Source organism: Notothenia rossii (genome assembly GCF_949606895.1).
Source record: "Notothenia rossii genome assembly, chromosome: 4".
NCBI lineage: Eukaryota > Metazoa > Chordata > Actinopteri > Perciformes > Nototheniidae > Notothenia > Notothenia rossii.
This window is the reverse complement of record NC_136902.1, coordinates 31,229,644-31,361,456: the sequence shown is the minus strand read 5'-3', so window position 1 is coordinate 31,361,456 and position 131,813 is coordinate 31,229,644. Positions and strand designations below refer to the sequence as shown.

The window sequence follows — 131,813 nt, the reverse complement described above, 5'->3', positions numbered from 1 at the left end:
GACTAGTCGATTAGTTGGTGAAACCCCTAGCACACATGTGTTTAATCGTTAATGTCAGATATGTACTAAGTAAATACATTTGTTCCTGCTCAAGATTTGATTCAACTTTATTGTTATTGCACATATTACAGGTACTGAGACAACGAAATGCAGTTTAGCTTCTAACCAGGAGTGCAACAAGCAGTAAAGTGAAAAGTAACGTGCACTCCGCTCTGCATCAGCCAAACAGCTCGCTGCACCCGCACTGCGAAGGGGACCCAAGCTCCCGTCAGCAAAAACACGTGGGTTTGCTATCCTGGCTCCAAAATGGTGGAATGAGCTCCCCATTGAAATCAGGACAGCAGAAAGCTTACACATCTTCCGGCGACGACTGAAAACTCATCTCTTTAGACTCCACTTCGAGCAATTGAATTACTAACAAAGCACTTATATACTAATAAAGGGCTGGCTTTTCTAAAGCCAGTTGAGTAGCACTTGAAATGTTTGGCTGTATGTATCTTCCTGGTCGAATGCACTTATTGTAAGTCGCTTTGGATAAAAGCGTCAGCTAAATGCAATGTAATGTAATGTAATGTAATGTACACAATCTACAGAATAAAATATAGAATGAATTGAATGATGAATAAACAGTGAGGGGTATGAATATACACAGCAGCCTGTGAGCAGTATGAACAGTGTGTATGAATATGCTAAGATATATAAAGTATGAAAACGGTATGCAGTGCAAGTATAGAATAAAATATATAGATATTCATTTCATGATGATAAACATTGTGGAACAATTATGAAAAATATTAATGGAGGGGGCGACGTAAAACTGACAAAAAACAACAACAAACTTTTGCCGAGCCAATTGGAGCGTTTCATCACCAGCACGTGGTAAAAACCACCAGTGAGCGCTCAGCTCGAGATACCCATCAAGCATTTCGCTTCCGCAGCCCGTGGAGAGGAATTGCGCCGCCTCGCCGCGCCTCGCTCTCAAGGCTGCGGGCGTCTTTTTCCCGCGAGATTTCAACATCTCATGTAGGCGAGCCTCCAGAGCAACTAGCAAGACGTTGATCGAAATTGCGCAGGTCTGCGCAAGTCTCGTTTGTCTCAAACAAGCCTACTAGCTTTTCACAGGTTGTAGGTCAACACATTAATTTAGTTAACATTTACTTGGTGCTATGATTTAAATTCAATTAACACATTAAATAATAGGAGAGATTTTGAGTAAAAGAAAATTATTAGTAATTTCTTGTATAATTTAAACACATAATCATAGTATTATTTACTAGAGCAAAAAATCGTTTTTATCAGTGTACAGTGTGTCAATATGTTTCTGTTTTTGTAGTGTATTTGTCTTTTGTAGAGATTTTTCATTTATTCTTTATATATAACAAACACCATGTTCGAACATAATGATGTTCATAAGTGTACGTGGTACCAGAGCACCCTAGGCAAGAAGGTCCATGATCGATTTCGTTATCGTATCATCGGACCTGAGGCCGTATGTTTTGGACACTCGGGTAAAGAGAGGGGCGGAGTTGTCAACTGATCACCATCTGGTGGTGAGTTGGGTCGAGTGGCGGGGGAAGCCTCTGGATAGACCTGGTAAACCCAAACGTGTAGTTCGGGTGAACTGGGAACGTCTGGAGGAGGCCCAAGTTCAGGAGGCCTTCAACTCACACCTCCGGCGGAGCTTTTCGGGCATTCCTGTGGAGGTTGGGGACATTGAACCAGAGTGGTCGGTGTTCAAAGCCTCTATTGCCGAAGCCGCGGCGGGGAGCTGTGGTCTCAAGGTCCTAGGTGCCTCAAGGGGCGGTAACCCTCGAACCTCCTGGTGGACACCGGTGGTCAGGGAAGCCGTCCGACTGAAGAAGGAGGCCTTCAGGGATTTGTTATCCCGGGGGACTCCCGAGGCAGTTGCAAGGTACCGACAGGCCCGAAGGGCAGCAGCCTCAGCCGAGGCAAAGCAGCGGGTGTGGGAGAAGTTCGGAGAAGACATGGAAAAGGACTTTCGGGCGGCACCAAAGTTGTTCTGGAAAACTGTCCGACACCTGAGGAGGGGGAATCAGGGAACCATCCAAGCTGTGTACAGTAAAGATGGGACGTTGTTGACCTCAACTGATGGAGTGTTAGGGCGTTGGAAGGACCACTTTGAGGAACTCCTGAACCCGACAACTCCGCCCTCTATGTTAGAGGCAGAGCTGGAGTATGACGGGGGATCGACACCAATCTCCCGGGGGGAGGTCACTGAGGTCGTCAAACAACTTCACAGTGGCAAAGCCCCGGGGGTGGATAAGATCCGCCCAGAAATGCTGAAGGCTCTGGGTGTTGAGGGACTGTCATGGTTGACACGTCTCATCAACGTTGCGTGGAAGTCGGAAACAGTACCGAAGGAGTGGCAGACCGGGGTGGTGGTTACCCTTTTTAAAAAGGGGGATCAGAGGGTGTGTGCCAATTACAGAGGCATCACACTACTCAGCCTCCCCGGGAAAGTTTACTCTAAGGTACTCGAAAGGAGGGTCAGGCCGATTGTCGAACCTCAGATTGAGGAGGAACAATGCGGATTCCGTCCTGGTCGTGGAACGACGGATCAACTTTTTACTCTCGCAAGGATCCTGGAGGGGGCCTGGGAGTACGTTTATCCAGTCTACATGTGTTTTGTAGACTTGGAGAAGGCGTATGACCGGGTTCCCAGGGTGTCACTGTGGGAGGTGCTGCGGGAGTATTGGGTGAGGGGGTCTCTACTCAGGGCCATCCAATCTCTGTACTCCCAAAGCGAGAGCTTTGTCCGGGTCCTCGGCAGTAAGTCGGACCCATTTCAGGTGAGGATTGGCCTCCGCCAGGGCTGCGCTTTGTCACCAATCCTGTTTGTAATATACATAGATCGGATTTCGAGGCGTAGTCGTGGGGGAGGGGGTCTGCAGTTCGGTGGACTAAGGATTGCACCACTGCTTTTTGCAGATGATGTGGTTCTGATGGCTTCATCGGTCTGCGACCTTCAGCACTCACTGGATCGTTTCGCAACCGAGTGTGAAGCGGCTGGGATGAGGATCAGCACCTCCAAATCTGAGGCTATGGTTCTCAGCAGGAAACCGATGGACTGTCCACTCCAAGTAGGGAATGAGTCCTTACCCCAAGTGAAGGAGTTCAAGTATCTCGGGGTCTTGTTCTTGAGTGAGGGAACAATGGAGCGTGAGATGGGTTAGGGTTAGGGTTAGGCTGATTCAACATGTATAAATCGGCCGTGCGTCGGCCATGAAAGGCCAAATAAGGCGTGTCACTGCCGACGGTGCGGGACACACCAAATTGAGTTTGAGCGACAGGGCACGCTTCGTCGTCCGACTAACGAAAACGGCAGATTTCGGCCTGGTGTGTCAGGGCCTTAATGTGTCATCAAGTGGTATATGTCTCGTCTGACAGGGGTGCAGTTCTGCTCCGGCACTTCCATAAATTGCAGTACCCATAAGGAGCCGTACACATGCCGCAGTTTTTGCGTGGCTGTGTGTCTTTAGTTGAAAGCCCATTGGCGATCTGTTCATCTGTCATACTGATCATACAGTCAATAACTCTGTTGTTACTAGCTAGTTTATCTGGTTAGCTAGCTATGCTAAGGAATATAAGAAGCTTTTTCTCCAACCAGTGAGGTATGGCACATCTTTATATGATCATTATAGTTGTAAAAAAAAAAAAAGAGAGAGAATAAAGTAAACAGATACAAAATACTATATAACAGTAAAAAAAAAGTTGTTATTAATAAACAAGAATACAGTTTGAAAGGGGAGTGATTTGTAAAATATCCATAAAGAAAAATAAAATCTGCTTACAGTTCTGTTTCATATGGAGATGTATCCATATCGCTTAATTTTGCTATCAAAGTGCACCAGATTGATGCTTTTAACTTCAACATTTAAAAAAAAAATCTTCCCGGGGGAGCATGCCCCCTGACCCCCCTAGAGAAGGTTAGGTACCCCCCACTTAAATCATGTCCACATTGATAGGAAACTAAATACATTTGCACACATCTTGTGTCCATATCTTTCTGTTTTGGTGTTCATGCCACAACCGTGCACGTGAATTGTTCTAAACTGTATTAAAGTAAAAATGTATTATTTTAAACTGTATTGAAGTGAACATGTATTATTGGGGACTGTTTTCAAGTAATCCTATATATAACCTTCTCACTTACACTGGCTGACCCAGATAGCAGCACACACACATATTCTTTTCAAGGTTCTTTCTGGGGCCAATATATCTGTGTACAATGTTTGATTGTCTGGGAAAGAATAGTTTGTGTGAAATATTCCTTGGGAAAGTAAAGGAGTGAATTCAGGTGCAAGATAAAGATTGACTCTGTCCTTGTTTACTTCCGAAGCTCTCACGCTCTGTTCAGAAGTAAAATACTTTTTCCCAGAACTCTGATTCGCTGTATTGGGCCCGACCCGAAGTGAATCCAACCTATGTTTATTCATGCACGATGCCCCCTGTTTCTGACTGGCTGGTCCCGATATCTGTATCGCACGGCAGTAGAGCGGGGAGCCCGGAGTGCTCTGTTACGGGGTACTCTGTATTTTGTATTGTTGTTTTTGACCATTCAAATCAGATTATTGTTATAACTTTTATTCCGGTGTTTTGAACTCCTTCTTTTATTAATATGACCAGGCTCATCTAAAGGACGGCGCGGAGCGGAGGTGGGCTTTAAGCCACCACCACTGTGTTTGCTCCTACAATTCTGGTGACCCCGACGTGATGAGTGCTGGTCTCTAGAAGGACCACCGACAGCCAGCGGACGGAATTCAGTCCAGGGGAGGACACCTCGATACCACTGACAACTAAACCAGGGCGCCCTACATAACTACAAAGGTAAGCAGATACCTGTTGATTACCAAAATCTGTGATTGGATATACTACAACATTTTAGAGTTGTCAGCGGCGTTTCAGTGTTCTTAGTCACGGTAAAAAATACAATACATATTTTAGTTAAGTAAGACAGTGCTTAGAGTCAGGTAGAGCATTCCTGTACCTAAGGCACCAAGAGAGTTATAAGTTATAAGTGTTTGTAAGAGTCGGGTAGTGCATTCCCGTACCTTAACTCACTAAAGAAAGTAAAGTGAACCAGCGAGGTCCCCGCGAGGTAGTCTAGTCCTGCACGAATGTATAAGGGAATAAACTCTGTGTGATTTTTTTACGTTGAATCTGTGTAATAATTGAGAGGAAAGAGCAGAAGTATAGTTTAGTGTCAACAGGAGACAAAGTTTGCAGAGCTGAGAGGAAGCTCATTCGTGGTCAGCTGCTGGTGGTGAACAGGGTGTATAACAATATTCTGTGTTGTTTCACGCTGGAAACTTTACATTTTGGATTCAGACTGTGTGCACGTCTGAATTAAGGACAGGGAATTCAAATAAATAGAATAAGGACATTAAGAGTAACGACAAGAATTGTACAGTATATTAATAAATAGTATAAAAGGTAAACACATATCAACCTAGTCATATAAAAAATACGAAGTCATAATGGAAGGAGAATTTGAATGAGAAGAGCGTGAGTTAGGAGCTTACGAGAACAGTGGTTTAAAGCAGAAAAATTGATTAGCAGTGGGATTAAAATGGCGGATCATAAAAAGTCCTCCACAGATCTCCGTTTCCTACGCAATAAAAGGATAGCAGAAGACAGAGTAGGGCCGACGAAACGTTCGGAAATCTGTATGTTGATTGTTCTGTCTGTTGGTTGTCATTGTTGATTAGTAAAGGTCTTGTTTTATGTTGATAAATGTTTTGGTAGACCATAGTTTGTTGTTGAAAGAAGCCCCCCTTCTCTTGAAAAGGCTGAGAGCTCCAGCCGGGGTGTGCTGTCTTTGTCTGTGAAAGTGTCCCCCCCTTCTCTCGATGAGCAGCAGCCCGGAATGTGTCTGCTCGCTCTTTTCTCAGACGCCTGAAAGAAGTTTAAAATAAGGAGTGAAAGATCGAGTGATCTGAAGTTGGAGCGAATACATTGAAAATTAATAGATCAATGTGTGATTTGATGTAGTAGATATATTGAAATAAATAAAAAACTATAATTTGTTGTTTTTAGCATAGTTTTTGTAGGATACAGTTACGTGACATTGTGGTTTTTATGAGAGGTTTTGAGAACTGATTGTTACCATTGCATTGCATTGTGAATTTCATGGTATTTGTCCTTAACTAAGAATTGTACTGAAATATATTTCAAAGAAAAAATTATGTTAGATACAGTAACATTAAGGGAAAGTAAAAAGAGGTTTACTGAGTATATGAATTACATTAAGGGTAAGGTTTTATTAAAATTAAATATAATAGTGGATTTTCCCACCGAGTGTGATTTATGAGAAGCTTGTGGACAGGAGAAGTAAGATGTTCTCAAGAGTGGGAGTTTTCACAATGCTTTTTAGTTTTTATTGAAACAATTAAGTGATAAGGAAAGAAAACTGTTCCGTGATGATTTCTTTAGGTTTTAGCTTCAGTAATGAAGATTACATTTTGTGAGGAAACTTTTCCACCAATAATTCCTTTAAGTGTTACAAAAATATATTCATTGACTGTAATCAGATTACTTGTTTTTAAAATATTGCGCTAAATACAGTTAGTTTTGTATTCTGTTACAAACCTAACCATTCTTGTCACACAACTTAGATAAACAATTTGAAAATGAATAGAATAAGCAAGAAGATTAAAGATGAATCTATAGTGGTTAAGGAGGGTTTCCTTGTTTTGCTCATTAACTTAGAACTGAAGTAATGAAGAATAGGTAGACTACTACCATTAGTTTGTTTTAACATTCACATGTTTCAGCATTCCTGACCATATAGACACTCAGCCGTTTTATTTTGTAACCCGTTGGGGGAGAGATTTAAATTGAATTTTTCTCAGTAGCTGATTTGCTGTGATTACAGCAGCATTGGATAGTTGTGCACCACCTTTATGCAATGCGCTCATGGTATAGATGTGGCGCATACATCTTAATTCCTACTCTTTTCCCTAACCTAAGGGAGTGCATGTACGTAGACATGTTGTGCCTCTCCACCTCTGTTCCTTACTTCTTACTTGCTACCCCTTTCCCTCAACCTATCCTAAGGGAGTCCATGTACGTAGACACGTTAGTTTAGCTGCTATAGGCTTAGACTGTCGGGGGACACCTTACTTCTTCCTTCTGTCTGTCTGTGCGTACTCTCATGTTCCGAATAACCCAGCTTCCCCCAAATTTCTTTTTGGTGTCTATCTACGCCGGGATCCTGAGTCGTGGCTGATCCTGTTGCTGCGGTCCTGCCTGACTCTCATCATACTACTTCCCTGACGGCTCCCACAAGATTATGGACATCCTCATGGATTCATCTTATTATTATAGACACATGAATTTCCCAAAATTTGGTCTACTTATACTGTAAAATGTATTATCTCTTCGATTTACACATGGCATCTATTGCACGCATGCCCGGCGCTGTGGAAGGGCCAGGGAGGGCCAGGCCCTCCCATTTGACATTCCTGCCCTCCCCCAATAAACACGATTTTTATTTTATAAAAATGTAAAATATATATTTTTTAATTGTTTTAATTATAAATACACTGTGAACTTTTATGCTACGATGTATGTGATGTCAGTTAGTAACAAAAAAAAATCGCAGGCTACGTCAAATAAATTCATGTGTCTGTTGTGATTCGTCCACATTTAGACCAATCAGAGCATCACAATCTGCCGCCTAGTCTGGATTTGTTTATTTTTTATTGTGCATTCTGTAGACTCCCATTTCTGTTTGAATTACAAAATGGACATCAGAAATTGGCTTAAAAGGTCTAAGGAGTTATTAAGTTAGCGAGCCCAAGCCTTGACTCATCAAGGCGGCCGCCACCAACGCTGTCCTCCGAGGCACAGCTCCTTGTGCCCCTACCAAAGTGACCACCAACTCGCGGCCCGTGGGCCACATCCGGCCCGCCAGACATTCTCATCCGGCCCGCACGGCGGGGGTGACTGTGGCGTTGGCGGAGTGGTTACTGCGTTCGGCCCCCACCCATTTTTTAAAAAAAACGTCTCGTGAGTAAGGTGCAGTACCGGAGTCCAACAGAGAGGCAGCAGCTGCGGGACAGTAGACTGCGTACTGCGAAACCTTCCCTGCCTTGAAGAAGAAGTGATCCTTCGTTGTGAAAAGTCTGGTTAATGCGCTCCGCACCACAGCAGTAGCTCCGCTGCGACAGAGTCCAACAGAGAGGCAGGAGCTGCGGGACAGTAGCCTAGAAGCAGGGTTGGGTTGTAACGGAATAGGCCTACATGTAACGGCGTTACGTAATCAGAATACAGCTGGCGTTACATTTGAAAAACGAGTAATCTGATTACAGTCACTGTCGTAAACCTGAAGTGAATACATTTTGGAATACTTATTGGAATTATTGGAGGAAAAGTTTCCTCACAAAATGTAATATTCATTACCGGCAGAACTGTGTGCACACTGCACATCGCTGCAGCATGTCTGTGAGCGAGAGAGAGATGCAGCGTGTCTGTGAGGCCCCGCCCCCGCACGCAGATGAAAGAGAGAGATCTCTTTTAAAATATATTGAAAGTTAGAAACGGAGATGGTTAGATACAATTTCCAAGATAAAGTTTATGTAGCATTTATTTATTGTCAAAATGATGACATTTCATAACGGGATCAAATAAATGGCCTGCTGCTGCTGAATGCATGGGTGGAAATGTTTTAAAAGATAATCACATCGTTTCAGATCATAAATAATAATGATAATTCATTCTATTTAGGGGCGCCTTTCAAAGCACCAAGGACACCTTACAATTCATAACATATTCCAAGGAAAGGTTTTAAGACAGTACAAAGAATGCAGTCCGGGTGTTTTTTATTTGGGGTGCAGATGAGAGGGAGCTGTCCAGAATGACACTAAGATGTTGTGTTTGAGTTCTTGATAAGCCATTAAAACAGTAAAATACGTGTCTCCTGTGCACCAAAACATACCCATCTGTTATGGAAAAATAAAGTATTCTAAAAGTATTCCAAAAGTAATCTGAATATGTTACTTTTTTTAAAAACGTAACTGTAACTGTATTCTGATTACTTTCAGAGCATGTATTCAGTATTCAGTGACTGATTACATTTACAAAGTAACCCTCCCCAGGGCAGGAATTTCACGAGGGCCACGAGGGCCATGGCCCTCGTGGCCCTCCCACTTTGGCCTTGTGCCCTTAAAAATGATATCTGCCATAAGGCCACAGTGGCCTTGATGCCCTCTCTGACTAAGTTTTGTGGTTTAGCAGTCTGCCTCTTTTCTGACACGGCTTCAACACCAGCATATTTTGAAGGAGGAAAAAAAAATCAGCGGTGCGCTTGATTTGAGCCTGGAATGCACCGCTCGGACGGTCTATGATGACAGTTGACATCAGTCTAGGACAGGGGTGGGGAACCTCCGGCCTCCGGGCCGTATACGGCCCGCGAGACCATTTGGTACGGCCCTCGAGGTAATTTATAAACACACGCAAAAAAGGAAAAAATGCAAGAAATCTAGACCGCAAAATAATTAAACAAGCTTGTTTTTCCTGGCCAAGGTCAGGGTCCTTGAACACAACACGAGCCTAACGTGTCATCACGTGGTATATGTCTCGTCTGACAGGAGTGTAGTTCTAACGGAGAGCACCAGAACGCGGCTCCGGGCCGGGACTTCACAAATTGCAATACCCATAAGGAGCTGTACACATGCCGCAGTTTTTGCGTGGCTGTGTCTTTAGTTGAAAGCCCAATGGCGATCTATTCATCTGTCAAACTGATCATACAGTCAATAACGTTGTTGTTATTAGCATCTCGTTAGCTAGCTATGCTAACGAATATAAGAAGCTTTTTCTCCAACCAGTGAGGTAAAGGCACATCTTTATATGATCATTATAGTTATAGAAAAATAAGAGAATAAAGTAAACAGGTATACAATACTAATATGACAGTAAAAAAAAGTTGTTATTAATAAACAAGAATACAGTTTAAAAGGGAAGTAATTTGTAAAATATCCATAAAGAAATAAATCTGCTTACAGTTCTGTTTCATCTGGGTGTTGAGAGACCTATCCATAGATCTCTTAATGTTTCTCTCAAAGTGCACCAGATTGATGCTTTTAACTTCAACATTTAAAAAAAATCTTCCTGGTGGTGCATGCCCCCAAACCCCCCGAGCTGAGGTTAGATCCGCCCCCCCCCCCCACTTAAATCATGTCCACATGGATATGAAACTAAATACATTTGCACACATCTTGTGTCCATATCTTTCTGTGCATGAATGCGCGGGTCATGGTCAAATATCTGGATTAAGAGGTTGCTTTTTCTTTGCACAGCATGAAAGAAATGCGAAATGAATGGGCTGTGATTTGAGTTTTTTAAGCAGACGTTGAGTTCAATAATTTGTAGGGCCCTCGAAGGATGTTGTCAAAATTGAAATGGCCCTTGAGAGGAAAAAGGTTCCCCACCCCTGGTCTAGGACCTATCTCCGCCCACCCCCTCACGCGTCCGTGTGCGTAGGACGGTCTAGGACCTAGCTAGCTGATTCTCCGCTCAAGAAAAGGCTGAGGTGAGGTAAGGTTTTGTGATGATCCTGTTTGCCGTTAAGTTTTTAAGTGTAATTTTATGGATAACATTACTATTTCTTGCTCGTATGGTAATGCATAATTATAATATTTTGAAGTGTTTTTGTTACTACTTGTGTTAAGCTTGGGTGCACATGAATCGCGTATGAACAATAAGTAAATCAGACTCGGTATTCTCTTCAGCATGTCTCCGGTAAGTTTATTCACAGACTGACAACAGTCAACTTAACGACGTCACATTAGGACGTACCTTCATACAAGAACAGAATAACAGTGCGACTGCTACCGTAGTACACAGACTAAGGGCGTCATCAAATAATAATACTTAACACCCCCACTCGCTCTTAGCTTACTGGGTTACCTGAGAACAAAACAAAATAAGGCTTCTTTTTCTTTTACCTTAACTATGTTAACTCTTTGCCCTTCTAGGTGCCAAACATATCCTGAGCAAACCTCTTTAGCTTTATTTTGGTGGCTGGTTTTGTCATCAGATCAGCGATCATTTGCTCAGTAGGACAGTATTCCAAAATTACCTTTCCACTATTTACAGTCTCCCTTATGAAATGGTACTTAATATCAATGTGCTTGCACCTTTGCCTGTTTACTGGGTTTCTGGCTAGTGCTATAGTACCTTGGTTGTCTTCGTACACCTTTGTTTGTGCATATTTGTATTTGTCTATACCTCTGAGTAATTGTTCTAAGTAGATGTATTCCTGTATGGCTGATGCTAAGGCCATGTACTCTGCCTCGCAGGTAGATAGTGCAACCGTAGGTTGTTTCCTTGCCTTCCATGAGATCAAGGAGCTTCCTTCACTGAGACTGGCACAATATCCTGATGTACTACGTCTGTCTGTTACGTCTGATGCCCAGTCAGCATCACTGTACACTCTCAGACCTAGTCTATCTGTGTCATTTCTCTTAAAGCATAACCCCTGTTCTGCTGTACCTTTAAGGTATCTGAACACATGTTTTACTGTGTTCCAGTGCTCTTCAGTTGGTTCAGCAAAGTGCTGAGATAGTTTACTGACCACAAAACATATATCTGGTCGAGTGCATGTGGACAAGTAGATTAAACTTCCTACTGCCTCCCTGTACTTTCTTGGCTCTTTAATGTTTTCAGCGTCTGCTGTGTATTCTAGTTTTGGCTCACATGGTGTGTCTCTGGACTTGCAATCCTGCATTTCAAATCTCTCCAGTATTTTGCTCACATATCTCTTTTGAGACATTTTGACTTGACCTTCTGTTTGCTCAAAATCTATACCTAAGAAATATTTCAACTTTCCCAGGTTTTTCATTTTGAACCTTTCAGTGAGCATCCCCTTTACACTTTTCAATACACCCTCGTTGCTGGCTGCTATAATGAGATCGTCAACCCATATTATTAGGATTACCTTTTCGCTGTGCTTTTCTCTTGTATACACACAGTGATCAGCGGGGTTTTGTACAAAACCATTTTCAGTCAAACATGTATGTAACATAGCATTCCAGTTTCTGCCTGACTGCTTTAAACCATAGAGAGATTTGTGCAACTTGCATACTAACTCTTCACCTGTTTTTTACTGTTTCTCATAACCTTCTGGTTGTGTCATATATATTTCACAATCAATGGGTGCATGTAAATAGGCTGTTTTAACATCCATTTGGTGTAAGATTAAGTTCTCCTGTGCTGCCTTTTGCATGAGTACTCTTACACTTGTCATATCAGCTGTGGGTGAGAATGTCTCATCATAGTCGATTCCTGGTTTCTGACTGTAGCCTTTAGCTACAAATCGCGCCTTGTACTTGTCTGACCCATCAATGTCACTCTTGAGTGCGTAGACCCATCTACCCCCCACTGCCCGTTTGCCTGGTGGCAATTGGGTGAGGTTGAAGGTCTCGTTCTCCTCCAGTGATCTCATCTCCTCGTTCATGGCATTTTTCCAATGCCTTGATTTGGGTGACGCTATGGCGTCCTGGAAGGTTTGAGGAATGTCGCATACTGCTCTGTAACAAAAATCCATGCATGTTTGCAGTTTGTCCTCCGTATCGTCAGTCTCAAACTCCTGTAGGTGAGCTGGTCTCCTCCTGGTTCTGGGTGGGTTTTTTCTGTTTGGAGTCTCGGTGACTTTACCCGGCTGTGTACGTTCAGTCTGTTCAGGTAAAGTCCCAGAAGCACCACTTTGAGTATCTTGACCTGGCACATTTCCCACATCACATTCATCAACAACATTTTCATCGCTGTCCTTGACCCTGGGATGTACATCACTATCACCATATTCATTGTATGACTCTGGTGTTTGTGTTTCCTTTTCTTTATCCCCCTTTGTTGTGAATTTTACCAATCTGTGCTTTTGGACCCTCTCTGTGTCTGGATAATACACCAGGTAAGCTGGGCTATTTTTATCATAGCCTATGAAAACACCTTGCTCACACCTAGGGTCGAGCTTTCCCTTCTCTTGTTTGTAAGCAAAACACACTGACCCAAATTTCTGAAGTTTGGATATATTTGGTTCTTTGCCTGTGAACAGCTCGTATGGCGTTTTCTTTGTGCGCCTACTGTAACACCTGTTCCTTACATAAGCTGCTGTCTGTATGGCGTAGTTCCATAGTTTATTTGGTAACTTGCTTTCTATCAGTAAGCATCTGCCCATATCATAGAGAGTTCGCCAACCTCTCTCTGCTGTACCATTTTGGTGGGGTGAATAGGGTGCAGACGTCTCGTGTCTAATCCTATTTTTGGTTAACAGTGCCTGGAAGTCTCGGCTTGTAAACTCAGTGCCGTTATCTGAACGGATACACTTAACTTCTCCGTAAGGTGCTATGTCTGCTAAGAACCTTTCTGTGGCCTGCACTGTATCACTCTTGGACCTTAGAAAATACACAAAAATAGTACCAGAGTAGTCGTCTGTAAAAGACTGTGTATATCTGTGCCCTTCTATGCTTGGTGTTGACATGGGACCGGCTAAGTCTGTGTGGACTAGTTCTAAGGGCATCTTAGCCTTTTTGTCTGGCTCCCTATTTCTCGTTTGGGTGAACTTGCCCTGTGTACACACTTCACACAACTGAGTTGGTTTGACTGCACTTCCTCTTATCTCCATGCCTTTCACTACACCTTGTAAATTTTGTACATCTTCGTAATTGCAATGACCCAAAATTTCATGCCAAGTTTGCATGTCGTGACACCCTTTACATTGGTCAACATTCCCCCCAACAGTTGGTAAGTAATACAAATTTACACTTTCATGGATGTCAAACCTGCTGCCGTCTTTGGTAACCATGTGACTGTCCCCTTTCTTGAAGGTGATTGTCGCCCCTCCGTTTGTTGCTCTTGCCACCGAAAAGATGTCATGTGGGTATGAGGGCATGTACAGTGCATCCCGTAGCTGTGCTCTGTGTTGTCGTCCGGCGTCGTCTAATAGACATATCACCGCCGTTCCTCTTCTCTGTGCTGTTCCATTGCACTTGGTCCCGTCAGCTAACTCCACTGAATGAGACTCGGGCTGGAATGAATCGTCGAAGCTTTTAAACTTTCCGATGTCGTTCACGATGTGGGATGTCGCTCCTGCGTCCACCATGATGCCTTTCATCTTCACGTTGTCTGGTGGTTTCCCGCTCTTTGTGTGCTTGGCCTTGAAGAGATGGTCTTGGTCGCCATTCTGTTCCTCTGCGACTTTTCTGGCACCATCTTCTCCCCCCTTTTTCTTACAGAGTGATTCATCGTGTGTATTCCTTTTGCAGTAACCGCACCACACTTTTCGAAAACATTTTCTTGATATGTGTCCTTTTATTCCACACTTGTAGCACGTCACATTGGCATCTTCATCTCTTCTGTTGCTAGCGTGCGTCTTGGTGCCTCGGCCTTGCCTTGCACATGTTTTCATCACATTATCTGTGGATTCTGCTGTGTTCATTTTCTCCGACTCTTCATAGACCCTTAATCTTCTTCTAAAGTCTGTGAACGTAACGTTATCTTCGTTCTGTGTTACATGGACGGCGAATGGCTTGAAGGAGTCTGGTAACCCATTTAGTATCATGGCTATGGTCAGTCCATCACTCATGGTCTCGCCTGCATCTCTCAGGGCTGTAATCACGTTCTCTGCCCTTATCATGTAGTCGGTAACACTCTCGTTGTCTGCCATGTGCAGCCTCGTTAACGACGTGTATAAGTTTATTATCCTCGGCTTGCTTTTCCCTGAATAATGTTCTTTCAGTATTTTCAGAGCCTTCCTGCCGTCATCTGCGGCCTCATGTCTTATTAGCGACAGGCTCTTATCATCTATCAGCCTTATTAGCTCAGCATAGCAATCAGCATTCTTCCTTCTATCTGCATCTAGCTGTTCTTGATCAGCACCGGTGGGCTCATGTAAGATAGTCTCTTTTAGCCTCAGAGTATGTAAGCAGCCTAGGAATCTTGTTTCCCAAAGGTCATACTTATCTTCACATCCTTTGAATAAGAGCTGCGGTGCCAGGAGACCTGTTGCTCTGCTTGCCATTTTTGCGCGCCAACTTTACCGCGAGGGCTACTAGCTTGCTAATATACTTCACTTGCTAAGCTAGCTTGTTAGCTTAATTGGCTAACGCGTAATACGTCGCGTAACACTTCTTCCGATAATCTAACTCACTTATCTCCAAGTCGGTTTGTGTCCAACTCTGCCTGGGCCCATAACCTGTTAAGCTTGGGTGTACATGAATCGCGTATGAACAATAAGTAAATCAGACTCGGTATTCTCTTCAGCATGTCTCCGGTAAGTTTATTCACAGACTGACAACAGTCAACGTAGTGACGTCACATTAGGACGTACCTTCATACAAGAACAGAATAACAGTGCGACTGCTACCGTAGTACACAGACTAAGGGCGTCATCAAATAATAATACTTAACAACTTGGATAAGTTATTTTGCAGTTGTGTTCTTTTTTTATTATTATCTAGTGCTAGGCAGTTAGCGCTGTGTTGTTAGCTGTCAAAGACCTCTGTGCAGACTTATTTGACCACCGGCGATCGCAGACGGAAGTTCAAAGTTTGCTGCTCGTTTATATCGCCCAATTTTCAAAACGCGATCAAAAGTCCAAATCTCCCTGACTCGTCATCATCTCCATCTTCAAGTGACTCAGAATAAGGACGCACCTTGACGTAGGCCCACTACCACAGTCTCACAGTGAGCCAAACATGTCTGTGCTATAAGAATCCTTGGTAGTTTTAATAAAGAATTTGTTTAATTGCAATTTGGTGTCCATTGAATGCTTAATAAATATATATAAAAGTATTGTAAATGCATATACAATCGTAGTCACTTCATATCGTATGTTAAATCATTGTTTTAATATGGCCTTGGTGCCCTGGCTTTTGGCCTTTGTGCCCTTAAAAAATTGACAACTCAAAAGGCCAAGTGGCCTTGCCCCTAAAATGACGAAATTCCAGGCCTGGTCCCAACCCTGCCTAGAAGTGATCCTTCGTTAGCGTGAAGAGTCTGCTAAGCTTTATGCAGTTAAACCAGGTGAAACTGGATCGTTATCCAGGGAGATTGTTTTCAGGAAAGAAGCGCATTTTTGCCACTGCATGGTACTACAACAGGCCATGACTTGAATATTCGTTAAAAGCAGAGGCAGCCTTTTGTTTCCCCTGTAGACAGTTGAAAGTAAATACGTCTTCATCTGATGCGGCTTTTACTGTCAAATGTTTTTGCGAATGGAAACACGCCTTTTATACTGATGGACTGCTAAGGCATGCCGCATCAAAAGAACACATTTCATGTGAGAGTTTGTGGAGAGAGGGACAGATACGCCAGGAAACAAATAAGGAAATTAGTACTTTGGTGCAGATCAGCTGGCACGGAGCCGTTATTACGTGTCAGCTGTCGTTGATATTATAGCTTTTTTAGCTGTCAACCAACTCCCTCTCAGAGGTGACCACGATTCACTCCACAGCATGTCCGAGTCAGGCATGTGGGCTCTTCCTATACTGTGTGAGTATACGCTGCACAAATATGCAGGGTTGGCCAAAATAATGTTCTAAGTTAGCTCGGCTGAGTGAAAGGATGCACCTGCAGTGCATAGGAAAATAAACCATGCCCAAGGCGGGCTAATCAGTTAATCGTCTCCGTCTCTACTATTTCTCTCCAAGTGCAACGATGAGGAAGCTGCCATCCTTAACCAGTGTGCCTTGCTCGTGATTTACCAGTGTTTGTGCTGCCACGCACACAATGTTTCAAAAGTGGTTTCTATGTTGCACTTTATTTATGTATGTATTTGCGATACGTGTGCGTCTTTGCGCAATGCTGTTGGCCTTGCTGTTTGATATATATTGTGCCGCAGGCCCGCAGCATATGACGGTTTTGTGTGCCCTCCCATGAAAATCATATGCCCTCCCTTTAGATTTGTTCTGGCGCCGGGTCTGATTGCACGTCTGTCCGTCCTGGGAGAGGGATCCCTCCTCTGTTGCTCTCCCTGAGGTTTCTCCCATTTTTCCCTTTAAACTGTGGGATTTTCTCTGGAAGTTTTTCCTTGTACGATGTGAGGGTCTAAGGCAGGGGTGGGGAACCTTTTTCCTCTCAATGGCCATTTCAATTTTTACAACATCCTTCGAGGGCCGTACAAATGATTGAACTCAACGTCTGCTTAAAAAACTCAAATCAAAGCCCATTCATTTCGCCTTTCTTTCATGCTGTGCAAAGAATCATGCATCACCAGGAAGATTTGTTTTAAATGTTGAAGTTAAAAGCATCAATCTGGTGCACTTTGAGAGCAACATGAAGAGATCTATGGATGCATCTCTCAACACCCATATGAAACAGAACTGTAAGCAGATTTTTTTTTTCTTTATGGATATTTTACAAATCACTCCCCTTTTCCCTGTATTCTTGTTTTATTAATAACAACTTTTTTTTACTGTCATATTAGTATTGTATACCTGTTTACTTTATTCTCTTATTTTTCTATAACTATAATGGTCATATAAAGATGTGCCTTTACCTCAATGGTTGGAGAAAAAGCTTCTTATATTCGTTAGCATAGCTAGCTAACCAGATGCTAATAACAATAAAGTTATTGTCTGTATGATCAGTATGACAGATGAACAGATTGCCACTGGGCTTACAACCAGGGGCGGACCTAGCACATTTGGTGCCCTAGGCGAGCTTCACCACTGCGCCCCCCCCAAAAAAAATATCAAAACATCTTAACAGTTATACAGTAAAGTACTGCAGCTTTATTTATTACAAGCAAGAACAAGAGCTAAGAATAAATGTAAAGTGCACACTAAAGAATTAAAACAAATAAACAACTTAGCTAACAAACAATAATAATATCAATAACAAACAATAAAAGAATGTGCAAATTTGCTTTCAAAGAAAATTAAGAAGAAATGTAAAGTGCACACTAAAGAATTAAAACGAACAACTTAGCTAACAAACAATAATAATAATAACAATAACAAACAATAAAATAACGTGCACATTTGCTTTAAAATAAAATTATGTATTGTAAAATATGTTACACATGTCAAATAATCAAAATATAATATGCTAAATAAACAAACAAATACATAAAAATTACAAATTCACTTTGTCTCAAGAACTATTTACATTCCACTCCCTATCATCACACAAGGTTGGCCTACATATTAGCTCCTACTGGTTTCCATTTACAGTGCAATCCTTCTGGCCTTCCTCGCTGCAAAGTCATCAATCACATCATCATATGAAATCTGACCACCAACCTCATGGTTAATACTGATTACAGCCAGACCACTGAGGCGTTCTTGAGCCATGGTGGACCTCAGGTATGTTTTCAAGAGTTTTAATTTGGAAAAATTCCTCTCGGCTGAAGCTACTGTTACTGGTAGCGTTGCACTGATCCGCAGAGCAATACACAAGTTGGGATATATTTCGGTGAGCTGCTTTGTGTGTATGAATTTCAACAACTCAAGAGTTGTCATGCTCTTTGATGGCAAGTCAGGTACATTTTCCAACTCCTGAGCCAGCTCCTTCCCATCCAAATCAGATTGCCCTCCATGGCTTAAGGTGTGTGCAAGTGCCTCTGCTTGCTTCATCAGCTCTTGGTGTGGCAGGTCTGGGAAGTTGTACAGAATGCCAAACTTGTCTTGCACATGTTCAAGAGTGGTAAACCTCTCCTTTTGTGCTGACACTGCAGCATCTACCACCACGTTAAAGAACGTTACCTCCAGATTTTGCAAGGCATTCCTCAATGGCTCATCAGGAGACTCATATGAGAAGTGCCTCTTTGTTGACTTCAGCCGCTTTTGCACAAGGACTGCATCCACATTCATGTCTTCACACATGTCCTTGGCTGATGTTTGTGCAGCCACAAAGCCTGTGGCTCTGTAGGATTTGAGAGCTTTTTCAGTCTTTTTCAGTAGACTTACTGCTACATCCACTTGCATTGTTTGGGACTGCAGGACTTTGCTCACCTGCTGAATTTGACTTAACATGTCATACCAGACCACTGTGCACAGTGAAAAGCGGAATGACCCCACTTCTTCTGCCAGAGACTGGGCTTCAATCCTGATGATTGGGTCTTTGGCCTGGTTTCTCACCTCAAGCAGTGCCTCTCTCACAGCTGCGGCTTCATATCGCAGAGGCTCCACAGCTTTCACTCTGCTCTCCCATCTGGTTTCTGACCACATTTTGAGTGAAAGGTTGACGTGTTTCTTGAGGATGGCCCATCTCTGTGTAGAGGCAGAAAACAGGCAGTATAGCTTCTGCACAATGCCAAAAAATGATATGGCATCTTTGGAGCTTTTGGCAGCATCAGCAATGACCAAATTGAGTGTATATGCCCCACAAGGCACAAACAAAGCTCTTGGGTTCAACTGCAGTAGCCTGGCCTGTACTCCCTTGTTCTTCCCTCTCATATTTGCGCCGTTGTCATATGACTGTCCTCTGCAGTCATCAAAGGCAATCTGCAACTCCTCCAGCCTCTTCAAAATCAGGGCGGACAAACTTTCACCAGTGGACTCCTCTGCTACTAGGAATCCCATGAAGTGCTCTTTAATCTGGGGGTCTTCTTCCAGTGTCACAATTCTGATGACTACTGACAGCTGTTCAGTGTGGCTAACATCCAGGGTGCAATCTAAAATGAGGGAAAAGTACTTGCATTTCTTTATTTCTTGCACTATTGTTGATAGAATCTTTCCACTGATGCATTCAATCAACTCATTCTGAATGGTTTTGCCCAAGTAGCTGTGGTGGGATGTTTGACTTTTAATCTTGTGGATGTGGTCTTTCATCACTGGGTCAAACTGCGCCAAAAGCTCAACCTCTTTCAAAAAGTTTCCATTTGAAGGAGAGTGGAGTATTTCTGTCTTTCCTCTCAATGCCATATTTCGCCCTGCCAGAGACTGTACAATAGCAACCAGTCGTGTCAGCACTGCTCTCCACCGACTCTTCTCTGCCTCAAGGAGGGCCTGCTCTTGTTTGTCTATTGTTGTACCTTGTTTTAATCGAACTGCCAATTCTTTCCATGACGCCAAATTGTTCAGGTGTTCCGGACTATTTTCATGGCTGGTCAAAGCAGCACTTGCATTTTTCCAATCCGACAGTCCTGCATTTGTTAAATGAATTTGTTTTGGAGATAAAAGTTGACAACAAAAACAAAAAAGACTGTTCTTCTTTTTTGAATATGTCACCCAACTTCTTTTGATCCTTTCTCCATTTACTAAGGTCCTGCCGAAGTACTGGTGGTGGCAACTTCTCCCATCATCTCTCCTTGGGAAAATGAAATCAGGTGTTATCTGATATGGTCCTCTCCGAACAAACTCTGTCCTCATTGTGTCTGTGAGATGTGAAGGGCAGTCAGCAGGATCGGTTGGTAGTGGATCGTCTGTCTTTGCTGCATCTGGAGGGCATGTGAAGCACATTTTCTCACCTCATATTCACAATATCTTCACACACACACACACACACACACACACACACACACACACACACACACACACACACACACACACACACACACACACACACACACACACACACACACACACACCCAATTCCAAAAAGGTTGGGACAGTGTGTAAAATGTAAATAAAAACAGAAAGCAATTATTTGAAAGCATGAGGACAATTAGGTTTATAGCTAAACATCTTTACATTCATCAGGCACACACCTGAGAAGAGTGTATGGGTGGAATCTGTGGTGCAATCAGGATGAGATGCAGCAGGCTGTTCTGACGTTCCTTGCAGTGGTTCTGGGCCTATACATATATAGAGAACACACAAGAGCAAATATATTGGCTGGATTAGAAATGGCACGACAGTCATTTTTACATTCAATTATTTATCATCACATCAGGAACATCTATTGACATATTGTACTCACCAGAACAAACAGACACAGTGGTCAGTGGCAGGGTGGAATCAGTGGTCATCTCATCAGGATGAGCAGCTTGCTGTTCTGACGTTCCTTCATGTGGTTCTAGGTCTATAAATATAGAAAGAACACACAAGAGCAAATATATTGACTGGATTTCACATTCAATTATTTATCATCAGGAACATCTATTGACACATTGCACTCACCTGAAGAAGCCGGCACAGCTGAGGTGCATGGCGGTTCCTTGTCAACTGATGCAGCAGATGGTCCCAGATATTTTAAAAGTGAATCTAAAATGATATAACAAAATGTGTATTATCAACATTGAATAATTTCCATTTGTTAAATGTAGCTATTATTTAGTTAGTAAGCATTAGGACAGCCTGACAGGTCTGATTCAACTAATCAAGAGCTATGCCTATCTTATTAGAACAGTTGAATCAGGTGTGTTAGTTCTCGGTTGGAACGAAAACATTCAACAGGACTGGAGTTGAGAACCACTGAGCTAGTTAGCTAACGTTAGCGCACATTATGACAGGGTTGAATTTGGCAAATGTTTGACTCGGATAGTCAATGTGCTTTCTGAGGTAAACTTAACGTTAGCTAACGTTACCAACTAACTAACATTCCACCACACTGGCTAGCTCGCTACACCAAAACTAACATTGTTATTATTACTAATATTTCTATTTCATGACACAAAGAAAATAGCCTTATGACAGTTTCGACTGAATGGCAATAACAAACGCTGGCTAGCTAACGTTGGCTTGGCTAACTAGCAAGATTACATGATCCATTCGCTAATGTTGACAATACAATCAAAATTGCATACCTTTCACCTTGGCACGTTTCTCTTCTTCTTCTTTTCTTCTGTTTTTATACTGCGCCCCAGATGGCTTTTGCCTCTTCATAGTTCTCTAACGTTAGTCTTTCTTTCCTCAACGCTCAATTTTATAAACACTTGACCGATACCCATCAATGCACAGCGCTCTAGCATGTTCTGACTGTGAACACCTAAAGCCGAGGCTCTTAGACCGACCGACCGTTTTAGATTTTTGGCTCATTTTCCCTTATGTTAGAATTTTTTTTTTTATGTAAGAATAATGGTTGCAGATATAGAGGGGGGGCGCCAAAACTGCGCCAAGCAAAAAAAAAAAAAAAAACATTTTTTTTTTTTTTTGTTGCAATTTTTGGCGCCCCCCTCTGGGTGGCGCTCTAGGCAACCGCCTATATTGCCTGTAGGAAGCTCCGCCCCTGCTTACAACTAAAGACACAGCCACGTAAAAACTGCGGCATGTGTACGGCTCCTTATGGGTACTGCAATTTGTGAAGTCCCGGCCCGGAGCCGCGTTCTGGTGCTCTCCGTTAGAACTACACTCCTGTCAGACGAGACATATACCACGTGATGACACGTTAGGCTCGTGTTGTGTTCAAGGACCCTGAACTTGGCCAAGAAAAACAAGCTTGTTTAATTATTTTGCGGTCTAGATTTCTTGAATTTTTTTCTTTTTTGCGTGTGTTTATAAATTACCTCGAGGGCCGTACCAAATGGTCTCGCGGGCCGTATACGGCCCGGAGGCCAGAGGTTCCCCACCCCTGGTCTAAGGACAGAGGGTGTCGTATTGTCATACTGATATTCTGTACAAACTGTGAAGTCCACTGAGACTAATGTAACATTTGTGATATTGGGCTAAATAAACATTGATTGATTGATTGATTGATTGATTGATTGATTGATTGACATAATTGTTCTTTACTTGTATTTCCATTGTATGCTACTTTATACTTCTTCCACACTCAGTGAAATGTAATTTAATTGTACTCCACTTAATTTATTTAACACACATTGTTACTTCTTACATAAAGAAAGAAACACATGATATGGTTTTATGGTATGATGCTGTACTGTACTACTAATCAACCCAGAGATTTATTTTCGGGGTGCTGTGGGGTAGCTTGACGTTTCATAGAGGGTTCTCAAACATTTAGGGTTTCCCATTAATGTACCAGGCGCTACAGGGGAATTTTGTACTGCAACAATCCCCACGCATAGAACGTACCCGCAACTGTTACAATGAATGCTCGATAATCAGCTCACGGAATATAGGTGTAAGCAGGGGTAAAGTGCTATTTTTATAGGTGGTGTGTGGACCGCACATAGGGGGGTGAGGTCCACACACAAGCTCCCCCGGGAAGATTTTTGAATATTGAAGTTAAAAGCATCAATCTGGTGCACTTTGAGAGCAAAATGAAGAGATCTATGGATACATCTCTTAACACCCATTTGAAACAGAACTGTAAACAGATTTACTATTTCTTTATGGATATTTTACAAATCACTCCCTTTTAAACTTCATTCTTTTTTTAATGTCATATTATTTCTCATACCTGTTTTTAATTTATTCTCTTTTTTTTATAACTATAATGATCATATAAACGTGTGCCTCGGAAATAATTGTTTACATTAAGGGTGACCAACACGTTTGAGACCCACTGAGATAACACTGAGAGTCCTTTAGTTCACTGAGTCTCTCAGTCTGACAGGGGAGGACTCTCCTCCACTTTGTTGTTGAAAAAACTATATCCGTTAGCGTAGCTCGCTAGCACCAGAAGCTAACAACAACGATCTCCGGTACAAGTACTCTCTCTCTCTCGCTCGCGCACACACACAAAATGGCTCGTTCCACACACACACACACAGAGCCGAGCTTTAATTAAACACAGAGACCCAGACGTAATAGTACTGTACTGTATCATATTATTTTCGAATCAATAATCTTTCAAAATATGATTTTTATTTTTTATTTTTTTATATTTTAATAAGCATTTTTCCTCCTGGTTCCTCCTGTCATGCCTCTGCGCCCCCCTGGGGGGGCGTGCCCCCCACTTTGAGAACCACTGGTATAAATGCAGATATAGCATCAATGGTAATGAAACGGAGCATTCCTGTTCCTAGCAGCAAAGCTCTAAGGATTGCAGTCAATCAGGTGGTCCACAATTTTAGTCCAAACTGAAATATCTCTCCAACCATTGGATAGATGGGCATGACATTTTGTGCAGACATTTATGTTCCCCAAAAAATGAACACTACTTTTCCTGCCATTGTGACCTTGACATTTTTTGCTGATCTATTGTATGGATAGCCATGCAATTTGATGTCACCAGCAAATCAAATGTTTACTAATCTGATCAATATTTCAACATCTATTTTATATAGTGGCACCTTCATTAGATTATAATGTAAGTAAGACACTAGAACATTGTGAACATGGGAAACACTAAACCTGATTAACATTAACCTGTTACCTTTATTTAGCATGCTAATTTTAATGTTTAGCTAACACATGCAGAGAACAGTAAGCTAGAGAATTATTTTATTTAACATTATTAAGGCGTACAAGTTGTCTCTTTCCATATCTCTCCTTTACTTCCATCCAAACTAAGTTAATTTTCTTTTTTTTCATTGCTGTCTTCTTCCCTCTCGACCCCTCCGCGATACCCATCAATCCTTAACTGTTGAGGGACACACTCATTTCACAGGTCAATTAATTTTAATCAGAGTGTGTCAATTTAATCTGAGTTCAAACCGCTAGACGGACACTTTGTAAAAATCTCATTAACCTTCCCATTTCCAATCTGCTCACTTCATCAGCAGGGCAGAGCCATGACTCATTCTTTTTCAAACCAATGCTTTTTTTTCTTAGGTAAACAAACTCCTGAATTTTGAAATATCACAGGAAAAGGAGGGGGAAGGCACAACATCCTCTCACAGCACAAGTGACACTGACATTGAATTAGTGTCCTCACGTACCACAGGTGTTTTGATAGCCGTAACAAAATCAATGTGATTTCGAGATAAGGTTAAGGTTAAATGATTGCAGGATAAGGGATGACTGCAGCCAGCAGGAAGAGGGTGACATACTGTATAGAAAGCACAACAAAGGGGACATGTAATGTTAGATAATGCAAAAAATGGTGATGTAGATTAAACGGCAAGAAATAAAACAAGACATAATTTCTTCGTCAGACCAACAGTAAACGACTATAGAAGAGTCCACACTACAAATAAAAAAGATGTTCCTATAACGCATAAATTCTGATACCATCCATCCATCCATCCATCTTCTCCCGCTTATCCGTGGTCGGGTCGCGGAGGTAGCAGTTCCAGCAGAGAGCCCCAAACTTTCTTTTCCCCGGCCACATCAACCAGGTCTGACTGGGGGATCCCAAGGCGCTCCCAGGCCAGCGAAGAGATATAATCCCTCCACCTGGTCCGAGGTCTACCCCTTGGTCTCTTCCCAGCTGGACGTGCCTGGAACACCTCCCTTGGGCCGAGGCGCCCAGGTGGCATCCTAACTAGGTGCCCGAACCACCTCAACTGGCTCCTTTCGACGCGAAGGAGGAGTGGTTCAACTCCGAGTCCCTCCCCGATGACCGAACTTCTCACCTTATCCCTAAGGGAGACACCAGCCACCCTGCGGAGAAAACCCATCTCGGCCGCTTGTACCCGCGATCTCGTTCTTTCGGTCATGACCCATCCTTCATGACCATAGGTGAGGGTAGGAACGAAAATGGCGCGGTAGACAGAGAGCTTTGCCTTCTGGCTCAGCTCCCTTTTCGTCACAACGGTGCGGTAAAGCGACTGCAGTACCGCTCCCGCTGCTCCGATTCTCCGACCCATCTCACGCTCCATTGTTCCCTCACTCGAGAACAAGACCCCGAGATACTTGAACTCCTTCACTTGGGGTAAGGACTCATTCCCTACTTGGAGTGGACAGTCCATCGGTTTCCTGCTGAGAACCATGGCCTCAGATTTGGAGGTGCTGATCCTCATCCCAGCCGCTTCACACTCGGTTGCGAACCGATCCAGTGAGTGCTGAAGGTCGCAGACCGATGAAGCCATCAGAACCACATCATCTGCAAAAAGCAGTGGTGCAAATTCTGATACTGCCACAGCTAAAATATTGGTTTGAGCCCTTATATATATAATATGTTTTACATTATTTTACAATGACAACTATGTTCTTCTGCAATAAAACATGTTTGATAGCTGACAGGTACAAACAAGATACTTCAACGGCCGAAAAACATTTCCACTAGGAGAAACGCGTTGCAGACACATTCAAATGAAGAAACATCTTTAGCAACTTGACAACACATGCGCAGCATTTAAAATGCTGCCAATAAAGAACGCCACAAGAAGCTCAAAACATAATGGTTTTTAAGAATGTGATTGCATGGTTCCTTCCGATATTATTGAAGGTCTGCTGTGAGCTAGCTAGCTAAACAATTTATTTACTGACAAAAAACTTAGAATTATGAAACAGGTTATCTTTGCTAACATTGATAGATTTGTGTTAGTAAAGCCTGCGCATGTTTCATCAAGATGGGGAATGTTTTTAAGTGCTGCGCACGTGTTATCAGGTAAAGTCGGTAAACATGTTTTTTCATATGCATGTGTTTTGGCACATTAGTGTTTTTATATTTGCATCGTTGCTCAAGCTGCAGTGCATTTCTCCTCATGGAAATGTTTTGGGCGTTTGCACCTATCTGCCACCGTAGGCATGCACAATTTACAGTAAACTAAGTCCTCTAATGAGAAGAACGTGAACAGAAAACTGTGGGGAAAATGTCGATTAAGTGCTGATTATACTGTTCACCAGCACCTCTCAAAATCAGTAAAAAATTATAATTCTTAATTAAACTGCTTAACTAAAGTATTATCCTGAAAACTGTTAAAAAAATCAAAAATCCATTTTATTTCATTTTTGTTATTTAAAGTATGAACGCAGCAATTAGAGCAGAGCAGATGTGCATGTGTGAATAATTAGCTCTTAATCATTATCCCATATAGAGACAAATAGACATATATAGTTATACGCATGATCACACAATATAGCAGCTTTCACTTAATGGTTTGTAAAATCGATACCAGACTATAAAATGAAACACTGAAAAATAATGTTTTAATATGCTGAATCTTCATGCACATAGGTAACATCTCCTCAGTCGAGGGTACACGCTTTGACTCCTGTTTAGTGCTTTTTTTCCCTAGCCGTTGTAATGTGCTCGACAGACCAAAGCAAGCGCGTCCGACCACTATGGCCTGTATTCATTATTTGGACTTGGGTGTCATAAAGAACTGATAAGATGCAAGCTCATTTGCATGTGAGGCCGAGACACCCTTCAGAAACCACGGAGCCGTGCAGGCTTTAGTCAACACTGGCCTTTCATCTCTATCTCTTTTACTCCCCCATTCTCTTTATTCACACGGGCACTCGCCTGCACCGCCAGGCGCAAATGAATAACAGGCACGCGCTGCAAGAAATGACAAGGTTGGCACGAGATTGAATTTCCTACCAAAGCTTATCAGCCTTGTTTTTAGATAGTTTCAGTCAATGCGCTCTCCTGAAGGCTCCAGAACATAATGTGAATTGTTTCAGGGCATTATGCTTCAAAAAAGAGAAACTGCCTTCGAGTTTTTTGTTAGTAGACTTTACGATTATTCCGTAAGAGAGGTAATTGAAAGTGCAACTAGAGGAATTCAAGAGAATGAGTATAAAAATACTCCGGTGAGGATAATAATTATTTCAAAAAAATAAAAGCCATTGTCAAGCTTGTAATTTTCCAAGTGCAGGAAAATGAGGACACAAACGAACACACACGCAGCTTCCTGCTCCCTTTACCTCTCTAGCTCTTTCAGGTAAAAGGCACTCTCTGGCCTCTTTAGTATTCTGATGTGATTTGTGATTCTCTGTCAACATTGGACTTCACAGGCGGTGAGGATCAGACTCACACAGAGAGAGGCCGACCGCTTGTGGTCCTCAACGTAACTACGGGACCAGAACAAGTGATAGGTAAAGAAATATGTTGTATTGCTTTGTAGCGTCATTTCCATAATGTTGTCATCCATTATAATATAAATCTAAGGCTCTCAGTGTCAAAAACCAAAAAGTTGACATCCATTAACAGTGAGGAATTGCCCTGAGAATTACATTTCAGCACATTTAGCGGCTACCCTATGTTATGTAGCATTATTCTTTAATAGTCGACCAATTCCGGCAGTGGCTCAGTCAGTAGGGGCTTGTACTGTGAGCCGTAGGTTCAAGTCCCCGACCAGACCTAAATATGGAATGTGGACTTCTACTTGGAGAGGTCCCTGTTCACCTCCTGCCCTGCCGTGGTGCCCTTGAGCAAGCCACCGGACATCCCCCTTCCCCCCTCACTCCCATCGCTCCCCGGGTGCTGTACAATAGCTGCCCACTGCTCCTACTACTAGTCTCCTCGTATTAGGATGGGTTAAAAGCAGAGAACAAATGTCACTGTGTGTGCTGTGTGCTCTGCATGTGTGACCATTAAAGAGGGTTTCATCCCTCCAATTCTATTAATTCCAAAATGTGTTGTCATCATTATTCACGTGATACAAACACAGGGGAATAGAGGGTCCAGGCAAAAAAAATCCTTATTATTCTTTTAAATGGCGCAGTTTTGAACAGGTGCTTATAATGTGAATAAAAACTAAACAACTTGTTTTTAGTTCAGGCAACAGATTACCTGACTTCCCTTTGGCTCTTTCTCATAATTGGATGGCCACTAGAGGATCACAATTTTGTATTTGTATCAGTATCAACCATGTCAAGTAAGCCCTTCTAAACCTAGTAGTAGGTCTAGCAGGCCCCTTGTCTGGCTCCCTATACAGTAGAACACAGGATAGAATTTAAAATTCTTCTTCTCGCCTACAAAGCCCTTAATGGGCAGGCGCCATCCTACCTTAAAGAACTCATTATACCCTACTGTCCTACTAGGGCATTGCGTTCCAAGAATGCAGGGTTGTTGGTTGTTCCTGGAGTCTCTAAAAGTACAATGGGAGCCAGAGCCTTTTCTTATCAAGCTCCACATTTGTGGAATCAGCTTCCAGTTTGTGTTCGGGCGGCAAACACCCTATCCGTTTTTAAGAGTACGGTTAAGACCTTCTTTTTGATAAAGCTTATAGTGATCAAATAAAATAATTAGGGCCGGGACTCGATTAAAAAAATTAATCTAATTCATTAGAGGCTTTGTAATTAATTAATCTAAATTAATCGCATTTTTAATCACATATAAATATTTGACCTGAGAACAGTGAGAAGCAATTTTTTTCACATGGATTTTATTATACCATTGAATAATGACTGAATACATAAGCTTAAGCAACAAAACATTGTTTATTTTTTTTTCAAGGTGGTACTTAACCAAGACCAACAGAAAAGTGCAATTTTTGCCATAAAGTGTAGCAATAGTATATTTAGGAATATAGTACATTTCAGAGATTCAGGTTGCCTATAGGTAGTCAGTGCAATCCAGTGAGCCAGGGAGTTGGTTATTTTTTCAGACGTGGACTTAGTTATCCTGGCCCTGAAACCAGTCATCTGGTTGAGTGTGGGTTGGGTGTGGGTCCTTGTACTCAGAGTCGGGCTAACGTCCACGCTAGCTTCCACGCTAGCTGCTATATGTTTTGCATTGAGGTGATACTTGAGGCTTGATGTGCTGCGGTGATATGCGAATTCCTTTTTGCATAATTTGCAAACAACCGTGCTCTTATCGACGCTTCCTTCCGTCCGTTTTTTAAAACAAAATGTCCCATCCACGGGGCCAACCAAAGCGGTCTCATCAGCTTCTTCGTTCATGTTTGACTATTGTTCACTGTGGTTTGTTGTTGTCTGAAGTCATGAACATTAGTTGGTGCTCCAGTATAATCGGTAGCCTACGCCTGAAACTCATCCAGTGAGAAACGTTCCGCGGTGCAAAAATAAGTGCGATTAAAATGCGTTAATTTTTGTGTAATTAATTAATCTTAATTAACGCGTTAAATTCCCGGCCCTAAAAATAATCTAATAAGAATGCATTGACGTAGATACGTTGTTCCTCTTCACCTATACAGTTTAGTTCTTACTCTCTCACTTAAATCCTAAAAACTTAGATCTTATATTTAAAATGTTATCCAAAACCTTTCCCCTCTCTGACCTCTCGAGGTTCTATTAGAGGGTAACAGGTTGCAGAGAGGCCTAACCCGGCCGGGGAGTGTGGAACGTAGTCACAGACCTACTCCTCACCTCTGACCAATTCCAATTAAGGTTCCAGTGGGGACCTTTCTCCCTGCGTGTGCCTCTCCACCTCTGCTTCTTACTTCTTACTTGCTACCCTTTTCCCTCAACCTATCAGGGGTCGGCAACCCGCGGCCCTCGAGCCGTATGTGGCCCTTTAAGCCCTCTGTTCTGGCTCCCTTGAGCCTAGACAAAAATAAGAAGGAAATCAAATAAAACTATTTGTAGTACTATTTATATTTTCTTGCACGGTTGAAAATGTTTCGTATCTTGTATTTTGAGGTGATACTGTGACACATAAATAAAAAACAAAACGGTTTTAATTAGGTCAACTAAAATATGCGTCACATCCTGCTACGGTCCCGTGCTAGCGCCTTTTCTTGGAGGCGAATAACCTGACCCCCAGCTCCATGAACGAACTATGGATAAATCAAAGAAAAGGAAAGTACCGGAGGAACACAGAGGATTTAATTCTGCGTGGACAGAGTTATATGTTTTCACAGCAAACGATGCTGGTTTACCGGTATGTTTGATATGTGGAGAGAAGTTGTCAAAGGTGCTGCAGCCTTTACGTATCGAGGAGAAAAACGGAAAAGGAAGACAGCTGACGATCTTCAGTCATAATTCAATGGGGTATGTCATTTATTTCAGAAAACACTTTTTGTTATATTCCATGGAATGCTCTTAACGTCCCGATAGCAATGAATATATGAAATGCTTTGACAATAAATACATAAACAAATTAATCTCTGGAAGCCGTAGCGCTGTAAAAAGCACGACCAATCATTTTAGCCGGCCCGGCTAAAATAACTGGATGGCCTACCTGCCTGTCAGCCTTCCATCTGTGCACAAACTTATCTCGTGCCCTCATTGGTCATGTGCACGTGTTGGAGGGGCTCTGTAAGGAAGTCTGAAGGAAGAGGCAGATTTTTTCCGGTTGTGTATTTTCAAATTCTAGCGCACTCGAGCTGGTTTCTCCCTCCATTCTTACCTACCCTACCTTTAACTTTTTTTAGGATGCAGCTATATGTTTTATTTATTTCAAAGTGGGCCCATTTTAATTATATATTTTTTCCTTCAAATGTGCAGAGGACTCCCCAAGTGCTGTGTTTAATTTATTTTAAAGTAGGCCTGTGTATTACTTTTAATTCTCCTTATATGTGTTATTTGTTTCTTCTTTGAACAGTTTTATATAATGTAATAAATAGCCTAATAAATGAAAAAAAAACTGTAGTTTTTGTCTGATATAACAATAAATACAACTTTATAAGCTATCAAGCTCTGAAATATGTTTTGCAGCTGCAGACACATTTCTTTTTGGGAAAAATTAGCAAAATGTCTCTTTTGGTCAAAAAGGTTGCAGACCCCTGACCTATCCTAAGGTAGTGCATGTACGTAGACACGTTAGTTTAGCTAATATAGGCTTGGATTGTCGGGGGACACACCTTACTTTGTCTTTCTGTCATGTTCCGATTAACCCAGCTTCCCCCAAATCTCTTTTTTGTGTCTACATATACTCCGGGATCCTGAGTCGAGGCTAATCCTGTTGCTGTGGTCGTGTGTCCTGGATCCTCTATCCTGAGTACTGGATCTGAGTCCTGGATCTGAGTCCTGGACTTCGAGTCTTGGCTGAACCTGTCTCTGCGGTCCTGCCTGACTCTCACCATACTACTTCCCTGATGGCTCCCACAGGATTGCTGACATCCTCGTGGATTCATCTTATTATTATAAACACATGCATTTCCAAACATTTGGTCTACCTATGCTGTAAAATGTATTATCTCTTTGATTTACACATGGCATCTATTGCACGTCTGTCCGTCCTGGGAGAGGGATCCCTCCTCTGTTGCTCTCCCTGAGGTTTCTCCCATGTTCCCCTTTAAACTGTGGAGTTTCCCCGGAAGTTTTTCCTTGTACGATGTGAGGGTCTAAGGACAGAGGGTGTCGTATTGTCATACTGATATTCTGTACAAACTGTGAAGTCCACTCAGACAAATGTAACATTTGTGATATTGGGCTATATAAATAAACATTGATTGATTGATTGATTTATTGATTTATTGATTGTCAACCATATGTATGAGGCTGATAACCACTCATAACATCTATCCAATATTATGATAACATTTGTTGCGGTTGACAAAACAAAAGAGTCAGAGACAAGTTACAGCAGAGGACTGGACTACAGATAAAGTATGTTCAGTTTTCACCACTAGGCTGGCAAGACCACTTTTACTTATAGCCCCTTTTACATTCATCTCACATCCAGTTTGCTTCTGGATATGATTCAGCTGGAGTACATTTATGGCTGACATTAAAATGCGACAGCGGTATACACAGCGAAATTGAATTTCTCTGTCCCTCGCCCAGATGCAGATTGTGTCCTTTACGTCCTTCAAAACTGGCAGTAAACATCTCATCCTGCTTGTTGTTCCCCTGTAAGTGTCCCATTTTTTACAAGTATTTTACAATCAGAGACGTCTGTTGGCAGTTTGATTTGTTTTATGTGTATTGGCTTTATGTGGAGTGGAGTTGCTTTACACTGCAGGTTATCTGGGAAGGGGAGATGACATCCTGTACATGCACATATCTTGCACGATGAAATACATTTAAACATGCTGGTGCAGTAGTATCCTGATAGCAATATTGCTGATAAGTAATAGAGCTTATGGCCAAATGCAGGACATCTCAAATGGTTTTACAAATGCCTCAAACCTGTAATGGAGGGGGTGGGGGATTTAATGGCCGGGACTCTGATTTCAAGCGTCCTCCAGCAATCCCTGTTGTGGTCATGCATTCAAAGAAGATTATAAATACTTAAACACAGTCTTTACCACTCAGTGCAAACTCCCAGCTGTAAGATCTGTGGTCATGCTGGCATCTCAGATCTGTTTCCATTGGTCCAAACAAAACTTGTATTTATCCAAATATAGCCTACTTATTCGTTATTCCATTTCTTGTTGGTTATTATATGCAGGCTGTAGGCCTACCCCCTAACTGAATGGCCGTATAGGTTGTCTGTGCAAAAAAACTTGATATGACCGTTATTCACACAATTCACAATTATTATTAGACTATAGCGGCTATAGTAATTATGCCAGACAAAGGAAGAAGTCATGTGACATGAAGAGCGACAGCCGCTTATGGAGGAGATTGGGATCTATGGTTAAATAATAGGACCTTCAACAAGGATGCCCTTATTTGGCCCTTAAGTACACAATATCATTTAGGTACAAACCTTATTTACATAACAAACATACTTATTTTATCCCAAACAATGATAATTGCCCAAAACTAAGTCGTTTTATTTCAATTCCAAACGTTATGTGTTTTAAACTTGCGCTCAAGTTTCACAACTATCATATAGCCTATGACATTTTGACAGGAGAACCTATTGTGTCATTTTTTAATAACAACGTGTTGATTAGATTGATACACTGTCTGAATACAAAATATGGAGCTTGAGCCATGGCTAGAGCCAATGAGCAATTAGCTTAGCATACAGACTGGAGCAGGCGGAACAGCTAGCTTGACTCTGTCAAAGGCTTAAAGAAAACCTACCTTCCAGTAACTTTGTATAGGACTAATCAACACTAAATGTCTAATTTAATCCACACAGAGACAGAACATTTGAATAATAAACATTGTGATGTGCTCGTAGGACAAAAGACAAGCTACAGTAGCTGTTACCGAGTGCTTTTAGCCTTTATGCTAAGTTAAAGCTAACCGCCTGCTGCCTCAAGCTACATGTCTAGTGTACAGACATGAGTGGTAGGCTATCTATCTCATCTTATTTTCAGCAAGAAAGCTAATTAGCATGTTTCCTGATTTTTAGTCCAAGTTGTACTTTAGGTAAGTGTAAGCCACCATGGACTTTAACAGTGTCCTCGTATTTGATTAAAAAAAAACTGTTCAGGAAACCATTACAACCCAGTCTCACTGCATTTCGTGTTATAGTCACACAATTAATTTAATCTATTGATTTGTGTTCACCAACACGATTTTCACATTTTTTTCGTGTCACACAGAAGGATTTTCTTTTTTGCCGTCGTTTTTTCTGCCTGTCGGATTTAAGTTATATGACTGCCTTGATAGACATTTCGCGTTCAGTTTTCTATGTTTTTTCTCACTCTGACTTGTTTACTGTATTACTTGAAAAAGCTCTGATGAAATTATCTCAACGTGTTCTTGTATATAATCTGCATTGTCAAAAGGGATTTCCCAAAGGATTTGAGCATATTTTGGAGACAGAAGAGTAGATTTTCCCTGTGCTCAGCTTGATTGAAAAGCGTTTCTATTCACTCACCCTCTGCTTTCCTTGTTCTTTAATTGGCAGGAATTAATCTTTTAACCCCAAATTTAGATTAAATATTCGAGGGCGCTAACATGTATTGCAAACATTTCTCAACAGCTAATCCCGCTATCAGATCTCTGTTGTATGAATGTGTGTGAAAGCATTTGAGTGAGGGAAAGATAAAGGGAATCTAAACGGGAACAAGTGTGTGCAACTCATACAGTACATGTGGATGTTCATGTGGTTTTTTGTGTGAAAATTTAATTAAATGCAAAGCTTCAGGGACTTGATCCTGTGTGTGAGCGCTAAGAATGAGCGATGGAGGGATTAATCAGAAGAGAATAATTCTGTGTTGTGAACAATTCATAAAAAAATTTGAGATAATGACAGATTTGATTTTCAAGCGTCACTTATTATGACTATAGCTCGCCTCTTGAAGCAGTCAGTAAAGGCAGGGGAAAAGAAGACTGCAAAATAGTAGTAGTCTTTTTGCTGAGATATAATATCTGAGTGGAAGCATGCTTCCTTATGGAAGGTGATCATTTGGTGCGTGTAGAACAAAAAAAAATAGGCCCTGTGGGGGAAACTTCTGTAGCAATGGAGGAGTCAGGACTGAAAGGAGACACGAGGAGAGCTGGAGCTTTGATTTCAAACACTGATGGTTTATTTGGAGTATCGGCCGGAGAATTCACGAGAAAAGTCAAGAGATGGTCAAGAGCCAGAGGTCTGACTACACGGGAGTTGCCACAATCAATTCTGAAGAACTCTTCTGCAGCTCGAGGTTTTAACTAGTTCGGAGTGTAATAATCAACATTCTTCATCAGTGAGACTAAACAATTATGGACCCTGAATCTAACTAGAGCTCTCGTCCATAGAAAATAATGCGCGCCATGGAACCTACGTCCCTGAACAGTAAACTACCTCATGGCGGCTTGTGCTCTGTCATAGACTGGCAAAAATAATGCGCCCAAGCTGCTCCTCCTTAAGAGAGATAGCAGCAATACCCAAGGCAGTAGAACTATGCCGTGGGAAAAGAGACAGTAAAGAGAGAAAAGGATGAACTGGGTCGAAGGTTGAATACCGAAGCAAATTATTCCCTAACAGTCCCTATAAAACTGCTTATTATAAGGTCTGTGGATGATGACCTTGACTTCTGGAAAAGGACATTGCATTTGAGTGGTTCAAATATATTGTTTAGGCACTATTAGCAACCTAAGTCGCGTGCCATCCAGTTTCATTACTTTGAGAAAAAGCAGAAGTCTTTATGGCCAATGTCTCCATCACATAGCAACTGATATAAAAAATATATATATATTATAATATATCACTGCAGGTAATACAACAACATGATGAGCTTGAACCTCTGTATTTGTGTCAGTCGGCTGTTGAAATTGTAAAGTCACAACTTTAAACATGTCTTATTCTGAAGAGGCAATTGAAATAGAAGCTGCGTTTGGTGGCTTTGTGACTTTAAATCGGCTTTCCACTCACTATTCACAGGGGGTGACCAGATTAATGAAATAGATGAATTGTAATGCCTTTAAGGAGCTGCTAATCCACCTAAAATATATTCATCAGTTTCATTGGAGACTTTTTTGTATCACATCTTGTTCTAGATTGTGTTTCAGAGGATGTTCAACCCAGCTCATAAAAGTGTGTGTGTTTGTGCGTCTGTCTGTCTGTCTGTCTGTCTGTCTGTCTGTCTGTCTGTCTGTCTGTCTGTCTGTCTGTCTGTCTGTCTGTGTGTGTGTGTGTGTGTGTGTGTGTGTGTGTGTGTGTGTGTGTGTGTGTGTGTGTGTGTGTGTGTGTGTGTGTGTGTGTGTGTGTGTGTGTGTGTGTGTGTGTGTGTGTGTGTGTGTGTGTGTGTGTGTGTGTGTGTGTGTGTGTGTGTGTGTGTGTAGGCTGCTACTAAAAGGTAAAAGGCACCCCTGGTTTGCTATCACCCAAAGGCGTGGGCCACCGCAGCAGCCATCACATTCAGAATCAGAAACGGGTTTATTGCCAGGTAGGTTCACACATACGAGGAATGTGTCATGGTGCATACATAAAGTATAAAACAAAAACTCTCCATATAAAACAAAAAAAATTAAGGACACTGTAATCAAATATAGTTAGATAGCAATAAAATAAAGCAGTAATTTACAGCAAAATAGAATGCAGTGAATTATAGAATATGAAATATGAAATAAGAAATATGTGCAGTAAGCAGTATTTGAACATTGTGTGCATTAATGTAATGCATATAGAGTTTACATTGTGGCTGAGGTAAAGTGTCAGTGGGGGGGCCGGGCCTTGTTTAAGAGGCCGGTAGCGGAGGAGAAGAAACTGTTCAGGTGTCGAGAGGTTTTGGTTCTGATGGAGCGCAGCCTCCTGCCAGAGGGGAGGGGGGTGAACAGTTTGTGTCCAGGTTGGGAGGGGTCGGCCACTATCTTCCCTGCCTGCCTCAGGGTCCTGGAGGCGTGCAGGTCGTGGAGGGATGGCAGATTGCAGCTGATCACCTTCTCTGCAGAGCGGATGACACGCTGCAGCCTGCCCTTATCCTTGGCTGTGGCTGCGGCGTACCAGATGGTGATGGAGGAGGTGAGGATGGACTCGATGATGGAGGTGTAGAAGTTCACCATCATTGTCTTTGGCAGGTTGAATTTCTTCAGCTGCCTCAGGAAGAACATCCTCTGTTCATCAGAAAAGCTGTCCTCATCAAAAAAGCTGCTTTTTTGATGAGGGAGCAGATGTTCTACTCCCATTTGAGGTCCTGGGCGATGATGGTGCCCAGGAAGCGGAAAGACTCCACAGCAGTTACTGGGGGAGTCATTCGATAGAATTAATGTACTTTCCCCTACTCTCTATATCTCATGCCACTCTGCACCTACACTATTGCTTGTTCTCCCTCTCTCCTTCTCTCCCCTCCCACATACTTGTATCTCTTAAGTGTAGTGTGTCCTGCCTTTTATTTGCCCCTCCCCCTCCCTCTCTACCATGTTACAGCTGTCCCATAGAAGCCTCCTGCGTCCATCTGAATCAGGTTTATGTACAAGACAATGGAGAGGAAAGCTTGTAGGCACTTGCCAGCTTCCTTGAAAGCATTTACAGAAAAATAGGCTTGATTGTGTCCATGCTCCTTTTTATCAGTAAAGCACCATGCTGCCACCCATCCATCTATCCGTTATCGCCCAATGCATTGTTTTAGCACAATGCAAAAAAGTGAATTTTCCTTATTCAATCCTTCCAATTAGTGCTTGTTTGAGTTAACATCTAACTTATTAAAAGAGCAATATAAGAGTGTGAACAATTTCTTTGGGATGTAGTAGTAGATGAAAATGTAATGCTGCTTTCAGTGCTTTGACCTCATACAGGAAATGCCCTCAATATGACTTAAAATGACACTATAAGTACTATAATCTGCTTTTCCCATATCTTACCACATTCTGGGTTTCACAGTAAAGCAAATATTGCATACAAACAAATAACACCCACTCTCCACTACCTTCAAAGCGTGAAATGAAAGGAACTACAGTAAAATAGTTTACAGTGCCGTATATATTAAAGGTGGGGTAGATAATTTTGGAGAAACCAGCTTGTAGACCATCCAGTTATTTTAGCCGGGCCGGCTAAAATGATTGATCGTGCTTTTTAAAATACTCCTATTTACAGATGACATTTTTTTTACTGGATTTGTTGTCAAAGCACTTAAGATATTCATTGCTATTGGGATGTTAAGAGCATTCCATGGAATATAACAAAAAGTGTATCTCGAGCCGGTTTCTCAAACTTACCTACCCCGCCTTTAAGTAGCATAAGGCATGCTAGCTTAATAATGAACACATAAATACATATTGAAATGAATCTGGAACTAAATAAAGAAATCTATATATATATATATATATATACGATGCAAATGCAAATAAATGAGTAAGTAAAGTTTAGTGAAAAATTAAAGACATATATTTTGAAGAGGCATTCTAACCCATTTTATGACTAACATCTCTTTTGCAGAGACATATTTTGTGATTCATGCCCCTTTCGTTTGAATATAACGATTAAATGTGGAATTATCAAACGAATGTCCCCTTGAAAAATAACAATTAATTAATGTAGACTTTAATTTAAATTAAATGATTAACTATTTTTAGTCATTTCTATATTTATTTATTTTTTATTATTTCTGTATGTATAATTGACATGCATTTTTGTATTTGATTTTGATAAATATTTATTCATTTAATTTTGGTTTGAAAAAAATGTCTGTTGTTTCCAATTAGAGCTGGCCTTGATCTTTACCTGTGTGTAAACTCAGCCAGTGGCATATGGTTTCTGAAACGCCTGCTTTTCTTCTCCCATATACTGTAGGTGTAATTGGACATTTCTATGAACCTTCACAAACAGACAATTTATTTAACACTACGGGCAGAAAACAATGACCGCTGTGAGGTGGAGGTTTCCAAATGGAGGTATGTATTATGTTTCCATCCATCCTTTTTCTAAAAAGGTAGACTGACATTTCAGTCACAGGTCCACTTTGAACTGTGTGAGAAAATGCTGAACACACACAACTCGATGGATGGTCGGAAATCTCTTAGCAATTTATAAGCAGGTAAAAAAAGGGAGCAGTCGCAATACAATCAACAGTCTCTTCACGCATAACAACTAAAGGGGTCAAGCACCATTTTTTTTAAATTCAGATGGTTAAGACTATTACTTTTTCAAAATGTTGTTACCTTCAACTTTTTCAAATTATATAGTTGCCGTGCAAGGAGGATGATCTGGTAGAGAGGCTAGCTGCTTGCTCATGTCTAGAATAGAGTGGTGCAAGAGTCCTAAACCCGGATTTGAGTCAGATTTTAGCACCTAAGATTCCATCGCCTCAAATGAATTCATCATTCATCATTTTGAATGTGTATGTAATTTTGAATGGTTAACAGAAGCTTCAATGATGTTGTCCTACGACAGAAAGTAAGGCAGTAAATATGTGTCACAAAAACGGTAGTTGCTAACACTACTAAACGTCATCATGTAAAACATTAGCCACAGTTAGCTTAGCAGTGGAGACGCACGCACAGATGTAGTTTAGTTATTGCATATTATGTTAGCTTTTTACTCCTGACTAATGAAGCTCAGCGCAAGTTCAGGCAGGAAGACCTATCACTTCGTATTGCACGTCATGGCAATACTCGCTCCCTTCACTAAATGATAGGGAGCGCCATTCCTCAGCTAACCTATCACTTCCCTCCATTCACAAGCCTAATTATTGCACCTGTTAATCCCTCTATATATGCTCTCCCCTTTTCCATCAGCTGTCTTCCAGGTGTCAACGCACAACCCTCCTCCACCCCTTCGCCTCCTGCTTCCAACTCAGGGCCAAGCTTAACCTTCTCCCTTCCAACCGGACCTAACCACTTATCACCACCACCAGTGTCTAGACCCAGGGGTTCATCGGAAACGGTTCTTTCCCTTCCCGAATGATATCCTACAAAACCTGGGCCTAATCGCCAAACACCATTTCATTCACTTGTTATAAACTGTCATCATTATGTTTCATTTATATAATGTGACCCATAATAAACATGTATTTCATACATCACGTCTCTCCTGATTGAATTGCATTTTACTTCAAAAATCACAAAATGGTGTTCATATGTTGAGACTACTGTGTTGAACAAAAAAAAAAAAGTGTAATTAACATGTTTGCCACAGATCTGGCAATATCCCGAAATCCAATTGAGAAGTCCCATTTCTTTTTGAAGAGGGAGCCCTTGTGATGCTAACTTCCGGGTTGGCCTTCAAAAATACGTAATCACTGCACAACTCTATACCATTATACTCCTGACACATACAACTTGTTAACTCTTTAGTGTCGCGGAAATCCCGATAAGTACCTTATCTTGATCATTGTGATGTGATTTGGAACTGAAATCTAAGAGAAGAGACAATCAGTTGATTGTACACTTGACTTAACTAGGGGGAAACGATAAGCCCAATCACTCCTCATCATCTCTCGCTTTTTCTTTTAATAAAGCATCGCCACTCTGAATTTTGAGCACACTTATGTTGGGCTCCGCCGCACGATAAAATCACCCTAACCTCCTCTGATTTAATGCAATCAGCCCTCACAGCTTGTGTGAAATTGTATTGTTCTGTTTCAAAAGAAACAGGCTATAATTCTGTGGATACGACACACACAGTGGCCCCAGAATAAGCCTGCGGGGAGATGATGAGGCGATGTCATTAAGCAGACAGTTGTGTATGAAAAGCTTTTCGGCTCCTTCAGGGATTTTGGAATGTGTTAATCATTGTGTAGAACAAAAAGGATTTGTAATAATGGAGCTTCAAGCTGCAGCAGAGGAGTTAATTCAGTGTTGATTCCTGGCTTTCCGGTGACTGCACTTCGCTTGTTTGTATAGAAATATACAGGGCCTCATGCAGATTTTAGTATATTTTGTATCTTAGAAGAAAATTAAGAGATAATATAAGAGAAATTGAAGAGAATGTCGCTGCATGAGGCTCAAATTGTCCCTTAAATTAAAGATTGTTCCTTGCCTGTCTTAATTTAAAGAATGTCCTATTAATCATATACTGAGATGATTTAGGGCCATTAAAGGAATAGTTTGATATTGTGGAAAATATAAGGCTCATTTCATATCTTGATTATATAAAAGAAATGTAAGAGAATGTTGCTTTAGGGGCCCAATTTGGTTACTTATGTTATATGTTGGTGCCTTGCTGTCTTTAATTTAAAGTATGCCTTGTTAATTGTATTCTGAGACAATTTGGGTCAGGAATAGTTTGACATTTTGGAGAGACAGTCTTATTCAATATCTTGCAGAGAGAGGACAAGCACTTCAAATTTAACCCAATGGCTGCGTAGGAAAAATGATGTATTGAACATGTCAAGATGGGATTTTCACTTGAGGTTTCCCTGCAGTTGTTGTCTTTTAATAGTGCGGCTTCACATGAACATGTGGCTCATGATTATTGTGTTCATGCAGCGTACATAGCAGCAAAGTTAATGTGATGAATACACATCCCATTTTTGACAACTCACAATCAAGACTCAATTAAGCAGCATTGGCAATATATAATTTGGGAAATTATGGTCTGATCTAACTTTAATTTGTATATGCAAAGAGCATATACAGTAAGTAGTTAAAGTAATTATTTGTAATCCAATTTAAGCTGTCAGCTTCATAAAAGAGTTTCTCCAGTTTGCCCAATCAAGGCTGTGTTTTAATGTAAAGCTTTGGGATTTCCATTTAAATATCTCTGTTCATCCCTTTCACTCCATTTCTCTTTCCTTTGATCAAGTGCTTTTTCCCTTGTGTTTTCTGGGTTGTCAAGCTTGACTGGCAGTGGCCCTTCCTTTTTAAATGTTGTTTCTGTGGCCCCACTGCCACAGATCACTGGCCACAGACTGGAGAGGCAACAGAGGCTTCTGCACTGCGCACCACTCATACATCTCCCAATGATGCTCATTGAAAAGGTGATTTTCTGCCTGTCTGTCTGGAGCAATATGACAGCTTGGCATATAAAGCTCTCCTGGAATGAATACAAATTGAGCCCTTAAGACTGGGATTTGTGTCTGATGAGGAAACGGTCATGTCTAACATGTATCATGAAAGGGGTTTTGGTAATTGAGCTTAAAGGATTTTGTTGCTGTAAAAAGTTGAGTTGAACAAAGTGCTGTACACCAACAACTGTATAAAAAAATTGCATAAATACATAAAAAACAGACAGGACATCAAACAAATGTAAAACACGAGACAATGAAACCAGATCAGAAGCCACAGACTGAAAAACTCCTACATGACGTAAAAACAAAACACTAGTAAGATAAAAACCCAAATTTAAATGCAGAGTGTCACCTGGCCTGTAAATGCAAGGGAAAAGAAGTGGGTTTTTAAACGACATTTAAAAAGAGGCAGAGTTGGAGCAAGTCTAACCTGGAGGGTCAATTCGTTCCATCATTTTGGAGCTTCAACAGCAAAGGCTCTGTCTCCTCGCTGCTTTAGCCTTACGAGTACAGGCGTAATATGTTCACGCCTGCCTGTCCTTGTAAGGAGGCGTGCAGCAGCATTCTGGACCAGCTGTAGGCTAGACAGGGAAACCTGGCTTACTCCAATGTTGCAGTAATCCAGTTTATGTATTACTTTCTCAAAGTCATTAAAAGAAAGGATAGGCTTGACCTTTACTAAAATTCTTAGCTGAAAAAAGCTGGATTTTACCACAGAATTGATCTGTTTGTCTAGTTTAAAATCACGATCAATCCGTACTCCCAGATGTGTTACAAGATGCTGCAGAATTTATTTAAACTGCAGACACACAGAAAGTATGAAAATAAAAAGAACTATGTCTGCATAATGGGTATGTGCATCCAGTTTGACAGCATCATTCCAAAACACAGTATAATCCGTGTATCCACCGTCCAATTGTTTTTCTTTATTAAACATGTAAACGGAAGAGCGTCTGAGAGACGTTTTTGCTTTTTGCTTTTTACGTCAAATGGTCCTTGGAGCGAGGGGCGGGGTGAAACTCACGGAAGTGATTTCAAAACAAAAGCACTCGTTTGCTAAAATCACACTTTGAATCACTACAGTATCCTGCTGAAGCAACGGTGATTATTATAAACAAGGGGGATTTAGCAATCACAACGAAAACGGCCAAGACACTTATTGAGCCCAGAAAATGAATGTTATTAAGGGCTGTAAATATAATAAGCCTCTGTCTAAAATGGACAACATTGTTAGGAGATTTAAACTATACAGCGATTCTGCACTGCGGTCCCTCAACCGTCTCTCGAGTTTGTTTTTTCAAATCAGCTGCTCTTCATTCCTGCTATATTTGACGAGTGATACAAATATTTGTTACCACAAGTTCTTAAGGAAACTGGCACTGTTGGACTCGGTTCTAGTTTGACTTCTACCAGAAATAAAATGAAGTACTTTTACTATGTACTTTGTGAGTAATCCTCTGTCAGAGTCCCCTCCATAGTACATAATGCATGTTTTCTGCTATATTTGATGAATGATAAAAAGATAATTTTACCTTAATGAAATTGATACTGTTTGACTTTGTATTAGTTAGCCTACTACTAACAATACATTGAAGTACTTTTACTGTGTATCTTTTGAAAAATCCTCTGTCAAAGTCCCCTGCTGAGAACAAAATCAAGCCACTTCTGCTAAGTTTGATGAAGGAATTCTTTTTTGTTGCCATTAGTTCTTCGTGAGATTGATCCTGTTGCACTCAGTACTACTGAAACTACCCCCACAAGTACTATGAAGTACTTACTGTGTACTTTTACAGTACTCCTCTGTCAATGTCCCCTACTGAGAACAAGAATGCATGTTTCTCTGCTATTTTGAATAAGCGTTAAAAAACCTTTCTTCATGAGACTGATATTGTTGGATAGAGTACTTTAAGAGGATGGTAGACTGCACAATGACACACTCTGTCACTTGTTGGCCTCTTATGAAGCTGCTGTCTTTTATATATGATTATTTCTCAGCCGCTAGTTCGTACCTGGCAGATTCTTCAGTCTCATCAGCCTCATCCTTCCATCAGTCCCAGTCAACGCCTCCAACACACTTCCAGTGTCTGACTCCATATGATATTGTCCTGATGCTTTAAGGGTGATGCCCCATGATCACAAAATGACCCCTCTAAAGTCTGAGCGCCAAGGATTATGTCTGTCATTAATGTTACATCACCCATTATAACAATTTGCTTTCCTTTTTCTCTTCTCTTAACTGAATAGTCCTGTCTTTAAGTATAACCCAATGTAAAGTCCTGCACCATTTTAAGGCTTCATAACAGGCCTTTTTACTGTATGTATTTGGAGAAATATCACAATCAATGGCACAGAATTGTACTTAATAAACTCTGAATCTTGTGGTGCTTGAAGAATTACAGATGTAACACTCCAGATAGGACTCACATGGGTGAGTCCCAGTCAAAAGCCCAGCGGATGCCAGTGGCTGGGGGTGTTGCCAAATTGCTAGAGGGCGTTGCCAAATGTCCCAATTGGTTCAATTACAGGATTTAACCATGAGATGGCGCTTCATTCACAAATACACAAAGACAACTGGGTGCTGTAGAACTTATTCTGTTTGCAATGTTTGCAGCTCTGCAGTTGTGATTGCTGAATACTGTAGCATTTAATCACTTATTTGTTATGGTTTTCACAGGCTACTATAATGAAAAAACATCAATATTTTAGATCAAATAAAGTATATAGTTTGCTTTATGCAGTATATTTTTTGTAATATTGTTGGGGTGTTTTTACACAGTACAGTAGATTGAAGTTAATCAATTTATACATTAAGATACGATAAGATGGACCTTTATTAATCCCCGTGGGGAAATTCAGTAGTTCAAACAGCAACAGGGTAAGAGTGAAAAACAGGATAGCACAGATTCACACAGATTAATAAAATCAAAAATAAGATGAGCGATAAAAATAATAATAATGAGAAACTATGAAATAAGAAATGAATAAAACTAAAATATAATTATCATATCATATATTATAATGTATTGTATTATTAAGTAATGTCATACATTAACCCCATTATAGCAGATGCCACATTGGATGAACACATTTATGCATCAATGATTACAACAGAGTATTTCTAAATACAAGTTGTAAAAATACAATATGTATTTAATATGAATAACATAATGATTAATTTCAGATGATAATACTTTTCAGGGTTAGGTCCGGTCTGACAGCGCTTAGCTCTCTGCTGAAGATCACTGCTGCTCTAAACAAAGTCAAAAATCCTACATCCAAACGGAATAAATATCATGAATTATTATTAATACGTTAAGTCTTGTTCATTGTTTTTCACTTTTATTAAATGTTTGATATTTCCGGCACAGACCCTTTCATACCGGCAATGCGCGATAGAAACAACAGAAAGTGCAACAGTTTAAAGAGCCTGTGACAGCATCCCAACAACTGTTGTGCAATGAAATATTGGGCTACTAGTCATCTCGAACCGTCAGTTTAAAAAAGAAGGTGCGATACCGTTCCGATAAATATCAATAATTTCGAACATTGCGGGGAAATTCCTTCGACTCATTTTGAAGTTTTGCAGGGAAGCCGGAAGTGACCTCAATGTGGGAACGCTTCATTGTGGAGAGACAGCAAGTGCATTTCGTGGCATCTGCGGGCAGTGGCAAGTACGTGGCAAGTGCATCTGCCACAGAGGCCGCTACTCCGTGGTATCTGTGGCAAGTATATGCCACAGATGTGGTATCTGTGGCAAATATATGCCACAGATGCCACAACTTGCCGTGGCAAGTATATGCCACGACTTATGTGTATTATTTACACATGCCCCTGAATCCAAAATGTTTTTAATCAAGGATGGCCATACAAAATAACCAAAGTAGTTCACATATAAATAATTTGTCAATAATTAATTCGTTTTTGAGGTTGGAAAATAATAAATGTAGATGTAACAATATCAACATATTTAGTTTATCTCAAAAGGATGTTGAACAATAATGTGAATTATTAAATATTCATGGCTTGAAGCAACAATTGATGTTTAAGGAAATCGATGTATTTCCTTACATTGTAGAGGATGCAAATAGAACATTTTTATTCAGTGGTTTGACTGAAGATATGTCCAACTTTGAAGTTGTTTGATACAATTTACGGCAGTTTACAGCAGTTTACAGCAATATCTTCCTACGACACAACACGACAAGCATGTGTATGTGGAAAGCTTGTTGTTAGCCGTACAGCTAACTGCTGAAGCGTATGCTCTTACTTGTTTTCTAAGCTAAAGGAACACATTCTTACGTTTACACTTTTGACCCCGGAGACATGGATGTTGGAGAGCTCCTGAACTATCAGGTATGCATCTTATTCTGTTCACAAATGCTTGGGAAACGCTACTTTAGCTCTCATTCTTCGGTTGCTTGCAATAGCATTGCGGTTAGCGGGCTTCTGTTTAACGCTATTTTCGGCATTTCATTTTTTGTATGTGTTTTTGTTAGTTAGTCAACCATCGGGGAATTGCTTGCTTGGAGTTAACTTGTTGTATGACGCAAGACCAACCTAACTTTAGGTCGTGTAAAACGAGATACTACGTTAGCAATTAGCATGTTAGCTGGACATAATGCTACCTCTGTGGCTACATTAATGAATGAATCGAGAGGTAAAACAGGGCTGCCAACACTCGCGCATTGAGCGTGAGAGTCACGCAATTAACCCATATCTCATGCACTCACGCCACACTTGCCTTTCCTCACGATAAGTTTTCGTCCAAAATAAATGTAAATATAAAGTGAAGGAGCAGCAAGCCGAGCGGTCTACGAAATGAGACGGTCTTCTGGCTTAGTTCAGTAAAGTTGGAACGATATTGGGAGATTCTGATTTCACGGATCAATAACTCATGAACAAAACGTTATTCAGACACAAATGACGTCTCCTAAGTACCGTGGTAAGGTTGACAACGAACTAAAATCACATTTTGATCAAAACAAGCCAATACGCATCTTCCTCCGAGCTGGACGCATTACATTGGTCTCTATCTGCAGCCGGAGAAGAAATGAGTGCTCAGGGACCGTCTGCAAAGTGCAACTCCGAAAAAAGAGAATACAATAATATTCAATCACTATTATACAGCTTATTACTACCAACTCAACACACACATCAATAGTCTCCTGTGTGTCAGCAAGGAGTTTGGAAGAATATGCTTTTGAATAATTTTGGGGAATATTTATAATGTAAAATCTTCAATACATATGGCATCATCTTAAATAACGTTACTATTATTATACAGTATATTCCTACCAAACTCACTATTTGCATTGTTGTTGTTAGCATCTGGTTAGCTTAATGGATATTAAAAGCTGTTTCTAAAACAAGGAAAGGGAGAGCTCTGTCCTGTCAGACTGAGAAAGATAACTACAGCTCAGTGAGGTAAGGGACTCTGTTTAGATAGTTAACTTTAGTCTAGTTATCTCAGTGGGTCTCAAACGTTTTGGTCACCATTTATGAGAATAAATGAAAAACAGTTATGAAATAGGCTACTATATGACAGTAAAACAAGAATACAGTTTAAAAGGTGAGTCATTTGTAAAATATCCATAAAGAAAAAGAAAATCTGTTTACCATAAATTCATTTTGCTCTCAAAGTGCACCAGGTTGATGCATTTAGCTTCAATATTAAAAAAAATAATAATAATCTTCCCGGGGGAGAATGCCCCTACATAGAGGAGGTGAGGACCCACCCCCACTTATAAAATAGCACTTTACCTCTGCTTACACCTATACGCCATTTTATATCGAGCCTTCATTGTAAGAGTCGCGGGTACACTGTGCTAACTATGTGCGTATTCCACTGTAGCGCCCGGTACATTAATGGGAAACCCTAGTTTGTACATGTTCAATACATTTGTAACACTGTACACATGAACGTTTCTTTTTTTGGTTCAACAAAAAAAAATCTCACTCCAAGCTGAACTCAAATGTTGGCAGCCCTGGGTAAACATTAACTTACATTGTAGTTGCTATCATTTCCTGAACCAGTTTTACATGCAGAAACATTGAGTACACCGGCACCAGGGATATTATTTTGTAACGTCTTCTCTTCATATGCTAAAATAGCAAAAACATGTAGCCTATCGTAATTTATGTAGATTAGTTATACATGTCATTTGCAACATTCATTTGTATACATGTTAAATGGTAAAAGCTTAACGAGCTGATTACCTGCATGCCACAAAGACTGATGTTCTAATAATTTGCACATTTAAGTAAAAATGTAATTGAAATTAAACGTATTTTTCCTTTTTTTTTAATTGATTGTTATAATTTTACTCAGCCATCATGTTATGTTAGATGTCAATCCACTTACAATGACTTGACAACTTTGAAACTTGCTAAATTGTAAAGTTTTTCACCTTTCTGTAGAACACCGGGAAACAAAATGTTGGTGGTTTATAGCACAAACCATCTGATTTAATGTGATGTAAAATGATTATATAATGTGTATGCAGTTGTAACATATGTTATTTACGGTAAGGTTGGTACTGGAAAAGCGTAGTTTCTTGAATGTTATGTTAATGTTTTTATCATACCAGACATACACTCCAGTCCAAACACTTTATGAATAAATAATCTTTATTCATCAACTGCTGCTTTGTGTAAAAAAATGTGCAGAACAGAATGATTCATGAAAGATTCTGATGTAATGTTTACTCAAAATGTTTTTGTTTTTTGATTATTTATTTTTAATTTGTATTTTAAGAAATTATTCACAAAGCATACATAACAAAATAAACACATCTAGGTACATACATTAACTACATAACAGTTGACAAATCCGAAATGAAATAATAATAATAATAGTAATGTTTTATTATTCTGGTCAATTACATGGAGATATATATGTTTGTGCATTTTCTAATTATTGGGAATCTATCATTTTGTGTGAATTGTGAGGAAGAATACCTGTTGACTTAATTAATCTCCAGCCCATTTTATGTGAGCTTTATGTTAGTCATCTCACAACATCCCTTGTATATACTGTACTCTCCAAATAAACAATATACCTGTTTACTCTCATTACATTTCACCATCTGCTTTCATCCCGCAGCCTGATAGAGGAGCGAAGCGCAACAGGGACGGGGATGGAGGGGCAGCGGGCGCAGATGAGGACTCCAGAGGAGGGAAGCAGCACAAAGGGCTCAGTGCCAGGGAAATGGCCAGATACCGGGAAGCAGGAGTAGGAATAGAAGGAGGGGGAGAAATGAGGGACTATGATGATCTGTCCCAAGACAGGAAGAGGATCCTGGAGAAACTGATGGACCGGGATGAAGAAGAACCTGAGGTGGGTTTTAGTTTTGTTTATCTCTCTGCAAGTGCTTTTGGTTTAAAAGAAACACTCTGTCACACTATTTGCCTTATTATCACTCTAATTGTGTCTCATCAAGACATTTTAAAAACCCCACTTTATTGTGCGTTTTCAGGTGTGATTGGTATTTTCTCATTGTGGCTTCAGTTTACTTTTTCTACTTTAGATAACAAATAATGGAACCCTTTCTTAATCATTAGTGAGCAAAACTCATCATAGACTCATTATTATTATTATTTTTTTTTTCTTATGGAAAAGTATGAAGTTAGCATGTTGTGCCCACAGTTTCAAAACCCGAGTGGAATTATTATTACAGGGGTAGACATTAAGGCCTCCGGCCCAATAGATTTTCATTACCACTGGCCCCACCATTGTAACCACTGCCCGGAGCATTCGTCCAAAGAATCGACTAATAATGAAGAAAATGAACACATTTGTTGCAATAGTAATTAATGCACAAACTACATTACTACTTGTACTACAACATTTGAATCATCAGTTCTTCCTCATTTTCCTCAATTGTTCATATTTGGTTTATTAAAATAATGATATTGGGGTCATTGTTAAAAAAATTCTGCTATTATCATTATGAGTATATTATTATTTGTATAATGCGCTTTCTGCCTTCCTGTCATTAGGAGTTAGAAATGTAATGGCTATGTAATAGCCTAGATTAGAACCGTCATTATCCTAAACTGCTGGGACATTTCCCTATAGCCAATACCTTTATATTTTCTACCCTTCACTTACTTGTCAGTAGGTCGGCATTGATGCACAGAGCCGACAGAAGACCTTGTTTATATTGGCATCATATTGAAGCCAACTCCATCGATCAAGCCAGTGTGGCTGAAACTTTCTCTCCCTCTTCTTCTCATACTCCCTGTCACTCTCCTTTAACTCTTCTGGTGTTTTTTGCCCGGTGCTTGGCGGTTACCGCTGGTATTAAAAACATTTTGGCGAATGGTTATGTGGCGCTAAAGTCTGTAGTGAACGAGCGGGAGCGCGCTCGCGCTGCGCTCTGCAGCAAACAGCTGTTTTCTTTTCTCCAAACAACTACAACCGCTCAATCATCTCAATTGCCTCTCGAGTTTTACTTTTGTCAAAACCAAAAGTATCCACATCTCAGCCAAAATACAGTATTGCAACTGTAATACAATTGCTTTGCATGGATTTGGTCCCCTGATTCACTGTATGCAATAAGCCTCTGTAAAGGTGGTTAAAGCCAGAAGCTTAACCCAGCCTGGCTCACATTTAGATGTGAAGCCTGCAATACGTAACATAGTGTTTGACCTTTCCTTATATTGTCAGTTTCTCGAGTACTGTCTAGTGTAGTCTTTACATTGTGTATCTGTTCACCTACTTGCTACTGTAGGTGTATGTATATTGAGTGGGCGATACTTCTCTTTTTCTCTCATATAACAGCTTCAGTGTCATTGAAATCTTAAGTGCTAGGTTCCTTCAACCCTGCTACATACAATAAACTAAAATAGGGAAGTACAATTGTGAAATAGACATGATGGTGCAAGTAAGTTGTGGGAATATTAAAATAATATATAAAACAAAATAAGATGAAACTCATTGAATACAATACTGTACAGAAGAAAACATATTGTAATATGTGGAATGATGAGATGCACAAAGGAAAAGTTTTATAAATATATAGTGTGTTAGCGTTGCACCTGTTGAAGTTCCTTTTTTAGAAGGTCAAAATTGTATTCATATCAGCTACAAAATGTGAGAATAGCCAAAGCTACTATGGCTCTGGTTTCAGACAGAGGGTGAAAAGAGGTGCTGCAACACAGGCATTATGAGAAAAATAAAGACCCACAATAACTTCTTGAATGTCAAATTTTATATACAGTGGGGCAAAAAAGTATTTAGTCAGCCACCAATTGTGCAAGTTCTCCCACTTAAAAAGATGAGAGAGGCCTGTAATTTTCATCCTAGGTACACCTCAACTATGTGAGACAGAATGGGGGGAAAGAATCCAGGACATCACATTGTAGGATTTTTAATTAATGAATTGGTAAAATCCTCGGTAAAATAAATGGTAAATGGTAAATGGACTGTACTTATATAGCGCTTTATCCAGTCTTTAAGACCCCTCAAAGCGCTTTACATACTACATGTCATTCACCCATTCACACCCATTCATACAGAGCAGTGTACCTTACTCTATAGGACCTAACATTCATACACATTCACACACCGTTGGCCATGCCATCGGGAGCAACTCAGGGTTAAGTATCTTGCCCAAGGATACATCGACATGTTGACTGCATGGGCTGGGATCGATCCCACAACCTTCTGGTTGAAAGACGACCGCACTCCCTCGCAGCCACAGTCGCCCTGTAAATAAGTATTTGGTCACCTACAAACAAACAAGATTTCTGTCTCTCACAGAGCTGTAACTTCTTCTTTAAGAGCCTCCTCTGTCCTCCACTTGTTAACTGTATTAATGGCACCTGTTTGAACTCGTTATCAGTATAAAAGACACCTGTCCACAACCTCAAACAGTCACACTCCAAACTCCACTATGGCCAAGACCAAAGAGCTGTCAAAGACCCCCAAAAATAAAATTGTAGACCTGCAGCAGGCTGGGAAGACTGAATCTGCAATAGGTAAGCAGCTTGGTGTGAAGAAATCAACTGTGGGAGCAATTATTAGAAAATGGAAGACATACAAGACCATTGATAATCTCCCTCGATCTGGGGCTCCACGCAAGATCTCACCCCGTGGGGTCAAAATGATCACAAGAACGGTGAGCAAAAATCCCAGAACCACACGGGGGGACCTAGTCAATGACCTGCAGAGAGCTGGGACCAAAGTAACAAAGGCTACCATCAGTAACACACTACGCCGCCAGGGACTCAAATCCTGCAGTGCCAGACGTGTCCCCCTGCTTAAGCCAGTAGATGTCCAGGCCCGTCTGAAGTTTGCTAGAGAGCATTTAGATGATCCAGAAGAGGATTGGGAGAATGCCATATGATCAGATGAAACCAAAATAGAACTTTTTGGTAAAAACTCAACTAGACGTGTTTGGAGGAGAAAGAATGCTGAGTTGCATCCAAAGAACACCATACCTACTGTGAAACATGGGGGTGGAAACATCATGCTTTGGGGCTGTTTGTCTGCAAAGGGACCAGGACGACTGATCCGTGTAAAGGAAATAATGAATGGGGCCATGTATCGTGAGGTTTTGAGTGACAACCTCCTTCCATCAGCAAGGGCATTGAAGATGAAACGTGGCTGGGTCTTTCAGCATGACAATGATCCCAAACACACCGCCCGGGCAACGAAGGAGTGGCTTCGTAAGAATCATTTCAAGGTCCTGGAGTGGCCTAGCCAGTCTCCAGATCTCAACCCCATAGAAAATCTTTGGAGGGAGTTGAAAGTCTGTGTTGCCCAGCGACAGCCCCAAAACATCACTGCTCTAGAGGAGATCTGCATGGAGGGATGGGGCAAAATACCAGCAACAGTGTGTGAAAACCTTGTGAAGACTTACAGAAAACGTTTGACCTCTGTCATTGCCAACAAAGGGTATATAACAAAGTATTGAGATGAACTTTTGTTATTGACCAAATACTTATTTTCCACCATAATTTGCAAATAAATTCTTTAAAAATCAGACAATGGGATTTTCTGGATATTTTTTTTTCTTCTCATTCTGTCTCTCATAGTTGAGGTATACCTAGGAGGAAAATTACAGGCCTCTCATCTTTTTAAGTGGGAGAACTTGAACAATTGGTGGCTGACTAAATACTTTTTTGCCCCACTGTGTGTGTGTGTGTATGTATGTATGTATGTATGTATGTATGTATGTATGTATGTATGTATGTATGTATGTATGTATGTATGTATATACATAATTGAAACTCTGGACTAATAACGTTTTTTCCGTGGTTGTTTCTGGTAAAGAGAACCTGTTGTCAGTCCCATCGTTGCCATTATTATTAAGTGCATTAAAAAAATGACGTGTTCTTTAATCTGACACTGCAGCCTTTTCAAGTATTTGCTGTTCCAAGTGCTACTCAGCGCAAAGTGCTACACGCATCCATAATGTCAGACAATTATCATTTCCTAACCTGTGATTATCTGTCTGACACTTTACAGGCTAAAAGCCATCAGGCTTTAACATTTCCAGTGAAATTGATTATAGAAAGAAACTTTTGGATAGTCTGCTGCAGCCACATAATCAGACTGACACTATCTCTGTGTCGGTTTTTTTTGCAGCAGTTACCTCAGTAAAAGGATTGTTGTCCTTTTCTAAACTTTTCCTTCCTTCTTCTTCTTCTCATGTGCCAATCACACAGGCAGAGCCGGTGGATGAGAGTTCAGTGAAGAAAATGATCCTGACCTTTGAGAAAAGGTCGTACAAAAACCAGGAGCTGAGGATTAAGTTTCCAGACAACCCAGAGAAGTAAGCCCATTACAGACAAAGCTTTGCCGTCTTTGTCATATATAACATATATTTAACATGGATTACTTTTGAATTAATCCAACTTTCATGTGTATTTATTAAAGACAATTTTTGCAAATGCTATTACACATTTTCTGGTAAATGTATTCAGTATGCCTCACTGTAACCCACGTATATAAAAGAGCAACACTTAAAGGTGGGGTGGGTAATTTTGGAGAAACCAGCTCGAGTGCACTAGAATTCGAAAATACACAGCCGGAACAAATCTGCCACTTCCTTACAGAGCCCCTCCTCCAACACACACGAATGCGAACTTGACCAATGAGGGCACGAGATAAGTTTGTGCACAGATGGAAGGCTGACAGGCAGGTAGGCCATCCAGTTATTTTAGCCGGGCCAGCTAAAATTATTGGTCGTGCTTTTTACAGTACTACGGCTTCCACAGATGACATTTTTTATGGATTTTTTGTCAAAGCACTTAAGATATTCATTGCTATCGGGATGTTAAGAGCATTCCATGGAATATAACAAAAAGTGTATCTCGAGCCGGTTTCTCAAACTTACCTATCCCACCTTCAATAACACAATGAATCTACTGCACTTTGAGTGAAATGGTAACTAGGGATGCCAGTGATTATTCAATTTTTCGAATATTTGTTACAGTCTCCATAATCGAAAATTATTTTTAAAATTTGATTTGACTTATATATTTTTTTATTATTATTTATGTTTTTCTTTTTTTTCCTGGCTTAGTTTCAACCAAAATATAGACTAATGCTAATAATAATAATAGTATTAATAATTGTAAATGGCCATTAGTCACACCACCAGTTTGTTTTACTTTAAACTTGGATTGATTGATTGATTGATTTATTGGCGATATACAGAACAGTGGGAACAACACAACTAAAGATGAACAAAGCGGTACGTTCAAAGAAGAGTTCCTCGTGGAACTACTTCGAACTGACAAGTGCGCAGGGAGACAACCCTAGGGCTGTCCGATTTTCGAATTTGATCATGGCCGGTTTCTGGCATCCCTAATGGTAACCTGGAATTCTAAAATGCTAACCAATATGTTTCACTCCTCAAACGAGGTTCATGGAGACTGAGCTGGATCTGAACGACGTCATCCAGGAGATGCACGTGATCGCCACCATGCCGGACCTCTACCACCTGCTGGTGGAGCTCAATGCTGTCCACTCACTGCTGGGCCTCCTCAGCCATGAAAACACTGATATCCTTTCTATTATAGAGTGATCGTTTCATTTCTATCCGTTCACCCTGTATACAGAATTTGGTGTTTAACATTGGTCTTAAAGGATTAGCGTGGTAGTATTTTTCTTGTCAAATTAAATTAAAAACAATACATACGTTACATACAAGTATTGCCTGTGTAGCCAAAGCCTGAAACTATATTTTCTGTTACACAAAGCTCCAAAAACATGGCCACTAGTTTATTTTAAACGAATTCCACATTCAAGCGCACCAAACTCGAGCTGAAAATATTTCCCAAAATATAAATCTTTTACTCAATTCAGTTATACAATGTTGAAATAACTGCAGCTTTTGTCTTTTTTTAATACAAAACTGTATATTTGTTGTTTTTAAAAAGGGATCAGGCAAAAGACCGTGATCCACAGATGGTGTAGGGGAGTCAGAAATCTTTTAGAGTTACACTTACCACAAAAAGCTTAATCATTTAGTATGCATAGCACTTTCATTAAAACTATGCTCTGTGTCTGTACATTTGACTTGAAAACAGGCCAATTTGAAAAACAGTAGCTAAAAAGAACAAACATTCAATATGTAATGCCTTCCTACAATTCCTTACGGCAGCTACGTTAAAGCAAAGCACCATTCGCCTGTGATTAACATCCATCGTCGCTAATTATACACTAGGGATTTAGTGAAAACATCTATAGGAGGTGTGATGTTATTCTAACTAGGCTAAGGAAAAGTGTTTATGACAAATGTTTAGGGAAAGCGTGACAGTTGAATTGTCAAATAAAAAAATTCATCTGTAGCTTTTCCTGACCACTTTTGCCTAACCTCTGTGAAAACGTCATGGGGTTAGAAAATATGAAATTGAAAATTCACCAGACTTAGGGAAAGACAACCACGATGCTAAGAGGACACAACTGCACTAACACGGGGTGACGTAATTATGTTGCGCCAGTTGATTTTTTGATTTGCTTCTGCTGTAGGAAATTAGTAACACCTGTGCTTTTCTGACCCATGTCTTTTCGTACAAGTCAAAAATATGCTGGAAAAAAGCCCATTCATACAATTCGTCATTAAATCTCCTCCTGAGATGTTGGTGGTCGGGCTGCATTGTTGGTACTGCTGAAGCCACATTTTGACAAGAAGGACAAATCTATTTTGATCCTTTTTTATTTTTCAAACTGTCAATATTAACTGAGTGTTGTAGAAGTGCAACACTAAACTGGTTAACTACTCTTTAAATACAAGCTTATATCCTTAGCGTGCGGCACATGTTGCCATAGCAGTGGTGGACCTGCTGCAGGAGCTGACAGATATCGACACGCTGCAGGAGAGCGAGGAAGGGGCCGAGGTGCTCATAGATTCTCTGGTGAGTTCAGGGTCCTCATGAGTCTTTGCTGGTATTGATGAGGCAGCACTTTGTGGAGTCAATTCTTTTTGAATATTGTAAAAATGATGTATAAATGATACTTACATATTCTGTTCATCATGATCATTTTAACAAATTACCATCCTTATAAGAATTTTTGAAGCATAATTGCAATCGCTAAAGACGGCTAATGTTCGATAAGATGACGCTTAGTGGTCTCATTCAGCCACTTGTTAGCAACCGCCATTTTTGAACATATAAAAGCTTCAGACATTCACCAGTGGTGGTAGTGAGGTAGTTTATTGACGTGTTTTATGCCCTACAACACACATTTTAAAATTGCTTAAACTTGTTATAACCACAGATCTTGAATCAGGCTTCTAAAAAGAAACGTATTTTAAAAAATCTTGGGAAGAGGGAACCGGAAGCGCTAAAATGCTAACTTGTTTCCAGGTTTAAATAGCAGCACTTTATATGCTACCGCCTTGTGCTATCTTTCCTGGCTAAATAATAATTAATTTAGATGTCCTTTGAGCTTTATGCAAATGAGAGTTATTTAAATAAATGTAAGATTGAATTCACAAAGAGACACTCAAAGTGTAATATCAACTCTATAATTATAGCATCTCCTCTCTCACTTTATTTTGTCAGTCCCCCTCCATGTGTTGTATCAAATATTCTCTGTCTGCTTCTCTTTCCTCTATTGAACCCTCTCCCTCTTTCTGTCGATGTCACCCTGTCTATATGAACTAGGGAAGATTTTTGACACCCCATTATGCGCACTGACATTTCGAGCGACACAAAGGTCAAACAACTACGATAACGTGCTGATGTTCATATAACGGGGGAAAGAAGTGTGTGTGCTCCTTGACGGCCCTCACTGTGACACTTTATCAAATAATCTGTTTGCTTGAGGGGGCAGAGTTGGTGCCAGGCGACATCCTGCTGTCTTCCATCAGAGTGCTTGTTATTTTCTAAATAAATTACCTGATTTGATAATGATGTTTCAAGGGTATTTGAGAACGGGAAATGAATGGTTTTAGTTTGTCAGTATTGAGCCAATTTACCTGCAGGTACTGGGTTGATTAGAAGTACATTACTGCTATATTTATATATGTTTTGTGTTTTTATGTTTAAGAAGTAGCTTGAAACTGTGAGGGTTCAAGAAATGTAGTGGAATTAATGTATTTGTAGCATAACATGGAAATACTCAAGTACAAATATGTCAACAATAATTGTCTTCAGTAACTGTATTATATTCTAGCAGAGTCCTACATATTTTTCTCTTTCAGAGACATTACACTGAGAAAAACAAAATACACTTATTAAGAACACATCATTAACCCAATGGTTGGTTTCTTTAAAGGCAAAGGAGAGAGTTTTCAGAGCAGGGAGAATGTGAGCCTCTCGGAGGAGCGCTGATTATGACCTGGCTGACCAGCCCAGAAAGGAGGAGGCGTGGTGTGACACTGTGTGGGCAGCTGTCTGCCACTCTGCTATTTATCATCACTCCTACAAACACGTCCTCTTACAGATCTATTGCTGCAACCTACACCAACAGACTATTTTACATTATAATGGAAATAAAAGAAGCACATAATTACATTTGCTTAAGATATATTGTAAGTTGAAATAAAGTAATTACAGTTTAAAAGAGAAGATTTAAAAGATGGAATCAAATCTTAAAAGGTCAGTTATGCAATCCTGCAAAATTGCATGTTTTTCCTGTTCCCTGTACTTACTAAGGGTTGGCTTACTTACCTGCATGTTTATTGCTGTTTTGAGTTTTTTTCATTATGTTGTTTTCACTTAAAAGTGTAATGAAATGTTTGCTTGTGAGTTGACATGTTTTGGACATGTTGGCCCTGTCTTCCTTCAGATAGCCCTCTGCTTGTGTTGCCAAGCCAAGTCTTACACTGACTTGTGTCCTCTAGTATGCAAGGTAAAGGGGATACAAGTAGGAGGTGTCAAAATGTCTTGCTGATTATTTTTTGACATCATCTTAAAAGAAGCCCTATAAAGCTTTTTGGCTTATCCCTTTCCTGTAGTGTGTTTTTGGTGCTCTGCATAGGCTAAAATCCCTGTGTCACAACAGAGCAGGCGAACTTACCAATCAGAGCAGACTGGGCTCTGCTTTCAGACAGAGGGTGAAAAGAGGTGCTGCAGCACAGGCAATATGAGAAAAGTAAAGAGCTTTTTGAACATTAAAGCATGTAAACATGTCACAGTGGAGGCACTAAAAACAAATCTGAGCATGAGCATAAAAGTACCCCATTAAATAAAGACTGCAGGATAAACTTTTAAAGAGAATGGCCTCAGAAAAGATGGTGCCAGCAGCGTGGTCACATCTGTGCTCCGGTTGTTCGTCATTGACCATCCTTCTTGATCAAGCTTAAATTATTCATTCATTGTTTCAAAAACAATGGGAATCACAAGGAGACATGAATGTCATAAAGCCTTATCAGAAATCCTCCAGTTCATCCGTGTAATTTGCTCGTGGGCCAGACAGTAGCTCACTAGGATAAAGGCATAAGAGCAGTCTAGTTACCATGCAATGAAGCAACCCGTAAACCACGCTCCTCTTTGCAGCTGCTTCCAAGGGCAAACGGTTCCAGGGCAGAAAGTCCCTGCTGCATCCATTTCTCTGTCCTCGTTGCTGTAAGCTCCAGCTCCTCTGTCTTTGTAGCCAGAAGGCCAGGTGCTATCCTTGATAAGACGAATCGAAATGATGCAAGGCGGCTCATAAATCGCTTTCAACTGTCCGTTTTCTTTCATCTGTAACGCTACTTTAATGCCGCCAGACGGCACCCCGCAAGCTCTGTTTGGCGATGACTAACATCTCGCCTCGACTGATAACACTCATTTTCACAGAAGCTCAGACAGGAAACACGTTTATTTTTTCTGCCAAGACTGAGGCGTTAAAGTGAACATTCACTTTGTCATCTGTCATGCCGCTGCATTGTTTTACCCTGTGTGAAATGAGTTTGTCAGTTTTACTCCCAAAAATTACATCATGTTGCAAAAACATGTAGAAAGAATTGAGGTGACAGACTTCAACGTTGGCGGTGGTGAGATTTTATTTCATGTGTATTTCATTCAAACACATTTTGCACTCAAAAAGCCCTTCTACAGTAAGTGTACCTCCATGGATACCAATTCAATAAACATACATCTTTTTGGGGATATTAATCTGCGAAACTCTGACAAAGTTTAATAGCACCTATGTTGGGTTAGTAGTTTCATTCCTGTTGAGCTTAAATGTTATTCTCAAAGTGGTAAACGTGTCGCAGCCTGACTTTCTGTTTTTGTGTCTGCAGTTGGAGGGGCAGGTGGTGGCCTTGCTGGTGCAGAGTATGGAGAGGCTGGATGAACAGGTGAAGGAGGAGGCAGATGGCATCTATAACACACTGGGTAAGGACATGTACACCATAACAGTGACTCTTCTACGGTGGCCGACAGCTGCAAACACGTTACAGCGCCTTACAAGAGCTGCACTTATATAAACGATGCAAATATATAAAACAAAAATATGCCAAAAATAAATACAAATTAAGAAACATCTTCGCAACTTGACGAAACATGTGCAGCAACAGAATCAGGGACACTAAAAAGTGGGAATGCTTGTTGACGTGTAAACCCACCTGGTAATAAACCTCTTTCTGATTCTAATGGACGTTTTTTGGACCGGTCTAACGCTGTTGCTCCTGTCGGCCACCGCACTCTTTGAACACAGAAACAAAAATGCTGTTTTATTATTATCTCAGTTCCCCAAAATGCGCTGATACAGATTGGAATTATAGCATTGAACAAAGCATAGTATATAAACTGACTGTACTGAGGCTTGGATAAGGATAGCAGCTAGTTTGAAATAATCAGACAATCCCTTCAAGAGAGAGTTATGTCTTTTTAGATGTGTATGAGCCAGTGTTAGCACGCCTTGCTAGCAAGTGTCCAAATGACGGCAAAATAAATCCAACAGTGACTCTCTTTGTGCTCTGTCCTGCAAAAAATATATTGACATGGAGATGAATAGCACCATGAAAAACTACCCCTGTGTTTTATAAAGCTTTTATTCTGCCACTCACCAGTGGTAATACTGAGGGCATATAAACTGATACTGATCCAGCATAAAGCGTTGCATTCATGACACATTTTCTTAGGGCATCGCAAGGGCTCCCTCGACGAAAGTTCAATGGGATCATTCCAATGGATTTCTAAATATTGCAGAAAATAACATCCGTGGCTTCAACCGCTTTCTAGCAAGTTTCCTAGACTTTTTGTTTTAAAGCAACAGCGAAAAGAAGCTGTCATTTAACCGTTTTGGCAAACACGTTTTTATCATTTTTTGAAGCGTGAACTCTGAATTACAGAATTTTATTGTGTTTTTATAGATTTTTTTTTCTGCATTAAATGCAAGTAGAGGGCACAGACAGGCAGATAGTTTGAGAAGTCATGGCCTCCGTATTTAGCCTCGCATGAATCAGACTTTTCTCCCTCTCAGCTCTTTTCATGTCGAGATGATTTTTTCCCTTTGTTGCCAGATTGGGGCCGGGTGTCAGGAGGGCTGTTAGGCGTGTGTGTGTGTGTGTGTGTGTGTGTGTGTGTGTGTGTGTGTGTGTGTGTGTGTGTGTGTGTGTGTGTGTGTGTGTGTGTGTGTGTGTGTGTGTGTGTGTGTGTGTGTGTGTGTGTGTGTGTGTGTGTGTGTGTGTGTGTGTGTGTGTGTGTGTGTGTGTGTGTGTGTGTGTGTGTGTGTGTGTGTGTGTGTGTGTGTGTGTGTGTGTGTGTGTGTGTGTGTGTGTGTGTGTGTGTGTGTGTGGCTTGTGCATCTTCTATTCACGTTTGTGTGTGTGATATCAAGGGAGCTCTCCTAGCTTGAATAAGCCTTTTGTCTGCCTTGGCTGCTCTCTGCTCTGAGCCTGCTGTCCACCAGGGTGCTGTCTGTCTGCGCACTTTGGATCCATGATAAAGGCCCATCCTCTTCCTCCCCCAGCACCCCCCCTCTCATAATTTCTCTATCATCCACAGCTCTCCAGATGTTGCTCTTTTATAATATTTATTTCCTTTTTATTCTCTCCCAACCCTCTACAGTTTGCGTTGTGCTCTTGCTCCCAGCATCCCTCAGCCTTCCACCCCCTTGCCTCCCTTCTGCTTTTCCCCTCTCTCTTTATTTACCTACGCTATATCCCCTTGGTTTCCCTTCCTCTCCCTCCTTTCATCACCAGCACACCACAATCTCTTTGTATCTCTCTGTCTGTCCCCTCCTGCTGCAGTCTGCTCTGATAGAGATATCATGGCAGAGACAGCTTTCTAATATAGATAGATAATGTTAGAAGTAGCCGGGACTGAAACCGCTATAAAAATATGACTGATGCATTCCTTCAAAGTGTTTGCATAGCATCAGTTTGTACTAACTTATGACTGATAGCTACCTACCTCTCCTTTCTTGTAGTTATTCATTAGAGACGCCAGCCTAGAGAAAACATCAGCTAAAAAGGTTTTTGCCTCCAATTAGATGACTTTCTTTGTTTTGAGTTATTTACAAATGTCATCTGGCATTTGAGCTGTCAAATGTGACCAGGCTTGGGGAGTAACAGATTACATCAGGATTTGCACACCATTTACATGCACAAAAGCCTATATAACACACAACAGATAGGGAAAACCCCAAAGAGCATAACAGGGCCTCTTAAAACGGGGATTGGTCATGCCTTGCTGCCTATTTAGATCAGAATCTGTACAGGTTATCGGTTGATTCTGATTGGTGCATGCATATTTTTTTATCTTTGTCAGAGAATTGTATGTGTCTGTTTGGGATCTTTAAGCACACAAAACTTGAAAGTTCAATTTAGATTTTCTTTCAAAGATTCAAAAGGTTTAATTTCATATCATATACATTTATATATTATGTTTTTCTCAGCTATCGTAGAAAACATGTCAGAGTTCAGACCGGGCCTTTGCACCGAGGCAGCTCAACAGGGACTCATGCAGTGGCTGCTCAAGAGAATCAAGGTAAGAAAGTGGCCAAACGTTTGATAAAGTTTTGATAACGTTTGATAAAGCCAAAAGTTGTATTTATTTTAAATACTTATATTGTAAGACCTCACCAAGACCTTAAAGCTCTTGGTGATCTTGGTCCTAGTCTTTTAGCAGCTTTGCTTTTAACCTATGAACCCCTTGGAACCCTCCAGTCTTCTGGTACTGGCTTTTAAATTATTCCAAAAGTTAAAACAAAGACCAACGGTAAGGCGCTTTTTTAATATTGAGTCCCTCGATTGTGGAGCAGCCTCCCAGCTGAGGGAGGCAGAGAGCGTTTCTACTTTTAAGAGCAAACTCAAGACCCGCCTTTTTATAATTCTGCCTTTAATTCAATAGTATTGATACTTATTTAATTGTTTTATTCTTGTTTTATTCAGTCCTGTGTTTATGACTTCTGCGTTTTAAATAAAAAATGTTTGTGTTGCTGATTATTGTTTTTTGGGTTTGTTAAGCACTTTTGTGTATTAAAGTTAGATTTTTTGATTTGATATTATTTAGAGCGGCATTTAGTCAATTAATGTGTTAAAAGAAAAATTATCAGCAACTTTTGACATTGTGTTATTTGTTTTAAGTCATAACTTAAACACAAAAAACGAATATTTCTCTTGTTCAAGCCTTCGAATATGAACATTTGCTGATTGGCCTTTCTCAAAAGGATGATATTATTCAGATTAATAATCCCTAGATTCATTGATTAAGAAGAGAATTGCTTGTTGCAGCCCTGGTTGTTTTCTGAACATTTCCTGCAAAATGGACTATTCCACAGTTAAGGGTAGTATTTCATGTTGTTTTAAGTCAGTTCTTCTTTAAAAAAAACTACATTTGAAATGGATAAAAAATGTTTTGGTGTGCAATGAAATGTTTATTCAGGTAACCTTTTACGGAAACAATTTCATGAATAAGTTAGAAAATTAATATAAAGGTTCCTTTATACCATTTCCAAGCACAAAGATGAGGCAGGAGGTTTGCTCCAATTAAAAGAAAACATATGTTGCTGTATAATACTTTGGGATTGTTGTTATCCTCTGGTCTCTGGAGTTTCTGAAGATGAGAGGTAATTGGATTTGGGTCTCTCCCCCTCTCAGGCAAAGATGCCGTTTGATGCTAACAAGCTGTACTGCAGTGAGATCCTGGCCATCCTGCTGCAGAACAATGACAGTAAGTGTGTCTCGCTAAATGCTTTGTGGCTCCAAACTATGTTAGTTTATCTTCCATTCCTCTGTCCCCTCACAGCTTTCTCTAACAGAGAAACCACACTATCCATTTTCTCTCTGTGCTGTTTTATTTCTTATTTTCTTTTCATTTTGTCACATATTTCATTTTTCCCTCCGCTGTCTCACTTATTTACTTCCTTGTTTATTTGCTGCCTCTGTACCCCTCCCTCAATAAAACCCCTGTAAAGCCTCATATAGCCATGGGAATATCTGGTCCTTGGATATGTTCTCATTAATGGTAAAAGCCATATTGATATGCATTGGGTGTCCTGTCTCTTTTTACAATCTTTCTCCTCCTCTTCCCCAGCGCTGCCTTTTATTCATCCTCTCCCTCCTTCCCTTCAAAAACAGAATACAATTTGACCCAAAAAAGTAGTTAAAAAGAAAAAAGGATAAGTGCTCTCACGAATAATGTTCTCTTTTTATAAGACTGTCAGTGTCTTGAAGTGAGAATAAACCAAATCACAGACTACTATTAGAGGTGATGACAATTTGGGAAAATCCTTGATGTGCTAATTTAAAATAATAATTATTGCGCCCTGCTGTCAAATTTGACTTAAACCCCCACTCTCAAAACCTCGCTGCATCTCATCCCTACTAATAATTTATTCCTTTAAATTCTTTCATTTTTTACAATTAAATGCTTCTGTTTTAGAGAAAGTATCAAATCCAATTAGCAAAATATTGTTTTGTGATGTGTTTTTTGTGACATAGGTGTACGTATTACCACTTCCTGACTCCTAAATGTACAGTACTTATTCCAGTTGTTAACCCAAAGCTGTAGTAGGTTGATTTCTTTCTTTTTTTACACCCCCGTCTGGCAGTGGGTCTAATAACACAAACACTGTTGATGTGTTGATGCATCCACCTCTTGAAACGTAATAACGGTTCTTTTAGTTTTTTTCTAACATAACTGTGTTCCTTTTTACTTCCTGCCATCTTCAGCTCATGCTTCCCTCCAGAGGGAGTTTCTTTCTCTCATAACCCCCCCCCCCCCCTGCCTGAAACGCATACATTGGACTGGAATGTTCTTTTTAAGTACATTTTGTTGCTAAAACTTTACTTAATGACACTTTTGAAATCAGGCCTTTTTATATGAAAAAGGAGTATTCTAAGACTGTAATGTTTAATGTAAAAGGATTTGAGAACTATAAAGGGGTCATATCAAATTTCAGAAAATGTTTCAGTTTGCTTAACAGCTCCAACTGTGGTCCTACCTGTGGTGCTGATTTAATCGATTGTTTTTTCAACCAAGGAACTGCTGTTGTCTGTCATGAAGCCAGACACATTTGTGCCCACTAAGTGAAAATAACTGTATTGTGTGACTTCAAAAATCATTTTAATATTCTGGCCAAAGAAGAATAACTTAGGGAGTGAGGCAGTACATTTTATACTGACCCAATTTATTTATTTCCAGAGGTTCCTTGAATGCTTTGTTTGTTGTGTGGCACTCATTCCCCCTCTCTTTTGTGTTTCTTGTGCCTCATTCCTTTATCCACTTATACATTTTATTCTCACACTGCTTTTGGTCCTTCTTTTCGCTTCCTAAATGTTTTTTCAACCATCCCATTTTAATCTGCCTGTTGTGCCATTACTCCCATTTGTATCTTTACCTCACTTTATATTTTATTCTCTTTTCCACAGATACCAGAGAACTTTTGGGCGAGATGGATGGCATTGATGTGTTACTGCAGCAACTATCTGTAAGATTCAGCTTCTACTCGCTATTTTTAGTTACCACTCCCCGTCATCCGTTGAGCCTCAAAGCATCAGTCATTTTTTTCAACATCTCTACATGCAAGCTGTAACATGAGTAGTATGCTGTCTGTATAATGCTGTTCTAACCTGTAGGTCCACACCAAGCCCAGTCTAATGCTAAGCTAATATCTAATCCTATTCTTAGTCTTTTAATCAACCCCACTCGCACACACTCAGAGCAGAAATTAAAATTATCACCATCCAAATTAGCTATTAAAAGTCCCATTAGTAGTGGCTCTCTAGCTAATGTTTCCGTCATGGTAGGCTTATTCCTTCTCACGATTAAATGAGTAAATATCGTCCCCACACTCCCAAGTTACTCTATTAAACAATGTCACCAAGAATGTCCGTGTCACGTAAAAGCAACATGGCTTCCAGTGTTTCCTTTTCTAAATGCTCCATTCCCTCCCTCTCAGGTGTTCAAACGGCACAACCCGTCCACGGCCGAGGAGCAGGAGATGATGGAGAACCTCTTCGACGCTCTGTGCTCCTGCCTCATGCTGGCAGCCAATCGGGACCGCTTCCTCAAAGGGGAGGGGCTTCAGCTCATGAATCTCATGCTCAGGTGAGACTGCAGTACGTTTAAGGATATGCCACTAGTGGCGTCAGAGTCCTGCATCGGGTCGGGTACCAGACGGGTGACCCGCAAAAAGAGTGATTCGCGGGTGGTATTTTTTCAAACATTTTTTTCCCGGTTTGGTTCTGGGTAAAACAAAGAAGATGCGGGTCGGGTCGTGGGTGTTGCATAATAAATATATTAAAATAATAATAATTTAATTTAATGTTTAAATCCTCAGTCTTTTCCCCCGCGGGACCGTGCATAATCAAAACCTCATTTTGCACCGCTGCCGCATAAATCTGCTGTTGAGCGCGCCACATTCGAAATGGCTGAGGTGAAGCTCTCTAGCGGAGAATACAGCATTTTCAATAACACATCAAGAGCGAAATCCAACGTCTGGGAGGCTTTTGGTGTCATCCTACATGGAGAAAATAACCAACATCCCACGCTTTTTGAACCAAATACGAACTGCGCATGTTAATAATTACATGTTTTCACTGCTCATAGGACATGCGGGTTTGGGTCGGTTTGCGGGGTCTTGAAAATCAGACCCGTGCAGGACTCTTGAGTGGCGTTCACTCGTAGGCCACTTGTTGAGCTTTTGATCAGTTAAATACCCTGACTGCATGAATTAGTATTTTGTAGCATTCAGGTGCTTACATTTGCAAACAAGATGACACACTTGACAGCACATTTCTCAACAGCAATGCTAGGAGTACACAACTGCAATGCCATGCCATTCCAGTAAATATAGCAACTTTTTGCGTTAGCTCTGTAAAAAAAACGGTGTGTTAAATACTTTTTTGCTGTGTAAAGAAATTCATTATCGTTGAACCTTATGAGGTCGAGTATAAGTGTTTTTCTTTATCAATCAATCAATCAATGTTTATTGATATAGCCCAATATCACAAATGTTACATTTGTCTCAGTGGACTTCACAGTTTGTACAGAATATCAGTATGACAATACGACACCCTCTGTCCTTAGACCCTCACATCGTACAAGGAAAAACTTCCAGAGAAAACCCACATTTTAAAGGGAAAAATGGGAGAAACCTCAGGGAGAGCAACAGAGGAGGGATCCCTCTCCCAGGACGGACAGACGTGCAATAGATGCCGTGTGTAAATTGAAAAGATAATACATTTGCAACATAGGTAGTCCAAATGTTTTGAAATGCATGTGTGTGTATAATAAGAAGATGAATCCACGAGGATATCCATCCAGGACTTATGATCCAGGACCACAGCCACGACTCAAGATCCAGGACTCGCGATCCATGACACAGGACCGAAGGATCATCCATGACTCCGGATCCCGGCGTATATAGACACCAAAAAGAAAGAAATTTGGGGAAGCTGGGTTAATCAGAACATGAGAGTAGACAGGTATAGACAGAGAGAAGGAAGAAGTAAGATGTCCCCCGACAAACTAAGCCTATATCAGCAAAACTAGGGGCTGAATCTAATCAGCCCTAACTATAAGATTTATCAAAAAGGAAGGTCTTAAGCGCACTCTTAAAAACGGATAGGGTGTCTGCCGCCCGAACACAAACTGGAAGCTGATTCCACAAAAGTGTAGCTTGATAAGAAAAGGCTCTGCCTCCCATTGTACTTTTAGAGACTCTAGGAACAACCAACAACCCTGCATTCTTGGAACGCAATGCCCTAGTAGGACAGTAGGGTATAATGAGTTCTTTAAGGTAAGATGGCGCCTGCTCATTAAGGGCTTTGTAGGCGAGAAGAATAATTTTAAATTCTATCCTGTGTTCTATAGGGAGCCAGTGTAAGGCAGCCAGAACAGGAGTAATGTGCTCCCTTTTTTATCTCTGGTTAGTACACGAGCTGCAGCATTTTGAATCAACTGAAGCGACTTGACTGACTTCTTTGTACACCCTGATAATAAGGAGTTACAATAATCCAGCCTTGAAGTAACAAATGCACAGACTAGTTTCTCTGCATCGTTTTGAGATAAGATAATACTGATTTTTGCAATGTTACGTAGATGGAAGTAGGCGGTCCTTGAAATTGATTTTATGTGGGTGTTAAAGGATAAATCCTGATCAAATATAACACCAAGATTCCTTACAGTCTCACTGGAGGCCAAATTAATGCCATCCACAGTTAGTATATCTTTAGATAATTTGTTTCGTAGATTCTTCGGGCCAAGTACAATAACTTCAGTTTTGGTCGTGTTTAACATCAACAAATGTAAGGTCATCCACGTTTTTAAGTCCTTGAGGCAGTCTTGAATTTTATTTAGATGATTAATTTCATCAGGCTTGATTGATAAATATGGTTGAGTATCATCCGCATAACAATGAAAGTTTACAGAATGATTCCTTATAATATTGCCTAACGGAAGCATATATAGTGTGAACAAAATAGGTCCTTTAGTGCTATTCAGCACTATTGCTATTCAGCCTGCATGCTGCTTTCGCCATCAACCCTGTTTGTATATTATTATTTTTAAGAAATACTGACAAGTACTGCTTCACACAGATTGTAGTTCAAATGCTAATTTGAAATGAATTGATTCAACTTACAGTTAAATATATTTTCAGTTACCACATTTAAACATCAACATCCACAACTATGGTTACAATAGAGCTTCCTTGTTTGCATTTAAAAAATGTTTAGCACGAAATATACATTTTATGCACCTCTCACATGATCACTTGTTGCTTTCTTACTCTTCTTGATGGACATCATTGCAGGCTACTGGTACAGTTATGGATTAAGTGCTTTTCAAGTATTTATGCTAAATTAGGTTGCTTTGCAGACAATATTTACAATGGTGTTAGATTTAAAAAGAAATACCAATGTAGACACAATTTACAATATTTTTTGTAATACTGCAGTTATTCAGTGTCAGTAGGTTTATTTTGCTAATACTTTACACCATTCCTAGAAACACAATTGAATTATGTATGTTCATGGTGTGATATTAACCTCTTACAACATACATTGATCTTAGTGCTATACGATATTCTCTAAAAGGAAAATCCAGGGTCTTTTCCCTAAGTGCTTTCTGCACTGTGAAAATGTGAACACTAATAGCATAACAGTTTTCAGCGCTGCATAGAATAGCACGTTGTTCTACTCTCTGCCTGCCGAGGCTGCCAGTCCAATCAAGCAACAGTCTGTGGAGCACAGTAAGGCAGAGATGTGACCTTAAAAAGTCATAAAGACCCATTACACGCACTTATGAAACCTTCACAGACGCTACACCCCTAACGCTGATTATCACATCATTGGACACGTAGATTTAAGGCCTCGATCAATATCTCATTATTGGATGCAAAAACCCTTTTCTGTTGAATTGTCTGCTCGAGATACTGAAGAGGAAGAAGACAGAAAGGGGAGCAAGACAAAAGGGCAAATCAAGATATTACTTTTTAAAATGAATTGTGAATTTCTAAGAATGCTACATTTTGTATCTCATGCATTCTGCTAGTTGCAGTGAACAATATTAGCTTTTCTTTTTAAAACACATGATAGAGCTATAATTTTTCTATATACTGGCTGGGACATAGGAATTGATATATGTGACCTGCTCTATCGAAATCAGTCGCATTGGCCCGAAGACACATTTTGAGTTGTATACACTGCTTGAAAGAGGACATTCCTAGCTTTCTAATGATATCAGGATTGTTTTTGTACTCCAAAGATTAAGCAAAATATGTCACATTATATAATGACTGTTACAGAGTCATCATTTTGAGAAAAAGGCCTTCAAAGTTGCCTCTTCTCTGGAATCCATCGATCTGATCGATTATTAGCGGAGCAAATGATCAAAATACTACGGAGGGAAGATATTTTAGTTTGGATTACTAGTCTGGGGGAAGCTCGCGAGTGTTTGTGTGTGTATACGTGTGTGTGTGGTTGTGTAATTTTGCGTTTGTGTGTATTGTGTTTGTTTCCCGAGGAAAACCCTCACTAGAAACACCGGCTGTTGTTAAGCCTGCTGTGACGTTAAATTACTCCGTTCTCCGCTTGTAATTATGCCGTTACAAGCTTCAAAGCTGTATTTATCATCTGAATTTGCCGAAACAAGTTTAATATTCTGAAAGCCAAGACTTTGTTTAATTGAAATCAGATGAAAACAAACTGTAACGGACCCTGCCGTGTTATTTATGATTACTCTACGCTTACATTCATAATGTCAGCCGGAGGGAGGGGGGGTGGCGCTGCGGAAGAGCAGATTGCCTGTCATCTTCCCTTTACAAACTTAAAGAATGTATTTATCGTGTGAGTTTGGAAATAAAAGTTTCATATTCTGAAAGCCAAGACTTTGTTTGTTTAAAATCAATCGAAACACCCGAACCCCGAAAACATAGTTTTTTACGCAAATCCACGTTTATTTTGAAATGAGTCGTTGCGACTTCCGACTGATTTTGATAGAGCGGGTCACATATAGTTAAGTGTTGGATCTCACCTTCTCATACCTCCACCACATATTAAGCATTAGCCTTATACAACTATGGTATCAATTACAGTCTTTCCTTTACCTTTTTATTTAAAAAAGGAAATGTTATGGTTAATTTAATATTCAAATAGCTCTTTATTTTCCTCATACTGCCTCTGCTGCAGCACCTCTGTTCACCCTCTGTCTGAAACCAGATCTTTGATGTGCAAAACATGACAAAGCAAGTTTTAGGCAGGATGAAACTATCTATTTAGCTTGGCACAGATCATTTCTTTGAATCGCAAGCGGGCAGGGCCGTCACTTGGCCAGTGCACATACTGTATGGGCCCCAATGGATACATAAGATTGCCTAAAGATTCCTGGAAGATCTGACATTATTGTTCTATAGAGTCCGGCCATTTTGGCTTCATGCACAACCGAGCAATTTTCATAGGAATGAACCCTTCCCCCAATGCTGCATCCAGTTCTCTTGATACATCCATGGCTAGTACCTATACTACTAGATATCCACTACGGCATAGTTGACAACTCCGCGTTGTTGAGTTAAGTCACCTGTCTCCCGGCTAAATTGCCTTGTTTCCCTTCAGAAAGCACACTGTGTATTGCTTGCTCCCCCTCTGGCCTCTTCAGCAGTCCATCATATATAATGTGTCTGTCTGGAGGACCAAACTCAACTGCCTGAAATATGTGTCCCTCCTCCGAGATAAACACTCTCATCTGTCATTGGCGGGAATGGAGGAAATGACACTGACAGACAGCTACATTTCCCAAGAGGAGGTGTGAAGTAGGAGGGTGTAGACGGAGCATTTGGTCCCACTTATCGTGCCAATGCTTCAATGATAGAAAACAGATGAATGTCTTTATTACATTGTTTTTACAGAACACATATCCATTATTTTCTATTGTGTTAGTCTACTGTTGTTCCATGTTACCTTGAAACATGTCTTCAGAAATAACATGGAACCCTTCGCTTGTTCTATCTTCTTTTTAAGTTGCCTATTTCCTATTTTCCTCAACAGGCAAGGTCAGAGGAATTATATTTTAATGTTTTCTTCCATCTGTTCATTTACAACATGCTTGTTTACTCAATATGTCTCAGACATTTCATGCTGCAACATGCTGGATTTTAATAGGCTTACTGTACGAACTCCAATTCATATAAATGAACTATATTTAGTTTTGCAGATGTGTGTAGGCTGCAGAATTGAATTACATGTTTACCAAGTTGGGTTCATGCAAAAACATGTATTATTATTGTAGAGCTCTTCCTAATTCACTGCAATGTTTATTAGTATTTAGATTGAACAAACTCTCCTTACTTTGTAGTCACTTCATTGCAAAGATGCACGTTTTATTTATATACATAGAGAAAAACAATAAGTAACTTTACATTTCTTCCTTTCGCTGCAGAGAAAAGAAAATGTCCCGCTGCAGCTCTATGAAGGTCCTGGACCACGGGATGATTGGAGCAGAGGGAGCCGATAACTGTCATAAATTTGTGGACATCCTTGGCTTGCGAACCATCTTTCCACTTTTCATGAAAACTCCAAAGAAAATGAAGAAAAGTGTCTCTTCAGAGAAGGAGCATGAAGGTCAGTCATTCATTAGAACATGGCAACAACAGACACTATTTCCTGATGAAGGCTGCAATCAGCTGCCAACTGGCAACTCTGTCTTGACCTCTTACAGTCAGTGCTTGAATTGGACCGGTACTCACTGGTACGCAGTACCGGCACTTCTGATTTTTACCCATGTGGTACCGGCGCTTCTTACTGAGTATTGACAAGGTGCCGGCGGCATCTCATGAAGCATCTCATGACGCATCTATGACACATCTATGACGCATCTATGACACGCCGCCGCGATAGACTAGAGCAGAAAATACATCACATAACGTTGTCATTTTGAAAATGTTAGCGTGGCTTAATAATAGTGCGAAAAAACAGCGGTTGTCGCCGGACAAGGATTCCCTCTCTCCTTTCCTGCTGAAAGATGAGTGTACTCAGGGATGAGGAGTCATTTAACCAGCCGCCATTAGGAGTCAGGCTTTACTTTCTTTTATATCCATAAAGAAATTGTAAATCTGTTTACAGTTCTGTTTCATATGGATGTTGAGATGTATCCATATATCTCTTCATTTTGCTCTCAAAGTGCACCAGATTGATGCATTTAACTTCAATATTTTTTTTTAAATCTTCCCGTGGAGCATGCCCCCGGGCCCCCCTAGAGCAGGGGTTCCCAACTTTTGTTCCTAAGAGCCCCCCAAAAATGACTCCTGTTGGAAGTTGCGCCCCACCCCCCCCACACACACTAGGGGGGTGGTGTGTGTGTGTGTGTGTAATGAAACTAAACAACTACTGTCAGAAACTGGATGAATGTGAAGTCTTTTGTTAAAGGAGGATGAAAGCGTAATTTAAGGAGCACTATTGGAGTGACTGATGGTTATTGGACTCAGGATTCATTCATTTGGATTCCCGCTGTATGAAGACATTAAAGGACGGCGCAAGTGGAAACATTTCACAAAGGCATTAAACTGTTTAAAACACATGTTCAAAGTAAGCCGGATTTTGCCGATGTGTTTATGTGGATTCAAAAGTCGTAAATAATCAACAAAATGGAGGAGACTGATCTGATCGGAGCAACTGTGACAAATAATCCAATTGAAACCGGCATGGACAATGACTATGTCTTAAAAAATGCGCTTATCCAGAAAAGCCTGGTTTGGACACTTTACGGGCAGAAGAAACATTTCTATTAAAGAAAGAATTATACACTTCTGTCTTTTTAGGCCTTTAATAGCTACTAACTTGAATTTTTATTCACAATAATTAATCAATATATATTTTTGTATTATTATTGTAATGTAGAGACAATAGCCGCGTTCACACCGCGTACTTTGCAATACTTAGTGCCGGCACTTATTACCCCAGGGCACTAAGTACAAATCGCGTTCACACTGAGTAGTTTTCCATGAGGGAAGATTACGCAAATGAGCCGCTGACGTCACTTCGTCTTCTTCTGCTTTGGGTTTACTGGCAGGCTGCAAACAACTTCACGGCGTATACTGCCGCCCAAAGTCCCCGGTCGGAAGTCCCCGGAGTTGGGGACTGGCTTCAGTAGAAGCTGCTGGCACTCCCAGCAGCTTCTACTGAAACCTTCCGAGTAAATCGCCAGAACGCCGACACTTCCTTCTCATCTCCACCGCTCCCATGTTTTTTTTTGTGTTGCCATAAGTTATTCTCTCTCCGTTGGTGCGCTGGGCTAATGCTAATGCTAATAATGCTAATGCCAGAAATACAATGGCGGCTTCACAAAAAGTTTTACGGGGCGTGGTTTGCAATTCGCCCAGCCAATCAGCACTGGGACATTTTTCCCCCCCAGGATAGTACCACCTCTCTAGCAGGCACTACAAATGGGGGTAAAAGTTCCCAGCACTAAGTACTCTTTTTGGTGTGAACGCAACATAAGGGGTACTAACGGATAAGCGCATTATTTAAAACATTGTCATTGTCCATCCCGGTTTCAGTTGGATTATTTGTCACAGTTGCTCCGATCAGATCGGTCTCCTCCATTTTGTAGATTATTTACAACTTTTGAATCCACATAAACACATCGGCAAAATCCAGCTGACTTTGAACATGTGTTTTAAACAGTTGAATGCCTTTGTGAATTGTTTCCACTTGCGTCGTCCTTTAATTTGTTCATACAGCGGGAATCCAAATGAATGAATCCTGAGTCCAATAACCATCAAAGTCACTCCAATAGTGCTCCTTAAATTACGCTTTCATTCTCCTTTAACAAAATACTTCACATTCATCTAGTTTGTGACAGTAGTTGTAGCATTTTAGACTTTTAAACTTTAATTACCGCTGTAGCGTTTTATCATTTTTTGAAGCGTGAACTCTGAATTCCAGAATTTTATTGTGTTTTTATAGATTTTTTTTCTGCATTAAATGCAAGTAGAGGGCACAGACAGGCAGATAGTTTGAGAAGTCATGGCCTCCGTATTTAGCCTCGCATGAATCAGACTTTTTTCCCTCTCAGCTCTTTTCATGTCGAGATGATTTTTTCCCTTTGTTGCCAGATTGGGGCCGGGTGTCAGGAGGGCTGTTAGGTGTGTGTGTGTGTGTGTGTGTGTGTGTGTGTGTGTGTGTGTGTGTGTGTGTGTGTGTGTGTGTGTGTGTGTGTGTGTGTGTGTGTGTGTGTGTGTGTGTGTGTGTGTGTGTGTGTGTGTGTGTGTGTGTGTGTGTGTGTGTGTGTGTGTGTGTGTGTGTGTGTGTGTGTGTGTGTGTGTGTGTGTGTGTGTGTGTGTGTGTGTGTGTGTGTGTGTGTGTGTGTGTGTGTGTGTGTGTGTGTGTGTGTGTGTGTAAAGTTTATTTATATAGCACTTTTCACAGAAAGGATTCACAAAGTGCTTCACAGTGAGATCACGATAAAAAGGAGAATACATGGTGTAAAACAAGGAACACACAGCTACATATACACATCAAAACACAACATCAAAACATAAAACAAACTGTCAAAAAGAACCTTCACCTTTACTAAAAGTCTGCCTAAACAACAAGGTTTTCAGCTGCTTTTTAAAAGGCTCCACAGAGTTTAAAGTGCGCAAGGAAAGTGGCAGCGCGTTCCACAGTCTGGGGGCCACTGCTTGAAAGGCTCGATCCCCTCTGGTTTTAAAGTGCGTGTGCGGAATGACCAGCAGGCATTGGTCAGAGGATCTAAGAGAACGTGCAGGATTATAAAGTTTCAGCAGCTCAGAAATATAGGAGGGGGCTTGATTATTTAGAGCTCTAAAAGTGAGGACTAGTATTTTAAAATGTATCCTGACACTGACTGGGAGCCAGTGTAGTTCTGCTAAAACTGGTGTGATGTGCGCTCTTTTACTAGTGTGGGTTAAAAGCCTTGCAGCAGAGTTTTGAACAACCTGGAGACGATGAAGATCCTTCTGGCTCAGGCAAGTAAAGAGACTATTGCAGTAGTCTAGGCGGGATGAAATAAAAGCATGAATGATCATCTCTAGTTCCACCTTTGATACTAAGGTTCTCAGCTGTGTGTGTGTGTGTGTGTGTGTGTGTGTGTGTGTGTGTATGTGTGTGTGTGTGTGTGTGTGTGTGTGTGTGTGTGTGTGTGTGTGTGTGTGTGTGTGTGTGTGTGTGTGTGTGTGTGTGTGTGTGTGTGTGTGTGTGTGTGTGTGTGTGTGTGTGTGTGTGTGTGTGTGTGTGTGTGTGTGTGTGTGTGTGTGTGTGTGTGTGTGTGTGTGTGTGTGTGTGTGTGTGTGTGTGTGTGTGTGTGTGTGTGTGTGTGTGTGTGTGTGTGTGTGTGTGTGTGTGTGTGTGTGTGTGTGTGTAACTTCTAACAGGAGTCATTTGGGGGGGCTCTTGGGAAAAAAGGTTGGGAACCACTCCCCTAGAGGGTGTCAGAGTCAGATCCACTCCCCACTTATAAAAATAGCACTTTACCACTGCACCCCCTCTAATCTCAGATGCACCCCGAGTCATTTTGCTATATGACTTTGAGCCAAATACTTGTTTTTGGGCTGTATAAATAAATTGACTTGAAACAGTTGCTGATTTAGAGTACTGGCACCTTTTTTATTCCAATTCAAGCACTGCTTACAGTACTGTGACCATTTTAATTAAACAACATCAGTAGCAAGATTATATTTCAAACATTAAGGAAAAAAAACCTTGGGTAAAAGGAAGCCAGTTTCCTTTCGAAAATGACATATTTGAGATTAATAGCTTCAATGCCTACAATAAAAAAACTGTTTTATTCCCCACATGCCCAGGCAATTATGGACGCAAACTAGTTCAAAAACTTTAAATGGTTGAAAAATGAAGATATTTGAGAAATATGCAATTTCAGGACAGGAACGAGTCCTAAAACCCGGAAATTAGTTAGCATTTTTGCTCTTCCCCTCAAAGTTAGCGGTGTTTTGAACATGGGGGGTTTAGAAGCCTGAAATGAGTGATTTTCATGTTTTGTTCTACTTTGTAAAATACTCCACTCGTTAATGTATGAAGCTTTTATGTGTCATAAAAACGTCACTTGCGAACAAGTGAACAAGTTTAACGTCATGAAACGCTAGTCAGCCTTTAGCTAACTTCTGTGTTGGCTTTCATGCATGACTCAACTATACAATAGCTTGCACATAATTCTAAGCAGTATGTGTAAGTAACAATTTTGATTTTGGACAAAAGATTTGCACACTTTATAAAAGTAATTCTTGTCATGTCATGCAAACATCCTTTTCCAGTAACATTTACATTCTACAGAATACAGATTTGACTATTTCTGGCATATAGTCTTTTAGAGTGAAACTTTACATAACAGGGAAGATTTCAGGGAAGTATGTAAATGTTTTGTCTTATTCTTGCCTTTAGTATTTTATTTGTATCCACAGCTCCTGTAAAACATTGCGGTATGCACACTACCCATTTACATCAAAAAGTTTATTTCCCAGAAAATCTGTTCCTGAAAAGACCCACATAACATCAAAATTCATTTAAAGTTTCAATGTGACGTATTATTGAAACTATAATAAGATCATTCCTGATGTATGAATAGCATAAATGATTATTGCTGGGGCTCAAGCGTCGTCCAAATATAATAAAAGAGCCATCTTTCCACCTTTCTTAAGCTCTTTTCTGTTCTTTGGTTTTAGCGCCTGGCCGACGCGCTCACACATCACTCAGAGATATATTGCTTGTTTTTGGTACATTTATTTCAATGTTATCGTTTCCATTTATTCACTGTTCGTTCTCTTCTTTAAACACAAATTAAGGTATCTTACCAGACGATGTTGAAACAGTTTTCGTCACTTAAATAAACAAATCGTATCTTCTCTGCAGTGCAGTGCAGCAGTCAAAAAACCGTGAGGATTCACAACCAGAGTATAATCAGCAGGACTCTTTTAACCAGCTGAGGAAATCGCAGCACCAATCAGCCGCTCCGCCCAACCGTGGCTGCGGATCTCGGTCAAATGACACCAATCAATTATACTCCATTACATACATTAAATGATTAAATAGTCAAAATAAAAAATCAACGTTTTTTTTCTCCTACATATAACATTTCTGTTTTAAATTGGTCAAGTAAGAATCTTTAGTTTGCTGACTAATTAAATTGATTGCACTAATCACAACGGGTTCATTTTCACTGCTTCTAGTTTCCCGCACCATCTAGTCCCAGCCGTTTCCTGCAGACACTCTATCCTAATCTGCTCATGCATCACGCTTTGCTGCCTCTCAGTTTACACTTTCAATCCAATCTTTATTGATTTTCCTGCCTGCGCTCTCGGACCTCGCTTTTCTAAGAGTGAGAGGTGGGAAGCGCAAACAAGAGGCAGAGAGGGAAAAAGATGGGACGTGAAAAAAGAAAAGCAATAAAACCCTGTCCATCTCTCTGCTCTCTGTTTGATCATCTACATCCAAAATGTGGAGCCCCTCCTCTTTCTTTCTGTCTGTTTTTTAATTACGTTTGATTCGTCCAGCGGGGCTTCCAAGCCCTGCAGAGGAGAACAAATTATCTTCAATTGTGTCCCGCCTCACCCGGGGACTGGACAGATTAACCCCTGACCTCCTCGAGCAGCAGGAGGAAGAGGAGTGGAGATAACCTGTCCTAAAAGTGAAAGCTGCTCCCCCTGTGTGTTTTTAAAGCTGAGGGCAAGGGAGAAATACACCTAGAAGACCAGCTTTAAAAAGAGATGTGTAAATCCACCCTGAAGCTTTTTCCTGTGAGGATTGGCAGGTGTGGTCGCGATAGATTTGTGAGTATTTCTCAACCACAGTAAATGTAAGGAGTATTTATTTGGAGATGTGGAAACTGTTGTGATGTTGGCTGTTGTTTGTTGCTGGTTTCTGCTTTGATGCTCAATAGTACAATTAGTTTAGGATACTTCAAAGCCAACCATCCAAGCTTTTTGAAAACACTTTAAAATATGCTATCGATTAAATTAATTATTGTTTAATTATTTCCAGACAAATATGTCCAAGACATTTGTATAACACAATGCACCATAGGTTAGAATAATGCAATTGTTGATAATAATCAACTATATTTGCATTGTTTGTATGTTATTTAGACATACACAAATAAAATAACAGATGAATAAAAGTAGGCCTCTTTTAAAATGTGTAGCACGAGGCATCATGTAACCTGAAAATCACTAAACCAGGCTATAAGCTGTTTTAATAATAATCCTCAACATCAGTATATTAATTGTTATACATCTTTATGAAATCTTCAGTTTTCAACAAAGATTTTGCGTAATAAAATAGAATTCTGCTTCTGAAAACTCACACATTTCTAACTTTCAAAAATAATTGTGTAATATAACGCTTATAGCAGTGCAAGAAATAGTTTCTTGCAAGTTAGAACTAGGAGAAAACTTCCATATTCTTCCTGTGGAAGTCAGATATAAGTCGTATGTTAATGTTTATTTTGATTTTATTACCCCATAGCCCATGTCAAAATCATTCAAAAATGTTCATTCATCTTAGGGAGGATGTCATTTGGCATTCAAACTCTAGATTGAAACTAAAAGGCACTCGTATAGGGCAAACCTCTGCCCAGGCCAAGGATGCATTCATATGCTCCTTGTATGTACGTAATTCCCCTGTTGGGAGGTTATTCTTTCCGCCTTTGGTCAGTTCATGAGCTTTAACAAACAACATGGACGCTTCAAAAAAAGATGTCAAATTTGTATCTATTTTCTTAACATCAAATCGGCACACGTGTCCTATAAGCGGTGTAAAAAAAAAAGAAGCAAAATGTATTGCATACAACCCATTATTTAAATCCGCTCTTAAATTGTATAGAGAGTAATTACTAATTTAGGCCTTGTCTGTTATTGTGCTTACAAACAAACTGCTGTAAACACTATTACTAATTTAAAATAAAAGCTGTATAGAACATCATTACGCAGATTAGCCCATATTCAACCATACAAATGAACAGTTCCCACAATTAAATATGCTCAAATGTTATTTGCGAGTGAGTTTTCCATAATTAACGCAGCCTGTATAGGAATACACATCAGGACTCCATTGGTTTGTCTAGCAGCTATAGGCGTAATGAGATGCCGGTCATAACATGAGGCGCATCGAGTGAGCCCTCTTTCTCAGGCTACTAATTGAAAAGGCCGCAAATCAAGTGGTTCTCCAAGAATAACACAATAACACTGTAGATGAATAACTATCAGTCGCTTCAAGCAACAGTAATTAGGGGTAGAGACCTCTCTGTCCCGCTTTTTCTTAGAGTTCTCTCTGTCATCTCGGTGCATAGATTGATCCCCATGAAATTGACACAGCCCAAATGACCAGCGATTGCTAGGCCATATTAGAAAAAAGACAATATAATTCATAGAGACATTGTAATTGAATAAAAAATAAGAAATGACGACAAATGACTCTTCTTTCCTTATGAATATTTAAAGTCAGCTTTATTTTCAAAATTACTACATGTGAAATCTTGAGATATCGTTTCCCACAGTGTGACATATATACACAAAACAAAAAGGGCCTAGATAAACGGGTTGTACAATTTAAAATGTTAATAATATATTAAAAAAATTCAAAGTACAGTTTCAGTGCAGCGGCGATGGGCAGAAAAGTGACTGGTGCTGGATGAGGGAAGGTTGTGTGTGTGTGTGGGGGGGTTAAAGTCCGGGACCATTTGGGGCAGGGTGGAGAGTTCAGGGGAGAGATGTCAGAGAGGGGGAGAGAGTTCAGCATCCTGACCGCCTGGTGGAGAAAGCTGTTCCTCAGCCTGGTGTAGCTCGAGCGGAGGCTGCGGAACCTACTCCCCTGGCCGATTATCGGGGCCGGTATTCCGCATTTGACCGATTACCTGCCTTTTTTTTAATGATCAAATTGCCTATAAAACATTGGCTCTGATGCGGCCGTTTCTCTGGCTGCAGTCACCACTCTCTGTACACGAGCAATGTCCCGCCCACAGCGTTATCTGATAGGCTATTATTGAAGTGTTAATCAACACTGAAGATTTTCCGGACGGGAGCCAGCCAGAGAGGCGGGACCTTCTCAGATTACAGGCAGGTGTGAAAGAACGCAGACACAGACTGAAGCAAGCAGCAGCGCTGAGCGGCAGAGCCATACAGTACATGTGTTTCGAAGGTAAATCAGTTGAAAGCCAAAGTTCAATAAACATCCCAATCCTCTATGCTGAAGTTGCAAAAACAACACGATCTTATGATCCAATTCTATCAGTTTCCCAGTTACACAGGGACGCGGGAGGTCAGTCAGAGTTGGAGGTGCGTGCAGCGTCTCGCAGCGGAGTAACTGTGGTGCGGAGGGGGGGGGGGGGGGGCTGCGAGTGGAGCCTCGCAGTTATTCAGGTTGATATGTGAAGCTCATTAGCTAGCCAACATGTATCTAGCGAATGTTTAGCAAAATATTAGAAGTGAGGCTACTAGACTAACGTTAGGTCTACTGTAATAGCCTCACTTTTAATATTTTGCAAAACATTTGCTAGCACTAGTGTTTTGCAGTTGCTAGCAGCTTATTGGGATTTTATGCTAGATAGACAGGCATTGTTTTTGATATAATAAATTAAGCATTATTGTAAATTAAGCATGTCAGCCTGCAGCCCCACTTTTAACTCTCTGTCTCTCTCTAACTCATTGCAGATGGCTGCACTAAAGAAAAGTGAGGAGGAGCAGGAAGAGAACTGTATTACAGAAAAGTCACATTTCGAGGCACTGTAGTTGTGTTGGAAGTGTGCAAAAATTGAAATTAGATGCTGTTATTAAAAAAAATTCTCATTCAAATGACAGTTTCATTACAAAGATAAAACATGATCCCATTACTTTATCCTCAGTATCTGTCCTCGGATATTAGCACATGGAGATTTCGAGAGCATGGCTACATAGCAGAATATATGCGACAAGATAAGTGCCTGCATTAGAGAAACTATGTTATCTGGATTTAAAGAGTGAGATCCTAAGGCTCAGATTGAGATCAGTAGCAATTTACATGACTCAAGTTTGATTGGAATCTGTGTTGTCAGTCATGCTGTGTAATCCTATTATTAGTGTGTTTCAGAGGGAGAGATTTGCGTTTAGATCCCTGTGTAAAGACACATCTAATTAACATCTTCACATTTGGTCTTTCCTCTGGTGGGGATTGATCAAGTGTTTTTCATTAAAAGGACCCTTTATTGCTCATGTGTGTGAGAATCCTGAGAAACAAATCTCTGTTAATAATCTAGGAATTTAAGGTTCATTGGATTACTCATTCTAATCCTACATCCGAAGAACCGTCAACAAAGGGCTAATAAGACCATTATACAATTCAAAAATGGACAGCAGTGACGTTTTAACCAGTGGGAAATACTCATTTATTTTATGGCAAACATTTAAAATTGTATAATCTTATATGGATAGTAGTCTTACCTACAATTATTCTCAAATATATGTACACCATGTCCTGCTACTTAGTGTCCTGTCTCATCCAGAGCCAGGTCTCAGTCCCTCTCCTTCAGCCACTAGATGCAGTCTCTATAACCCCTGACAGGTTACCCTGTGGTGCTGGGAGGCTAAATGCTCTCCCAGGGGTACATATAGTTCAAGACTCTTGGTAAAGTACCACTTACCAATCTGTGCATTTAGTGCATTGCATCTCCTTGGGCAAAGGTGAGGCAAATAAGGAATTCTTATTGGAGGATGAGTAAACTCAAACATTTTGACATGCATAGTGCTATTTGATTGTCAACTTTCACGCTAGGGATGTTTGCAGACAACTCCAGGTAATGGGTGGGTTTAGTCATTTCCTTTTTGAGGGGGCACATCTAACAATACTATGTAGCTATTAGCTTAACTATAAATTGCTGTTATGTGGATCATACCTTCTGTTTCCGTTCATGGCCTTTGTGATACCTTTACCGGGGTTTACAATGGGAGAATGCATCAGACCATACAAGAAGGAAATCTCGCATAAAGAACTTTTCTAACGTTGGATGTTTCTTGGCTGGTTTAGAGCCTGCACCAGATATTTTTGCAATTCCAGGCTCTGGTACACAGACCCAAAAAATGGCTCAACCAAGGCCCCGGCCCCACGAGGACGATAACGGTCGTTTGCGTTACTGTTTAGTGTCATATAGACCGTTCTGCCACACTAGGACGACCGAATATGACAGTAAACAACTGCGGAAACGATAACGGGTCCCAAAGTGGACAGCACGGCATACGCAACGCTCTGGGGGGTCCAACGGCTCTGTGTGTAGGACCTATACGACCATTTTGTGATAATGATGAGGCAATAGCCCCGCCTCTCCCCTCCTCTGCTGCTCACCTCCGCGTCAAAGTAAACTGCACACTGAATTCAGATGATTTATCTTTCTCTCGATATGGACATAAATGCGAGTGAAGTCTACCCCTAATCTGACAGGACGGAGACACGCAGCTCTGCTCCCCTGCAGCTCCTCCCGCTGTGATGCAGCGGTGAACGGAGCAAAACACACATTTCTATTCAGATCATCACCCTTAGCTATTTTTAATTACCTCTCAAACTACCTAAACTAGTTATAAATATGTTTATTTTTACTGTCCGCCGGGTCACTCATTACTGGATCAGCTGCTGCATGAGACAGACACTGACACTGTCAGAAGAGAGGGAGGAAAAAGAGAGGCTCCGTGTATTTTATTATTATATTATATAGAGTCGTTATTCATTTGTTTTAAAGCTCAATAAATAACAAAGAAGAACTTTGACCGGCACTTTTATAATTTTGTCCAGAAGATTTAAACTTTAACACACGTTGTCTGGCGAAAAACTGCCCGGTTCCCTCGACCCCCACCGCGGAGAACAAACAGAAGGTCAACCATGACAACCATGCTTCTTCGCTGCTTTTGTGGAGAATGTTAAAGCGCCACGTACAGGCTCGGCATATGTACTGCTGCTTTTTCTAGCGGTTGGAGCTAAGCGGAGCTGTCTCGTGTGGACAGACACCATCCGGTGAATATTGTGTGTGGACGGAAGCTTTTTTGCGATTGCGTTAATCCTATGCGTTTTGCCGTATGCGTCCTCGTGGGAAGGCCCCGGCCCCACGAGGACGAAACGGGTTGTATCTGCATAGTTTATCTTGTGTATAGCCCTTTTCGTTTACACGAGGCCGTAACAAAACGATAGAAACGTACCCCGCAAACGATAACGGATCCCAAGGTGGATAGATCTGCAAACGGAACGCTCTGGGGGGGCAAACGGCTCCGTGTAATCGCCTCTATACGATCATTGTTGCGTTTGCGCATGCGTTTTACCGTATGCGTCCTCGTGGGCCCGGGGCCTAAAGCACCAGCTCTTTGCCTGTCTAGCACCATAAAAGCAAGGATTGATACGTCAGCTGGGGTGGGAGTAACTTGAGCAAAAGGTTCATGGTGATTACGACAATGAGTACAAAGTTGTTTTAGAAGATCAAAAAATGTGTTTGAGGAGTCCAGCTTGGAATTCAATCCTGTCTCCCTATGAGTTTAACATCGGCACAGTTCCAAAGCGGTCCTCAGCTACTGTGAGGGACCATTTTTCCTGCTGTTGCTGGAAAAAGCAGCTTTGCGTACGGTGACGTCATGTCGTGGTGCCAATGGGGGCTCTAGTCAGTCAAAAAGCAAATGGGGTCTTTCGGGGTTCCCAAGTTAAGCCAAATGTGAACCAGCCCTAGCATGAAATCCGACCAGAACTAATTTGAGTGAAATTAAGTCATAGAGATCCGACTTGAATTATTGTTGCATTAAACGGCATGACAATGTGTGACAGAACAGTGCAACACATTGGGCAATACTGCTTGGTAATAACTTTTTGAAATAAATTGTCGTAGATGATTCTTGTTTCCAAAGTAAATGATAGAATTGTCCTTGCTTTTTCTTTGTTCCTTGTTTTTATACTCAAGAGTGTGAAGCAAACATTTAAATGCAGTATTGATTGGACACCTTTCCTAAAGGCTATTTTTATCAGCCTTGTCCTCCATCTTGTACCTTGTGTTATCCTGCTTCCAGCCCTTCACGAATCTCAGCGGAGCAGCTGCTGCTTAGTTTTAAAGTCTTTTGGAGAGAAGAACATTCCACAGCCTGCGATCAATACCCTCCCCGGCAGGGCGTGGAGGTGGCGACATCAATTACCGCTCGGATCAAGTTGATAAAGTAGCGTCCTTTCGAAAATGGCAGTTAGCCTCCTTGTCATTGTATACAGGAAGTAAGGTTGTCTACATTAAAACAAGGGGACCTTGGGGCAGAAACCACCTGGTGTACAACCAGAATCACTAAGTCAGCAAGGAAAACTGTGAAGTGCTTTTACAGTTTTTACAGACATGGAAAGAGTTTTTACTTCATCTAATTCAAGTGGTTTTTATTACAGCCATATATCCCTTATTTTTACCTTAAGCCAAAGTGTTCTGGTTAACAGCTTCAGCAGACATTAGATTTACTTAGTATGTTGGTAATATATGTTTCCTACTTGTCCTTCTTTTAAAGACCACAACTTGAGTTGGTTTTGTTGTGTGTTTCTGTGCAATGACCTGCTTCTTGTGCTGCAAATCACAATTAAAATAAAGATACATATTGTGTGTATTCTGAAATATTTGCAAGCGTTATAGACTTTCGTTTCCTCAGCCTTCAAGGAGTTTTGTGCATAAGGGCGCTGCGGGTAGAAAGGGAGCGCACAAAGGGAGCTGACAGCAAACACGACCCCTTTTTTAAAAAGCAGAAATGGGATTGATTCCTTTACTCCTGTTGCTTAGCAACTGCAAAGCCCCGATGAGAGTGGATATTGACCTCTTGTTGATAAAGTCCAATTACATTTTTCCCCAACTCGGTATATCTGGAGATTTTACAATGTCATATTCTGTCCCCCACTGTGTGCACAGTGCATTGTTCATTCAATATCTTAGAGAAATATTTTAACGCTGCAGCCTGTGAGTAAGAAGGCCTTTGAATGAGATGACATATCTTACATGAATTGGGTTAACACGGCCACTCAACGGGAATAACTAGTTTTTCTTGCTAATTTAGTCAATTAACATGTTTTCAGACCGCCCCCCTTTGCTAAATGGCCCCAGAGAGAAATGTAATTCAGCCACAGCCGAAACTGTTCCGCATGTTCCGGCCTGCCCTAAAAAATGAAAATTGATTTCTAAATTTCATTAACATTTTCTCCTCCTCTTGTTCTGTGCACCCTCTGTAGCCATGCTTAGCTTTCCGTAATTGCAAATTATCATTCGCTAATCGATTTGTTCTTTCTGGGGGCTGTGAATGAGCTTTTCAGTGTCTTTGTTTTTTTCTCTCTGTCTAACCGTTTTAAATAAGGAGCTGAGAGTTCATGTTTTAGTTTTGTTATGTTTATTGAAAAATGCAAAGCTCCTTGATCTGTTATCATGAAAGGCTTACACACTGTGTGGCGGGTCCTTACTATCTCTTAATAATATGAAAATAGCTTGATTTAGTTCTGTTTTCACAGCAAGGATAATGCATTAATTTGAAAATACCCCCCGAAAAAATATTTATTTCAAACGTAATCTCATCTCAGCATCATCTCCATCATTGTCGTATTTGTTTGTTGTGTCAATCTTGCATTGATGATAATATGAAGAAGTCTTTGAGAGTCAGGCAATTTTTGGTTTTGGTCACATAAGACAATTCTTGAATTTGAGCTGAAATCTCCATTTGAAGAATATTTGATAAAACTAAGCAATTTGAAAAATCAATTTTGTGATTTATAAACATGTTAAATATTCTTTATTTCTCATTTGTCTGTCCTAAGAACACGTCTGCTCCATCATCGCCTCCATGCTGAGGAACCTGAAGTCCCAGCAGAGAAGCAGACTGCTCAACAAGTTCACAGAGAACGACTGCGAGAAGGTTGGTTTTGAATCCTCTTCTGGCTAATTTCCTCTTTTGCCCTTGCCCTTACTCCTCCAGAATCAAAACAGCTTCTACATTTGGTAAACACTGCTTTTAACAGCTGGTTTAAAGTGGCGGTAGCTTTGCTTGAACATTTGACGAACTAATCAGGAATATTTAAACAAAATGTGTCGACAATTGTTGGTTTGGTTACATATGTTGCTGGGCCACTGTCTAGAACAGGGGTGGGGTACCTTTTCCTCTCAAGGGCCATTTCAATTTTTTCAACATCCTCAGAGGGCCGTACAAATGATTGACCTCTGCTTAAAAATACTAAAATCACAGCCCATTAATTTCGCCTTTCTTTCATGCTGTGCAAAGAAAAAGCAACCTCTTAGTCCAGATATCTTACCATGACTCGCGTATGCATGCACGTGCACGGTTGTGGCATGACCACCAAAACAGAAAGATATGGACACAAGATGTGTGCAATTAAGTTTCCTATCCATGTTAATATGATTTAATTGGGGGGGGACCTAACCTCCTCTAGGGGGGTCTGGGGTCTAGCTCTCCCGGGAAGATTTTATTTTATTTTTTTAAATGTTGAAGTTAAAAGCATCAATCTGGTGCACTTTGAGAGCAACATCAGGAGATCTATGGATACATCTCTCAACATCCATATGAAACAGAACTGTAAGCAGATTTTCGTTTTCTTTATGGATATTTTACAAATCACTCCTTTCAAACTGTATTCTTGTTTCAACTTTTTGTTACTGTCATATAGTATTTTATACCTGTTTACTTTAATCACTTATTTTTGTATAACTATAATGATCATATGAAGATGTTCCTTTACCTCACTGGTTCGAGAAAAAGCTTCTTATATTTGTTAGCATAGCTAGCTAACCAGATGCTAATAACAGCAAAGTTATTGACAGTATGATCAGTATGACAGATGAACAGATCGCCACTGGGCTTACAACTAAAGACACAGCCACGCAAAAAACTGCGGCATGTGTACGGCTCCTTAAGGGTACTGACATTTGTGAAGTCCCGGCCCGGAGCGACGTCCTGGTGTTCTCCGGCAGCTCTAAACCCCTGTCAGACGAGACATATACCACGTGATGACACGTTAGGCTCGTCTTGTGTTCAAGGACCCTGACCTTGGCCAGGAAAAACAGGCATTCGCTTGTTTAATTCTTTTGCGATCTAGATTTTTTTTTGCGTGTGTTTCCTCGAGGGCCGTATCAAATTGTCTCGCGGGCCGTATACGGCCCGGGGGCCGGAGATTCCCCACCCCTGGTGTAGAAGAAATGTTGACCGTAAACCTTTAATTGATGTTGGCTTTATGATGTCTCTTTCTGATCTTTACCTTGTGCGTGGGAGAGAAACTCCCTCTGGAGGCACTGTCATGCACTAAAACCTATATGACACTTTACAGGAAGAGAAAACCTAAAAAAGCACAATATGGCCTCCTTTTTAATATTTAATTATAGGTAGCTTAAACATGTTTTGATAAGAAGACAGTGTAACATTAATAAATGTCTCTAAATGCGAATAATTGTATTTGTTTAGGACATGCTTATCAGCATGACATGTATGTTTTGAAAATTGAATTGTTCGAACTGATGGTTAAAGGTCCCATGTCACGCTTTTCCGGTTATTACCCGTCCCCTTGTGTGTTATGTAGCTTTTTATGCATGTAAACGGTGCAGAGTCACAAACCCTCAAAGTACACCCTGTAGCGAGTAAAACTCTAACACAGAAAATACCTGTCTATGCTGCCCCAGAACACCTCGTTGAAGATTTGTCTTTTTCCATTTTTTTCTTCCGGGGCCTATTGACATCACTAAGTCTGGACCAATTGGCACACAGCTATAGAACAATAGACACACCCTCTGCCAGGGTGGACTCCCGAGCAGCTCAGGAGTCCGCCCTGCGAGGCGAGCGGACAGTGTGAGGTGGATTTCCCACTGTGTTTCCCTCGATGCTGGATATAGACGTGGGGTCTGCCATGCCAGCGGGACACTATCTATCGATAGATTTATGATCGATAGATTTATGATTCGAAAATTATAAGAGATGGGTAGACATGTGGAGATTATCCGACTAAACAAAACGTGATCTGTCTCTTAAATGTGCGTCAACCACAGACCTTATTTCGAGCTATTCTCCAAAATCCTATGGAGAAATTGCATTGCATTTTTGTAGAAGGAACCGGAAGAAGTTTACTTCCGGGTTTTAGGGCGCGTCACTGCGGTTCTCTATACCACGCATTTTAAACTACACCTAAAACACAACCACCCCATTCCGTTTTCCCAGCTGGTAGCAAACACGGCAGCTGGAGATGGAGAGCCCCCACCTTCCCGACAGTTTACAATCAAAGATGAATTTGCCTGAGTATGCAAATATGTTGGTGTTCCTTGCTCGAAAACTTTGAAAAACAGATTTGGATATAGCCTGTTGAGGCATCTGGGTCTTTGTATGGACAGTGGACTGTACACTTGACTGTTGTTTTAAGGAGGGTTTTTTTGCTTGTGAGACAATGTATGCTCATATTTATTTATTTATATAGATAGATAGATAGATAGAGCGAGAGAGAGCTCTGTTTTTCAGCCTCAGTCTATTTAATGTATTGTTTTGGTTGTGTGTGATTTAATTAATTTATTATAATTTAATTAATTTGTTTTATTCATTATATATCATTTATATATTTTAATATTATTTTACATTTCATTTGCAATATTGAATGTTCAATAAAAAGTTATGTTTGAAAGGATGTACTTGAATTATTATTATATATTATCATTATGTCAGTAGTCTAAAATGGTCTTACAACAGTGCCGACAATATTATCGTTTATCGCAATAATCTCCAGGAACATTTATCGTCCAACAAAATTAATTATCGTGATAGGCCTAGCTGTCTGCTCCTCGGGCCTCAAAGGGCGGAGCAGCAAGCCCCGCAGCGTCCCGCCAACACGGCACCCAGACCCCACGCAGCATTCTCACCTGTTTGTCATTACTGACAAACAAGGTCATTGTGTCATTTTCTGGTTGCTAACAAACGCCATTGTAACACATAAACACTGAAGTCCAGCTGTAACGGTGGTTGAATCATCAGAACAGAGTGGGACAGAGTGAATACACATACTATACAGAGATGCTGTATGAGAAACCAATGTGATTTTAGAACATTGAACAATGTAAATCTATTCTAGTAGACCTCAACAATGGAATTATGATCAGTAGAAATGGCCAAAACATGGGATCTTTAAGAAAATCAAAAAGTAAAAACGCTTAACATTACATGTTAGACGCTTTTATCCAAAGCGACTTGCCCACAATACTGTGGGCAATCCCCACAGGAGCAATTTGGGGTGAAGTGTCTTGCCCAGGGACACAACGACATGCTGACTGCAGTGGGACTCGAACATGCTATCCTCTGATTCGAAGATCAGCGCATTAACCCACTGCACCACACGCCTCCCTACAATTATGCTGTTCCCTTCAGTGCTAGATAGCACATGCTCCTTCAACTTGATTTATATCTGGGTTTGTATCATTCTAGTCTTATTTTTAACCGGTGGGAAAGGGGGCTCATTCGCACGGCAGGTTAAACAGCTTCAGGTTCATATTCAGGTCACAGGGACTTATACAAAGTTCTGCCTCGTGTTACAGAATTCGAGAAAGTAGATTGAAACATCAAGCCTGACACCTCTGCTGCAGTTTTTGTTCTGTTACTGCAACAATTCCCCTCATAAAGCATCAAAATCTCTCGTATTCAGTGTATTTCTCAAGGCCATTTTAATAAGCACAGCACTCTTTCATGTAGATGCCTTTAGTGCATTTCAAACGTGGATGTCTTCTACAACTCAGCCATTTGAGAATATAATTTGTACTCTTCAGATTCCTCCGTTATTTAAATATTTTATGTGGACATTTTCTTTTCTTTTTTAAAGGATTTCTTTTGGGGCAGTTATAGGGTAGACACGCAGAAAGGGATAGCAGAGTCCCTTCCCCCATTATGTGGGGAGTTTTAGTACTAAGTGTTAATACTAATTTGTTCATACAACACATTTATATCTTAAAACATTTATATTGACTTTGTTTTCCACTTTATAAGCCTTTAGCAGTCCAATATTTTGTCACCAAACTTTGAAAGTTAGTTAAAGATGTAATAAAAATGAGTCATTTAAACAAGGCTAAAATATAGCTTCACCATGTGTGTTAAATCATGATAAGATAACATTTGTTTGTCTTATATCCTGATATTTTCTTCTCCTCCAAATCTAATTTTGATCTATTTCCCACATTTTCTCCTTTCCCCTTATATTCTTCTTATTATCCTGTTGCTTTCTCTCACTGTCTGTTTCATTATTTTTCAGGTTGATCGGCTGATGGAGATGCATTTCAAGTACCTGGAGGCAGTTCAACAGGCAGACAAGAGGATCGAAGGAGAGAAACACGTAGGCACCTCTCCTTTTCCTCCCATCCTCTCACTCACCGTCCTTCTCTCTGTGTGTTGTATCAGAAATCTTGTTAAACGGGTGAACCCACATGACAAACTGCAGCTGATGCATCACTGTGGCAGAGGAACTTAAATGTTTAAGAAAAATAAGGAAGGGGAGAGACACAAAGACTAGGGCTGCCCTAAGATTTGTTTAGTCAATGAGTGGCCCAACGTTTTTTTTGGATGGTTTCAGTTCATAAAATAATAACTACATTACACTCGCGCGAGAAAAATAAAGCACTTTTTGAACATTAAAGCATGTAAACATGTCACAGTAGAGGTACAAAATAAATAGAGTTTTTTTCTTACCAATGTATGACTCAATGACCAAAGCCAATATTTAAAATGTTGCACTTTTAATGCGGAGAATATTCACGTTTAGTTTTGGAAATGTACAACTTTAATCTTGGAAATGATATAAGAGTTATTTCCCAACACCCTAATACGCCTTTGTATGGGCCTAATCTAACCAATGTTGCAATTGTCTACTTTCTAAGAACCACAGACTCCAGTGCAAACCCACCCCAAATTCAATGATGGAAAGGTCGTTTTTCAATGGTAAATAAGTCTCACACCCAAAGCCATGAGGGAAGAAGAGACCAGAAAAGTGTGTGTGTGTGTGTGTGTGTGTGTGTGTGTGTGTGTGTGTGTGTGTGTGTGTGTGTGTGTGTGTGTGTGTGTGTGTGTGTGTGTGTGTGTGTGTGTGTGTGTGTGTGTGTGTGTGTGTGTGTGTGTGTGTGTGTGTGTGTGTGTGTGTGTGTGTGTGTGTGTGTGTGTGTGTGTGTGTGTGTGTGTGTGTGTGTGTGTGTGTGTGTGTGTGTGTGTGTGTGTGTGTGTGTGTGACACTGCACACACAGATACTGTAAATATGGATAAAGAGGGAAATGCATGGAAAAGGAAGAATAGAAAAAAGATAGAGAATGAATTTGACTGAAAGAGGCAACGATGAGGGCGAGGAAGGTGTGGGTGGAGACAGATCTGTGTGAGATTCCCATCTAAAGATGACAGAAGATTAATTTCTCAGACAGACACCGGGACGGGATTGCCAAGAAAAGGCCAGACAGTTTGACATTTTATCTCCCTCCATCTCTCTTTTCTGTCTCCTTATCTTCTTCCATCGCTCCCCAGCCTAACTCAGCCAGCCACACACGAGCCACTATGTGACACTAGAGCCATTGTGGCACAACAATATTCTTTAAGTTGTACACCAACATGGAACATGTTGTATATGTATCAAGAGATTAGACATATTTTCTGCTAAACATGGTCTGTTTACGGCCTCAAGTATATTTCGCGACCCATTTAGTTTTTTTTTCTTCTTTTTTTTCTGTCCGTGACCACGACGCCATCTGCGATCGATTAACTTGTGGACAATGATCCCTCGCTCTACGCCTCCTGTACCCAATCCCGGACTGGCCATCGGGAGGACCGGGGGTTTCCCGGTGGCCTGGCCTGTTAAGTGGCCTGCCTCACACAGGGTGACTGGCTGTCTTCATGATGTGGCCTGCCGACATGGCCACTGTCATACAGATCATAAATCAAAGCCCTTGATTGATCTCTGTGTGTCATTCAAGCTCGGGATAACCTCAGCTCAGGTGAGATTAAGGACTCTCTGAGTGTTTAGATAGTTAACTTAGTCTAAGTTCTCAGTGAGTCTCAAACGGTTTGGTCACCATTTATGTAAACACATATTTCCATTTGAGAGGGTAGTGATTAGTAAAATATGCATGAATAAAAAAAACAAGTTAACTAGGTAGCTTTTAAAACTAGTCTTTGCTGCTGCCTCAAAGAGGAGCAGGGGGAGAGGGTGACAGGAGAGGCTGATTATTGAAATGTATACAGTTCTGTTTCATTCAAAAAATTGTACCGGGGAGAATGCCCCCGGACCCCCCTAGAGGATTTGAGGTCCACCCCCACTTAAAATCACATGGATAGGTTCCTAAATACATTTACAATTTTTTTTAAATAGTAACCCATGTCCATATGTTTATTTGTGGGTAGTAGATTTAAACTATAGGGCTATCACTATGGGCCCTGCCTGTACCTGTTCCCTCTGCCATCGCGTGAAGGGTCCGCTAACAAGCGACCAACAGAAAGGTTAATGTTAATGTTGTTGCACGTCACAAAAGCATGTCACCTCAACCACCACCCCCCCCAAGTATATTTCAGATCTGTGGGAAACACTGAGCCTTCCACAGCAAAAGTAAGGCCATTAAACCCATATTTGAAACATCTTTCGGGAGACTGGTATCTTAAGAATCAGGGTACATTAGGGGTGGGCGATATGACGATATATATCGTCGAGACGATATTAGGTCTCCACGATATGCCTTTTAAGAGATATCATATCTATCGTGATACAGAGAGTCACTCAGTCATAGAATGTGCACTCACTGTGAGTGCTGCGACAGGGTAGGATTTTCACGGCGGCCATGACGGCCATGCCATCATTGGCCGTGAAGCCCCGAAAATAATTGTACGTCCTACGACCCCCATGGCCTGTGTGCCCCTGATACTGTTAAAATCTCGAAGTTGCTTTAAAAGAATCAAAACAGTGGTTTCTGAACTGCATTATGCTGCGTTCACAACGGAGGCGATGCGAATATTCTCATCGCTCTAATCGCTGGAGTTTCACCGCGGCTGTCAGCTGTGTTTACTCCTGTCACTCAAAGAGGACGTGCTGGAGAGGGGACGGGGCTTATATCTATGCAAATACTGTGATGGAAACCAACTACGACAAAATTAACCTATTTTACCGTGATTCAATTGTAATACACGTTTCAAAATGATGCCGAAGTAACTAAATACTGATAACAGTCAGTAAAAAAACAATCTGTCTAGTCAGGATTCAGACAGTATTGCACTTCATTTATTGTCTTGGTTGATTCTGTTGGCTTATATTTTATTTTATCAATAAGGTATTTATGTTGTTTTTCCCTTTTGAAACAGATGTTCAGTTATGCTAAAGTCTTTGATTGCACTTCAAGTATAAAGTTTACATTTTAATTGTTTGGCACTGACTTTTCCTCATTGATGTTTTATGTTTTACTTAGTTATGTTTTACTCTCCTTTTCATGTTTATTGATGTTACATCACTGCTAGTGCTACCTAAAACAGAAAGTGAATTTTTATACTGAGAAACTGTGCCTTGAATATTTTATTTTGCAAAAGAGTGCACTTGGTGAAGTTAGTATTAACGTTTGTTGTGTAGGGTGTAGGCCTACCTACTTGAACACTGAGGAAGCCATATCAAAATTCCTGTTGAATTGTTCATTCAGGGATTCATTGCAGAATTAAAACCAGCTTGAAATGGTATTTTGGTCTGTTACTCCTTTTTATTTTAGCTTTTGTTACCTTGTAGGTGGTTGTACAGGACTGTTAAGTAACTTGAAAAATAACCATAATAACCGACATGAAAAAATATCGTGATAAATATCGTCTATCGTGATACTGCTTGAAACCCAATCAAACAAAAGCAAAAGGTTTCATTCCTACTTCTAAAACTCTGCAAACACCCCTAAGATTTTATATTGGAGGATTTTATATTGTTTTGCGACTCGCAGATTCCACCAGTTCTCACAAGTTTGGTAAAATAGGGTTAAAAAGACGCATCACAACCCCCTGCTTTTGGCCGGCTAATCTGAACGGGCTGTCGTCAGCAGCCGTGTTTTATCTCTCTCTGCCGTGCCTTTTGCTTTCCCCTAGTTAAGCCTGATTTTAAGGGGCGGTAAGCAAAATGTTATTTTCCTCTGCAACATATTATCCACAGATTTCTCAGGAGGAGAGCAAAGAAAAAGCTGCTGCTGCTTTTTCTCCCTGTCTCCAGCCCAGTTCCCTTTTTAATAAGCTGCTTATTTCCCTCCCACCTTGGTGTCTCTCCTCCCTTTCTATCCTTCTCCTCTCCCTTAAAGATGCTTTTCCCATCCTTCATTCTTCCTCCTTTCAAGTCCCTTTTTGTGTTTACTCGACCTCAACATCCGTTCCTTCTCCTCCCTGTTCTCTAAAGTGTCCCGTTTTTCTCCTCCCTTTGAGGGCTTCTTAATGCTCTTACCCTTTTTCTTTCTGTTGCATCTTCCCTGCTTCCTTGTGATCTGATCAATTCTACCTTATTTTGCCTCCTTTTTCTGCGTTTCCTCTATTTCTGCCTGGCTTGCTTTTATATTGTTTCCTCCCTCCTCCTTCCCTCCATCACTCCTTCTAACTGTCCCTCTCCTATTTCCTTCTCCCCTCTAACATAACTGCTTTCCCCTCTCTTTCTCCACCTCTTTTCCTTCCCCCATACTTAAGGCTTGTTGGTAACAGCTCTTGGAGATTGATGAAGCTCAGCGAAACATGTCCAAGGCCGACCTCAATACTGTAACATGCATCAGTGCACCTAAGGTGTGTGTGTGTGTGTGTGTGTGTGTGTGTGTGTGTGTGTGTGTGTGTGTGTGTGTGTGTGTGTGTGTGTGTGTGTGTGTGTGTGTGTGTGTGTGTGTGTGTGTGTGTGTGTGTGTGTGTGTGTGTGTGTGTGTGTGTGTGTGTGTGTGTGTGTGTGTGTGTGTGTGTGTGTGTGTGTGTGTGTGTGTGTGTGTGTGTGTGTGTGTGTGTGTGTGTGTGTGTGTGTGTTACTGGGCTGTTGCAAGAGTGCACTGAAGAAAATGGCTGACGGTAGACAAGTCTTTAAGTTGGAATTGGTTTGGATGTGGTATATAGTTTCTCTATCAAATCTGAGTCCTTTCAAACCCCTTATTGAACCAATTTACGCTTAAAGTTTAACTTTTGAAGAAACTACATTTATAAATAACTTTAAAAAGTAACAGTCTTGAGCGGTAGCCTCATTATTATTCACAGTCCTATATTTAAAAAAGGGATAAGATCAAACTCAGTTCATCTCAAACCCTATTTTTGCGACAAAGATTCTACATATTAATTTGTTGTTAAAATGTTTAAAATGGTATTAATATTTATCTGGCACATGGAAATTCCCAGCTAGACTGTTTTTCTAAAGCAACTGTCCCTTCAAATACTAAAGGTCCTTATACAGAATAAATGATGCGATATTAAAGTTTAACAGGGAGATGCTACTGCCCATTTATGACATCATCAGCCAAATCATTCAACTATGGAAGATGTATTACTTGGTTTGTGTTTGTGGGGTTTGTTGTTTGCTTTATCATCTTTCTCACTCTAAATAGAACGATCATTTACAAAGTGAACATCGTGAAGTATTGAAAAAGCTCCCCCTCCAACACTCATTCAGTTCTCTATAAATCCATCTGTGAAGTGTTTTTTCACATGTTTTGATAATACAAGAGAAGGAACTTAAGATTGAAGACAAACTGATTAGTTTAGCAAATGCTTGTCTTTTTAACTTCCCCACCTTTAATGAAGAGCAGTTCGCTGTTGCGTTCCTAAGCTGAGTATACCATCCAGGACATTCTCTGACAAAGTGTATGAGACTCCTGAACGATGTTCGGTGAAGATATTAATACATTTCAGGAGATTAATTACTGAACAAATGCAGACAGGTGCATCATCCCTATCACAGACTCAATAGGGGAGTATTCTCGGTTGCAGGTACCGACTCCCTTTTGCTAACACTGCTGTTTTGCTTCGTCCGACTTTGTGAACAAACACAATTGAATTGATTAATGTGCATTCAAAAAAACATTATCTTAGACTCTTGTAAATTGAAAATCAGCATGTTGCTTTGCATTCTCACAAAGATTCATTTTGTTCCCCGATAGTTTATCCTCATTGTCAATTGTGAATTGTCATCACTGTTTTAATGAGGATGTCTTACCTCTTGTGGCATTGGCTTTAGTCTTATAAAGAGCAAGCCACACACACACACATACACACACAGAGAGTCACAGTGGGATTTAGAGAAGTGCTGACAAATAATTCACTTTAATTGTAAAAAATCACACTCACACATTGTCTCATGCTCAGAAAAGCAAATGCATTTTCTCATACACAATACTTCAAAACTCCATATACATGCATTAAGGAAAACACCTCGATAAAGGTTTTTGTTAAAGACTCACACAGTACAAATGTCTTACACTGGTTAAAACACACAAATGTTTTCTAATATTCACCCACAGTCTTTCATAAGTTACACACACACACACACACACACACACACACACACACACACACACACACACACACACACACACACACACACACACACACACACACACACACACACACACACACAGTTGTGATGCAGCAGATGGAGGGAGAATCACTGCTTATTACTTTGTCCGTACTGTAGTGCGGCTGCCAGCCTCCCTGGAGGTTGCAGTAATTGACTTGTCTGGTCCCTCTTTTTAACACGTTATTATTTTCCCCGCTCCTTCCGTCCCGCTTTGGCCAGAGGGACCCGACTGCCACACAACAATATATTGTCTGCAATGTCAAAACTCACAAGTGGACAAAACTCTGTTGCTGAAATGAATACTGCCACCGTGTCTGTTCCAGTTTTAATATCCCTAATGTTCCTGCTCCAACGCTCACAGTGATGAATATTTAATGCACCTGTCATTGTTTAAAAAGTGTTCTCACCCCGCACACAGTCAATAGACAGGCTTGATTCCCCGTGTGTGTGTGTTGAGGATCTTTTCTTGGTTCCATTACATACACTCCCTGGAGGGGGCTACAATTGACTCGTCGACCTTCTTTGAAAATAGTTGTTTTCTTCTACTCCTTGACGTGTCCACTTATTTCTATAAGTAGTTATAGCAGGTGTCGTGCATCAGAACAATATAAGGTGACTTATCGTGCTGGGCAGATGGGAAGAAGCTGAGGTGCATACATTTTTCTGGTTGAGGCAGAAAATTCCCTTTTTGATTTTCTACAACTCGGCCCGTGTCATTTTTCCCTTGATTCCTGTCCAGTCAACATACCATAGTACAAATTTGAGACGTTCTCTTAGCTTTCTGATCTGCTGCCTTTAGGCCTTCTGACTCATAGAAATCACTGCATGTCTTTGTCTGACATTTTCTGTCTCTTTCTAGTCTTAACTCTAGTTTTCTTTCTTTGATCTTCCAATGCAATGTCTTGACTTTCTTAGGCTTGGAAATCCCCACCTTCACCCAATAACAGAAAGGTTTATGAAATGAATGTGTTCTGTATTTGGGTATATATTCTCTTCTTTAGAGTTGGAGCTGATGAAGCACTTAACACCATTTAAATCCTGGCTAAATTGATATGGATGTTGAGGACCCCCTAGTTAAAGGGGACCTATCATGCAAAATGCACTTTTGTACGTCTTTTGTACATGAATATGTGTCCCCGGTGTTCCAGGGAACTCACCCAATGTCAGAAAACACAACCCTCTCTATTTTCCTCCATACCCAAATCTCTAAAAAAGGGGCTGCAACGGATCTGATACAGACTGATCGAGATTTGAACACTGTCCTGACGTCAGGACGGTGGCGCTACGGCTATTGGTCAATTCTCCACCTATCAGAGTAATGAGAGGTTGGGCCACGGCCGGACATTGCCGCTCGAAAGCGCTGGAGACGCTGTAGTACATATGCCAGGCCTGTAAGTGGCGCTGTAGTCTGCCACAAAAGCAGCGAAGAAGACTTCCCTTGCATGGTTGCCATGGTTTATTCTCGCCGCTGTGGCTCTTTTTCTCCCTCCCGGAGGCAAGCGTTTGCGCCTCCTGCTTTTAAAATAAATGAATAATGACTCTATATAATCATATGTAAGGGATAATGTGCAGCGACGCGGTCATTATGGGGAAAAGAACACCGACAGGCTGATCAGGAGCCGACACGGAATGGAGCGATCGAGATCGGCATGAAGGCACATTAGGCAATCTGCACTTTATCACGCTTATTACATGGCCGCATTCTCAACAAAGTAACGATATGACTCCCAATATTAATTGAAATGCTTTTATGGATTTAGAAAATGATTTTATTTATTTAAAAAATAGTTGTATTTATTTAAATGTACATGCATCCGCTAAGAAAAATAGTCCGTTGTTACTGTTTGAACTAACGTAGCAATGGCAGGAACTGCTTCGATAGTGTTTTTGAGGAGCTTTTTTATTACAGATTTGAAAACATCGTTGCTTGCTTTGAAAGTAGCACAATTCATGATGTCAAACCTTGGAAAGTATCTAGATATCCCTGCCCTAATGCCAAAGTAACTGGCAACTGAATATGTGTCGCCGTTTGATGTCTATGTCTGGACCGCTGCGTAAAAAGGAGGGTTTCTGCCACATTAATTCTCTTCTTACTTCTATAAGAATAAAACACGGAGGACGGAGATCTCTTTTTCTCCCCCTCTTCTGAGAGCCCAGCAGCTGATCTCAAAGCATGCTCCCCTCTCCTGTAGGCAGGCGTGGTCAGCTGCATCTCACAGAATCAGCCCCCTGCAAAAACAGCGCTGGAATGAGGATATAGAGCGAAATGAGGCATGGCTAAAATGCAGGATCTGTTTGGTGTTTTGAAAAAATAACTATATTTATATACTTTATATAGGTATGGCCCTACAATATATTGTTCAAATATAGCATGATATGGCCCCTTTAAATATTCTCTTTCCCTTCTGTTTTCTTGACATACGATTCAGGGTTTCAGCCAATGTGAAAGAGAAAGATTTCTTGTTTGTTGGCAAGTTAGTTTATGATTTCTTTTTTGACTGACTATCCTGGCACCATATCCATAACATCTCATTCTAATTTGGTACTTAAATTGAAAAGACTATTGGCATTCAGTATGTTATATCTCAGTTTTGCAAGCGCTAGGATTTAAGGAGACTTTATTACAACATCAGGTACATGATATCCTTTCTGGATTGCTTTAAGTTATCCAGGTGGAAGCTTCCTATGGTTTCACTAATTAAATTCTCAGTCATGCAGCCTATGTGTAGCTTTAGTTAGGCTGTTGGAACAAGGATTATGAGCTTATTGCAACTGGTAGCTTATTGTGACAATACATTAAGGAAATATCAGCATCATGCCAATTTGGATGGTTGTTTTTAACCTCAACCATCAACCCATAATTCTGTTTTATATAACACTAATCGTGTATTGTGTCGGAGGAGATATCACTACAAAAAGTCTTTATTATTTATTTGCCAGTCTTTACTGCTGCTCCGAAAGAACAACTGCAGGCACAATATTTGATATGGTTGGGATATATATTCTCAATCCTCTGTAGGCTGACGGCTGTAATGTAACATGTGTACGTACAGTCATTCAGTTATCCAAGGCCTTCACAGGAAACGCCTCCAGCTCTGCCTTGCCGTGTTGGCCATGAGCGGTGATGAGTAAGACAGGAAAAGACTTGTGAGTTGCACATATGCACTGCTGCTTTTTAACTCTCCCTTTATGATCATACGGTTTTGATGTGTCCTCTATCTTATATTAGTCATTAATGTCCTGTGTACTGTGTCTTTGCTTAAGTTGGCTTGTAAAATGTGTGTCATTTGCCTGAAGCTAATTGCTCAAAATTATGAAAACTGTCCCGAGACAACCTTCTCTTTCCTACAGGAAACAGAGGAAACATTCACACTCCTAATGGGCGCTGCACTAGTTTACAGGAACAAGGCAGTGCTTTGGGATTATGTTACAATGTGATAACGCACCGCTTTGTAATAAAACAGAATAATGGGCCAGTGTTTTACCCAGAGGACACAGAAGAGAATGCCTTACATTCAATGGCTTTATTAAAGTCTCCTGTTTGAATCATCTGCATTGTTCTGCATCTTTAATAAGCTGCTGTTGACATTGTACCATCAGCTTTTGTTCTGAGGTTGTATCTTTTCTTCTCTCAGGATGAAGTAATTAAGTAAAGATGTCATGCTGCTTTTAGAGCACAATGTCACAATATTGGATGTGTTGTTGTGCGTCCCGAATCTCCTCCCAGAATAGTCTTGTACTGTGGGAGCTGCCCTTTGATTGAGCCGTGATAATGAGCTGAACTTCACCGCTATAATGGGCTTTTACAGTGTAATTGATCTTTAAAGACGAGGCCTTTTGAAAGCTTTCATTTTCTCAGGATGTAAATGCCATGTGTGGTACCCTTTATCTCCATGTTGAAAGCTATTTGTTTTCATTAGGAACTCTTTGAAAAGTTGCCCTTTTTCTTAATTTACTGTGTCTCTTTTGTGGGGAAATGTTAATCCTTTAGTTTATTTGTAAACTGTTCCGATTAACTATTTTTGTTTTTATTGTACAAAAAACATTTTGAAAAGGCAACTACGACATGGGTAGGTTTATGAAAAATGACAGCTTAAAGCCTATCATGTACAATGTGTTGGAGCACTAGCCAATAAAAGCGTGAGTGTTACATAGTGATGTCATTATGTTGTGGAAGTAAACAAAGGAGTCCAATGGAGGTGTTTCAGGCGGGGGGGCGGGACTGTGTGGGAAAGAAACTCCCTCTGGAGGGAACACAGCTGTTGCAGACCATTTACATGTACACAAACCCATATAAAACACTACAGGAAAGTGAAAACCCCAACAAGCATAATAGGGCCCCTTTAAAAGTCAGAAGAATTCTAGGAAAAAGCATTTATGATGGTATTTTACCAATCACATTTTCATATTATAGCTAATCGCTTCTGTTCTGCTCATGCCATGCCTCTGTAAGTCTGCAATTTTATTATAACAAACGATTTTGGAATGTGAAGTCAGTCTAATTTAAAAAAAGAATTAGAGTACATGCTTTGTTTTTCTCGTTGCACCATTTGAACGTTTGTATGGCTTTAACTTAACTGTTTATACATACAATGCCGTCAAACTGGAAATCAATAATATTGGAGAGAATATTCATTGATGCAATATTAAGAAAGAGTTTCATATTCTGAAATCCAAAACTTTGGACTTTGATTTGAGCGGTTCACATTTAGCCAGCCTTTTTAAAGAAAATTGCTTCTCCTTGGATTTTGATATTGCAGTAGTCCAAAATGCGGTTTCAAAACCATTCTGATTAACTGTCAAGCCCTACATAAATGTAAAACTGTGTGACAGTCATACATTTAACACTGTCTCTGCACCACTCCAACAGTTTTCACTACAGCCCCCCCCCCCCCACCCCCCCCCCTCCGGTCTGCTTCTTAATCACTAATGATGATTAATGTGGGCTCTGTGCTTATTGGCAGAACTTTGTTATTGGCATTCTGACAGGGTTGTTAAGATGGATAACTATGCAACTGCATGTGTGAGGGTGGGAGCCCCAGCAGCGGGGCCCCTACCTCTTGCAGCTTAGCCTCCAAATCAATTTGTGTGTCTGGTCGATGGGGAAGATGGAGGAAAAGATGGGGAAGATGGAGGAAAAGCTGAAAAACAACAACACCTAAATTAAACTGTGTGTGTGTGTGTGTGTGTGTGTGTGTGTGTGTGTGTGTGTGTGTGTGTGTGTGTGTGTGTGTGTGTGTGTGTGTGTGTGTGTGTGTGTGTGTGTGTGTGTGTGTGTGTGTGTGTGTGTGTGTGTGTGTGTGTGTGTGTGTGTGTGTGTGTGTGTGTGTGTGTGTGTGTGTGTGTGTGTGTGTGTGTGTGTGTGTGTGTGTGTGTGTGTGTGTGTGTGTGTGTGTGTGTGTGTAGGAGATGGTTCGTCGGGGGGAGATCCTGGATGACGGCATTGAGGATGATTTCTACATTCGCCGCCTGGACGCCGGGCTATTCGTCCTTCAGTTAATCTGCTATATTATGGTTGAGATCAGCAACTCGGGGATAGCACAGGTACACACACAGACAAATTAAATAGGTGTCTTTATCGTCGATTCAACATGTTTAAGACAACAAAAGTTAGTTAAGAGCCTCTGTCCACATTGTGTCTTTTTGAGTGCCAGCAACATTGTTTCAATAGTTTATACTGAGGAGAGAGAATTTGCTTTCACATGAGAAACAAGTATATATATATATTGATTTCATAGCAATAATTAATGTTATTGTGACAATTTGTTCACTATGTTTTCTCTGCATTTAGCTGCAGCAGAGGGTCCAACAAATTCTCAACCTGAGAGGAGGCTCCGTCAAAGTAGTGCGGCACATCATGAGGGGTAAGTTACTTAATTTCCTTTCCTTTCCTACGCTCATTCAATCCAGTTCTAATACCAATCAAAAAGTACCGTCACCTGTACTTTTATGGTATCCTGGTCAAATAATCCTAATAAACATATAGTGGGGCAAAAAAGTATTTAGTCAGCCACCAATTGTGCAAGTTCTCCCACTTAAAAAGATGAGAGGCCTGTAATTTTCATCCTAGGTATACCTCAACTATGAGACAAAATGAGAAAAAAAAAATCCAGAAAATTACAATGTCTGATTTTTAAAGAATGTATTTGCAAATTATGGTGGAAAATAAGTATTTGGTCAATAACTAAAGTTCATCTCAATACTTTGTTATATACCCTTTGTTGGCAATGACAGAGGTCAAATGTTTTCTGTAAGTCTTCACAAGGCTTTCCCACACTGTTGCTGGTATTTTGGCCCATTCCTCCATGCAGATCTCCTCTAGAGCAGTGATGTTTTGGGGCTGTCGCTGGGCAACACGGACTTTCAACTCCCTCCAAAGATTTTCTATGGGGTTGAGATCTGGAGACAGGCTAGGCCACTCCAGGACCTTGAAATGATTCTTACGAAGTAGGGCTGCAACAAACGACTAATTTGATAATTGATTAATGAAACGATTAATCGATTATTCGGATCGTTAAGGTTTTAACTGTACTACTACTTATATCGATACTGCTTATCGATCCGGTCCTTTTAACGATAGTATTAACGGTTCTTTTGACAAGAAATAAGGTAAACTAACTAAACAAATTGTGAACAAAACTAACATTGCTTTTTAGTTTAATTAAATGCATAATATTTCACATCAAAAGAAACAACAATGTTTTAACAAATCATATTAAATAATGTGATGACAGAACTGTAAACAGAATAGCTGAAACTTTAACAAAATAAATAACTCAGTTACCTCTAATCATTAACCTATGTTTTTATAACTGAGTTAACTCTGTCTGTTGCTGCTAGCTTACATAACACCTGACATGGAAACGTTACTCGTGGACGGGGCTACAGAGCTGCTAACCCGGTGCATTTCTCCGTCTGGATGTGGAGCAATTTGGTTAATGTTTAGACAAATTGCTCGTGTTACCGCCCTTATATGATAAACTGTTATTGCACTTTTGGTAACGAGCATTGTCCAAATCGAGACGGCTAAAGTTTAACCACACCTCGGAGCGCGTTCTCTCCGCCATCTCCTCCGTGTGTGTGTGTGTTGCATGCATGTAGCAGCTGCGTGTGTGTGTAAACTGCCCCGCCCCCTCGCAAGCAGGCGGGGGAGAGAGATTTCGTCTGAATTGGGAAGATCGAAAATACATTATAGACGCATTTTGTAGTCATATTGCATATTAGAAACAGAGTTGGCGACACTAAGACTGCGATATAATGTTTATGTAGCAATAATACATATGACATATGTTTTAAATGTCTCCTGTACCGGTAAAAAAGAGCGATAAGGTTGGAGCTTAACGGGGTGTAGAACACATGTGATGACGTCACCAACGAATCGACGACTGAATTAGTTGCCAACTAATTTGGTAATCGATTAAGTCGATTAGTTGTTGCACCCCTATTACGAAGCCACTCCTTCGTTGCCCGGGCGGTGTGTTTGGGATCATTGTCATGCTGAAAGACCCAGCCACGTTTCATCTTCAATGCCCTTGCTGATGGAAGGACGTTGTCACTCAAAATCTCACGATACATGGCCCCATTCATTCTTTCCTTTACACGGATCAGTCGTCCTGGTCCCTTTGCAGAAAAACAGCCCCAAAGCATGATGTTTCCACCCCCATGTTTCACATTAGGTATGGTGTTCTTTGGATGCAACTCAGCATTCTTTCTCCTCCAAACACGTCTAGTTGAGTTTTTACCAAAAAGTTCTATTTTGGTTTCATCTGACCATATGACATTCTCCTAATCCTCTTCTGGATCATATAAATGCTCTCTAGCAAACTTCAGACGGGCCTGGACATGTACTGGCTTAAGCAGGGGGACACGTCTGGCACTGCAGGATTTGAGTCCCTGGCGGCATAGTGTGCTACTGATGGTAGCCTTTGTTACTTTGTCCCAGCTCTCTGCAGGTCATTGACTAGGTCCCCCTGTGTGATTCTGGGATGTTTGCTCAACGTTCTTGTGATCATTTTGACCCCACGGGGTGAGACCTTGCGTGGAGCCCCAGATCGAGGGAGATTATCAATGGTCTTGTATTTCTTCCATTTTCTAATAATTGCTCCCACAGTTGATTTCTTCACCCCAAGCTTCTTACCTATTGCAGATTCAGTCTTCCCAGCCTGCTGCAGGTCTACAATTTTGTTTCTGGTGTCCTTTGACAGCTCTTGGGTCTTGGCCATAGTGGAGTTTGGAGTGTGACTGTTTGAGGTTGTGGACAGGTGTCTTTTATACTGATAACGAGTTCAAACAGGTGCCATTAATACAGTTAACAAGCGGAGGACAGAGGAGGCTCTTAAAGAAGAAGTTACTGGTCTGTGAGAGCCAGAAATCTTGTTTGTTTGTAGGTGACCAAATACTTATTTTAACGAGGAATTGACCAATTAATTCATTAAAAATCCTACAATGTGATTTCCCGGATTCTTTCCCCCCATTCTGTCTCTCATAGTTGAGGTGTACCTAGGATGAAAATTACAGGCCTCATCTTTTTAAGTGGGAGATCTTGCACAATTGGTGGCTGACTAAATACGTTTTTGCCCCACTGTATATGTATTCATCCACTATTATAACCAGGGGTGCACACAACTTTCTCAGTGAGGTACTCAGATGAGTACCTGGAGTCAGTGTTTGGTACTCCAACTTCCAGCTCCCCTCAAAGTTCCCATGAAGCCCTCTGTATCGCGAATGTCAACGGGGGGGGGGGGGTAGTAGTAGTAGAGTGCAGAGCTTCGTGACCACAGAGCGTGTGAACGTTGTGATCAGCTGTTTTAGCGCAGTGCTGCTGTACAGGCCGACGTTAACAGCAGCCCTGTCTGTGCACACGGAGACCAACTCCGTCGTCCGATGATCTAACCGCCTTCTGGAAAAGCTTCACATATACATCGGTACGCAAATGCGCTTTGTGACACAAGTGACGGTACGCATTTCAGATTGTTGCCGCGCATGCGTACCTGCGTACCACTTATGTGCACCCCTGATTATAACATTTTCAGGCCTTGCTCCACACAATTGTTGCAAATCTTCTGACTAACTGATAAATGAATTTAGATGGACTCTAATTGCTCTGCTTTCTCTGCGCCCGTCTGCTGTTGTTGTAACCCTTCTTGCAGATGTTTCCCAACACCCTTCACACTGTTAATGGGCTTTGAATGTGAAACATATGGTGGAATTGTGAACAACATAATTTTTCACAAAAATATACAAATATACCTATAAGGTTGATACTCTGTTATATAACAGGGTGAATTAAAAATGAAGGCAAGCCGTGTGATGTTATTATCCAAAGTGACTTACAAGACGATTATTCAATCACGTGGACCCTAAAATTACAACAATCATGAGAGTACATCGACTTCATTAAATAGGTTGAACTGCTTCAGGTGCTGCTTCAAAGTAGTTTACATTTACGAAAACGAGTTGCAGTAAAACTTGTCCAATAGAAGTAAACAAAGGAGTCCCATGGAGGCTTTTTAGGTAGGAACGGGGGGGAGTGTGTGGGAGAGAAACTCCCTCTGGAGGGAACTTTGGGATGTTAGCCTTTGCAGACCATTCACATCAGGGGTGGGGAATCTCCGGCCCCCGGGCCGTATACGGCCCGAGAGACAATTTGGTACGGCCCTCGAGATAATTTATAAACACTCGCAAAAAGAAAAAATTCGAGAAATCTAGACCGCAAAAAAATTAAACAAGCGAGTGTCTGTTTTTCCTAGCCAAGCTCAGGGTCGTTGAACACAACACGAGCCTAACGTGTAATCGCGGAGAGCACCAGAACCCCACTCCGGCACTCAGTATCCAAAGGAGCCGTACACATGCCGCAGTTTTAGCGTGGCTGTGTCTTTAGTAGTAAGCCCAGTGGCGATCTGTTCATCTGTCATACTGATCATACAGTCAATAACTTTGTTGTTATTAGCATCTGGTTATCTAGCTATGCTAATGAATATAAGAAGCTTTTTCTACAACCAGTGAGGTAAAGGCACATCTTTATATGATCATTATAGTTATAAAAAAATAAGAGAATAAAATAAACAGGTATAAAATACTATGACAGTAAAAAAAGTTGTTATTAATAAACAAGAATACAGTTTGAAAGGGGAGCGATTTGTAAAATATCCATAAAGAAAAAATAAATCTACTTACAGTTCTGTTTCTTATGGATGTTGAGAGATGTATCCATAGATCTCCTAATGTTGCTCTCAAAGTGCACCAGATTGATGCTTTTAACTTCAACATTTTAAAATAAATCTTTCCGGGGGAGCATGCCCCCCGGACCCCCCCTAGAGGAGGTTAGGTCCACCACCCCAGTTAAATCATGTTCACATGGATAGGAAACTAAATACATTTGCATGGTGGTCATGCCACAACCGTCCACGTGAATGCATACACACATAAGATATCTGGATTAAGAGGTTGCTTTTTCTTTGCACAGCATGAAAGAAAGGCCAAATGAATGGGCTGTGATTTTAGTATTTTTAAGCATAGGTCAATAACTTGTACGGCCCTCGGAGGATATTGTAAACATTGAAATGGCCCTTGAGAGGAAAAAGGTTCCCCACCCCTGATTTACATGCACAAAAACCAACACACTACAGGAAAGGGAAAACCCCAAAAAGCACAATAGGGTCCCTTTTTAAATAAAAAATGTGTTCGTTATGGTTTGATAAAACACCATAAGTGCATTGGGAGTGCAGAAATGTGCATAAAACGTAAGGTATCTGCTCCTAAGGAAAGTCCTATCACTTTCAGAGAAGCCATTTTTTTAATCCTGTCTTTCGACCTGGCAGAGTAGCTACATTTCAGGGGGAAATGTCAGTATAATCACTGCTCTGTGGCTCTGGTTGTTATTTGATAGTGAGCCCAAACTGTTCGCCTGCCAAAGCGCTTTTGCTGGAACATAATGAAAAGCTATAAATAATGTCATTCTTCCTTATTCTTTTATACAAAGGAAAGAGGCCTGAGCAAACTTTGAAACGATGGTGTTTAAATGCAACTCTCTTTTGCTTTTTTATTCTTTGAGTAAGTTGTTCACATTACCCAAGCGCCTGTTTTGGTGTGTTTCTGTCTAGTAGATCCTTCATGTTAACACTGACACATGTCAACAGTAGTTAACACACTGTCCCCTATCTGATGCTAAGAGAGCTGCTGCAGCACAGGAAAAGAGCATAGGAGAATATAAAGCTCATCATAGTCATTAGACACCAATGGGTATACATTTTTTTTAAAAGATGGCAACAAATATTTGTTATTTTGCTTTTGAGAATAAGATCTCTATTTCAAGATCAAGATTCAAGATTATTTTTGGAAATGTCAAAAATAATGTTATTATTTAGTTTTTTGAGAATAAGTTAGAAAAGTCAAAAGTAAAGTTCAAAGTGAAATGTTAAGAATAAGGTTAAAATCGCAGTGTTTGCTGGGGAGTTGGCTATCGGTCAGAAAATAAATTCATATTTACAGACCCTTGTGCCAGGCATGAGTGAAATTGAAGGTCAGAAGATGAACAATTGTTATGCATTTCTATATAAATATACATGAAGTTGTGTTGTTGAGAAAAAATTTAGCAAACTTATTTCTTCCTCTGGAAAAGCTAAATTAAAAGATTTCTTCCATTTATAAACAAAGTAAAATATATCATAGAAAAATAAACAGGTGGAAGATTTTCATCTTTTTCCATTTTGACTACAATCTAATGGAAATATCAATAAAAAAACATCAACTTTAGAGAATAAAACCACTATCACACAAAAAGATTAACTCATTTTATGTGTGGCCTTTAAACACTTCTGAACTATAAAATGTCAAGTATGGCAGCAATAAGTAACATAATAAAATGTAGCTTTTGACATTTTTTTGGAGGAGGAAGGTTTTAATCTTTTTGCATTATGACAACAGTCAAATTGAAAAATAACAAGAAAACAGGCCAAACATTTAAGAATCAAACTACTTTACCATACACGGAAATTATTAATTCTAAAAATCTCAATGTATGCGTGGCCCTTAAAACTCTTGTCTGGATATAAATTGTAGGTGGAAAACTTAGAAATGTAACCATGGCAGCAATAAATAAACACAGTAAAATGTAGCATGTGAAAAAAAAAAAAAAAATAGACAATTAACGTTGGTCTTTTTAGAATAAATCTACCCACTTGCACATCTTCTCAGTTTGACTTTTCTCAAAAAGCATGATACATTATGTTTTTCCACCTCTCAACATAAAACACAGGTGTAAAACAAATTAATGTCAAAGTTATGGAGCAGTAAATAAACACAGCTATAATCAGCATCAGAAATATCCATGCGGCCTGTTCATCATATTACCTTGGACAGATGCTAAAACATTATACATCCCGGCGTTCGTATATGCGTTGTAATCTAATCATTTGGTGGGAATGCTGATACAGCATTCCAACTATCTGTTATTCGACGCATGAAATTCTTTATTATTCCACCTGGTGGTTTTGCGCCTCTTCTTCTCCCACATTCCACATCGCAGAAACTCCGTTCAAACATCAAAACGTTCAGCTTGGTCGTGAATCGATTGCTATTACTTTTCTTATTCATAACTTTCATAATTCCAGAGATACATCCCATAATTCATCAAATTTTAAACATTGAGGTCAATGGAGAAACTCTTCGGACTTGAACAATCTTCATGCGACTTCAACTGCTAACTGTTCCTTCATACTTTCACTCAGAAACCTCATACCAAATTTGAAATGTTACACATCTTTCTGACATTATTCATGTTAAACGACTTTTAAATCTGATTCATACTTTTAGAAATATTAAACATTGTTCAGACCTTGGTAAAGATAACCCAGCTAGAGTGGAGGACAATTTTGCCTTCATATTTTCTTTTAAACCTGCCATAATTCCCAAACCCTACATTCCTGAGACATAATTTGTCATGACAAATGTAGCAAAACATCTCTTAGCTTGAAAAATAAACAACAATTAAGCAAAATGATTAAACAAAATGCCTCTTGAGGGCTGTAACGGAGGTGATCTTTGGGGCCATAGATCTCGGCCTCCGTTAAGAATTGTGTAGCTTTGTTGGTGGCGAAGTGTATGTAGTGTGTGCGTCTGTCTGTGTTTTAGTTTGTCTGTCTGTTTGCTGGTTTTATTCTGAAAAGTGTTCCCCTTCCCCCATGTCTGTTACGGTCGATTGTGTGCACCTGCTGCCCTGTGTTGTTGTCGTCGTCGTCGTCGTCGTCCCCCCCTCAGCTTCACAAGGGCATGAAGTGACAAAAACTTTCAACATGTCTCCATTAAACCCCATTGTAAGTTCAGCCTCATCTTTCCCCACCACAACAGACATTCACTTCAGATGATCAAGTTCCTTGACATGCGTCACGCTTTGAAATTTCACCGATATCTGTTACGGTTCTTCAACAAAACTATCACATGTAAGAGGTTTATCTCTCATTCAGAACAATGAAAATGCTCTCCTCTCACTGATTACTGCACATCACCATGGAAACCTTTGATTTCTGGACACGTCGTTAGCTCAAATATAAACACCTGTGTCATGGAACACGATGATGTCATAACTCCAATTTACATCCTCAGAGCAGCAGATTTCAGATCATGGTTAAAACAGCTATACATCAAATCTGATGTTACGTAATGTGGTGTTACTATGGCAACGCATCCCTCGCCATAAAACAGCAGCAGACTTCAGATAATGGTTAATGGTCCTGCCCTCAACACCTCTACATCAATTATGGGGTGTTTTCATATGCCGTTTCCATGGGAGTGCATTCCTCGCCATAAAAAAAGATGTCGCTGTAACTCCAATGGACACGGTCCGATCGTCCCCCAAACTTTGCTTCTATGAACATTTTCAACAAGTGCTCAAACTTCACATGTGTGCTAACAGTCCAGCCGTGAAGACATCTACGGGACAGTTTTGAGATTTCTTCAATTGCCGTTGCCATGGCAACACAATGCTCATCATGAAACACGGTTTTCTCGTAACTTCAGTGAAAATGCTCCAAACAGCCCAAAACTTCACAGGTTTGGTAACGATGCAGCCATCAACGCATCTAAGCGTATTATGGGATGTCATCAAATATCGTTGGCATGGCGAAAGATCATTCGCCATCAAGTTAGTTCAAAAGTTTGCAGTTCAAATATTCTGCTTCTTTTCCAAGCCTTTTTACTTTCTTCCTTCTCTCATCACACATTCAAGCCCCCAGTGTTCATGTATCATTTCAATCTAAATTCTTCACTTTCTTCTTACACATTACATTTCAGAATAGCAGTTTAGCATCAGCTTTTCAGCATAAAGCATTCCCACTAGCAATTTCTTCAGGAATTGTATTATCCAGTTGTGATATGAGGTTAGGCAGCACTTCTAACAGTCTGTCACTCATTCTTTATTTACTGTGTGAAAGACTTCCTGTCCTACCACATTACTTTTCAGTTTGCTCTCAAAACACCTAGCAGGTGTGTTATTTGCTTTCTGGCGCGACATCCATCCTCCCTGTATCATTGTCGGATAAAGCTGGAGGACGAGTCTCCGCTCACACAGCCTCTGGCTCTCGGTGGCATGTAGCTCTGTAGATAGAGCCATCCGTCACGCATGGCGGTGCCAGCAAGCGTGGCATTCCTCCAATCCTCACTGAGTGTGTGTGTGTGGGAATGTTAAACGTGTTACTTTTGTTTTCATCTGTTCATTTGCATATACATCCGAGGCTTGTCCGGCTAGTTTCCACTGGTTATCGTTGCTTACTAACATGATTCTTTTTCTGTTTGTGTGTGCACATCATGATTACTGTTTACATTTATATGAGCATACATATCCTTTCAATCTGCAGGTGTGAATGCAAGGTTTTCCTTTCATATTTAATTCATATGTGCCCTTGCATGTGTGTACTACGTAACTGATTTATTTATTTATTGTTAATTGTGTTTGTGTTATTTTTACGAGCAGAAACATTAGGTAGGTTGGGACAACTTTGATACTAGCTTTTAGGATAACACTAGATACTATACAAGAAGAACAACATTTATGTGTTATGAAATTGACTCCATGGCCCTGGACAACACCACCAGAGAATGTGTTGGATTTCCCCAAGGCACAAGCTAGTTTTGGGGTTTTGTCCTTTTGCCTTAAGGTCAGTTCACGCTCGATCAGAACTAGTTTCAAGGACATCTCGTCAGGAGAAAGTTCATTGCGGTACCAAACAGCCATATTGGAAGGCAAATACAAAAAGCAAGCTGACGAGAAGATGTGATATCATTTAAACACAAGGATAACTCCTGGAAGACATTCATAGAGTTTAGCTCAGTTTTTCCCATGACAAAAAGAGGGGGGGGGGCGCGGGGAATGCGCCAGGCCTCAGATGATTTGAGGCCAAATATCATATTTAGACATATTTAGACATTTTACATATAATTGTAAGGCAATACCTGATTGTCACTAAGAGCCTTGTCTCTACATTACAGTAAAATATAAAAAATAAGTTGCAGCTAGTGCAGAACGCCGCTGCACGTCTTCTTACTGGCCACAAAAAAGCGTGACCACATTACTCCGATTCTGGCCTCACTGCACTGGCTTCCAATTCGGTTCCGAATTGATTTTAAACTCCTTTTATTTGTTCAAATGGGCTGGCTCCGGCCTATATAGCTGAACTCCTCCAGCGCTACACCCCAGCCAGCATTCTAGTCCGAGCAGAGTATGACTATGGACAATTCCCTGTGTTGGATTTTTATATTTGTTGTGGTAATTTATTGTCTTCTGTTCTTTGCGAATGTAGTAATGTGTTATTTATTAGTTGCATGTACAGCACTTTGGTCTCGACCAAAAATCGTTTTAAAATGTGCTTTTATAAATAAAACCTGATTTGATTTGATACATACTGTATGTTAAATGGATATATCCGCCTTCTTTCATTTATCTTTCTATTCCCACAACAATATGCATAAAGAAATGGCATATTTTGGACATAGTTCGAATGGTGATTAATCATGATTAATTAATTTTTAAGCTGTGATTAATCTGATAAAAAATTGTAATCGTTTGACAGCCCTATTTTATAACCAATTCACGATTGAACATGTTGGTAAAGTTATTTAGTAATTTTTTACCCAGTGTGGCTCCTCTATTACATACATTTAGTACTTGTAAATGCTGGCAAAAGACTTTATATAGCAAATTGAAAGACATTTTTGCAGTCCCTATTTGAGCTTTAACAACTGAAAGCTAAAACATTTTTAAATACATTTTTAGCCAACTAAAATGTTACTTTATTTTGTTCTTTATGAGCTGAAAACATTCTTAGAAATATTTTAACTCATCATGCCCTTAAGCTTACCGTACCACGTTTTTTTATAGACGGAGTTTAGCCCCCTGCTGGATATTAGAAATAATGCACGTCAGGGTACTGCCTAGTCTTCTTTTCAGGAGGTCGTTGCTTACTGCTTGCGTTTTTGTTGAAAACCTTTTTAAAATAATAATCATTTCCAAACAGATTATTTGCTAAACGTAGCCACACAAATTAGCTGGTACATTTTCGACAAAAAATATTTCAAACATTATTTCAGACATTGCATCTTCATATTTGCCTGTTCCTTGTATAAAGAATTGTGATAGAGGAGATGGATTCAACCCATTTTGAAAGCCTTATGGTGGTTACATTAACACACCAGAGGTTGATTCTGTGCTGGCTGGATCAGACCAGTTTCAGGCTGGTTGGTGTAACAAGTTTCTAAGGAGTTGTCATACTGTAGCTCCCTACACCACAGTAACTGCTGCAGCAGAGTCTGCTCCTGGAAATGATTCTCCTTGTACTCATGGCAGATCAGTCCCAGTCACTGACCGGAGTAATGGCCATGCTCAGTACTGTATTGTCCTCTGCCGCGTTGCCGTGGTGACAGGAGGAGAGAGTACCAGCATGCCAAAGAAAAAGGTTCTGCGGAGCTCTGAAGAGTCACCCTATCCCTGACCTTTCTATCTGCGCGGCTGACTGCGCCGCCATTTATAGACACGGACACACGCGGCACAATGACAGGCCGCAGTGAAAGAGGCTGTCGCTTTTTCATGTTTCTGTTGGGTCGCTTTCTCTCCGTGTTCTCTTACCTGCTTTATCAGTCAACCTTAAAATTCAGCCTTTTTTTTCTTGAGTTACATCCCTCGCCTCTCTGGATCAAATGCAAATCCTTGTTCCCTGCCATTCAAGGCCGCTGTGGACTCTTTCACCTACGCCTCCATTAGTGGTCCAGCCTTACACTTTTCTAACTTTCCAAGCCAAGCTCTCCTCAGAATACCCAATGATGGACTGACCTCTGGAGTCAGAGTGGACCACCGTCACACTAGGTGTCTTCTGACCAGAATTGAAAAAGTATATCTCAAGAAACCATTCACGTAGCGTCCTGCTCAGACTACCTTGACACTCTGATATCTGGTGCTGCTCTTCTCTTAAATACATACCGGATTTCTATCTTCACTCCTCCTGTTATGCAGTGGTAGAAAGTAACTTCTTATAAATGTGCATTCAGCTTTGAGGTCATTTTTATCCAAAGCAACTTCCAATAAGTGCATTTAACCATGAAAAAACTAACTCAAAAGCAAAGAGGCTGCAGCTACACGAGCCATCAATTAGCCAAACCATGTTTTTAGTGCTAATTGAAACTTTAGAAATATATGTATTCATTAACTAATTAATTGGAATATTATTGGATAACTTCTAACAACCTTGCAATATTTATTAAAACAGTATCTATGTTGGTTTAGGACTTAAAGCTTGTGTAGGGCCATTTCTGGTTTATTTAAACCTGTGTCTTCATCAATTGTATTGGTAATCCTGCGATCAATTAGCCCCTACATTTTTTACCTCAAAATTAATAGTTTTGTATACAATCAATGGCTTGTTCACATCCCTTTTGATGCATTGCCCAGTCAAACTTTGTTGCAACCCGTTACAAAAAGTGTGTCCAACGGTATCATATCATAATTAACCAAAAACAAGACACCATTGTAATTAACTAGAATTATCTAAAGTAATCTATGCAAAACATCTCCTTTGTCCCATTAAGTCTGTCACCGTCTAATAACATAACCCCCCCCCCCCCCCCTCTCGTGGTGTTTGACAGCCATGTCTGGTCGTTCTAAACCTTGTCAGAAAAGCCTCCTCCATTCTCTCTACTGTGTCTCCCAGAGAAAAGTCATCTTTTTCATCTCTCCGTCTCGACATCCCTGGGTTTAGTGTGTAATCCCTGCCTCGGAGGCAGAGAGACTCCACCGGGGCTGAGGCAGCTGCAGCATTCTCTCTCAAACATTAGACTCACAAATCAACCGTCGGACGGTCCCCAAGGCCTCATCGCACGAAAAATAAGAAAACAGTGAAACGCTCAGAAGCACACGATGAAGTATGAGCACTGCTCAGTACACCTGGACCGCTGACTGTTCCTGAAATGAGGACAGTTGTTGTCCTGGGACCTCTCAGGATGTACAACCTTTTTTTTCTTCCAGACGACACATCTTTTAGTATACATTTTGTTACAAGGGATGGACAGACTAAAGACTGTCTAGACTACAGTGAAAGGATGTTTGAAAATGGTTCTTTAATGGTTCTCTTTTATACTACAAAGAATAGCTTTATTTTGCCGTCATTCTTAAGTGGGTACAATGAGATCTACTGAAAAGCTTTCTTGAAGTTACAACATCTCTTGACTTCTTCTTTGGAAGTATTCAAATGGGGAAAGGAGAGATTATTGGTTGAGTTTACCTCTAAGGAACAAGTGAACCGGGCGGACTGCAGCCCCAAATCGCCATCTTAAATTGGATCACATACAAATGGGGAACGCAACAGAGACACACATTATGCTCATTTTCAGGTCCATATTTGTATTTTCTGTCTCTACAAAAAGCTCTTTCTTGTTCTCATACTGCCTGTGCTGCGGCACCTCTTTTCACCCTGTCTGGTTGTGATTGGCAAAACATTTCAAGATATCCAAAACCCTTGGCCTATAACGTACAATGTGTTGGGGTGCTAACCAATAGAAACGCAATTTGTACATGGTGATGTTACGGAAGTTAGCAAAGGAGTCCAATGGAGGTGTTTCAGTCAGGGGGGGGGGAGTGTGTAGGAGAGAAATTCCCTCTGGAGCGAACTCTGGGATTTGACCCTTTGCAGACCATTTACATGCACAGAAACCTTTATAACACACTACAGGAAAGCATAAAAGGGCCTCTTTAAGCTGCTTTTGAAATGATTCTACATTGTAACACCATTTTCTCCTTATGTTTGGCATTCAAGTAACCTCCATTCTCGACCAGAAAGCCTTCCCAAACCATGCATTTCATTATTAACCTCACATCTATCTTCCATTCTCTTGTGTTTCATGCTTCAACAATGTTCTCTGTGACCTCAACAGCCACGCCCCCATGTGACAAGCCAACTAATACTCCGCCTTTTGTTTGTCTTTCAGAGTACGCAGAGAGCATCGGAGACGGGAAGAGTGAGGAGTTCAAAGAGGCTGAGCGCAAGAGGATCATGGACCTTGTGGAGAACTTCTGATCGCACACACTCAAGCAAACACAGTGAATTCCAACCTTTAAGAACATTTAAACCCTGCTGGTCTGATCTGGGACTGATGGTGACTTCCTTTTTTTCTTTGACATACTAAACTAAAGCCCTTGGGTATGTTTACATGCACTGCAATCATGCTAGTTTGTTAACAGCTAACTGGATCAATTTCCATGAAATACATCAAATTCATCTTTATCTGCCAGAGAATTGGTTACGATGATGTGATTGCTGTGCACGTAAAGCTGCTCAGTGTGGGAACAGCAGGATTGGAGTCTGAAGAGCACAAGACTGTATCTTTATCTGAAACCCACGGCGAACACGAGATGTACTCGGAGCCGCAGCGCTGTTTATTTTCTGTCCCGTGGTGTTGAACACCGCGGAATAATTAACGGGCCGTTTGCACAGATCTGCAAACCTAATATATCCATCTCTCGGCTCCCCTGCTTTACCTCGTTTGTTTTGGGATTTACGTGTAAAATATTTTCTAATAAAACATTGGGTAATAAAATCCTGATTGCTTGTTTGGTTTGTTTGATTAATGTCACACTTTACTGACTCAGATTGGCACCGATGAATGTCTGTGCACGATTTTCATTACGCCTGAGCTTGGTTAGTGTTGCATGGAGGCACAGATGGAGACGACAAACTTATATCTGCAGAGAGAGATTTTTCATTTGTCTGAAGCCACCCACTGCTGGATCTTAGCAGCCTCTCAGCCCACTGCTGTCTCTCTTTGTGACACCGCTCTCACATCAGTGTGGAGGTGTATTATGGAAGAGCTCTACACACAACAAACCTACCGTGTTATTCTCCCTGTCGGTGCAGCAGCTCTGTCTGAGTAGTTTTGCTTTCTTTGTGCGTAGGAGCAAATAATTGTTCCCCATTTTTTTTGTGCATTTGTTTGTGTGTGTGAAAGAGAAAGCTGACCAACTTAAACTCCACTATTTTTAGACTGATATTGATCAATTTGTAATTTCCGTGGCAAGCATTAGTGTCACAGAAATTGCACTTTAGGGACTAAAACATCCTTGTAAATATATGTTACATACACATGTTACACCCAGCTTTAACATTAGATAAGTCTTTCACCTAGTGTAAGGAAGCAGCCACTGATGCAGCCCCAGTGGAGGGAAAGGCTGTTTGCTACTGGTCAAAATCATAATACTTGTGGCGCTAATTGGTCTTACACCAAAAGGAAATAAAACATGACTAACTCAAAATCAAGATGTTGGTGCAGCAGGTAGCTAATATTACGCATTATAAAGTCAATTCTCCAATTGTTTGCAGAATTTACATTGTAAAGCTAATAACACCTTTTCTTAGAATGCAACTCTTAACTTTCTCTCACATAAAACTAAAAGCAGTATGACTACAATGTCCGGCAGTGGAAAAAAAAAACAATTAACTCGGTATGTTCCGTGACTTTTGGATTACCCCTATGGTGGCCAACAGGTGCAAACTACAACAGCCCATAAAACTTTACATTATGAGAAAAAAACTATGCAAATAAATCGCATAACACAAATGTGCGAAAACACATGCAAATGAAGAAACATCTTCTGTTGGCAACTGTAGCCTGTTTCATAATTGGAAGTGTTTTGTCAGTATATTTGAAATGACTAGGTTAGCTATGTTAGCTAGCCAGCTTACAGCAGATCTGCAATAATATCATAATGACTCATGCGATCCCATTTTTTAAATAAGCCAAACTTACAGTTGGCCGACTTTATGATCTGGAACGCAAAGAAGCGATTTTGTCCCAGCGGTGTGCATCACTTTTTAGTGTCCCCCATTTTATTTATTTTTGAGCTTCTTGCAGCATGTTTTATTTTAAGCTTTTTGTTTTTGTAGTGTTTCAAGTTGGTGAAGATCTTATCATTTTCATGTGGTTTGGCATATTTTTGTTACTATCTTGTTACTATCTTTCTTTCTTGTTTCTCCAAATGGAAATGTTTTAGGTTGGAGCATTTGCACCTGTGGGCCACCATATACCTCAATATCAAATGTGATGCAAACAAATAAAGGAGAAAAAAACCATCAATAAGATGTTTTTTACTTAAGTGTATTATGTAAGACAACAGAACAACCTTGGAAAAGAAGAAACAAAGACATTTAGTAATAAAATGTGTTATCTGAAATTATAGGCAGAATAGTGTAGTTTACAAATGCTGTTTTAGTTCAATAGATATTTAAAAGCAAATAGTTGTTTTTAATGAAACAAGTGTCAACATACTTCATTAAAAATATATATATTTAAAACAAAGAATGAAAGTAGCTTATGACCCCAAAAAGGGAAATTCATGCTGTACGTATTCCTTTAATTTATATGAATATTTATTTTAAAAAGTCTTGCAACATTGTTAATCTGCTAGTAATCCTTTTTTCTTAGGCATGTGACTGTTATCTGATTATACTTATTTTTTCTTTTGACATTATTCGACCAATCAGTGCATTTATTGTAGAGACATAGGGGATGACATGCAGCAAATGGTCCCAGAGGTTGAATTAGAACCCGGGTCCTCTGCATGTGGAACAAACCCCAGTACATGGGCCGTCAGCTCTATCATCTGAGCTATGATTCCCCTTATTTTAATGCAACTGTAGGCCGAATACAGTTTTTTTGTATCCTGATTACGTTATCCCACATGTATTCTGTTACTCCCCAAGCCTGGGATGTCTAATTTCTGTATCATCAATCCCTCATTTAGTGCAACATGCCACCACCCTTTCTGGATTGCTGACTATAATCCTTTAGGAGGAAACGGGGAGGGCCGTTTACCGACAGCTGTCCCATCTACCGACTTTCATAGTGTCTCTACAAACTGCAGTATCACTCAGTAACAAGATGGGTAAAGCGGCAGGGCCTCGTTTGCGTATTGTCAGAGGAGAGCCGGCCCCATGCATCTCTTATCAGTGATTATGACTGCGGCGTGTTTAACAGCGGTTGTACAGCAATTTCACAGCCGAGGGGAAGGAGAATAATTGTATTTTCCGAATGACTGAGTGCAAACACTGTGCACCGCTTTGCTTTTGGGCTCCTCTCTTTTTAGTAGTCCTACGAAAGAAGGTATTCTGTTATTGAGAGTAAGTACAGGGCATTGCAACTTAAAGATGTGGTGTATACAGGCCTTTAGGAACTGAAAATCAACAGGAACACCTTTTTCTTTGCTGAGGTACTGTGGAGCTTCCTTCATTGTTTACTCCCCTGATATTTGTTCTCCAAAAGGTCAACTCAGTGAAGAGTCCACCGTTTTTCAAAGGGGATTGCTAATTGCTGCTATTCCATTGCAATAACATGATGTTGTTCTATAATTGTGGTGTTATGAAAGATAGTGGTGCTTTTTCTGTAAAAGTGAGGGGAAACTCGCAAAAACCTCCAAGTTGAGAAAATGGTAGGAAAAAGAAAATTGCTCATTTAATACTAAATATATTTTTTTCTTTCCATAGTATTAAAACATTTTGACTTTCATTAAACATTTACCTGCTAAGGGAATATTTTGGATAATATGGTAATTACTTTAATTGATGATCTTGCTTCTTCTTCCACCACTGAGAACAGGTACAGTCCAGGGGCCTCATTAGGCGCGTTCACACCAAGTACTTTTCCCATAAAGGTTCCTGAGAACTCTTTAGTTCTCATGAACTAAGTACAGATCGCGTTCACACCGGAAATTAGTTCCTGGGGGTGGATTAGGCAAATTAAGCCTAATCCACCCCCTCACTTCTTCTTCTTCTGCTTTGGGTTTACTGGCAGGCCGCAAACAACTTCACGGCGTATACTGCAAGCCCCCAGGAAGTGCGCCGGATTTAGATGAAATATTCGTGGTGTCCAAACGACGGTACTACACTTCCGTTTGGTTGCCAGGCCCGGAAACACTTTTTCCCATTTACTTACATGGGGAAAGAGTGGTCTGTAAATCGTTGGATAATTTGTTTTAAACTAAATAAACTACCCTATGAACACTTGTATAGCCCTTATTAAATACATTCGTTCTTCAAGTTGTAAAAATGTGCAAATAACATTATTCTGAGAGTTATTCCCCTCTGCATTATGAACGCGCATCTAACCCACGTGACCGCGCCGCCCGGCACGTTCATGTTACGTATTCAGCATGGTCCCGACCAATAAGAGCACACTGTGCTCACAGGGAGGGTGGGGGCTGGAGCTATTTGAGCTACAACCATAGATATATATATAAACACGTTTATATATATGTATGGCTTATACATACGGTTACTTCTCAGGCATGCAGGGTAATCTGTGACGTTTCGCTCTCTCAAAAGTTGGGCCATTTTATCATCATGCGTGAATGAGCAACTCTCATAGGAATGAATGAGGCCCCGCCTCCCACGCTGTATCCAGTTCTGCCGCCCAAAATCCCCGGCCGGAAGTCCCCGGAGTTAGGGACTGGCTTCAGTAGAAGCTGCTGGGACTCCCAGCAGCTTCTACTGAAGCCTTCCGAGTAAACGGCCAGAACACCTACACCTCCTCATCTCCACCGCTCCCATGTTTTATTTTGTGTTGTCATAAGTTAGTCTCTCTGCGTTTCTGCGCTGGGCTAATGCTAATGCTAATAATGCAATGCGAGGATAATAAAATGGCGGCTTCACAAAAGTTTTTGGGAGTTTGACGGGGCGTGGTTTGCATTCCGCCCAGCCAATCAGACACAGGAACCTTTTTCTCCCACGAAAGTCCCTGCTCTCTAGCAGGGACTGAAAAGGGGGTAAAAATATGGGCTCTGAACAGTCTCATAATACACACATGCACATAGAAGGATTCACACTTGTATTTCCGAATCCACATTTGTGTTTTCAATGCACACACAAATGTGTTCCGTTTCATATACATGTCAATAAAATACAAACACAGAAAAAAGTTTTACATATGTATTTTTGATCCACACATATTTGTTTTCCGTTTAAATCCCCTGAACCTGCAAACACAAACCGCTTTCTGTGCACGGATCGCTGTGCATTCGTGTGTTTTTTTTTTAGACTCTCCTGATGCTCACCCTATAGAGAGGCGAAGTCACGCCCATCTACTTCCGGTCCATGGGACCCCGGAAGCGAAAAATTATACATTGAATTCAATGGAGAGAGAAAACTTATCTTTTGATCCCGTTTGAATTGTCCCACGAACTACACATATGATGTTTGTCAATCTTAAACAATCATTTCCATGTCAAAAAAGTCACATTTTGTCGTAAAACTGTTGAAATATAAGACTATGAAAAATACGCGACTACAAAGACTACAAATCCCAAATCCCATTCTGGGTCGCGCATGTGATGTCACAGGCGATAATGCTCCAAGTGGTTGCGACTCGTAATTAAAGCGAAGAAGAAGATTTCATAACTGATTTATTCCCTCCAATTAATATAAGAGATTGCTCCAATAAATTCACTTTTATAAGATGCCTGTGTGCTTTGTACCATGTTGTAATCACAAAAGTGATCATACCACTTGCTCGTTCTATCGCTTCCCCTCTTATGAAAGGACCAGGAGTCGCTGGATCAGACATATCAGGTAATATCATAGGTAATATACATGTTGTGCATTGAACATAGTCAAGTTAGCTACCTAGCTAGTAGCGACGAGTAGCGAGCACGTTAGTTAGCATTACATTACTTAGCCTTGTCATTTTTAGTAGCCTTACCATTAAGTTATTATTTTATTACATGAAGTACACCAAAATGTTAAACAGTAAGAGTAGTCATCATGGTAAGTATTTCGTGAAACATTTGAAGAGTGGCCTACTGCGCCCTCCACCGGGTGCTAAGGAAGCAGTTCAGGGAGAGTCGAAGGAAGGCAGGCAGGCAGGGAGCTTTGCATGACATTCTTCTGGACATGTGTCATTGTGATGACAGTGAGGGTGAGTCAATCTGTTGGTTGGAAAGACAGTAGTTGAGTGATTACTGAGAGAAAATTATTAAAATAGATAATTATTCAGTGTTGTTACTGACCTTTTTCTCTTTTATTTTCTTTACCTCACCTGTAACTGCTGAGACCCTGAGGAACATGCACACTGGACTGACCTGCTCTGGCAACCTGATTTCCACTGTACGTAATAGTATTTGGTTATGGTATATTATTTATATACATCAAAGGCACAATGCACCCCCCAGAGAGACACATGTATTGAGTGTGATATTTTGCATAGGTCATGTGAAATCATCTTTACATACTAGAAAACTGTAGGAGCGGCAACTTGTTTTGAAATTGAATTTTTAATATCCGATAATAAAGTTGATCTGTTTTCTTTATTCTTCTCTCTTCCCAGCTCCATCCATCACCGTTCTCTGTTCCTGCAGGTCCTGCTTGCTAATCAATGCTCATATTTTTTTACACAATTACAAATAAAGTCAATGTATTGTATGACATGAAGTTGTGCTTCATTCTGAGTCAATAATAAATTCATTCTGCCTTCAACTGCAAAATGATTGTGGACTGCACCGACATCCATGTAGCTGCCCCCCAGTAAGATGAACCAAGCAAAGCTGACACTCAACATACAGCTGTGCTCTTAAGTTGACATGAAGAATTTGTGAAATATTGGTAATTATTTGGAAAAAATGACTGACGATGCAGAAAACTTTTTTTATTTAGGAACAGTGGTCAGGTGAAGCATTTATCACTACATATGTGTCACACTTAAAAGGCCAAACACACTGGCCAAACACACCTCGTTTACAACTCCCCAGTTGACAGCCATGACTCCATCTAAATTGTACCCCCCAAGCACCCTCTTGATGAGGGACGCGCATGGAGTGGATGAAAGTCCCGACCTCAGCACAGCACCAAAATTGCTGGCTGTCAACCTGCCCTGCCTGTGTAACTGCCACTGAGGATTTGTCCGCTGTTCTACGGTGGCTGTCTGGATGGCAGCTTGCTGGTCTCTGCTCAGTCGCATTGAGGCAAGAATTGCCTCACGCCCCCGACCCCCACGCTCCTTCACCAGCTCCGGCACGTTGAAAATGGTCTGATGTTGAGGCTGCAGCTCTGGCTCAGGTGACAAAAGCCATGCCATGCCATGCCACGCTGCACCCCTCAGTGGAGACCTGAACAAGTCTACTTCCTCAGTGGCGATGTCTCTGGCCAGTGGGTTGTATGTCTCCTCTTGCTGTTGGTAGAGTTGAGACACCGGCTGGACTACTTTTGAAGTGCCAGGCTTCCTCCACTGGCACTCAATTTCTGTGGAGCTGATCTGCAACATGGCAAATATTGCCAATGCTGCAGCGTGGCTGCATTTGTACATCCCCCGTGCACAACCACAGACAGCGCTCTGCATCGCGCCATCCTCTCCCATGTCGATCTGTACAAATAAAGTAAGTACCATGTTTGTTAACATGCTATAATAGATTGAATGAGCAATACAAGGATGGTCCAGATCTGGGGGTGGGAGATTTTATTTTTTCCATAGTTTTGTCCTCTTGTCTGATTGTTGTTGTTTGTTTTTTCTGAATTTTTTGTAATTTGTGTTGTATTGGTTGTGATTGTACATTGTATTTTTTTAAATGTGTATTACATTTTTGAAAAACATTTGATCAACAAAAAAGGATTTGGTCAGGGTCTAGACTCAGTGTGTAGTTTATGAATTAATCAATGCTCTCTACATTAGGAAAACATACCAGTGTACCAGAGGGAGTCACACACAGCTGTGCCTAGATAACCAAACAAATTGACAAGATAACCAAAATCCTTGAATCTACACACAGAAAATAAACTCAAATGACACAACGAGATGTAAAAAGGAGATCACACATATAGTCGATATAAAACTGGCCGCTTCAATCTGAAGAGCAACTAAAACAAAACACGGGAGTGTACCTTGTTCTTGTGAACACTAATGTTATCCACAGCATACACACCCGTATACAGTACACCCGTTCTAGGTTCTGATTGGCTCTCTAGGTTGGCATTCTAGCTTCTGACTGGCTGTCCAGGTTGTCAATCACAGCCGTGGTTCATATTATGCTAGTCGACTCGTAACATCGCTAAACTTTTTTTCTTGACGGTTTTCTCAGTCAACTAATGCTATTGATAACAGTAACATACATTAACACAGCCCTGCACACTGCAGTCATTATAGGCCGGGTCTGTGGTTCATCATCTTCTTTTTCATTCTCCTCCTTATTGACTGACATTAACCTTAAACATTGCGCTCATATTACTCACCGAAACCTTGTAAAGCCGGTCCCGCATGCTGGCTCTTACAGAACCGACTAACTCCCCTTTCGTGTATGTACAGCTCTCAACGTGCCCAGACTTGTAGTGATTTTCACCTCGTTTTATACTTTTATTCTCATTCTGAAAGAATGAGGTGAAATGTTCCAACGTGACGGTCATCTTTGTGTTGGTGACGCGTATTGTGCGGGACCAGAGACATGTAGTTCACTGAGCGGCTTAACACAAAAAAATGTGTTACTTCACAGTTTTACGACACATTTAAAAAAATTTGACTTGCAAAATGTTCTTTTAAATTGACAAACATCATATGTGTCATTCGTGGCACAATTCAAACGGGATCAAAAGATACGTTTTCTCTCTCCATTGAATTCAATGTATAATTTTCCGCTTCCGGGGTCCCATGGAGGCTCCCGGAAGGGGAGGGACTTCGCCTCTCTATTCGTAATTTCTCTCATCTATAGCCAATCAGATGTCTCCTCCAGTCTAAGCCAATCACATGAGCGTGCCCCCACGAGGGTATGATTTCTTGCGTTCATGACACTTCATATACGCATTTTGCGCAGTCCGGTCAGCTCGCTAAACAGAGGGCGGAGCTTCAGGTGATCATGCAGAGCTGCGTGTCTCCGTCAGACTCAGCAGCTGATCTGATCTCTCTCTCGCGTCCGGTTATACTTCACTCGCGTTTATGTCCATATTGATCAGATCCAGCTCTCCGGATCGGCCTTTATAGAGAGCACCGATCAAACTATTTAGAGTGAATATTGGCCGATAATGACCGGCGGGGTCCCCCCCCCCCCCCCCCCCCACCGTTGACAGTTCACTGTCTAGCACTAGCTTCGTAGTGCACTGATCGATTAGGCTAAGCTAACCTGTAGCTACTCCCTCCACACTCACAACAACTTCATACAGACATAAATAAAGCAGCTGTATTCGCCATACAGGAAACACACATTTAAAACGGTTTTGCCTGACGTTTTTGTGTACACACAAGCATTCATCAATGGTTCGGAAAGTGGCGCTGTACCTTAATAATGTAAAGGCTTGTGTTTGCGTGCATTTCCTGTTCGGAAAGTGGCAATGTACTGAGAGTGGAGGTGTCCTGAGATTAGCGCCTGCAGGCAGGCTCCATGGACCTGTCAGCTCCGGACTGCGCAAAATGCGTACATGAAGCGCTACGTCATGAACGCAAGAAATCTACCCTCGTGGGGGCGCGCTCATGTGATTCGCTTAGAATTGAGGAGACATCTGATTGGCTATAGATAGAAAAAAATACAAGTATGAATCGGGTGAGCGTCAGGGGAGTTTCAAAAAACCCACACACGAATGCACAGCGATCCATGCACAGAAAGCGGTTTGTGTTTGCAGGTTCAGAGGTTTTAAACAGAAAACAAATATGTGTGGATCAAAAATACATATGTAAAACTTTTTTCTGTATTTGGATTTTATTTACATGTATATGAAACGGAACACATTTGTGTGTGCATTGAAAAACACAAGTGTGGATCCGAAAATACAGGTGTGAATCCTTTTGCGGATCATGAAATACAAGTGTGAATCCTTCTGTGTGCATGTGTGTATTATGAGACTGTTCTGAGCCCATACAAAAGGTTCTCTAGAACTAATTTAGTTCCTGGGACTTTTTGGCGTGAACGCAACTAAATCGTAGTTCTCAGGAACCTTTGTGGGAAAATTACTTGGTGTGAACGCGCCTATTTATAAAGCCTTGCGTAGGATTCACGTGGGAAGGTTGCTTACGTAGGACAAAACAAATAAATAGGCACAGACATTTTCCGATTTATAAAACACTGCGTACCGGCCTAGGACTTGCGTGCGGCACGTCCTACGCCGGTTTCCCTTTATAAATCACAATAGAGAGGCGAAGTCCCTCCCCTTCCGGGAGCCTCCATGGGACCCCGGAAGCGGAAAATTATACATAGAAGTCAATGGAGAGAGAAAAGTTATCTTTTGATCCCGTTTGAATTGTGCCACGAATGACACATATGATGTTTGTCAATCTTAAACAATCATTTCCATGCAAAAAAAGTAACAGTTTGTCGTAAAACTGCTGAAATATAAGACTATGAATAATACGCAACTAGAAAGACTACAAATCCCAAATGCATTCTGGGTCGCGTAAGTGATGTCATAGGCGATAATGCTCCAAGACTGGTTGTGACTCGCAAAGCAAAGAGGAAGAAGAAGACTGATTTATTCCCTCCAATAAATATAAGAGATTGCTCCAATAAATTCACTTTTACAAGATGCCTGTGTGCTTTGTACGAGGTTGTAATCACAAAAGAGATCATACCACTTGCTCGTTCTATCGCTTCCCGTCTGATGAAAGGACCAGGAGTCGTTGGACCAAACATATCAGGTAATATACATGTTTTGCATGGAACATAGTCAAGTTAGCTACCTAGCTAGTAGCGAGCATGTTAGTTAGCATTATATTACATTACTTAGCCTTGTCATTTGTATTAGCCTTAACATGAAGTAAACCAAAATGTTAAACAGTAAGAGTAGTCATGATGGTAAGTATTTTGTGAAACATTTGAAGAGTAGCCTATCGCCCCCTCCACCAGGTGCTAAGGGGGCGGGAGGTAGGCTAACCCCACATTAGTATCAGCGATCTTTTCTACTTAATGCTATCTGCACAAATGGTTAACATTGACCATTAAAAGATCAGGCAGTTCAGGGAGAGTCGAAGGAAGGAAGGCAGGCAGCTTTGCATGACATTCTTCTGGACGTGTTTCATTGTGATGATAGTGAGAGTGAGTCAATCTGTTTGTTGGAAAGACAGTAGTTGAGTGATTACTGAGAGAAAATTATTAAAAGAGATAATTATTCAGTGTTGTTACTTTAAAGTGTTGTTACTGACCTTTTTCTCTTTTATTTTCTTTACCTCACCTGTAACTGCTGAGACCCTGAGGAACAAGCACACTGGACTGACCTGCTCTGGCAACCTGATTTCCACTGTACGTAATAGTATTTGGTTATGGTATATTATTTATATACATCAAAGGCACAATGCACCCCCCAGAGACACACATGTATTGAGTGTGATATTTTGCATTGGTCATGTGAAATCATCTTTACATACTAGAAAACTGTAGGAGCGGCAACTTGTTTTGAAATTGAATTTTTAATATCCGATAATAAAGTTGATCTGTTTTCTTTATTCTTCTCTCTTCCCAGCTCCATCCATCACCATTCTCTGTTCCTGCAGGTCCTGCTTGCTAATCAATATTCATATTTTTTTACACAATTACAAATAAAGTCAATGTATTGTATGACATGAAGTTGTGCTTCATTCTGAGTCAATAATAAATTCATTCTGCTTTCAGCTGCAAAATTATTGTGGACTGCACTGACATCCATGTAGCTGCCCCCCAGTAAGATGAACCAAGCAAAGTTGACATACTCAACATACAGCTGTACTCTTAAGTTTACATGAAGAATTTGTGAAATATTGGTAATAACAGGTTTAAATGATTATTAGTAATTAATTATATAATTTTCTCATCGTAGATGAGCAGACAGGGAGCAGATGAGAAAAGCAGAATATGCAGCTGCCATTTTCCACATGGAAAAGAGAAAGGGCCAAGTGTATTTGAGTGGACAAAAGAGAAATCCCAAATACGAAAAATAAAATTATACAATTTACAGATATGTATACAAATAAATATATATCCTATATACACTATCATGTATAATGATGTTGTATGATGTAGAAGGAAGTGTGGTAGATAACAAGTAAATATAGAGTTACATACAGATCCATGTTACAGCAAAAGATGGAATAACTAAGAAGCACGCAGTATAATAATAATTACACGCAACAATTAAATAACTGCTCAGCATCTCCACCACAATCCCAATCTGCTGTGTCCTGTTTTCCTCCCCTCTGCATAACACCCCATCACACATACGAAACACAACGCAGAGTCCGAGGGTGTTAAGAGTATGTTTATTTAAATGTCCTCCTCTCTACTGGCCAACACAGGGAGCATATGCTGGGTGTAGAATTGTTCCAGGAGGAGGAGATTTCCATGCCATGCAGGGTCTTTGGGGATGGGGAGGATGATCGCCTCCATCGTGGTCCACAGCAGCAGAGACTCCGGTCTGTGATGTGCAGCTGTTATATAATATACAATACATTTTTTTGAAAAACATTTGATCAAAAAATAAAGATTTGGTCAGGATCTAGAGTCAGTGTGTAGTTTATTAATTAATCAATGCTCTCTACATTAGGAAAACACATACCAGTGTACCAGAGGGAGTCACACACAGCTGTGCCTAGATAACCAAACAAATTGACAACAGGGATGCAAACTCATCAGGTATGAAAAAGGTGACAAGGATCCGAGCCCCCTGACCCCACAGAATATCGGCTTTAAAATTAGGAATAACAGGATTTTAGCAGTCAGAACAACTAAAGCAGCAGTGTTAATATTAACAGAAACGCCATAGAGTCACATCTAATAGAAATATATAAAAAGCATTTATTTTAATTGTGTAGCAGTCAGTTTATAATTTTGGCAGCACTGTTGAGCATTTTGAAAATGTATTTTCATGCCTCTGTGCAAGGCTTAGTCTTTCTATCTTTATAGCCACTGGTGTAAAGTAACCAAGTTCATAAACTCAACAAGTACTATACTTGGGCACAATTTTGAGATACTTGTACTTTACTTAAGTATTTCAATGTTTTGCTACTTTGTACTTCTACTCCACTACAGTTCAGAGGTAAATGGTGTACTTTTACTCCACTACATGTATGTAATACCTTTAGTTACTTTACAGATGTGGATGAATGATGTGAAATATAATCAAGTGTTAAATCAGACTTTAGTTCCACCTGGAGTAAATCCAAAAGCTACCCTGCCTGCAGTATACAAAGTCATTCAAACTAGCTGCACCTTTACCAGCTTTGATAACACTTTAATGATCAGTCATTATAAAACATATCATATTATTCTGAAATGGACCAATCTGCAAAATGACTACTTTTACTGTCGCTACTTTCACTATATTTTGATAATAATAATTTTCTACTTTTACTTGAGGAACATTTGGAATGCAGGACTTTTACTGTAACAGAGTATTCCTACACTCTGGTACTTCTACTTTTACTCAAGTACAAGAACTGAGTACTTCTACTTTTAATCAATTTCAAGATATATACTTATACCACCTCTGTTTATAGCCTATGAAAAAAACGATTAGAAAACGAAGGCTAAAGCTAACGTTAGCAGATAGTGACAATGTATGCTAGTTAGCTAGCTCAACGATAATATTGCGACGGGGAAAAAAAACTTTTCAGTGCATATCACGCTCTGCCGCTCCGACAGGGAGCTCTACTCTGAACACCTGAACGGCCCGTTCTAACAGCTGTTCACCAGCGTTCCAGTCTGTGCCACAGTGACTCCGGACGCACAGTTAATATTAACGAACGCACCGTAGGTAATGTAGCTGCTGAAGCTAGACCATCATCGCCGAGCAGCAGAGGCTTATTATACATCATGAGCAGAGCCGACAGGCAGGAAGACTCGAGCACACAGCTCGCGCTTCATTATAATATATAAAAAAAAGCTCGCGGCCGCACATTAATCCGGGTCCCAGACCCCCTCCCATACCCCAAAAATATTTTTATTGCAGATCTACAGGAATCATAAAAACGACCTATTTTGGATTCAAAACGGAGAATTTCGCCGAAAGGTGACAAGTTTGCATCCCTGGACAAGATAACCAAAATCCTTGAATCTACACACAGCAAATAAACTCAAATGACACAACGAGATGTAAAAAGGAGATCACACATATAGTCGATATAGAACTGGCCGCTTCAATCTGAAGAGCAACTAAAACAAAACACGGGAGTGTATCTTGTTCTTGTGAACACTAATGTTATCCACAGCATACACAGACACCACAAAGTTCTTAAGGAGAAAACTAGTTGCTAAAACAAAACACGTTAGTGTACCTTGTTAGCTAGCTGACATTAACCTTAGACATTGCACTCATATTACTCACTGAAACCTTGTAAAGCCGGTCCCGCATGCTGGCTCTTACAGAACCGCTCCCTTTCGTGTATGTACAGCTCTCAACATGCCCAGACTTGTAGTGATTTTCACCTCTTTTTATACTTTTTCGCCTCATTCTGAAAGAAACAGGTGAAATTTACTAACGTGACAGCCATCTTTGTGATGGTGACGCGTATTGTGCGAGACCAGAGACCTGTAGTTCACTGAGCGGTTTCACACAAAAAAAATTGTAACTTCACAGTTTTACGACACATTTTTATTTTTTTGACTTGCAAAATGTTCTTTTAATTTGACAAACATCATATGTGTCATTCGTGGCACAATTCAAACGGGATCGAAAGATGACTTTTCTCTCTCCATTGACGTCAATGTATAATTTTCCGCTTCCGGGGTCCCATGGGTCGGAAGTAGATGGGCGGGACTTCGCCTCTCTATCAACTGGCGCAGCTTTTTCGGGCTTCACGTAACGCCCATATTTGCCTCAAAGAAACACCCCGTATTAATATTCATTTTGACTGACTGCATGAAGAAGATCGCAGGAAATGAAGACAGAACAGCTAAAAAAAGACATCTCACACCGTGTCAGATGTTGGTTATTTTGGGGAGGTTGAGATCATTCATATTGTTTGGTGGATGCAGTTTGAACCAGAGTAGCAGCATGAAGGTTGGACATACAACATAAATAAATAAATAAATGGTCCCGAAAAAGGATAATGACAAAAAAATACACACAGCCTAACCTTCCTCAGGCAGCGTGTCAGTGTGTTTGTACCGGGGACAGGAGCCCCCCCCCCCTTGATGAGAAACTCTAAAAAATGATCGGGGAATCCCTCCGGAGTAGAGTCTTGACGACTGGATCTGAATTATGTTTTTGTATTTGGTGGTTTGTGTGTGTGTGTGTGTGTGTGTGTGTGTGTGTGTGTGTGTGTGTGTGTGTGTGTGTGTGTGTGTGTGTGTGTGTGTGTGTGTGTGTGTGTGCGTGCGTGCGTGCGTGCGTGTGTGTGTGTGTGTGTGTGTGTGTGTGTGTGTGTGTGTGTGTGTGTGTGTGTGTGTGTGTGTGTGTGTGTGTGTGTGTCGCCCGCAGCAACTCTATATCCACCAACTAAAGGAAATACAACTAATGTGTTGTGTTATATTAGCTGTACAATTTACCACACATGGTGTTCTTAGTTTCCATACCTCCTGTGTTTTACGAGCGACTTATCAAGTCTTGGCAAACGGCATAAAACACGATTAAACGTGATAGTATATAAAACCATGCTCGTATCTACAACCTATAGAAATGCAAAACGTCGTCAGTTTAGACGTAATTCTGTCCTTCTGCTTACCACATCATTTATGAGAAAACACTTCATAACATTAACACAATATATTCGAGGTGGTTTTAAATAAC

The 131,813-nt window shown here is 40.6% G+C and overlaps 2 protein-coding genes and 2 long non-coding RNA genes across 7 annotated transcripts; 2 read left to right on the top strand and 2 right to left on the bottom strand.

Moving 5' to 3' along the window:
- Positions 1 to 17,655: 17,655 nt before the first annotated feature.
- Positions 17,656 to 22,012, bottom strand: LOC307038285 (zinc finger MYM-type protein 1-like). Of its 4 annotated transcripts, XM_079679674.1 has the most exons (4): positions 21,084 to 22,012; positions 20,884 to 20,985; positions 20,672 to 20,758; positions 17,656 to 20,401 (listed from the first exon to the last, which is right to left on the bottom strand). In XM_079679674.1, the coding sequence occupies exons 2-4, from the start codon at positions 20,930 to 20,932 to the stop codon at positions 18,189 to 18,191; spliced, it is 2,349 nt and encodes a 782-aa protein (XP_079535800.1). In that variant the 5' UTR covers positions 20,933 to 20,985; positions 21,084 to 22,012; the 3' UTR covers positions 17,656 to 18,188. The 4 variants fall into 4 exon arrangements, with proteins under 4 accessions (XP_079535800.1, XP_079535799.1, XP_079535798.1 ...); XM_079679673.1 differs by having other exon boundaries at positions 20,884 to 22,012; XM_079679672.1 differs by having other exon boundaries at positions 20,672 to 20,985.
- A 23,914-nt stretch (positions 22,013 to 45,926) lies between these two features.
- Positions 45,927 to 116,706, top strand: ctnnbl1 (catenin, beta like 1). The gene is made up of 16 exons (XM_079676970.1): positions 45,927 to 46,111; positions 48,861 to 49,094; positions 53,432 to 53,538; positions 54,633 to 54,774; positions 56,033 to 56,128; positions 59,446 to 59,539; positions 62,046 to 62,137; positions 63,250 to 63,322; positions 65,023 to 65,081; positions 65,553 to 65,701; positions 71,531 to 71,712; positions 85,888 to 85,985; positions 90,355 to 90,435; positions 102,031 to 102,168; positions 102,416 to 102,488; positions 116,092 to 116,706. The coding sequence occupies exons 1-16, from the start codon at positions 46,082 to 46,084 to the stop codon at positions 116,178 to 116,180; spliced, it is 1,737 nt and encodes a 578-aa protein (XP_079533096.1). The 5' UTR covers positions 45,927 to 46,081; the 3' UTR covers positions 116,181 to 116,706.
- A 9,648-nt stretch (positions 116,707 to 126,354) lies between these two features.
- LOC307034728 lies at positions 126,355 to 127,674 on the top strand. Its single transcript, XR_013806973.1, has 2 exons — positions 126,355 to 127,354; positions 127,575 to 127,674. It is a non-coding gene; the product is annotated as an uncharacterized lncRNA (long non-coding RNA).
- Positions 127,675 to 128,327: 653 nt separating this feature from the next.
- Positions 128,328 to 130,741, bottom strand: LOC307034727. Its single transcript, XR_013806972.1, has 2 exons — positions 130,410 to 130,741; positions 128,328 to 128,514 (listed from the first exon to the last, which is right to left on the bottom strand). It is a non-coding gene; the product is annotated as an uncharacterized lncRNA (long non-coding RNA).
- Between the last annotated feature and the right edge of the window lie 1,072 nt (positions 130,742 to 131,813).

Bases quoted from the DNA above. Each gene is read 5' to 3' on its own strand.
- LOC307038285 (XM_079679671.1), bottom strand. From the start codon at position 20,825: ATGACTGTCGTGCCATTTCTAATCCAGCCAATATATTTGCTCTTGTGT. The intron at 20,402-20,671 runs GTGTGTGCCTGA...CATGCCCTCCAG, and splicing joins CACCCATACACTCTTCTCAG to ATGCAGCAAAGACAGACGAT.
- ctnnbl1 (XM_079676970.1), top strand. From the start codon at position 46,082: ATGGATGTTGGAGAGCTCCTGAACTATCAG. The intron at 54,775-56,032 runs ATCCTTTCTATT...CGTGCGGCACAT, and splicing joins TCAGCCATGAAAACACTGAT to GTTGCCATAGCAGTGGTGGA. The intron at 90,436-102,030 runs GTAGGCACCTCT...GTGTGTGTGTAG, and splicing joins GGATCGAAGGAGAGAAACAC to GAGATGGTTCGTCGGGGGGA.